At 35.3% G+C, this 144,179-nt stretch overlaps 2 long non-coding RNA genes across 2 annotated transcripts, besides 3 other annotated features; one reads left to right on the forward strand and one right to left on the reverse strand.

Moving 5' to 3' along the window:
• Window positions 1-23,824: 23,824 nt before the first annotated feature.
• Window positions 23,825-98,933, reverse strand: LINC02144 (long intergenic non-protein coding RNA 2144). The gene is made up of 8 exons (NR_183312.1): window positions 98,872-98,933; window positions 81,329-81,491; window positions 78,992-79,165; window positions 46,383-46,539; window positions 35,467-35,591; window positions 31,200-31,242; window positions 30,373-30,432; window positions 23,825-23,863 (listed from the first exon to the last, which is right to left on the reverse strand). It is a non-coding gene; the product is annotated as a long intergenic non-protein coding RNA 2144 (long non-coding RNA).
• Window positions 27,899-45,266, forward strand: LINC02488 (long intergenic non-protein coding RNA 2488). The gene is made up of 2 exons (NR_149089.1): window positions 27,899-27,970; window positions 44,425-45,266. It is a non-coding gene; the product is annotated as a long intergenic non-protein coding RNA 2488 (long non-coding RNA).
• Window positions 87,802-88,302: an enhancer, noted in NCBI's record as "OCT4-NANOG-H3K4me1 hESC enhancer chr5:87017762-87018262 (GRCh37/hg19 assembly coordinates)". NCBI's record gives its function as "activates a minimal SCP1, AML or CMV promoter by ChIP-STARR-seq in naive H9 embryonic stem cells {active_cell/tissue: H9 hESC(naive)}" and the evidence as "EXISTENCE:reporter gene assay evidence [ECO:0000049][PMID:30033119]".
• Window positions 88,303-88,803: an enhancer, noted in NCBI's record as "OCT4-NANOG-H3K4me1 hESC enhancer chr5:87018263-87018763 (GRCh37/hg19 assembly coordinates)". NCBI's record gives its function as "activates a minimal SCP1, AML or CMV promoter by ChIP-STARR-seq in naive H9 embryonic stem cells {active_cell/tissue: H9 hESC(naive)}" and the evidence as "EXISTENCE:reporter gene assay evidence [ECO:0000049][PMID:30033119]".
• Window positions 121,032-121,671: an enhancer, noted in NCBI's record as "OCT4-NANOG hESC enhancer chr5:87050992-87051631 (GRCh37/hg19 assembly coordinates)". NCBI's record gives its function as "activates a minimal SCP1, AML or CMV promoter by ChIP-STARR-seq in naive H9 embryonic stem cells {active_cell/tissue: H9 hESC(naive)}" and the evidence as "EXISTENCE:reporter gene assay evidence [ECO:0000049][PMID:30033119]".

The following is a 144,179-nucleotide window of genomic DNA, read 5'->3' on the forward strand; positions in this document are numbered from 1 at the left end:
AGATAACTCTTTCATAAACCTAAATGCAAAGTCCCCCCCAAATTTAGCAACAGATTCCAATGATTTCAAAAGCATAATAAATCATAAAAAATTGATTTATTTTTGAGATTCAATTTTTCACATTCTGAAATAAATTTAAGTCAGAAATCAACCAAGTTAATATAAAATAAGACAAAAATTACATAGTCAATTCAATAGATACAGAAATTTACTTGATAAAATAAAATTCCATATTCATTCATGATTAAATAAACCCTTTTAACAGGCTAGAAATGGAAGGGAACTTCTGTAAGAAAATTTTTACTTATAAAGAACTTACAACAAACACTAAGTATTTGTTGTAAGCTCTTTATGTACTGAGAAATATTTCATATTTATATACAATGAGATATAGTGAAAGTTGTTCACCTGAAACTGTGACAAAGACAAGTATGTTTTTCATTAGTATGTCAATTTACCGTCATGTTAAAGGTCTAAGCCAATGGAATAAGGCTAAAGAAATAAAAATTCTATGAATTGGAAAAGAAAAAGTAAAGCTGTCACAATTTGCAAATTAGTATGGTTGAGTAAGTAAAAATTTGAAAGAATGCATAAATAAATATACTTTAATGAGTTTAGTAAGGTTTCTAGATGCAAGATCAATATACAAAACTAAATTATGTTTTTAAATAAGCAATAACTAAAAATGAAATTCTAATAAATAATACACTACAATGGCATAAAAATTACCTAGGAATAAGTGAAAATTTGTAAGACTTCCTTAGTGAAAACCATAAAATATTTTTGAGAAAAATTAAGAAGACCTATACAAATGAATTATTCAAGTTCATGGAAAACTCATAAGGTAAATATGTCAACTTTCTCCAGATTGATCTATAGGTTCAGTACAATCCTAAAACAAATCCTAGGTTTATTGTGGGAGTTGACAAGCTATTTTAAGATATATATGGTAATGATAAAGTCCAGGAACAGCCTAGACAATTTGAAGAAAAAATAAGTTTGATGACCTATTCTGCAGATATAAAGACCTATTGTGGAGGCTAATGTTAACTCTATCTTGGAAGCTAATCTCCCATGACTTCCAATTAATCCCAGTTCTGGGGATGCCTCTAAGATTTCCAGTTCTTCTATTGTTCCTTGTGTAAAAGCACATACTTACTGCAAATCCTGCCCTTAGATCAAATCGACTTTGATAAACTTATACTTAGCATAAATCTTGACCTTAAATCAAATTAAGCATGTATACCTTTTCCCTATGGTATATAATCCCTGGTTCTGGGGGTCAATGGGATGGAGATCTACTTGTCTGTGGCCACTCAAGACCACACTTCTGTCTGTTATGTTCCCCAATAAAATTGTCCTATAAGGACAAGCTTGATTTGTTTGCCTACTTAGGTTTCTTGGTTTCTTCTGCATTTGTTGGTTGCTTTGCACATACAGCCTTTTCTTGAAATACCTACTATAAAGTTTTAATAAGCAATGCCATGTGTTATGGGCAAAAAGGTATCCAAATAGACCAATAAAAAAGAATCAAGAGTTAAGAAACAGACTCATGATATTTAGTGACATGATTTTTGAAAAGTTGACTGCAGAGCAGTAGGTAAAATGTGGTATTTTTAACAAATGATGTGAGTAATTGGAAATACATGTTGGGGGAAGGAAAGATTGACTTCAGTTGGTCCCAGAGACACAATTTAATTCCAAATTGGTTATAGATCTAAATTTGAAAGATTTATAGATCTTTTATTTATTTATTATTTATAGATATTTATAGATTATTTATAGATCTAAATAATAAAGCTTCTAGACAAAATTATAGGAGCATGTCTTCATGATCTTCGGATTGGCACAGATTTTTTAAATGAGAGTTGAAAAGTGCTAATCATAAAGAAAATATCTGATAGTTTTTACTATGTTAAAATTTAGGACATCTATTAAAAGATACTTTTAGGAAAGTAAAAATGTAAGCCCTGGAGTAGGAGAATACATTCATCCCAAATAATGGTCAAAGGGTTTGTATATTGAACCTATAAATACGTTTTCAAGTCAATATGAGAAACACAGATAATCCAATAGAAAAACAGAAAACATTTGAACAGACACTTCACAGCAGAGAATATCTAAGTGACCAAGAAACACATGAAAAGATGCTTGGCATTATTAATAATTAGAAAAATACAAATTAAGATGACAATGATACACACTTCATATCCACCAAAGTGGTCAGGCAAATAGGAAAAAACTGACATGACAAAATATTGGTGATTGTGTAGAGCAACATCAATACTGTTGCTGGTGGAGTGCCTATTACATTAAGCACATTTGACAACTTTTAAAAATTGTCTTCTCAAGTTGAATTTATCCTGTATTCTAGAGATTCAGTTTCTAGGCATACAAAACGCACCAATACATGCAACAAGAAAGGTATACATTAATGTTGATAGCAGCATTGTTCACAACACCCAAGAATTGGAAACAACCCAAATGTCCATCAATAGCAGACCAAGTAAGTTGTGTGCATATGCACAACAGACTGCTATACAGCAATGAAAACGAAGGAATTATATTCATCCTCACATCTGAATAAATCTCACAACCATAATGTGGGTAGAAGAAACCTCAAACAAAATAGTACATACTCTAAGATTTTTATCTGTAAAAAGTTCCAAATATATGCAATACTAAAGTACAATATTTAGAGACACATGATTTAGAGGAGGCATGAGGATGTTTCTGGGGTGCTGGCAGTGCTCTTGACCTGGTTGATGGTAACATGGATATTTGCTTTGTATTATTATAATGGGCTGAGATATACATTTTTGTTTTCTATATTTTATAAATGTGTTATATTACTATAGAATGCCTTTAATAATAGAGATTACTTTTCTAAAATTGGGAAATTTGGTTGTTAGAAATGCTGGAAATAATCTTATCACAGGTATTCTGGTCAGAATGATACACCAGCACTTGCTGTTGGTAAACTTTGCGGATGAATGTTCTTCAAAAGGAGGTCCTATCTCCCCACTTCACAAATACAGTTTAGTGTCCTCTAAGTATGGTTGAGGGTTTTTCAGTCTTCCCCACTTTTTTTAATAATGTCAGAACATGCAATATATTTTAAATCTATGCAAGATCTTCCTTCCTGCTGTGCTTAATTTCTGAATCCAATGCTGTCACAAAAACAGATGCAATGTGATGCCCGGTGGAAAGAGCAAGTACCGATTTTCATCAGCACTACATAGCCTCTCCTGTAAATTGGTCCTGTGCACCCTGTTCAGGCAGATGGACCACATGTTTTTTGATGGTTTTATATTAAGATGGTAATGGAAGACAAAGTTACTTTTTAAAGTGAAGTAATTATTTTTCAGAATTTGGAAACCAAATCATCAAAGTAGAGTTGAGTTTGTTTTTTTTTTCCTATTTCAAGTATTTAGCTTGTGTCAGAAAAAATATTTACTAAAATTATTTCAAAGAATACTTATTAAACTTGGTAATGCTAAAAGGCTCATAATATCTGTTGTCTATTTTGAGTCTGATTTGAAACTAACTTGATGATTAGATCCATAATTTAAAGAAAGATGCTAGATCTAAAAACATTTCTAATTATTATAAATAAATGAAAATGAGAACTCCTGGTACACCAAAAATGTTAATTTGTTTAAGTGAGAAGATAAATATTCTTTCTCCTTTAATTGATTATGTAATCATCTCAATTGTGAATCTGACCTATCTATGCAGCAAGCAAATAGATTTCAAAAGGAATTATTAAGTAGACAGACCTTAGTCAGGCAGTCCTTTTTTTTTTTTTTAACATGAAAATTGGTCCTGCCTTACAAAACACGCAATTAAAGTATTGAGTGACTGTAGGTAGTTGGAGAAGTTACCAGACAAAAGCTTCACATTTCTGTTTATATATAATATCATGTTTCCAGCCTAACTAATGTTTCATGTTACTGAAGGAGAAAGAATATGTTTCATTTATATTATGACTGGAATATACTTGTCCTATATTTAAATAAGACTTTTCCCACTTCCTCAGTTTTGGTGGTACAAAATAAATTCGTATCTGCACATTATTCAAATTAACTATTTCAAGTCTTGTTTGGCTTTCTCAAGCTTATCTTTCTTTCCTATCACGATTCTTTCACCTTAACTCCTTTTTGATAATTCCAGAAACTCAGAGGTTGACATTCATAGCCTAATTCCTTTTACAACAGTGTTACACAGAGAAAGCTGGAAACTCAGAGTCCTCCTTGGCAACTGGTAATACCTCATGATACTTTCTTCCTGCAAAAGGTCAGTGCTAAAACACTGATTCTGCCAATACTTGCCCATTGTACGATGCTTGTAACAGGGAGGGAGGGTGAAGTGGGTGGGGGTGGGGACAGTGGGGTCAGTCCTGCTATTCCGGCAAATTCCTCTTTGACTTCTACTAAAAAAATGCTTGAGTGAAGTATGATCACCTTCAAAATGTGGAAACCTAGCAGCCTAATGTGATGCCTACAGCTACTTCTGCAGTTACACAGCACAAGGACTTCCTGTGTCAATTGCATTGCCCCAGCTTGGCACCTACTGAATACTTAACAACATTTTCAGGTCAATTTGTATTTAGTTTGCAACTAGCCATCTTGGGTTTTCCATCTCTGGAGTACATTATTTTAGACTTGTTCCCATTTCCTCTCACCCTCTACACTTTTTCTCTCCCCAGTAGTACTGTACTATCCTTATTTGCTTCCCTTCTCTTTATGAAAGCCTACTCCAATTTTCAGTTCCCAGGAGAAACAAAACTCTCTTTTTGAAAAAAATCCACTTTTTCACTTATAGAGCTAAGATTGGTTTCCAAACTTCACTGAAATAATTACAGTTAACTACTAGAAAGCCTTGAATGAAGAAGTATAACATTGATTACTTTTTTCCCCAGCAGTGACTTTAGTTTTACTCTTTACTCCTCTCTCTTATTCATTCTCATCTTCAAGTTATATTGTTTTGTTCTCTCCAGTTTCATTCTTACTACTTAACGAGGGCCTCCATCAGCCATCCAAAAGTCTCCCTCTGCTTTAAATTTACCTCTTTTGGTGGGTAAACGGGAGTGCCTATCCTCACCTAGGTCCAGGGGCATAGGCCCAGGGGTGGAGCCCTCGCCAGGGACCATGCCCTTCTCTACCCAGCACTTCCCTGATCCCTCCAATATCACTATCTCTCACATCAGTCTCCCCAAGAACTCAGAGGCTAGGGTTTTTATGGATAATTTTGTGGGTGAGAGCTATGGAATGGATGCTGCTAATTGATTGGGGATGAAGTCATGGAGTATGGAAAATGGTCCTTGTGTGCTGAGTCCATCTCTGGGTGGGGGGACACAGGACCGATTGAGTCATGAGTCATGGGTCTTGGACAGGTCAGTCAGTTCCCAGAATGCAAAAATTGGAAAAACTTCTCAATAGATCAATCTTAGCTTCTACAATAGTGATGCTATCTATAGGAGCAATTGGAGAAGTCACAAATCTTGTGAACGCAAGCCACAGGATTTCTGAGCAGTAAGAGATTATAAAAACTATGCCTACGTTTTAGCAGAATTCAGGACCCTCTCATAATTCTAATCTTGTGGCTTTTCATTCATTTTTGGTCCCTAAGCAAAAAGGGACTTAGTTTTAGGGAAGGTCTATTATTATCTTTGTTTCTAAGTTAAGCATAAACTAAATTCCTCCCATTGTTGGATTGGCCTACACCCAGGAATGAGCAAAGACAAGCAGCCTGTAAAGCTAGAAGCAAGATGGAGTCAGCCATGTTAGATTTTTCTCACTGATACACTCTTTGCAAAGGTGGCTTCACTTTCTTTAGCAATTCATTCTTTTCCATCATGTCAGTTTGTAACAAATTATCTTCACTTTCCTTTATCCAAGAATGTCTTTATTTCACCATTATTCTTGAATGATATTTTCATTGGATATAGAATTCCAGGTTTATAGTTCTTTTTTTCCATCACTTTAAAATGTTGCTGTTTCCGCCTTACATGGATTAGGATGAGAAATCTGGAGTTAAATTTAGTAATGTATTATTTTTCTATGGCTGCTTTCAAGATTCTTTCTTTGTCCTTAGCTTTCAGAAGTTTGATTATAATATGTATTTTGGAAGAGATTTCTTTGGCTGTATCATTTTTATGTGTGCTGAGCATTCTGAAATTCTAAGTTTACATTTTTCACCAGATTTGGGAAGCTTTCAGCGATTATATTTTTAAACATTTTGTTCTGCATACATTCTTTTCTATGTCTGGAAATATAAATAAATTTAGACCTTTTATTATTGTGTTACAGGTCCCCAGGTCTCTATTTTTTCAATCTTTTTCTCTGTCATTCAGATTGGATAATTTCTATCAATCTATCTTCAAGTTTATTAATCTTTCCCCTTTTATTTCCATTATGCTATTGACCTCAACTGAAAATTTTTTATTTTCATTGTTTTATTTTTCATTCTAAAATTTTCGTAATTTATATTGACTATTTTCATGTTAAGACTTCTTATTTTCCCATATATTTCAAGGATGTTTGCTCTTACTTCCTAGAACATGGTTATACTCACTATTTTAAAGTGTTTGATAGTTCCAATATCTGTATCATTTTGGTGTAGTTACTCTTGTGCCATTTTTCTTATGAGATGTTGAAATGTGTCTGGTGCTTCCTACACCAAGTGATTTTGAATTGTTTCCCGTGCTTTTAAAGTATCATATTTTAAAACTCTTAGTCTTGTTTAAATCCTATATAGAATGTTGATATTTGATTGTTTGTTTTAGCAGGCAATTGATCCAGTTGGGTGCAGACAAGTCCATATCTATCTTTGTATGTTGTGTTCAATTTTTAAAGCCTTTGCAGTGGTATTCCCACATGCACACCACTTAGTGGACAGTCTGGGACCTGGGCTGTAGTCAAGACTACAGTTAAGTTCTGAAAGCTTTTACTGTGCTCTTCAGGGTCATATTCATGCACATGGGGCCCAGGAGTGAGTCATGGCATTCATATGCAACTTTATAGAATTGCTTTTTAAAGTTCCCTCCATCTCTCTCTAACACCTTATAGTTCCCAGAAGCCCTCTCCTTCTGGTTCTCTGGCTAAAAGCTGGTGTTCTTGCTTCTCTGGCTCTGCCATGTACTTTCCATTACCCTGTATACCTACAGGGCAAAATGGTAAAAAGAATAGAAAGAGATAAAAAGGAAAAGCAAGTGGATTCTCCTGTGCTCTTGTGACTACAGGTCCTCTGATCAGAGAGGTTTTCTCTTTGATGAAATTGTAAATATCTTTCAAGTTATCTTTTCTGTTTCTGCTACTGCCACTGTGTGATCTCCTGCGGAGTAGGGTGGTAAGACAAGAGAGAGAAAAAAAAAAATTGAACAACACAGAAAGTTCCTCATTATCTTTGACGAAAAGAGATCCCTCATAACAAAAATAGAGAGCTTCTTTTGAAACACTTTCTGTCTGTACCTTGTATGCAGTATTGGGTTCCGGACTGCATTTGCATTCAGGCCAGGTAATAAAAAATGAAAAAAATCTGTTAACTTACTGCTTGTTTAGTGGTACTATCATTTACTTCTTAGTTCTCAACTGTCCCATATATTCTCTTCTGGGATTTTAGTTGCATTCATTTTGAGAGACAAGTTGAAGTATATTTATTCTATCTTGACAAGAAAAGAACTTTCATTTAAAAAAATTATAATTTTTAAAATTGTGATAAAAAACATAAAATTTACCATCTTAACCATTTTTAAGTGTACACTTCAATAGTGTTAAGAATATTCACATTGTCCTACCACAGATCTCCAGAACTTTTTCAACTTGGAAAACTGAAGCTCTACACCCATTCGACAAAAACTCCCTAAATCTCCCTTCCCACACCCCCTGGCAATCCTCATTTTACTCTTTTGTTTCCATGAGCTTGACTACATGAGATGTCTCATGTAAGTGGAGTCACACAGTATTTATCTTTTTGTTATGTGTTTATTTCATTTAATGTAATTTATGCAAGGTTCATCCATGTTGTAACATATGATATGGTTTGGCTCTGTGTCTGCACCCAAATCTCATCTTCTGGCTCCCATAATTCCCAAATATTGTGGGATGGACCCTGTGGGAGATAATTGAATCATGGGAGTGGGTCTTTCCCGTGCAGTTCTCGTGATTGTGAATAAGTCTCAAGAGATCTGATGGTTTTAAAAATGGGAGTCTCCCTGCACAAGCTCTCTCTTTATCTGCTGCCATCCACATAACACGTGACTCGCTCCTCCTTGCCTTCTGCCATGGTTGTGAGGCCTCCTCAGCCATGTGGAACTGTAAGTCCATTAAACCTCTTTCTTTTGTAAATTGCCCAGTGCGGGTATGTCTTTTTCAGCAGCATGAAAACAGACTAATACAGCATGTGACAAGATTTTATTCTTTTCTGAAGGCTGAATAATATTCATATATATATATATATATATACATTTTGTTTATCCATTCATCTGTGGAATAATGTGCTATAATCTTGGGTGTGCAAAAATCTCTTGGAGATCTTGCTTTCAATTCTTTGGATATATATGCCAAGAAGTGGAATTGCTAGATCATATGGTAATTCTATTTTTAGTTTTTTGAAGAATTTCCATACCGCTTTTCATAGTGCTGTACCATTTTACGGTCCCAAAACCAGTGCTCAAGGTAGTCTAATCTCTCCACATTTTCGGCAAGATTTGTTTTTTCCTGTTGTTTTGATTGTTGACATCGTAATAGGTAAGAGGTGACATCTCATTATAGTTTTGATTTCATTTTCCTTATGACTAATAAGGTTGAACATCTTTTCATGTGCTTCTTGACGATTTGTATATAATCTTTGGAGAAATGTCTATTCAAGCCCTTTGCCCATTTTAAAATTGTGTTATTATTTCTTCGGTTGTTAAGTTGTAAGTGTTCTTCGTATATTTTGGACATTAAACCCTTATAAGATAAGTGATTTGCAAATATATTCTCCCATTCCAAAGACAGAACCTCCATTTTCTTTTGTCTTCCAGTGTCACTATTGAGAGATGGGCCTTCTAGATCCTTCATATGAAATCTTTCTACTTCCACACTCTGAGAGCTTTTATGATCTTCTCTTTTCCACCAGCAGTACAATATCTCATGGCCATACACTTTGGCATGAGTGTATATAATAATTTGCTCCATTATTATGGGCTCTTTTCCTTTGAAAACTTTTCTCCTTCAATTCTGGGAAAAATACTTGAATTGGTCTGATGATGATTTCTTTCTTTCCATTTTTGGTTTTTGTGTCTTCTCTTATATTAGAATAACAGAAGACACAAAAACCAAAATTGAAAAACTCACTTGAACTTATTTTTGAGATTTACCTTTTATCAGTTAAATTTATATTTATCATGGCTACTAGTTATCTGAGCTTTTTCTATTATATTGAATGTTTAATTTACTATATTTCACATTTGCTTCTTTTTGTCCTCTTTTCGGGCTATTATTAGATTGTTAGAATTTTCTTTATTCTATTTGATGCTTTCTACTGGTCTGAAATTTACAATATTCTCTTTTTTCCATAGTGATTTAGCCTTAAGGCCATATCTTCTGTGTCCATGTTGATGTTATAACCCCAGCTCTATTCTCTTTAACCTATATTCAGTATCCCATACATAGTCTGTGGGCTGCCTAATACTTACTGCCACCCATTGAGTTTGGTCCACTAGTGGCAAAAACAAAAAAACAAAAAAACAAACAAAAAAAACCTGCAGTGGGTAAATTTGTTTATTGTATTTCATCCAGCACTTCTGTGTTTGTAACATTGAAGATTTCCATCTATCATGTTGCTTTACAGAGTTGTTTACCTCTAACAAGTGTCATCAAACACAAATAAGTATGAATGTATAGTCAGTCCTCTGTTTCTGTGGGTTCCTCATCCATGAATTTAACCAACTGCAATAAAAAATATTTGGGGGACAAAAAGAATGGTTGTGTCTGAACTGAACATGTTCATATTTTTTGTTCTTGTCATTTTCCCTAATATTTGTTAGTATATAGATATATAAATTAGAAATTATGGCAAAACATACAAAAATGTTAACTGATTTTCTCTGTGGCGTGATATTATTGGTAGTTTTAATTTTCTTCTTTATGTGTATATATTTTCCTAAATTTTGCAATAGTAATATTGCTTTTTATAAAGGAAAACTAGAAAGATTTTTCTTTAAGCTTTTTATATTCATAGTATTAAAACACTGTTTTATACGTATATCAAAGAGATGATTGAACACTAGCTTAATTAATCAATAGTATTAGTGTGGAGAGAAAAATGTGGGCATATGGCTTTAAGTTCAAGTAAAATATGCTTGGAGGAAGTCAGGAGTTGGTAGTATCGTTTAATTTTTAGAGTAGTTTTTAACAGGAAGAGACTGAGAAACTGTTACCTTTTCACCTCTTGTTTTAAACAGAATTATGTGTGTTCAACCTGAATCTATGGGATGATATTTTGCATTACAGTTATTTACATAGCATTTACATTGTGTTAGGTAATATAAGTAATCTAGAGATGATTAGATGGGAGGACGTGCATAGGTTATATGCAAATACGACACCATTTAATATATGGGATTTGAGCATTCCATCTCCCACGGATACTGTGTACATATATGCATGTGTGAATTTATCAATTAAGTGATGTAGTAGAACTGGTACATTATTTCATTTGATTCCATACTATATAGCCTATGTTAGCATTAACTTGATAAAAAAAGAGCTATGTTATTTTGTAGTAATCAAAGGCAATTCTTTACAATTGACATCTTTCAAAACCTTTGTAGTTTTAGAATGAACTCTGTATAATATCTCAGTGGAATTTGAAAGATAATGAATATTGCAAACAATAGTGTACTATAATCCCCAAAACGAAAAATTTGTAGCTATTGCAGGGACTGAAATTTGGAAGCATTTATCAGACCTTCTGAACTTTGAACAAAGTTAAAAAGCCTGGCAGCATATTTTTCTCTAAAAAAGGTGCTGGTTGACTTAGAAAACAACTTTTCCATTTGAACCATGGCTTGTGTGCTTCTGTGTTAGCCATAGCAAATGCTGATCATTATTTTAAAAGCTAGAGAGTAGGAGAGAGAGTAAAATATCTGCCTCAAGCATTTTTTTTCTCAAAAAATAAAAATAAAAAGAGAAAGGGAGGGAGATGCATAAAACAATATTACACTGCATTCACCACTTTGTGTTCAGTGCTTTACAATTGCCTAATTGTTCATCAGCTTCACAAAAGAAATGCCTTTTATTTTCTCCAGGCACTTAGAGATGACTAAGTGTCATTTAGTCAATTGGCAGAACAAAGAAGTCAATTTATGGATTGCGTTTTCACTGTTTCGTTATTCTTAAAAATAATTCAGTTTATTGGTTTAGTGTTCTGAAAAGGCGAGGGGGGATTGACAGGTCTGGAGTACAAAATATCATCCCATAGATTCAGGTTGAACACACATAATTCTGTTTAAAACAAGAGGTGAAAAGGTAACAGTTTCTCAGTCTCTTCCTGTTAAAAACTACTCTAAAAAAAAACAATACTACCAACTCCTGACTTCCTCCAAGCATATTTTACTTGAACTTAAAGCCATATGCCCACATTTTTCTCTCCACACTAATACTATTGATTAATTAAGCTAGTGTACAATCATCTCTTTGATATATGTATAAAACAGTGTTTTAACACTATGAATATAAAAAGCTTAAAGAAAAATCTTTCTAGTTTTCCTTTATAAAAAACAATATTACTATTGTAAAATTTAGGAAAATATATACATATAAAGAAGAAAATTAAAATTACCAATAATATCACACCACAGAGAAAATCACTGTTAACATTTTTGTATGTTTTGCCATAATTTCTAATTTATATATCTATATTAACAAATTATAATCATATGAATGTTATTTTATGACTTCATTTTTATATTTATAAGCATTTATAGGAGGTCATCAAATATTCCTCTAAAATGATTTTTAATTGCTAAATTATTTTCCATATGGATATATCCTTATTTATAAAACCAATCCCCTTTTATTAGACAGTTAAATTATTTGTAGTGGTGTAGTTATTATGAAAACAGTGCAATGAATGTCACTTAATGTCTGTCTTTGTATGCATCTCTGATAAGTTATAAATTATTCCTTACAATAACTTGCTTGTGGTTAACTTACTACACTAACACATAATGACATCTTTAAGGTTTACACAGTATGTGGCCAAACCCCCTTTCCCAAATTTAGTAATTTACTATCCTAAGAGTACGATAGTATATGCATAATTAACTTTTAAATGGTGAAAATAATAGCTTAACAATCAATAATGATGGATGCTTTGAGTCAAAGGGTCTAATTTTTCCATTAGCTTGTATAGAAAATTAAATTTACTATTGAGGAATGTGTGTTTTTTTATTAATATATCTGTAATTTTATCAGTATAAATTATCTTTATGCTTTTAACTATCCTTTAGTCTTTTCTACTATTAAATCTCATAGATATTATTGTTATTCTAATTACTTTAATGTAAATGTATTACTCAGAAGTGTAAAACATATTTACGTAACGTTTTCTTATTTTTTAAAAAAGTTTTCTATTAATAATTATGAAATACAGGATTTTACTCATTTTTTTACACAAACAGGAACTATTCCTTTTTAAATTGAACAAAAAACTTTGGAGAATTTGATGAAAGTTGGAGAAAAAAATTGAAGAAAAGATGCACAGATGTTTGCTATTCTCTTTTAATCACTTTTTCCCAGAAATTGTTCATTTCACCAGAAAATACTAAATGTAGGAATAAAACTGCTGCATAGTACACTCTATACTCACAAATGAAATTATCTAGTTATATTCAATCTATTTTGTATTTTTTTAACAGCAAGTGGCTTTTCTATATGCAGACTGAGCATTGAAATGCACCGCAGCCACAAATTGTGATTAGAAAAGCTGCTTGTTTAGCAGTTTCAAAGAGAACCAACATGACAATCAAACATGGAAAGAGCAGATGGAAAATTTATTTTAGGACATGCAGCAATAATAGAGAAATTAGGGAGCAATTAAAACATGAAAAAAAAACAGTTTAGCTGAAAAAGTAAATCCAAAGTTATTTCAGTTCAGTTCCCAATTATGCTTTTTCTTAAACCAAGGTTTGAATTAGGAAGAATGAAATGTGAATGTTCCTTTAGCAAATAAGGTACAACTTAGAGTGACATGTGGTGATTGTTTAAAACAGTCTTAAAAACCAGAGCAATCACTCGATACTAGCATTTCTTTTTAGATAGTTAAATTGTTGGTAGATGTCAACCTGTATTTAGACTGTTGGTAGATGTCAACAGTATCTAAAACTTGTATTTAGCTTTGTACTTTAAAAATTTAACTATAAAAATTAAAAATCTGTTTTAAGTTGGCTGCATAATAGTTAGGGCCCCATGTATTAGTTTCTCAGACATCTTGCACCAAATATGTCAGAATAAATTAATGTAACCTTTGAAAATAAAGCTTTCTGCAGGTCTCTACTTCTGGATCTGAATGGAATATGCCAAGGCACAAGGGTTCCTTGTTATAGACACCAAATACACAATGTGAACAAAATACTTTCACTGGGACAGTTCTAAATGTAAATGAATTGTAGCATCAGGTGGCGGTGACTCCAGATTCTTACACAAAATTGTAGTACTACTGGTGCTGGAGCTTAATGCACAAGGCTACAGCTGTACCCTGAGAAGACGGGGCCAATGGAAGAGCAGTGTGTTTGCCAGTGTTAATGATAGTACCTCAGGTTGGATTCTTTAGAAGCAGAGCCTCACCCAGGGATTCATGTGCAAGTGATTTAGAAAGGAAGTCCTCCCAGGAGAAACCAATAAAAGAGAGACAAAAGCAAGACAGTGAAGAGGTTGAGAGTAACCAGGTGCGATTTTAGACAAAGGCCCCTTTAGACAAAGGGTGGCTTCTGCCTGATCCAAAAGGAATTTTGAGGTGTTAGTTATGCCATAGTTTATCCAAACACATAATTCCTCCACCAGGGAACATGTGGTTAGATTAAACCAACTTGTCACCAAATGGCTGATTGGTCTCCTGCAGGGTTGATAACATATTGAACATTTAGACTCCATTCTTGACAAAGTCAGATATGCAGCCTCAATGAGAAGAAGTCCAAGTTTGTGCTGTTGGGCCCATGCGTAATCCCCAAGTCTAACACCATGGCTACATTTTTGGGCCTGAAGTGGGAAAGACCGTGGTTGGAGCAGGATTTTGTTTTTGTTTTTTGGGTGGAAAGTGTGTTGGTGAAGGAGGAAGAGGTGGAGACTAGAGGTTCAGTCTTGTATTGCTATGAAACATCCAAATGGAGATGTCACATAGATAGTTGGATATACAGATCTGAAGTTCAGAGGTTTCCATACTGAAGTTATACAAATTCAGATATTTTAAGCTGCAGGTAGTATATAAAGCTAAGGAACAGAAGAGTTCTTCCATGGATTGATGTGCATAGAGAAGAGGTTCAGGACTAAAACCTGCTGCATTCCAATGTTTAATGGTCAGGGGGATGAGGACCAGAAGTGAAAGAGACCAAGAAGGAGCAGCCAGTGAGGAAGGAGAAACCCAGGACAATAACATGTCGTGCAATAGAAGTCAAATGCTATTGATGCCTCCAATAGGATGAGGGGTAAGAATCACTTATTAGATTTAGTAAGGTTTACATCATTAGTGACCTTGCTTTTGACAGAGTGATGGGAACACAACTGTAATTGTGGTAGATTCAAAGGAGAATGAGAGGAAAGAACTTGATGGCGGCAAGTAATGGACATCTCTTTGGAGAAATTTTTGTTGTTGTTGTTGTTTTTGTAAAAGGAAGTAGAGAAATAGAGCAATAATGGAGAGAATTGAGATAAAAAGAGTTAGAAATAATAACATTTTTATTCGGATGGGAATGACCCAACATCAAGGGGATTTTGATATTGAAACAAGGAGAAGACAGAATCAACAGAGCAACATCCTAAAGTATCAGATGTTTGTGTTAACAGTGTAGGAGTAGAACATAAGAATCAAGTACATATTATCCTAGCATTCATTCTTTCATTTTTGAAGAATGAGTAAGAGTAACAGACATAGTTATCTGGACCTTCTCATTCTAAAATTTTTGAGGAATGCATCTAGAAGATGCTATGTGTGATGGTGGTAGAAAGTGTCAAGAAACACAGCTGGGCCGGGTGCAGTGGCTCACGCCTGTAATCCCAGCACTTTGGGAGGCTGAGGTAGGCAGATCACTTGAGATCAGGAGTTTGAGAACAACCTGGCCAACATGGTGAAATCCAGTCTCTACTAAAAATACAAAAGTTAGCCAGGCATGGTGGTGTGTGTCTGTAGTCCCAGCTACTTGGGAGACTAAGGCGGGAGAACCACTTGAACCAGGTAGACGGAGGTTGCAGTGAGCCAAGATTACGCCACTGCACTCCAGCCTGGGTGATAGAGTGAGAGCCTGTCTCAAGAAAACCAAACAAACAAAACAAAAGAAGAAACACAGCTGAAGCATGCCGAATCATGGGTAACAGGATTATGACTCATTACAGCATAAGATTTATCCTAGATTGGTGGAGACTTGGTATACTCTTGCTGAAAAACTTCCATGTCATATTCTTGGAGAAGAGAGGACCAGCATATCTCAGTTATTCAAAGAAAGTGTTGAATGCATAAGATATTGTAAGATATCATGGTGTGTTCTTAATGCTGGCTAAAAAGAGAAAATGAATTGAGGCTTATATAATGGCTGACTTCATAAAAATCTTTCTTTTACCACAAGATATGTTACTTTCTAAAACATACCAATGATATTGAAGGGGAAAAATACTATAAATCCGTTAGAAATTAAAATAAAATCTTGACTGCAATAAATATTTGTAGATAATACCATTTAATTTTCTAATAGTAAATATAATTAAATAATACCTTGGTACTTCTTTCCACTGGAAGTTTTAAAATATATCCACAAATTTTTAAATATGTCTTCCTTCAAAACTTACGTCCCTACTGCTTTTTGAGAGTGGAAAAAAGTGACAACTGTGATTAGGACATGAATGACATTGTGGCTTCTCTCTCACTACTCATTCTGGGGGAAGCCAGATGCTGTGTAATTAGGGCAATCACGCAGCCCTAAGGAGATATTTACTTGGTGAAGGATTTTGGAGGCCTCTTGCAAATAACAGCAAGGAAACTGAGTACTTTGCCAACAGCTTTGTGAATGATCCTCTAGCAGATTCTCCAGCCTCAATCAAGTCTTCCTATGACTGCAGCTGTAGCCTACATCTTGACTCATGAGAGACTCTGAGTCAGAACCACCCAGCTAAGCCACCATCAAATTCTTTACCCTTAGAAGTTGTGACGAAATAAATGTTTGTTCTTTTAAGTTGAAAGTTTTGGGGAGATTTCCTATCTGGCAATAGATAACTAACATAGACTTTTTCTCTGAAATTTTAAAATTTTTATTTATTTTTTAAGCTGGATATTGCTGCATCATCTTTCTTCTCCAGAAGAGCCAAGAGTTCATCTCTGCCTTTAAATCAGAGGCCAATTTAGCTGAGCATAAAATCCTTGGGTTAGATTTCCTTTTCTTCACAATTTTGTACATTTTGATTGTCCATTTTCCAGCACTGAATGTTTTACTCATTCCTTTACCACAGTTTTTGCATTCATTTATTGAATGTTTTAACTTGGTTGTTAAGTCTTTTTGAAATAAAGTTTATTTTTAAGAAAAGTTTTAGATTTATGGAAAAATTATGAAGATCATTCAAAGACTTCCCATATGCCCTGCATTCAGTTTCCCCTGTTGTTTATATCTTACATATATTGAGTTGGAGGGTTCAAAGATTTACAAAATGAGTGATTCTGACTAGATATTAAATATAGGTAGCTTTGGAGGCTCTCAACATGGAAGAAATTGCCTGGGGAGTGAGTATAAGAGGAAAGAAACTAGAGTAATGCTTTTTTAAAAATCCCAATACTTACACTGGAGAGGAAGAGGCAACACAGTAAAAATACAGGAGAATGGTCAGAAATATTGGAGAAAACAAGGGAAGCACCGTGTTAAATAAGCCAATGTAAGAGTTTCTAATGAAAGAAAGCAGTCAAGGTTATTAAATGCTACAGAAAGATGAAGCAAAATGAATATCCCTTCAATAAGTGACCTGGAGATCCCACTTTAAGTAGGAAAACAGGAAACTCACCAAAAATGAGCATATTCAGTATTTCAAAAGAAGAGTGACATTCTAGGGAATGTTAATAAAGATAGTGTAATATATTCTAAAGATTTCTATTTATAATTTTCAATAAAATGTAAGGCAAAGTTTTATTCATAAAAAAATTATATGCATTTCTGAATTTCCAAGTTCTGCATTTCCAATTGTTGTATACAAGTTCAACCTATATGTTTTGGGGACATTTCAAGATGCATCACTCTCCTAGGCATAGTTGATTAGACAAAGGGTGAATGCTTGATATTATATGGCCCTGTCAGGGTTCTTCCCCAAACCCAAATTAGGATTAGGAGTGAGAGAGCAAGAGTCAATTAATTTCTCCATAAAATTGCGATAATAATAAACTTGGAGATCCTTTTGCCCCCAGTGAGGTTTGTAATCACCAGAAAGCCATCTGCTTACCAAAAACAGGCAGCTTGTTTTAATCTCTCATTCATTAATTCTCTCCTTATGTCTTATTTGCCATTATACTATCCAGAGTATTCTTACCTTTTTTGTGTGCATTTTAGCCACAGAATTTCTAGTTTTTTCAAAGAGATTATGTCACTTTTCATAATTTCTAGTTCTTAGCTGATATTTGGATATTATACTTTTAATTCTAAGAGCATAGTAAGTCATCATTATTTTACAGTCTGTTGCTAGTAATTCCATTGACTAGAGTGCTTGTGGATCTATCGCACTTTTTATCGTGTAGATTGTTTTCCTATATTGTCCTTTTTTCTCATATTTAGTTGCGTGCTGGATGTTTTATTTTAAAAAGTCATTTGTAGAAATAATTTGAAGTTAAAGTTTATTTCCTTTGGAGGAAATTTTCTTTTGTTTTTTCCAGGTATTTTGGGGCATGTGCAAAACAAGTGATCTTAAGTTAATTTCAAGATGTAAGGTTTTCTGTGTCCCCAGATGTCTCTGAGGTTGACTCAAGTGCTTGCAAAGGGTGCATTACTTTCTGTTCATTTTTACTCTGAGTGTGTGACCCTCAGGAGTTGTTTACCATAGACATCTTCCCTTGCCAAGGCTTGGACTCCAGTTTTGTTGCTCTATATCAAAGAATTTGTCAGAGGTGTTCCTTAGGTTCTCAATGTTCCTTCTAAATCTGTGCACATCTCCTGCACAGAAATAGTCCTGAAGACCAGGCTTACCTGGATTTCTCCCATTTCTTCATTTGGTCTTTCTCTCTCTTCCTTCCCTTCTTCCTTCCTTCTTCTTTCTTTCTTACTTTCTTTCTCTTTCTCTCTTCTTTCTTTCTTTATTTTCTCTTTCTTTCTTTTCTTTCTTTCTCTTTCTTCTTTCTTTCTTCTTCCTTCCTTCCTTTCCTCCTTGCTTCTTTCTCCTTCCTTCCTTCCTTCTTCCCTCCCTCCCTCCCTTATTTCTTTCCATTCCTTCCTTCCTTCTTTACTTCCTTCCTTTTCCTTTCTTTCTCAGTCTCACCCTGTCACCCAGGCTGGAGTGCAGTGGTGTGATGAACACAGCTCACTGCAGCCTTGTCCTCCTGGGCTCAAATTATCCTCCTGCCTCAACCTCTCATGTAGTTGGGACGACAGGTGCCTGCCACCATGCCCAGCTCATTTTTCAAATTTGTAGAGATGAGGTGTCACTATGTTGCCCAGGCTTGTCTGAAACTCCTGGGCTTAAGTGATCCTCACTTTGGCCTCCCAAAGTGCTGGGATTACAGGCATGAACTACCACTACCAGGCCCAGCCACTTACCTGGATTTCTATATTTTCCTAGCTCTTGACATGGTTATTCTTCACCATCATTTTGAAATTTTTAATTGTTTTTAGTGGCTGTCCTATTTTGTGGAGCCCAAAGCTGACCCAACTTGTAGGTCCCTCTTTAAGAAACAGAATGCAAAATTAGATATGAGGCCTTGGGAGGAACTGTGCAAGTGAAGAGCCCTGTAATCTAAGCTCAAGTAGGTTCACAGTAAGTCCTCCTCTGTTGGCTTCACTTAGTGGTTAGGTCCAAATTATCTCCTACTCTGTCATTACCAAAAGTGGAAGGCATCATGACGTATCTTTAAAAACACATATCATTTTCACTGTGGTGTAATATTTGCATCACGAAGAACAGCAAAGCTAACAGAGCAGAACAACTCTCCCTTTTCACATGCACCTTCTCTTTGAGTGGAACAGCAGGCAGAATTACCCACACTATTTCTCTATTTATTTATATCTCACTCTCCCTCTTTTTCTCTCTTATAAGTAAGCATAGCTGAATATGTAAAAGCTAAATTTGCTATGATGGAACTCCATTATTATCTGTAATTTTTTGTGGGTTTCTTTAACATGAGTTACTTCTAAGTGCATGCCAGATGAATTTTTAGCAATTTTTATTATTAATTACCATTATTATTGCATTGTTACTAATGTTATAATCTGCATGGTTTATACTTTTTGGAATTGGGATTGTGTTGAGGCCAAATGGTTACCTTTTAAAGTTTTGTGTGTTTTAAAAGAATGCATATTTTATGTTGATAGCAGGAAACTCTATAAACCAATTAAATTAAGTTTATTAAACTTAAGGATAATAACATGAAAAGAGAAAGCTTTAACCCATTGGTTTATTTTTCTAAAAATATACAACTTTATTTAGAAATAAATATAATTTTAAAAATAAATGAAAATTTAGTCAATCAAAATATAAGAAGATGTCAAAAAAGAATATATATTACACAAAATAAAACATTAGGAATTCCTAATAAGAGGCAGCCCATAATGTAAGGTAAATAAAGCCCTATGTATTTCATCCTAAAAAGTTGTAGGAAGAAAATGGGAAATAGAGAAGGACAGGATAGCTGACAGATGTGTGTTCTATGAAACATTTGGGCTTCCACTTGGAAAAAAGGAAGTCTGTTACACAGGCATAGGAAATTTCAAGGGAATATGGTCTTCCATTAGGGCTTGGAAAATTTCTCTTTAGGGCTTCGGAGAGAGGTAATTTCTTAGGATGATCCTCAGGTAATCTTCAGTTTCCAGGCAATCTTAATGTCCCCTGTAGGAAGAATGGAATCCCACAGTTCCTGGAGGATGGTACTTGGGTAACAGCCTTTTGTGAACTAAAGTGAATACTGACATACTTGAATTTTTTAAAATATTTTATTTTGTGTGATGATTTCATAAACATCTTTTTAGTGGACCTACCATAGGGAAGAGTTGAAGTAGTCCTACTGCCAGAAAGAAGATGTGACAGACAACTTCAGGAAGAGCTAATTTTGAGCACTCAGGGTGAACTATTAGAATCTGCCCAGGTTTGGAGAGACCAATTTTTAACTTCCATTTTGGAAATGAGCAAGTCACTCAGTGATCAAATGAATCAGAGGAAAATTTAAAATGACTGTGAGGATACAAGCATTACTTCATTCATTCTACCACTAGGAGTTTGTGTGAGCCCTTCCTCTTTCTACCATATACCAAACACTAAAGGTAATACTAAAAATATTTAAGAACCAATATATTAAAGGTACTGAATAATTGAAACAGACACCTGTTTCACAAGAGTTAATAGAATATCAGCTGAATGTCAGTTCTGGAACACTGTCTTAGAGATAAATCAAAAAAGAGAGAGTGAAATGTGAAAAAATGAGCAAATAACCCCAAAGACTTAGCATTATCTAAAAGAATTAGTTAGCTTACTGTATTGGGCTAAATGTTAGGAAGTGTTTGAGTACTTTCTTACCACTTCCTAATGGGTGAGGGCTTACAGGGAAGACCAGATAGATCTTTGCAGGTCTGAGTTGTTTGCAAATTTGTGACTTCACACACACAAACACACACACACACACACATATATATATATTTCTATACACACACATACATATATACACACACATATAGACTTTAGACTTTTTGAGACAGGTATGAGAAACCAAAGGGGAACTCACTAGTTCACTGCCATATTAAACTCTTATGAGCTGAGGTGAGTGAGCTCTGTTTAGTTTTTTGATTTAGTGGGACATCCTGGGCATGTCCAACTAGATGTTGTTCTCAAGGCAGATTTACTATACTGGACTTGTACTATATTTTGTAATCAGACAGGAGTGGCATATGATACCATGGGAGAGAAAAAGATTGTCTAGATGGAAATTTTGTAGCAAAAAATAGAATGGCCAATCTATATTTAACTTATGGACATAAAAAGAGTAGATAACAAATGATATGTGAAAAGCTGCTCAGAGACTTATGAAACAAAACAGGAAAGTAAAATATCATGGAGAAGATGGAAAAAATATGACAAGTTCTTAGTATCATCAAATTCTAAAGAATCAGGCAGGCTGGTGTTCAGAATCTGGCTCTACCAGGGTTGTATAACTATGAGTTATTTATTTAAATTATCCAAGCTTTAATTTCTCTATCTGTAAAAAATAATAGTTGTACTTATATCATAGGTTTAAAATAAGGATCTGTGAGATAATCCATGTAAAGTATTTAGCACAGTGGTTGGCATAAATTCTCAGTAAATATTAGGCATTATTATTATTATTGGTTTTTGGATCAGAGTTGGTATGTGGCAGGAAGAGAGAAATCTTCCTCTGATTCAAGGACTGAAAGAAAGAGTAGAGCCTGAATAAATTTGGGGGTGAAAGGTAGAACATACAACGGAATTTATGTGAGGTATCATTTATCTCATTGCAGTGATCAAGATTGAATGTGATCATATGAGTTAATACTGCACTCAAAAAAAAAAGAAAGAAAAAAAAGAATTTAAAGTTCATATGCCTGACTATATGGGAATGGGAATAAAGTAAATGGATGTTGGGTTTATCCCTAAATAGGGTGAAGAGAGCTCTTAAAGTGGATAGTTAAGGGGATAGGACACATTTAATGTGGCTGATTGTGGAATTGAGATTGACACAGAGCAAAATAAAAACTGGAAGGTCTAATATGCTAGATGCAATGAGAGGAAAAGAAGCTTAAATGGTAGAGAGGAAATGAAATGTAGTGGAAGAGAGGAAGCAACTCATAGGTATAGGAGAAAGATTTGAGAGGAGAATTTTTGTTCATAAAAAAGGTGCAGAAATATTCCAGGTGATGACTAGGTTTGAAATTTATAGAAATGGAAATGGAGATCTTTTAAGACATTGAATCCAGATGTAGAAGTCAGAATCACCAAGTATAATATAAAGGATGTTTGAAAATGGGTCCTTTGAACCAACTAATTAAATCTTTGAGAAAGAAAAAAAAAACCTGGAAGGCTGTGAGTTATTGCAATGAAGATGGGGAGATCATAATACAAAACAAATTTTACAGACACTACAGATACATTGTAGTAGACCATTAACCTTAAGACACTAGCTGTTTACTATTCTGCAAATATTCTTATCCAAACACTATTCTGTGCTCTGAAATATTTAAGTTCAGAAATTACCTTTGGAATTGAGACCCTAGGCTGCAACAATGTTACCTATATGACTATTAAACCATAGGTTAAATCAAGCCATAAAATAGCCTCATACCCTCACTAAAATTAGATTGGTAGTGTGTTTTTAAATGTTATTTTTTTCAAATGAATTTACTCTAACAGTACTTCTTTGTTTTGGTTTTAAGGCTTAAATTAGGTGCCACTGGAACCATTACTGGCTTGGCAGATACTTGCTTCTATAGTGTGATTTGAGGGGTGTTTTGAGAGAAGGTTCATTTGAACCTAATTGTCTCTACCACTGGCACTTTTATTATCTATTAAACTGTTGCTCAGATGAATTTATCAAGATAGTTTTAATGAACCAGACGTCAACCAGAAACTTTAAAGAAGAGAAAGCAGTAAAAAGAATTTTGAGATAGAAGGGAAAACAAAATCAAGAGCAAGGAGTATTGCCAGAAGAGCTGAACGTCGTGAGCATCTCTACAAATGTAACGTCAGGTCAGTGCATACCAAACTAAGGGAAGAGGAAAAAAAGGAAGAAATATTTTTTACCTATTTTCCTGATTTGGGGTAGAGAAGGACTAGTTGTCTGTGCGCTAAATTCCCATCTTTATGTGTAATAAAAACGAAATGTTCAAGAAGCAGTTAAGCCTCCTTGAGTTGATTTAAAATATTTTCCTTTTGTGAAGATAGAGCCTTATTTTAGAAAAAATAATCAACTGAATGGTCTTATTAAAGAGTGGTGATAGCCGGGTATGGTGGCTCTCGCCTGTAATCCCAGCACTTTGGGAGGCCAAGGTTGAGTGGATCACCTGAGGTCAGGAGTTCGAGACCAGCCTGGCCAATATGGTGAAATCCCATCTCTATTAAAAATACAAAAAAATTAGCCGGGTGTGGTGGTGGGCGCCTGTAGTCCCAGCTGCAACTCAGGAGATTCATAAACATACTTATTTCGAATAAAAATATATAAATCAGACATGGCCAGTGGATTTAAAACAGTCTTAAAATTTAGCACTCCCCCAGATTTCACAAATCCAACTCAAATGCAACAGGTCACAAATTCAGATACCTGCAGGAGTAGCATAAAGGAGAGAAGCGTCCTGGTAAGGACTCCGAGCAAAGGGAGGACTCAGGAGTCAGGAGAATGGCGTGAACCCGGGAGGCGGAGCTTGCAGTGAGCCGATATCGCGCCACCGCACTCCAGGCCAGACGACAGAGCGAGACTGCGTCTCAAAGAAAAAAAAAAAAAAAAAATTAGCCAGGTGTGGTGGTGCATGCCTGTAATCCCAGCTACTTGGGAGGCCCAGTCAGGAGAATCGCTTGAACCCAGGAGGCGGAGGTTGCAGTGAGCCGAGGTCGCACCATTGCACTCCACCCTGGGCGAGGAGGGCAAAACTCCGTATCAAAAAAAATAAATAAATAAAGGGGGGGGTGTTATCTAATTTTAAGTGTACTTGCTTACCCTCATGGACAATGCTTGCTAAGGACTCAAGCAGGAGAGAAATGCTGCTTTAGGTAAATTACAACTAAAAGTATAAATTATCGTAGGTGAGAGTTGTGGAGTAAATAGTTTCTCTATTACAGTTAAACAGAACAATTGTCTTCTTGTGACTGGACTAGATCACAAGGTTTTTGCCAAAGGGTTCATGTGAACTCAAGTAATCAATCTTGTTTTGTGTGGGGGCCACATGGAGGAGAGAATGAGGCGGTTCTCAGGAGTGTCCCAGATCTTTTTTTTTTTTTTTTTTTTTTGCTTTTCCTGCACTCTTACCAATTAGAGAGGCAGAGTATTAGGTACAAATCCTGAAAGCTAGGAGGAAAACTATGAGGACTGTGATCTCTGGTGAAACCACAGATATGTTCTAGAAAATTAAAGTATTTTAAAGTTGAAGCAAGGAGAAAAGAGAAAAGACTCAGGGTTCTCTCTTCAAAGTTATTGCTGAAAAGGATATTTTAAACAGTTGATGGTATACCTAGTGTACATAAGGGTGTGTGTGTGTGTGCATAGTGTGTATTTTTATGTATGCTATAATGAAATAATCTGTAAATATTTGTATGATGTTTTATTTGACTTTTCTATTAGAGATGCTTTGTTGATGTTTTTTATTAAACGGATAGCATGATAATACCTGGTATAAGCAGAATTGTCAAAACGTATACATAGAAGCAGCCTGGATACCTAGGGCAGCTTACTCTTTGTGTGGGTTACCTTTTATTCTGAATTACTTGAACAGTAGATTTATAAACATACCTATATCGAATAAAAAATATATAAATCAGACATGGTCAGTGGATTTAAAACAGTCTCAAAATGTAGTGCTCCCCCAGATTTCACAAATCCAACTCAGATGCCACCAGGTCACAAATTCAGATACGTGCGGGAATAGCATAAAAGAGAGAAGCGTCCTGGTAAGGACTCCTGGCAAAGGGAGGACTCAGGACTCGCTTAGAGGGGGATTCTCTACCTGGCTCCAGGGGTTTGTTGCCTAGTGGGAATGTCAGCTCTGATTTTCCAAGAAAAAAAGAAAATTCTGTTTTTTTTAATGTAAAATCTTATAATTTTAAATACTGGTATCTAGTTTTAATTTAAAAACATGTATAGACCAAACAAATTTTACATCAGAGATAGTCAACTACCTATTTCACCTGATTGATTGAGTTTTTGTTGAATCTCTCTATATATTTATTTGCATTTTTTTGAATTGGTTAAAGTCCAAATGAGCTGCTCAAAAGAGAGTTCAGACTTCTAACATAAATGTCAAATGCGCTAAAGTTTACCTCTTTGTGAAACATTGCAAGAATTTGTAAATAGTCCTTTAGGATTTTATTGTGCCCGCAGAGTAAAATAGTGAATGAATTATGAATCTGGAAATTATAAATTCATAATATAAGCCAGTTAATTCAGTCTCAAAAGCATTGATTTATTTAATCTGGAACAGATGATTTTGATTCTTATGGAACTGAATTCACTGACTAAGCTATTCTTGCCCTGCACAGATACAGGATAAGAGGTCTGAGGCAACCATGGCCTACAGCAGTTTGGATTTGGTTTATAAATATTTTAAAGTTGTCAGAAATACCTCAGAGTTGTACAGGGCCAGAGATTAAGAGATTCAATCCAAGAAAGGGAAGGAAAAATTCCACTAATAATATCAAAAATTGGACAAAGGACGACATTAATGATACCCCTTACATTTTCCTCTGGCAGTTCATTTGAGGTGTGTGTCCAGGGCGGGGCGGGAAAGGGGGTATATTTTCTTTGAAAATAAAAATATCTTTCTGAAGGAAACCTTAGCTTTTTTGCAGCCTGAAGCATGGTCAGTGTCACTTAAATAAGCAATAATTAGTCTTGGTAAAACTTGTGTTTGAATTTTAATTTGAAAGTTGGAAAATTTTGATATTTAAAATATTGACTTTTTCAAAAAAAGGATAATTTTTATAGCAATAGAAAACCTTAATAAATGCCAAGTGTTTGCTGATTAACCTAAACATTGTTTCTCAGAAGCTTTTAGTTTAGGATTCTTTAATTAGAAACTTTAAGAAATTACTAGTCTACTTTCTATATAATAGGTTCTTAATAGAAGAAAAAGAATTGCATGATGATAAAGGAAAGTGTACTACTAGTTATACATTCATTTTATTCTGTATTTTGTATGAACAGATATGTATAAATATAATTAATTAATTAAATGAAAGAAATCACCAATAACAAAAATGGAAATTCACAGCTTCTAAAATTTTAACAACTTAATTCTTAATTTTAGATATGTTGATCACAGTGTTTCAAGTCAATTCTGAAACTTAGCAAAAGAGAATTTTAAGGAGACGTTAATTAGATTAAATAAACGCAATATATTTTATAGAAAATGTATGTATATGCACATCACTATACATCTGTTAAGATTACTGTCATGGAAAGCTAAAGAGCAACTTTACAAGAAAGGAAATTATTTGCAACCATGAAAGCTGTAATTAGGAAAGCATAAGGTGCCACAAAGAAGTCCCTCTAAATTCTTCTAGGAAAACAATGTCCAGGAATTGGATTCAGTCTTCATAGCATTTATGATAAGTGTAGCCAGCTTTGTATAGATGCTTAAAACTTTAAATATTATTTCCTAGAAGTGCTTGAAAATTCATTATGTTATCTGAGGGAGACCAAAGTCATTGTGGAATGACGATGTGAGAATTATTAGGAAACCATTGGAAAATGATAAGTACTCTTCAGTCAGTGGTAACTGCCATGGAGAATATTGCCTTATTCTTATTTTTGAAGTTTTGAATGTATGTGACAAAAAACAAAGAGATGAACAAAAGCAAACAAAAAACCCGTAAGATACATTCTAGCATTTTTAGCCATCTCTGATTCTTATTCAAGAAATAAAAGTGAAGATCCTTCTTAACAGTATAAAGCATTTTATGCCAGACATGTGTTGTATCCTTTAAATATTATGAATCTTGCCAATGTCTTTAATCGGTTCTCACATACATACGTGAGGATTCACATTTTTTCATGATTAGGACACTACATATTAGCATGCATTTCAGAGAACATTATTGTATGTGGGTTCTAAAAGTGAAAATCCTTGGAATTTAAAGTCGCATGTGGCAAAATCTTCTTGGCCAAAAGATTCAGTCAGTCTCTCATCTAATATAAAATAATCCCCATATCAAATGAAGCAGATATCTATCAATATTGAGAAAGCAACGTGCTCGACATGTTGGAGGTCTTCCATTGACACTACTTAGTAAGGTTTTACCAATGAAGAATCAGTACATAAAAGACTTAATATCGTATCACACATGGGTCTGTGTTTGGTTATTATTCTACCGACTCATTTTTATCATAATTGTTTCTTTCTTCACTATTCTATGCTTAGGAGATCTGCTAATATGAATGGCTAAAGGATAAATAAAGCTGACAAACAAACATGAAGATATCTCTTGGCATTAAGATAATTATAGATCATTACATGGTAGGAATAGCCGATAGTTCTAAAGTAATATGAGTAAATAAAACAATTTAAACCTGTACTTCACCTCAGCTTTTTAATATTTTACTATTTCTCCTTTGTTGCTTCAAAGCTATGAATTTCAAGATTTATTTGTCACTATTCTCTATATTTTCTGCTGTACACAGTATTTGTGGTCTATGGCAACCAATCCCCTTGGGCGTTCTTTTGCTTTAATTTGCATAAACACAGGCATCATATGAATATTCAGTGAGTGGCTTTGCATTAAGTAAGTGCCCTTAATCAGCTTTTCAGTTCAGTTTTATTGGTTGCACGCACAGTCAGTTATTTCATCCAGAAAATCTGAAGGCCCTACAAACTAACCAGGTAAGGATTGTAATTCCTTGATGCATTTAATGAAAGAATATTATCATTTGATTTCATAGGTTCTAGAGAATGCTAAAAACATGATGGTTTTTTTTTCCCTATGTTTTTTTCTTTCCTTGGTGGTCAGGTGGATGCATGATTCTCTAATTTGCATAAACATCAGCTCTATGAATAATTCATCAGGGTTATTTTAAACACTAGGCTTCTACTTTGGATGGCACTAGGGTACCACCATTTGATTGGCTGGATGCTGTTTTCATCACCAGCAGAATTCCTATAACATGAAAGCACCTAAAGGAGCTGAATTGAATATACAGTTTTTGTTTTTTGAAAAATATCTGTTATCTTTTCAAAGCAAATTGTGCTGCTTTTCCCCTTCCCTACCATTAGAGCTTCTAGCTTTTCATAAATACATTACAAGCTCAAATGTGGCTATTTGTAGACTTGACTGGTGTCTGTGATTTCTGGAGAATGGGGTAGCAGCTGTATTCTTCTGAACATGCATAAACATGAGCAACATGTAAATAAGAAACCATCACATGCATATGGAGCCCTGGACAGCTCCATTGCTAGGTTTCATCTATTTTCTTTATCAGAATCTTCTCTTTGAATGATAACTTTGAGACTGTTTTATCTATTTTAAAATGCCATGAACAATTATGGTACTATATATGCATATAATAAGCATATATGATCAGACAAATTATTCCTTGTTGAATATGTTATTTATAGTTTTTTCTCAGCTCACCTGCAGATTTTTAAATTTGGTAGCTCTTTGTAATACAATAGTGGCAAGAGAAGTGTTAATCAAGAATGACCAGGATAATTAATTTAAATATTAGGGTGTAATTCACTCCCATAATTTACTAAAAATAAATTGTGCTTTTCTTTATGCTTGTGGAGATGAGGAATATGGAATTTCAAGGCATTCTTTGTTAGTCTTCTCAACATCACCCATTTGCCTCTCTGGTCTCAGAGTCCTCACTGACAAGATTCTCATTGTAAACATTTGTGAAAGTGAAACATTACAGACATACAGGACAGGAGAATGGTGCAAATTGAATTTAGTCTTTGGCACATTCCATTTTTGTTTTCCCACCCCATAGAGACATATCGCACAAATAAGATGCTAAGCAATTTCTGTTATGAAAGGTGTATTAAATGTTTTGTGCAATCAATTAGTCTGTGAAATCAACTATAAAATACTCCACATTCACTGTATTTCCTATACATTGTATGGATAAAAATACCAAAGACATCTTTAATAGGGAATAAAGAAGGCTGAAATTTTTTCAGTATTTAATAGGTTTTCCACATGAAAATTTAAATGTTCCCTTTACATCAATTTTGCACTCTAATATTCTTCACTGATTTTTTGTAAATAATATGCAAATATATGAGTTACATATGATGCTAAAACTGAAGAAAAATAAAATCCTTTTACTTTTTCTTTCTAGCTTTCTATTCATCTGATGATAGAGTTGGGCTAGTTCCTATTTTCCTTTATTTGAATTATTTGTAATTAGGTGGGTCTATTTCTATTTTCTTTTCTTTTTTTTGCTATACCTTTGGAATAAAAATATTAAAGGAATAGTTCTGAGACAATACTCCTTCACTCAGGACCAATATTCATAAACACATTTGACATATTTGTTATACTGTCTGTTGTCAAATGCTCCATAATTTAAAAAATGGAGTAAGGAATTCAAAACTAACATTGTTTAAAATGAGAGGAAATTGCAAATTTCTCTCAGAATTCCATGTGACCATATTAGGAATTGTGTTTTACATGTAATTATAAATAGTAATTTAAATCTCACATCTGCAGTGTGCTATGTTTAATTAAATCTTGCAAGATTCAATATGGATGCTGTTTAATTATCAGCCATTAAATGTTTACAGCTGTAATAAACACCATGCAGTCTTTACCATTACTATATGAAGATTGTAGATTTGGAACCATTTAGCCAAAGATGCTATTTAAGTGGTGCTCATTCTATTGAATACTTTTTTAAAAACCAGCTAAATATATATATATATATATATATATATATATATATAATCTCCAATGTTTATTTCTTTCATTTGTTTCAAAATAATCCAAATTATTTTCTAAACAAGAAATAAATTATAATTTCAGAAGATAGTCCTATTATTCTGTAGATCTGTAAATATATGTCTATAATTCTATTTTATGTGTGTATAATTTTGAAAGTGAAAAATTCTCATCTAATTCTTTTTGATTGAGCAATTGTGAAATGTACAATTTCACATGATAAACTGAATTTCTTTATGTTTTTGCCATTTATATTATTTGTAGAAATCACTGAAGCTTCTTTAAAGAAAACATATTTTTAATAAAGTTGAAAACTGCAAAGCTAGTGAGTGACCAAAGAATTTACCTTCCATTTCAGTAAAGGATTCTTCCTAGAAGGGCAAGAAGCATCTTGTATTGTATAAGCCTTATTTAAAGAAAACAAAGCATTCAGTTAAATTTTAAAAAGAAATCATCACATCAATGAAATTAAAATTATAATACATTTCTAAGGAGGAAAAATAATTTATATCTTGCAAATACAGTCTTTTATTTCATGTAGTGCTTTTATATTTTTAGACATTTTTAAAAGAAAAACAGTGAGATGTTATATATATATATATATACACACACACACACACATATATATACATTCATACTGTCAATTAAAAGATATTTTCATTAACATCTATCTGACCATCCTGCATGTGGTGAACAAAAAAAATCCATACACTGTTATCTGTAATTTTGCATCCTTGTTTTAATCTTCTGATTACATTGTCAAAAAAATGTTAGTGAGGGATTTAAGCAATTAAGACAGTGTATATATCATTGCTAAATCCACTGGTAGTTAAGGAAAATTGCAACCAACCAGTGCTTTAGTCTGAAAAGGATAAAACCTAAGTTAATCTACATGGAGTGAAGTACTAAACGAGGAATATTTTGTCTGCACAAAAGTTTTGGAACTGAATGATACCTTAAGGCAAGAAATATCAATTAGCTCATATACATCCCCTAGCAAATTCACACACCTTTATGAGAGACTGTTCTCAATGAAGATAAGATAGACCCTCTTAATCTAAACTTAATCTGACTGGTGGTTGTAAGTGTATGACTTGCACACCTATTTTCAAATCCCTCCACCCAGTGGCACTCATCGCACAGGAACCCAATCATTCAGATTTGCAAACTTACTTAAAGCTTTCTTGTCATTGTTCTGAATGGATACTGTTTAAACCTAGATGGACAAAATAAGTCAGACTTAATAACCTGTGTCTGAGTTAGCCAGTTAAGTTTCTTAGCACAGAAAAGGATGAGGAGGAGGAGGGGTGTGGCTTACTTTTGAGCTTTCCTGTTCTGATTGGAGCTCCCTCTACCACTCTAATTGCTCAACTCCATTAGTTAGAACTGTATACTTAATTTTTTAATAGGGTTAAATTTTATAAAGTTATTGGGTAACTTGAATTTGTATAGCTACTCTTAAAATATGATCCTAATTATAATTAGGTTATCACCCAATCGAAATAAAAATGCTGTAAGCTTTGGTAGTGTGTTTTGTAATTAAATTTTTAATTCAGACCCCGTTTGAAATTTCCCAGTGGCATTCTGAACTTAGTGATTAGGGAAGCAAACAAGTAATATTTGGGGTTAAAATTCCATTTTAAATATTATTTTGGGTGAAAATAAACCACTTTCTGTCTCCTTTTATCATACTATTTATCAAAGGCATATATGACATATTGATAGTCTACCTGGAATGGATACTTAAAACAGAAAAACTTTTAGAAGGAATGTTTAATAAAGGAGGATCTTTTAGGATTACCATGTGTTCTTTTTGTGTTTGTTTGTATAGTGCATTAAATATACAGATTTTTAATAGTGAATTTTAAATAAATATATCCGGATTCAAATAGTATTATATATAGTATTTTTTATATTTCTACTTATAAGTGAGGCTGGTTAAAAATGGAGGCATTATATTTTTTTCATCAAGTTATGGTATCAAAATTATATTAGCCTTATAAAATGTGTTGGACAGTTTTACTTCTTCCATTTTCTCTGATACAAATTGTACATGAATTATCCATTTCTTCAAGTTTGGTATAAATTGACTATAAATCCATCTGGGCCATGTATTTTTTGGGAGGAATCTTTTTTTTTTATTCAATTTCTTAAGTGGTAGTGATCAGTTGGGTTATTTATTTCTTATTGCGTGTATTTTGATTATGTATATTTTTCTAAGAAATTTTTCTTTTCATCTAAGTTTTCAATTTCACTAACATAAACTTATTCATTGTATTTCTTATGACATAAAACTTGTACTATGTGAACAATATGTCTCCTTTTCATTTTGTATTTTATTTGTCTGTGATTTTCTATTTTCCTCCCCTTGGACTTTCTTGTAAGAGTTTTGTCTATTATCAGTCCTTTCAACGTAACAGTTTGGGGTTTTGCATCTTACTGATACTATGTCCTTGTTCTTCATTTCATTGATTTTTGATCTTTAAAGCTTTGTGGTCTTGGATTCCTTAGAGGTATCTCTAAGAATTGTACCAGATCTAAAATTCTATGATTCTATGAAAAGTTATTCGATCTTTAGAAGCCAATGGAACTCTCACATAAACATAAAAGGAAGTGGGATACTAGTTTTTATTGGGTGAATTTACTTATGTAGATATCCTCTGTCTGGAGTAATCACAACTAGAGTATTTCACATTGCTATGAGTAGACTTTAGCCTTTAAGGAAATCTACTTGGAAAGACTCTTGCAACTCATGATAATAATATGATTTAAAAAATATTTTTAGAAAGTCTATCATTTTATTTAGACAGAGGGAACTCAATCTGCAGAGTAGTATTTGGGATATGTTGTTCTCAGAATTAAAAACCAACACATTAATTGCTTAGAAAAGGTTTGTGAAAAGTTCACAATATAACATGAAATCATTTTATACTCATATAAAGGGTCACTAAATCTAGTTGGGGTTTTTTTTTTTACATTTTCTATTTTGTGAGTGGACCACTCATATAAAATTATTTCAAAATCAAGCAAAGCTAATAAAAGTTCACCAGGATTCCTTGAAAGCATTTTCTTAGTAAAATAAAATTCATGCCTTTGGTATCTTAACATTAAGTCAAGTTAAACTCTTGGTTAATAAATAGACACATACACAAATCACAGACTGAATTCTTATCTGAGTGAAGAGTTGGCTTTTGTTTGCTTGCTTATTTACTTGCCTTTTGGTGAACTGTCCTAAGATGAATTGTTTATTCATAATAGCATTTATTATTTTTCTCTTAGCCTGCTAATGTGATAAATTGTATGGACTTAACAAATGTTGTAACTGATACTACATATTGGAACTATTTGAGATTTTATGCAAACATACTTAAATAAACTGTAGGAAGAAAATGAGAACTTTTTTGAATACAGTATTTTAACAAAATGATCTGTTGTCTTTTGGAATATAGTAACTTGGAGAACTATAACATTAGACTTTTATCATCAGTTTTAACCCCTTTACCCCTCTTTGATTTATAGAACACTAGTTTGACATACTTTAGTTAATAAAGTCACTGGTTCATTTATCTGCTTAAAATGGTAATATAAATTTGAGAAGGTTGAAATAATTCTTTAAAGATTGGTATGATATACAAGTGATCCAAGATGTAGAAAATAATTTTCTCTCAAATATAAATCATACTTACTGAAAATACTTTTCTAGACATGATTATTTTTATTCCAATGTGATCAGTTTTACATTTGCTTTTTAACATGGTTTCAAGAGTAATTTTCTACTTATTCCAAGGTCTGTAAATTGTTTAGTTCAATATCTGGTTCCCAGATACTTGTATCAAAATATGTCTGAGCTTGCACCTATATTTTCACATGAAATTAGAACATTAAACCTAACTTCAAATACTCAATTCTGTGATTCTTTTTCTCTGGGAATATCCAAATTCGTTTGCCACTAATTTTAAAGTCTTCTGGTCACAGTAAGAAGAATTTTGCCTACAAACAGACTATTTTAATAAGTTATATAAAGTACCCTGGAGAGAATTTGATTTCACATAGAAAAGATAAGAAAGTCTCAATAATAGTTGCTTCTTGATACATCTGAGACAATAAATTATATTTTAAAAGTAGTAATATCAAGATTTTGAGGGTTTTTACTAATAATTAACTTACAATACTTTTGTGCAATGTGATAGGATTTTTACCTGGTGGCCGATTTGTATAACATAATGGAACAAGCTGGGAATAGACTCAAATCTCATAACAGGCCTTGCAATTATATAAGTACTCTCCTGGAAAGGCATTATCATTCTTTTTAATGTAGAATGCAACATTATTTTGCCAGTATTTATATTTCATAAATTAAACATCAAATGTCTTCTGTCTTCTAGTTCGTTCTGTGAGAAATAAATGATAAATAACTTTTTATAAGAACTGAGACTCACATGAGGCAATCTGTTGAGGGGAAGCCACAATAAAAAAATATGTTGCTACAAATACTTCTCTTTTTATGTCAAAATTTGTAGGATTTTTCTCCGTATATTATCAGAAACAGAGAGGAATCTTGCCTCAAGTATTCATCCACTTCTTCTGTTTTATTCTCCACCTTAAATGCTAATCTTAGCTTATTATACCACTATAATTCTCATTGAGACTTATTGTAATATTCCAAACAATAGATCCAAACATGAGAAGGAAAATAAGGAGAAATTGCAGGTGATGATTTAACAAAAAAAAAAAAAAAAGCAAAAAAGAAATTCATGTAAATGCTTGAATGTGAGGCAAGAGAGACAGTGAAAGAGAGAAAAGAATAAAAGAATATTACAATATGCATATGCAAAAGAATGAAGTTGAGTCCTTATTCTACACAATATACAAAAGTTAACTCAAAATGCATTGATAACCTAAATGTAACACTCCAAGCCAAAAAACTCCTAGAAGGAAACACAAATGAAAATCTTCATGACATTAGATTTGGCAATCGTTTCTTGGAAATGTACCCAAAGCATAGGCGGCAAATGCAAATATAGATAAATGGGACTATATCAAACTAAAAAACTTCTGTACAACAAAGAAAACAATCAATAGACTGAAAAGGCAACATATGAAATGCAAGAAAATGTTGGAAATCATTAATCTGAGAAGTTAGTGTCCAGAATATTTAAAGAACTCCTATAACTCAACAACAAAAAACCATCCAATTAAAAATTAGGCAAAGAACTTGAAAAGATGCTTCTCTAAGGATCATATACAAATGGTCAGCAAGCATATGAAAATATGCTCAATAGCAGTAACCATTAGAGAAATGCAGATCAAAACCACAATGAAATACTACTGTATATCCATCAGGTTGGTTAATATCAAAAGGACAGAAAATAAGTGTTGGTGAGGATGTGGAGAAATTAGAAACCTTATGCACTGTTGGTGAGATTTTAAAATAGAGCACCTGCTGTGGAAAGCAGTATGGTGGTTCCTGAAGAAATTAAAGTTATAACTTCATATTACACAGTAGTCACACTTCTGGATATACAGTGGTCTCTTGGTATCTGTGGGAGACGGCTTCCAGGACTTCTAGAGAAAATCAAAATTTATGAACGTTCAAGTCCTTGATATAAAATAGCACAGTATTTGCATATAACCCATCACATCCTCCCATATACATTAAATCATCTCTAGATTACTTCTAATACCCAATATAATGTAAATGGTTATTATACTATATCATTTAGGGAATAATGACAAGAAAAAAATGTCTGTACACATTCAGTGGAGGTGCAATATTTGTTTCCAAACACTTTGATCCATGGTTGATTGAATCCACAGATGGAAAACCCATGGATATAGGGGGCCAACTAAGTATCTAAAAAAATTTAAAGCAAGATCTCAAAGAGACATTTGCATATTCATGTTCATGGCAACATTATTCACAATAATCAAGAGGTGGGAACACACAAGTGTCCATCACTGGATGAGTGGCTAAACAATATGTGTCTATACACACAATAAAATATTATTTAGCCTTAAAAAGGAAGGATATTCTTTCACATACTACAACATGAATGAACTGTGAGGGCATTATGCTAAGTGAAATAAGACTGTCACAAAAGGATAAATACCAGATGATTCCATTTATACAAGGCATTGGCAGTAGTTAAACTCACAAAACAGAATGGTGGTTGCCAGAAGCTGGGAGGAAGGAGAAATGGGGAATTGTTCAATGGGTATAGAGCTTCAGTTTTGCAACATGGAAAAATTCTACAGGTAATTGCACAATGTGAATATTCTTAACACTACTGAACTGTACACTTTAAAATGGTAAATTTTCTCTTATGATTTTTTGTACTACAATAAAAAAATTTAAAAGAACGTTGCATAATTCAATATGCACTAAGAAATATAGATGATTTTGCCAAACTTTTCACTATTAAGAAAATTGATTTAAAGTGAATTTAAAAATATATCTCCACAAATTTTTGAAAGAATAGTGTAATGCCAAAGTATTTTTATAGTGAAAGTCAGTAACATACACAAACTTAGAGTTTGAAAAATCTGGATAATTGTTACATTATATTGAACAAACAGGCAATTTGGCAAACCAAAAAAATGTTCATTTCATTCTAAATGTTATCTACTTATATTAGCTTTTGAGAGACTTAGAGCACATTTATATTTTATTTTATATCCTGATTAGAATTTTTATCATTTTATGCTTCTAGTATTTTAAATTATACAACTGTACATCTAGCTCTTTATCCATCCATCCACCCACCATGCAGTCATGTGTGTAATATTTATAATATATAATTTTCCTCCTTTTTCTTCCCTCTACATTGTAATACCTGTGAATTATTACCATTGCTATGTATCTCCAAATATCTTAATTTTCTAAGAACTTAAAGAATGATGAAAGAAGATTCGTTACAATTTTTAAGAATTATCATAATACTTGATGATACTGTGAGGCAAATCTTGTACTTTTTTATCTGTTTATAAAATCTCTGAAATGATAAGGGACAGCAAACTTTACTCTTACCCTTTTCTTAAACTAAATGAAAAGGGAGCTGGATCATGATTCACAATAGATGATCTTCTCACTCACTAATAACAACTATTGCGTTTGCCATTCTTCACACCAGTTGCTGTGTCAGGACAACCACATATTTTGTACAGCGCTCTCTAGCACGTGTTTTGAAATTTATCCTCCAGAGACCATCTGCTATAAATGGGCTGCAGTGCAGTTAATGAATATTTTATTGCTTTCTCTCCTTTTTCTGATCTAGAATGGAAACCATGGGGAAAATGTGAAGTGTCAAATTGACAGAGATGTTTCATTGATCCACTCATTCTCCGAAAGTGTTTTGTTAAGTATATGTGTGTATTTTATGTAATCAATTTACTAATGCAGATACACATCAGGGAAAACATGAAAGACTCAATATTAATGTGTCTAATTTTTAAGCATAATTTCTGCCATTATGAGTGCATCACTTTTTATTAACTTGAAATAAAATAGCCATTGACTGGAAGAATGAATCTAACAGGTCATACGTTCTCTAGAAAGTCAACTGTTATGAGAAAATCTGTAGTGAAATTATTCACCACCACCATATTTCTGTTGTCACTAAAAGATCATCTTTGCCTTGTGCTCCTGTGAAATAGTGCTAAATTTCTCAGATTGTTATTTGTCTACCACAGAATGAATGAGAGGTCCAGGTCAAATTTGGGGCATTACCCTTCCAAGTTCCTTCTTTCTGGGATAATTAATGAAATAACTCTGTTACTATTAGTGAATCGGTGTCTTGCAACATCACCCCTTTGCACTCCAGCAACTTCATATACGTTTTCTATGGTTTTAAAACACATCAGCTAAAATATCATGTGAAATCTGACAAGTTTATATTGCTCTGGCCAAGTGGTGCAATTAAAGGAGAACACTTATTGAAGATCTAGTATGTGTCCAATATCGTGTTAAACATTTTAGATGTATCATCTCATTTTATCCTCACAACCACACTAATATGTATGTACTTATGATTCACAGTATGTGCTCATGGTTCACAGCTGCATACCTCTCCAGGAATTCCCCCAGCTGAAGGTAGCTCCCTCACTTGATGGTAGAATAAAGGAAGAGAACAGCGAGGAGTTCAAAATGACTGAAGAGATGTGCCAGGAACTGGAGTCATGCCAAACAGCTGAAGTGTTATTCCTTAGGCCATTGTACTTAGGATTAAGTAATATATATATAAGTTGACATAAAATGTAGGTATGATCTACATTTTATAATTGTGGAAGTTCAAGTTAAGAAAGGCCAAACAACTTATTCAAGGCCGCACATCTACTAAGTTGAAAGTTGGGTTAGTCTAATGCAAAGGCCTATACACTTTATAGTATATCATGTGGACCCCAGGTTAATATTGATAGCCCTTTACATTATGAATTAAATTAGAATTATGGTAGATAAGTTCATTGCATTTCTAAAATAAAAGTAGAAACTGAAAGAAAAATTTGAGTTCTTATTATATAATGAACACTATGCAAGTTTTCCAAATGCTTTCAAATGTTTTCTGCTGAAACCTTAAGATAAAATTAGATAATTTCTACAGATAAATGTGATACATATGGTTAGAATTCTGAACTCTAGACTTCATTTCTAGTTAATATAGTACATATTTTTCTCAATTAAGGTGGATAATTCATTCTTTTAACCTCATATAAACATTATAATTATGTAGGTTTTGCTTTTAGATGGATTAAATGATTTTTTTGTTGACAAATCAATCTATTTACTCATCAAATATTTGCTGAGTATATACTATATGCCAGGCACCCTTCTAGGTGTGGGAGTTGAGCAATGAATGAGAAATATATGTGCCTATGAATTTCTAGTCTACTGATTTTCATCTCTGGAACAAACTCACACACTACATTGAAATACATTAAAGTTATAGACAATATGCCTATTCAATAACTGTTTTCTGCCATTAGTTTGATTCAAGTTGTCGACATGATCAAAACATCAAACCTGGGGTACATGAACTTAAAGTATAATAATAATAAAAATACATTCTAAAAAAATCGAACCTAAGGTATATTTTAATCTACTTATTGGTAAAAACAATTCCTTCATTTTTTTTTAGTCTCAAGAATTGAGTAGAAACAAAGCCGAGACAGGCATTTAGTTAAAACAGTAATCTTACCTCTTTCAGTCAACAAATAGCATAAATAGCAAATTCTTAAATGAAGTAAGTGGTGGTGTTGCTGAATCTTGTTTAATGAGTTTTTGGTAATCACGTCTCTTATGTTCCTTTGCTTTCTTATCTCTATTTCTGTATCTAATGCCTAAGTCGTTTAGTTTACATGGATCTCATTATCTCTCAGCATCTTTACATTCACCCTTTTTCATATTTATTTTCACTCATTGACCTTGCTTTTTCCGTTTCTCCATTATTTCCTTGCTTCTGAATTGATGGCATAAAAAGATTCAAATCCATTGTATATGTGAAGGTGTCTAGTACGTGTAGTTACAATGCTATGATATAGTACTGTGATGTTTCAGCATATATGTTGAGCCATTACAAATTTTGTTCAGGTCTTAAAATTCATTATTATGAATATATGAATTTTCTTTATTTTCTTATTACTTGAACAGAATTTAAAAGATAGAAAAATATAGAGAATAAGGGTGAAATTCCCCCACAAAATGCAAATATGCCCATATAAAAATTTTTCCCAGTAAAAAGTGGACAGACCAGAAACAAAAAGGGGAAAAATAAGTAATATTCACAAAAGCTAATGTAGGTGCTTCTTCTTTAATTTACACACAAGTGGGCATAAAAATTGAAAAACAATTGTTAGGTAGAAAGTAGACTTTTTAAACCTTTGCTGCTGGTGGGTAATTGACACAGGAAGGGAGCTTTGAGCAAAGACTTTTGGGTACAAGAGACGGAGCTGTTTTCTTCCTGTCAAAGCCACTACATCAAAGAGAATGTGTTTAAACATTTTCCCTAGTAGTTGACTTACTTTCAGAATTGGAAAACTTAGCCTGAAATTGAAATTACAGTATTTGCCTATATATGTGCATTAGAAAATAGAAATAGACCTAGAAATAGCCTGTGATATAGAATTACAATTGGTGAATACTCTGCACTTTTAAAATCAAAACTTTGAACAATATGCTATTAGCCTATTGAGATTCACACAGGGAAGCAGATAATTGACATGAATTAGGACATAGTTGATGTTGATTTAGTGACATCACCAGATGATAAAAGAAGTGGCCGACACAGGAACAATGGCAAAGATATGCTGCATAGCTACACCACAGTTAAAGTACAGACAAATATTGTAAAATTATTTATTTATATATTAATTTATTGGGATTGCATAATTTATTGAAAATCTGGGCACTATGATAGATGTGAGGAATATAACAGTGAACGAAACAAATACAAACAAAAAAATATATAGTGGTATATACACTGGATAGTGGTAGTACACACTGCCTACCCAGTACCTACTCTTCCCTTTCCCTTAGTAAAAACAAAAAACAAAACCCAAAAAACTCTATACTATTGGGACCACTAAAGTGCTCAGATAATAATGACACTTTCCATCCTCCCTTTCAAATAGACGTGGCCAGTGAAATGTAAGTAGAAGCCAATGGATGAGTTTTTCAAGAAAGTTATTCAGCTGGGAGGTATATTCCTCTGCACCTGCTCCTTTCTCCTTTCTCCTATCCAGAATATGAATATAATGCCTGGAGCTGAAGCAGCCATTTTGAGATCAAGAGACAACTGGAAGATAGAAACAATATTTGAAAATGTAGTGCAGAAAAAATGGAGGCTGGTTCTCTGGCAAATTCTCAGAGTAATTGTAGAAGTTCAGAAAAAACTCATCTCTGAATTCCTTCCGCATGAAAAATAAAATCATTTATTCATCTTGCTGAAGCTATTATTACTTGGGTTTTGAAAGATATGAAGCTCTTTCTAATCTTGACAGATTCCTACATAATAGAGAAAATACATTACTTCTAACACAAACATGAATTTATATACATATTGAAATGTTATTCCAGATAAGGATTTGGTTATTTCCAACCAAATCCTCCATGTAACCCTACCACCACTCCAGGCTTACAAAGCCCTCAGTTGAAAGACTGCTTTCCTAAGAAAATATTTAAAGTATTTTAAGAAAAGTTGTCTAACCAGAGAACCTGGTCAATCATTCTAAGCAGTTTTTGGTGTTCAGGATGGATGAACTAGCCAAGAGCCTCTCACCCAATAAATTCCAAGGTAAACTGCTCTTGTGTTATGCTTTCTCTTGTGTCTGCTTTGCTTTCAACTTCACCATTTTCTAAATTTTCATAACACATCCTTTATATCAAAATTAATTGTTGAATTAACTAACTTTAATAATTTTATCTCTTCAGTAGAATTACCCTTGCAACAAGAACACTGTTTCCTCATACTAGGTTAGTGGCCATGCTCAGACTAGGACAGGCTACTCAGTTATTAACTAGATGACTCCATGATCCACGGATCCTTGTTCAGTGACTAAAACATGGTCTTGCCATTTTTATAGGAATATTTTAAGTTTTTTAGTGTTTCTATCTGTATGTCTTATAAGCTAAATATGTTTTATGACAACATTTAAGAGTTTCATCTTTTGTTGCAATTTACAGAAGTATTTTTAGAAGGGTGTCTTTAGAGGAGATCTTAGTGATATATTTAGTAACATTACTCAACGTGTTGCTTTTTCATTCTTTCATTTAACAGATCTTTCTTGTACTCTCTATGTAGCAGGCACTAATCTAAATTGGAGGGGAGAAAGGGGCAGACAGGACAGGAGTGAGTGAGGCAAAGTCTACCCCACAAAATGTCTACACCACAAAAAGTCTATGCCACAAAAAATTCACATTCTAATTGGGAAAGCAGACTATAAACAAGTATGCAAATGCATAATATACATAGTAAGAATACATAGTAATACATAATATACATATTAGGAATAAAATGTGTACAAAGAATAAATAGTAAGAATAAAACATTCTGGTAAGAAATTAAAGTAGGATAGGAGGGGAGAGAACACTGGGATGAGAATTAGTTTGATGTGAAAGGTAGCAAAGCCAGCAACATAAAGATCTGGAAAAAAATGGATTCCAAGGCCTGAATTAGAAATAAGAGGGGTTTATTTCAGAAATAGACAGAAGGCTAGTATAGTGAGGACCGTGAGTGAGGCAGAATGGTAGGAGAGGAGCGCCCAGAGGGAAACAGGTGGTGCAGGACCTTGGAGCTGAAAATGAGAATTGGATTTTGCTCCAAGGGTAATTATAAGTTACTGGAAAGTTTAATCAGGGTAATGCATTATCAGAATTATTAATATGAATTAAATTGTTCTTCTGGCTACTGGGTAAAGGGGAAAATATTTGTGAGCCTGAGTAGAAACTGGGAGACCAGGTAAGAGAGGAAGAATGTAGTTCAGGTGAGAAATAATGTACATTGGACTAGGAGGGTAACAGTGAGGAGTGAAAAGGGAAAATTCAGAAAATATTCAGCAAGTAGAACTGACAAGACTTGCTGATGCAGTGGGTATGAGGTTGGCAGTGTTTAGTCCAGGGTCAACATACAGAGCAGATGAAATCCCAGAGAGACAACCTTAACACACTGAGGTATTGAATAAAATATTTTTGTTTTATCCTGAGAAAATGCAACTTTCCTTAAAAGAGCTGGCCTTTCAACAGGATGACCTGTCAGAGGATAAAGGGAGTCACAGAATCCTTTGTGAAGAATTTTTAGCTAATAATTCTTTTAAGTGGCTAATCAAGAAGTGGAGACAGAAAAAACAAAAGATGATAATTTCGTAATAAATACTATTTTATGAACAGTGTAAATGATCTGATTTCTAAATCACAAATGTTTAAGATTTCTTTTTTTATTTTGTCTCAGACTTTCACTTTGTCCCTGAACAAAAAAAAAATTGACAATTTAAAAATTTATAAGACTAGATTGGTTAAGTTGAAAGTATTCTCTTAGAGTAGGATGCGAGCTATATTTTATTTGAATTATCAGGTACTATCAGCAATGTAGACATTTGGAGAAAGAAGTGCATATCAGAAAATTGACAGCTTTGTGGATGGCTTGAAAGGTAGGAATAAGATATATTTTTTAAAAATACCAGAGAAAAGGAATGAAGCTTCCCAAATGCAGAGAACTTGGTGATTAAGCACATTGTCAATAGAGTCTGACAGTAGGTATGCAATAAGAGTTTGGGTATTTCCTACAAAGATGCTATTGCGCCAGGGAGATAAACACACATCCACCAATTTTCTCTTGGGTTTGATGAGTTTGCCCCAGTTCTTCCACAGTCAACAAGACTAGGATTTAATGGTATTATTGTTGATTTTACTGATTTTACTGGGAACATTTATCTGGAATATGGTGGGTTTGTAACAGATCACAGAGGGAGGAGATTCAGTATGTGATTGATAGATAAGCAGATAGATAGACACTGAAACAGCTGTGGCTAGGTTGTTGTAGGCAAATGGAAACTGAAAATATTTAATGTGCCACTAAATAAAATTTGTTTTTTACATGATAGCTTTTAGACATTCTTTGTAATTTTAGAAATTAAAGGCCAAAAAGAAACTGATGAATACATGGGGTTAAAAGCTTATTTGAAAACACTAAAATTTTAGCTCTCAATTCCTATTAAAAATCTCAGTGTAGGAAACTTCTAAAAATGAAGCATGATCAAAGAGCATGAGCAATAAAAGTTTTTGTCAGAGAAAGCTTGACTTTCCTAACTTAAGCTAGACTGTCAGGTTCACCAGGAGCAATAGTGTAACTCATAGTTGGAACTTGAATTTATCAAGTAGGGACTATGCATTAAAATAATTTCATTTAGTGTTCAAGCAACCCTAAGATGTGGTTATTATTGTAGACATTTCACAAGATAAGGAAGGAAAATATTATCTGGAAGTGAAGTGGTGGAAGTATGATGCAAACTCATACTCTTTTCATGAAATTTCTACATCTTTCTCTCAGTAAGTCTCTTTGTTAGCAGTAGGGAATCTTCCATTAGTTAGAAAGAAATGACTAAGAGGCAGATTTCAGCTCCGAAGGTAAAAGGAAGCACTGTCTGCCCATTAAACACTCTCAAATAAAATGAACTTTCCCAGAAGGTATTGAGATCTCATGTCTATGATTATATTCTGTAATCATGATGAAATAAATGATTAAGAATGGGATTTTATTAATAAATTCAACTTATTATAAAAAAGGAGTAAGGTAAGTAGATGTCACTGATAATAGCATCCAAGGAAGATCAGGAAAGTTCAGACCCTAACCCCTTCACCTCTGTGCAGAGACCTGAAAATCATCACTGTTCATCTTCCATTGCCTTGCAGAACAGTAAGGGTTGAAACTGAAGGCCGATTGTGAATACTATCCACCGGGAGCTTCTTATGAATTGACTCATGTTCCTCAGATAATAAATAACACTAAAAGACACCAGTTAGCTTCTGACCTCAAGGAGTGCTACTTTCATCTCCTGCAAGCTTTGAAAAGGGATCTGATACCTGACAACATCTTGACAAAAGCACATCCCATCTTCTGATGGAAGCTGAACCAAAATTATTGATGTCGCTAGTGATTCAGGGTACTCTAGATTGTTTGGAGTCCTATATAAATACATTTAATAGACAAAAAAATTGCTGCCTTAATCTAAGCAGAAATGACCTTAGTAGATAGATACTGCTTACCCCACTGATGCATTAGAGCTATACTAGTTCTACTCCTAATTCTTGAGAAGCTGTGTTTTCTCTAATTTATTTCCTTTTTGATCTTCACCTATAGTTTTGCTAGGCTTATTTGTAACTTCTGTATCCATAAATAAATAATCGCTGTGGCTTTAGCATTAAATAATATCTATCTATTTAATATTTTGAGTCATCATTTTTATTGTGGCTAATGATAATGACTGGGAATTAACAGAAAGGTGACAGATTTCTAAAGATGCCTTTGAAAAATGGCTATTTGCCTCTGTCCTCTCACCTTTGAAAATAAACTGTATTTTTTAATCTTTGTTATCAATGAATATTATAAGATCTGAACACTGTTATGCTAATATATATGTGTGCATCTATCATAAGAAATATAGAAAATATTTATTACAACTATTGGCAAGAATGTGGAGTAACTGGAACTCTCTTACACTGCTGGTTGGAAAATAAAATGTTTTAAATACTTTGATGAATAGTTTGGTAGTGTCTTAAATTTTTAGATACACATCTACCAAATAATCTGTTATTCCATCCTTAACTATTTGTCCAGGAGAAATAAATATAATTTTCCATCCAAGATTTGTATGAAAAAGTTCATATTAGCTTTATTTGTAATAACCCCAAACTGGAAACAACACAAACGCCCAAATACAGGTGAACAGTTAAAAAAAATGTGTTCTATCCATACAATGGAATACTATTCAGCAATTAAAAGGAATGAATTATTGATGCAGACTACCATGTAGATGAATCTCAAAATTATTATACTGGTAAAAGAAGTACACACTGAGTGATTATATTAATTTAAAGTTCTTTAAGAAGGCAAACTAGTCTATAGTGACAGAAGCAGATCAGTGGTTGCCTGGGGAGCCAGCTGGAAGGGGAGGATGGGCATGGGAAAAGGAGGGATTATTAAGGGACAAGAGGAAATTTTGAGGGTTGACAGATTGGTTCACTATATTGCTTTTGGCAAAGCTTCTCTGACAAATATTTATTTCAAAACTTACATTGCGTTTTCAATACATGCACTTCATTTTATGTCAATTTTATCTCAATAAAGTTGTTTTAAAACTATACTACATAAGTGAGGTGCTTGTTTTTGAAGAAAAATATTTATACTTAAGTCAAAGGTCATAATTACATTTATGAAATTTGATTAATATTTTGTTAATATATTCAGAAGGAAGACTAGTCACTTTAAAAAAATACGCAAAATGCCAAACAACAGTCACAACAGAATATGTGTCATCCTGACAATACCTTCTGGTCTGTCCCCAGTGAGAAAATTTTGGTTATAGAATTCATACAAGTCTTTTCAAAGAGCTGGTGTTGGAGATGTTGAAATAAAAGAAAAAAACCCTATGCATAACCTGTATTACAATGGATATCATATTTGGTCTATGTTTAGCTCCATTTTGGTTCCAACTAACAAAAAGGAAAATGAATTTTCAAATAGAAACGAACCTTCTTTATAATGGAATCTGAATCTGCTACTCTGTTATTGCTGTTTGCAATGAACCATTACCTAAGTCCCAATCATGTATCATGTAGTGATATTAGTAGTCACTCTGGATAGTACCCACCTCATGGAAATGATAGAATTGGAGTCTAGAAAACGTCTTTATTTCATGCTTCTCAACTGTGCTGTACTTCAGTGTGAAGAAACTCTTTTTTGTTCAGTACCAATATTGCCTTCTCCTGGTAGTAGCCTCAGTACTACTGTATATCTTTCTATTTACTCTAAAGGTAAAAACAAAACAAAACAAAACCCTTTCATTTATTTGCATTCCTGCTATTTCTTGTCATCTAAGAATTGTACTATATCACCCAGGTTCAGTTCTAATCGGATGCAGTAATACTTGCTGTTATAGTACAGAGTGAAAGGAGCTGCTGTCTGTAGGCTAGTATTTAGTTGTAGTTCTCCCTTGTATTGTAAGGTCCTCCTTTGTTGCAGGCATTTACTATTTTCAAACAGAAATTCAGTAAAGAGTTTCAAGTCTTCATGATACTTTGATACCTCACTGAGTAGCAGTGTGATATAGGTGGGATTAAACATCCAGATCCTGTCTGTGAAAAAGGATCTTTCTTCCAGGCATTAAAAAAGGCATTTCAGGTCAATTGATAATGACTTAACAACTCTGGGTACCCCCAGGAACCTCACCGTTTAATAACTTACTCAGAAGAGACAGAGTATATCCAAAAGGTTAAAAACACAAACTTAAGGGCAGCTAGGGCTGGCTTTCTGGGTGTGCAACCTGTGCTTATAAGGATCCTGTTCTGTTTAAGGTTCTGTTGTCACTGTCTTGAAACTCTTAATGATTTTTGAACAAGAGGTTCCACATTTTCATTTTTCACTGGGTCTGACAAACTAGGTAGCCAGTCTTACTTATGGCTCAATGCATAAATTGTGTGACCTTCTAAGAACAGGTTTCCTCATCCATAAAATGAAGATACTGTTGTACCTACCTCCCAGGATTGTTCTTAGGAGCATGTAAGAAAAAATTTAGCTCAATGTCTGACACATAGTAAATACTGAATAAATATTGGCTATTATCTTTGTTGTTATTGAATCATCAGGTTCATTTCTACGTGCTGTTTTAAAATGCCTATAAAACAGAAAATTTTACTTCAAAGATGTATATTAAATTTTGTAATGTATATTGGTGTGTTAACTTTTAAAATGTACATGTAAATATTATAATTTTAAAATAGGTTATGTATATTAGTGACTTACATGCCATTTGCATGAATTTCCTCAGTAGAATTAAGTTTAAATTACACTGAATTACTGAATCCCATATTTCAGAATGATCGATGATGAAGAATACTTTAGGGTTCTCCTCACCTTGACTGAACTTCAGACAGGTTTCTTCTTGACTATAGGCTCCTGATCTTTTTATTAGAGCATTTACTTTAGATAATCTGCAATTATGTTCTTTTTCTTTATCCAATCCACTGTTGATGGGTTGATTCCATGTCTTTGCTATTGTGATAGTGCTGCACCAATCGTGACTATGTGTGCCTTTTTGGTAGACGATTTATATTTCTTTGAGTATACACCCAGTAACTGGGTTGCTGGGTTGAATGGTAGTTCTATTTTTAGCTCTTTGAGAAATCTCCAAACGGCTTTCCACAGGGGCTGAACTAATTTGCATTTCCACTAACGGTGGCTAAGCCTTCCCTTTTCTTCACAACTGTCCCAACATCTATTATTTTTTTTACTTTTTAATAATGACCATTTTGACTGGTGTGAGATGGTCTCTTATTGTGGTTTTGAATTGCATCTCTCTGATGATTAGTAATGTTGAACATTTGTTCATGTGTATGTTGGCCACTTGTATATCTTTTTTTGAGAGGTGTCTGTTCATATCCTTTGCCCATTTTTTAATCTGGTTATTTGGTTTTTGCTTGTTGATTTACCATTTGACCCAGCAATCCCATTACTGGGTGTATACTCAAAGAAAAATAAAACATTCTACCAAAAGACACCTGCACTTGGATGTTCATTGCCATGCTATTCACAATAGCAAAGACATGGAATCAACTAAGGTGCCCATCAGTGGTGGATTGGATAAGGAAAATCTGGTACATATACTGCACAGATACTACACAGCCATGAAAAAGAGTGAAATCATGTCCTTTGCAGCAACATGGATGCAGCTGGAGGCCATTATCCTATGTGAACTAACATGGGAACAGAAAACCAAATACTACATGTTTCACTTACAAGTGGGAGCTAAATCTTAGGTTCACATGGACATAAATATGAGAACAGTAGACACTGGGGACCCCAAAAGACAGGAGGAAGGGCTGAAAACTTCCTATTGGGTGATATGTTCACTGTCTGGGCAACAGGATCAATAGAAGCCCAAACCTCAGCACAATGCAATATACCCATGTAACAACCTGCACATGAACCATCTGAATCTTAAAAAAATGGAAAAAATAAAAATAATAAATATAATGTTTTTCTGTTCCTTTGATATGTAAATTTCCTCTGAGCCCCTGGCCAGTTTTACAACTTAGGAATGTCTTTTCATGGATCTGGAAGCCATGTCTTTGAAATATAATCACCAGAAAAAGATTGCACTCCCATCCCCCAGTCTCTGTGAGAAGATAGGGGCCTAACTTCTTCAATAAGCAACAATTAGCAAACTCAGATGGCCTCACTGCATTGATCAACCTCCTTTCTAACATCTTCCAGTACTTGTTTTTCACTAACTCACTAACTCCTCCTGTCTTTTGTTTCAGTGGAGTTAAGTTTAGTCTTTTTCCCCTATTGCAAAAGTCTTGAATAATGTCTTCTCTGCCTGTTTAATTCTGTCTGGTGCACTTTTTCTTTGACATCGAGGACACTTTAGGTGTAGGCTTTATGACATGCAGGTTGAAAGTGTGACCAGGGAACCAGGCTGTATGGATTAGATCCTGGTGACACTGTTTATCATATAGGTGTGTTTGGGCAAGTATCGATCTCTCTGAGTCTGTGTTTCATCATTTATATAACAGAAATATTAACAGTATCTATTTTATTGAGCTGTGAGAAATAATTGAGATATCCATTTATAGTGTTTAGCCAATTTAAGCTTGGCTAAATAAATGTTAGCTATTAAGAACTATCGCAATATATGTTACCTGTTAATTGTAGTCACAGCATAAAAAACATATTATTTGGCCTTGGCTTTGGTCCTAGCTTTCAGCATCTCTTTTTATGACTACTGGAAGAGTTTGTGATTTTCTTTTCCAGCCTGCAGCTTTGACTACTCCTTCTGATCAATCCTTAACACAGTTTTTTTTCTCTAAACTACAGCTTCCATTATTTTTCCCATTCTTAGTACCCTTCAATACTTTCCCATTAATTTGAGGATAAAGTTTAAATTACATAGTATTGCATTCACAGGGCATCCAGATATGGCCTGAGCCATTACTCCAGCTTCATTTCTAATGACCCTCCCAAATCTGGCCCCAGCCATCTCTCCAGCCTCATTTCTGGTGACTCCCAGATCTGGCCCCAGCCATGTCTCTAGACTCCAAACTTATTCCTTATAATGCTCCCACTCACATCTCTCTCAATGTACCCAGTCCCTCATCATTCCAACTTCATCAGGGTCCTGGCAGCATTGTGTTATCTACTCAGTGGCTCACACCACTCTCTCTCTCTTTGCTGGAACATCTTTTTCTTTCTTATTTCCCAGGTACGAAGCATCCAGTTTTTAAGATTCAGTCAAGTGTGAAATCCCCTGTGAAGTTTTTATGTTTGTTTATTTTTCTCCTAATTTTTTCTATATCTTAATTTTGAAATAACTTGTGCTCATGGTTTAATATTTACAAAATTCAAAGATGAAACGTGGAGATAATTTTCTTCATATTTATTTCCTTTTCCATACCCCTTCTGAAATCTCTCCCTTGTCGAGTTTCATTTTATTCTTCTTTTTATTGCATTTATAAATATTTATACAGAAAAACACACTTGGTATACATGTTTACACAAAATTATAGTCAGACTATACATACAATTCTAAAACTTGTTTCTTTTAAAAATGTATTTTGTGAGTGATATCATTTAATCCCATAACGATTCCATGAAATAGGAAAGAGTATTATCTCCTATTTTCCAACTGAGAAAACAGGTTCAGAGAAATTAACTCTACTGCTTAAGCTCATATGGATAGTAGTAACAGGCAGAGATGGATGAAAAATTAACCTATCTGACTCTAAATTGCTTTATCTCAACAATGTTAATATGTGGGTAATCTCAGTAAACAAGAACTGGGCTGACAAGTTGGGAGAATCTGGAGAGGGTTGAGGGACCAAAGGTGCTGATAAGAACATCATGAAAGCTCAGCAAGAATAAGGTATGGCAGAGGTGAGATAATGGTAGGTGGTCATCGGGAAAAGGCCAGGATTTGACGTCTTATTAGTAAAAGAGTTTGGGACCAGAGTAGGCTTAAAGAATCATTAATCTTGGTAAGAGAAGTGCAGCTGGAGGTAACTGGGAAAGATAAGGAACTTTGGAGTCTTAAACCTCACTTCTCAGAAAATGTGGTAGAGACAGGGAAAGCTGCCTGAAGTTTCCTAAAGCTGACACCTAAGGTCTGGCCATATGGGACTGTGTGTGTTTTGCTGTTTGTGAAGTTAGAAGGAATGGCAGGAAAGGTGTTGATTGTTCTCTAGGTGATCAACCATCTGGGTTTGCCCTTTGCCCATGACATGTGTCTTAGACCATGAGGGTTGCTATAACAAAATATAATAAACTGGGTAACTTATAAACAATAGACATTTATTTCTCATGGCTCTGGAGGTTGGGAAGTCTCAAATCAAAGCACTGGCAATTTGATGTCTGGTGAGGGCCCTCTTCCTCATAGACAACCATCTGCTCACTCTAACCTCACATGGTGGAAGGGGTGAGGGGTCTCTCTGGGGCCTCTTTCATAAGGGTACTAATCCTTTTCATGAGAGCTCCACCCCGATGATACAATCACTCCAAAAGGCCTCACCTCCTAATATCATCACATTGCAGTGAGGATTTCAACATATGAATTTGGGGGGATATGAACATTCAGATCATAGCAACATGGGACTTTCAGTACTAAAACTGGAAAGTACCAAACAAACAAGGATGAACTGGTCACCCTGCTTTAAAATAACATTTTGGAACTACTCTTTCTCCTGTATTTTTATCCCCTTCTCACTTAGACCTATTTGGATCCTACTCAGCTATAAAAATCCTCCTGAAGGCCAGGCACAGTTGGTCATGCCTGTAATCCCAGCACTTTGGGAGGCCGAAGCGGGTGGATCACTGGAGGTCAGGAGTTCGTGACCAGCCTGGACAACATGGTGAAACCCCATCTCTACTAAAAATACAAACATTAGCTAGGTGTGGTGGCATGTGGCTGTAATCCCAGCTACTTGGGAAGCTGAGGCAGGAAAATCACTTGAACTCTGAACCCGGGAGGTGGAGGTTGCAGTGAGCTGAGATCACACCACTGCACTCCAGCCTGGGTGACAAAGTGAAACTGTCTCAAAGAAAAAAAATCCTCCTTAAGTGTTGATTCCATCCTCAATTCAGAATTATAATTGCTTACCTTTACTTTGATTTTACTTAACATTTAGAATTTGTGTCATTTTATCTTGAATCACAGTTATTTGTGGCATGTGCCTCTCCTCTATTAAAATTTAAACTCCTCACCTAGAGATCATTATCTTAGCTATGCTGAACCACCACTACCACCAATGTCAAACTCTATACTTCCTATTTGGTAGATACTTAATAAATATTTACTGAACTTAACTAAAAGAAGCCTACTATTGTTATAAGTCCCTTTTCTCTTTTACTACTTTAGAGCAAGTTACAAGATTCATGGCAATTTTATATTTGCTAGATCTGAAAGGCTATATCATTTCAATCTGTTTGCATTACAAAGCCATAAAAACTTGTTCAATAATTTTATAACTATTTACTTGAATTACATTTCAAACATGACATTACATTTAGTTCTAGGACAGAAAAATGCTGTATCATTTTAATTTAAAGCAACCAAAGTACTCTTTTGAAAATGAATATGAAGATGGAAGAATGGTTTTCAAAATTTATTTGAAAACATGGAAACACTGTTTGTGAAACAAAATTATGTCTATTGACATTCTAATGAAAATGAGATCAAGACAGTAGCAAAGAAATGTGTTGTTGGGGAAAATCATGTGCTATATAAGATTATCAAGTTTCTGGCTTTTGTTGTGAGTGACATGTGTTTATTTATTACTTAAAATAACTAATTAAATAATAACTAAAACATAGGCTATATATGAACCAATGATAAGACCACATTATAAACTATAGGTTATGATTAATCCTAAGCTGTACCACTAAAGTACAATAAAAAAAGTATGGTTGTCAATAATGTAGATAAACAGAAATATATCATGTCTATATTTTTACACTGGATGTCAGCCCACTTCAACACCCATATATATGCTGAACATGTGTTACAGACTTCAGACTTGAATTTTCTTGTTGTTGCTATTGTGGTTAAAAAAAACCTACATATCATGAAATCTACCCTCTGAAAATTTTAATTATAATTATATTAAACTAATTATAATTATATTAAACTAATTACAACAATATTGTTAGGTATAAGCATGGTGTTGTACAGAAGATTGCTAGAACTTTTTCATCTTGCATAACTGAAACTTTATACCCATCGAACAATGACTCTTCACTTCCTCTTCCAGCCCAGCAACCACCATTCTACTTTCTGTTTCTGTGGGTTTGACTACTATATATGCCTTGTATAAGTGGAATCATATGTTATTTGCCTTTTTGTGATGTGTTTATTTCACTTAGCATAATGTTCTCAAGGTTCATACATGTTGTTGCATATGATAGGATTGCCTTCTTGCTTTAAGGACAATAACATTTTATTGTATGTATATGCTACATTTTCCTCATCCATTCATCTGTTGATGGACATATAGGGCATGGTGAATAATGCTGCAATGAACATGGGTGTGCAAGTAACTTCAAAATCCAGCTTTCAGTTGTTTTAGAAATATATACCCAGAAGTGGAAATTCTGGGTCTTACGGTGGTTCTACATTTAAATTTTGGAGGAATCTTCATACTTTCTACAGTAGCTGCCCCATTTCACATTCCAACCAAGAGTGCACATCAATCCCAACTTCTCCACATCCTCACCAATACTTGTTTTTTTTCATAATGAGTATCCCAACAGATGTGAGGTTATATGTCATTGTGGTTTTGATTTGCATTTCCCTGATGATTAGTAATATTGAGCATCTTAACATATTTTTGTGGCCATTTTGTGTCTCCTTGGAAAATTGCATGTTTAAGTCCTTTGTCCATTTTTTAAACTATAAGGGTTTTATTGCTATTGAGTTGTAGAAGTTCTTTATATATTTAAGATATTAACTCCTTATCAGATACTTGGTTTGTAAATATTTTTTTCTCATTCTGTAGGTTACTTTTCCATTCTGCTGATTGTTTCCTTTGCTGTACAGAAGCTTGATGTAGTTTGGTGTAGTGCCACGTCTATTTTTACTTTTTGTTGGCTGTGCTTTTGGCATTTTGTAAAAGAAATAATTGATAAGACCAGTGTCATAAAGCTTTTCCCCTTTGTTTCTTTCTAGGAGCTTTAAAGTTTCAGGTATCATATTTAAGCCTTTACTCCATTTTGAGTTGATTTTTCTGTATTGGGTTATGTAAGAAAGAGTCCAACTTTATTCTTTGGTATGTGGATATTCAGTTTTCCCAACACCATTTGTTGAAGAGACTTTTTCCCATTGCGTATTCTTGGCATACTTGTCAAATATGAGTTGACTGTATATGTATAGGTTTATTTCTGGGCTCTCTATTCTGTTCTATCAGTCTATATATCTATTTTTACTCCAGTACCACACTGTTTTAATTACTGTAGCTTTGTAATGTGCTTTGAAATTACATATTCAAGTGTGAGAATTCTAGCTTTGTTCATTCTCAAGATGGTTTGGCTATTTGAAGTCCTCTGTGGTTTCATATGAATTGTAGAATTGTTTTTACTATTTCTGTAAAACATTCCATTAAGATTTGATAGAAATTGCATTGAATCTGTAGATCATTTTCAATAGTATGTACATTTTAACAATATTAAGTCTTCCAATTCATGAACATGGAAAGTCTCTCCATTTCTTTGTCTTTTGAAATTTCTTTCATCAATGTTTTGTGATTTTCCGTGTACAAGTCTTTCACTTCCTCAGTTAAGTTTCTGTCTTATTCTTTTTTTTTTACTTTGAGACAGAGTCTCGCTCTGTCGCCCAGGCTGGAGTGTGGTGGTGCAATCTCAGCTCACTCACCGCAAGCTCCACCTCCCAGGTTCATGCCATTCTCCTGCCTCAGGCTTCCAAGTAGCTGGGACTACAGGCATCTGCCACCACACCCGGCTAATTTTTTTGTATTTTTAATAGAGACAGGATTTCACGATGTGAGCCAGGATGGTCTCGATCTCCTGACCTCATGATCTGCCCACCTTGGCCTCCCAAAGTGCTGGGATTACAGGTGTGAGCCACCGCGCCCAGCTGTCTTATTCTTTTGGATGCTCTTTTAAATGGGCTTGTTTCCTTAATTTTCTTTTTGGATAATTCATTTTTAGTGTATAGAAATACAACTCATTTTTGTATGTTGATCTTCTGTCCTGCAACTTTGCCAGATTCATTTATTAGTTCTAATAGTTTTTTATGGAGTCTTTTTTTCTACACATAAGATTATGTCATTGCAAACAGAGATAATTTTACATCTTCCTTTCTGATTTGAATTTCTTTGATTTCTTTCTCTTGCCTAATTGCTTTCCCTAGGACTTCCAGTATTACATTGAATAGAAGTGGTAAGAATGGACATTCTTGCTTTGTTCCCAATCTTAGAGAAAAAGATTTTAGTTTTTCATCATTGAGCATGATGTTGGCTGTGGGCTTTTCATATATGACTTTATTATGTTAAGGTAATTTCCTTCTATTTTTAGTTTATTGAGTGTTATTTGTAAAAAGTGTCGGGTGCTTCTTCTTATCTATTGAGATAATCATGTGAGTTTTATCCATTATTCTACTAATATAGTATATCACTACATTAATTGATTTTTAAATGCTGAACCATTCTTGCATCAAAGAGATAACTCCCACTTAATCATGGTGTATGATTCTTTTAATGTGCTATTGAATCTGTTTGCTAATGTTTTGTGGAGTATTTTTCTATTTATGTTCATTAGGGATATTGGCCTATAGTCCTCTTTTCTTGAAGTGTCTTTGTCTCATGTTACTATCAGGATAGTGTTGGCCATAAAAAATAAGTTTAAAAGTGTTCATTTCTCTTCAATTTTTGAAAGAATTTGAGAAAAATTGGTATTAACTTTCTTTAAATGTTTAGTAGATTTCACCAATGAAGCCATCTGGTTCTGGGCTTTTCCTTGTCAAGAGGTTTTGATAACTTATTCAATTTCTTACTGGTTATAACCTATAGGTCTGTTCAGATTGTCTATTTCTTTATGATTCAGTCTTGGTACATTGGGTGATAATAGAAACATCCATTTCACCTAGCTTATCTAATTTGTTAGCATATAATTATTCGTAGTAATCTTTTTGATACTTTTTATTTCTGTAGTATCAATTGTAATGTCTCTTCTTTTATTTTATTTTATTTTGAGACAAGGTCTCACTCTGTTGCCCAAGCTGGCCTTGAACTCCTGGGCTCAAGCAATTCCAATGCCATGCCTCAGCCACCCAAGTAGCTGGGACTATAAGTGCGTGCCGCCATGCCCAGCTTCCTTTTTTTTTTTTTTTTTGAGATGGAGTCTCACTCTGTCTCTCAGGTTGGAGTGCAGTGGCGTGATCTCGGCTCACTGCAACCTCTGCCTCCCAGGTTCAGGCAATTCTCCTGCCTCAGCCTCCCGAGTAGCTGGGACTACAGGTGCATCCCACCACGCCTAGATAATTTTTGTATTTTTAGTAGAGACGGGATTTCACTGTGTTAGCCAGGATGGTCTCGATCTCCTGACCTCAAGATCCGCCCCCCTCGGCCTCTCAAAGTGCTGGGATTACAGGTGTGAGCCACCGTGCGCAGCCTCAGCTTCCTGTAATGTCTCCTTTTTCATTTCTGATTTTATTTGAGTCTTTTCTCTTCTCTTTCTTGGTAATTCTGGCTAAAATTTTGTCAATTTTATCTTTTCAAAAAAACCCTCAGTTTTATCACATAATTTCTATTGTTTTTTATTTCCCATTTTGTTTATTTCTACTCTAAGCTTCTTTGTTTTTCCCCTTCTACTAAATTTTGTGGTCATTGAGGTGCAAAATTAGGTTGTTTATTTGATATCTTTCTTTTTTTAATGTAGGCATTTACTGCTATAAACTTCTAAGTATTGCTTTTGCTGCATTCCATAGGTTTTGGTATGTTGTATTTCATTTTTGTTTTTCTCAAAATATTTTCCGATTTTGCTTTTGATTTCTTCTTTGATCCATTAGCTGTTCAAGAATATATTTTTTACTTTCCACATATTAATGAAAAATTTCCAGTTTTCTTTCTTTTGTTGATTTCTAGTTTCATTCCATTGTGGTCACAAAAATACTTTGTATTATTTCAATCTCATTAAATTTGTTAACTTATTTTGTGACCTAACATGTAATCTATCTTGAAGAATGTTCCAAGTATGCCTGAGAAGAATGTGTATTCTGCTGCTGTTGGATGATATGTTCTGTATATATCTGTTAGGTTCATTTGATCTATGTTATTTTTCAGATTTGCTGTCTCATTAATTATCTGTCTGAATATTCTATCCCTTATTGAAAGGAGGGGTATTGAAGTATTCTAATATTATTGTATTGCTGTTTCTCTCTTCAGTTATGTCAATATTTCCTTTATATATTTAGGTACTCTGATGACAGATGTATATGCTTTGTAATTGTTTTATCTCCCTGGCAATTTAACGCTTTTATGATTATATAATGTCCATCTTTGTTTCTTGTGGCAGTTTATTACTTAAGTCTATTTTGTCTGATATAAACACAGCCATCCCTGCTCCCTTTGGGTTACCATTTCCATAGAATACCTTTTCTCCACCTTTTATCATTCAGTCTGTGTGTCTTTAAATCTAAAATTATTCTCTCATAGACAGTAAAACGTTGAGTTTTCTTGTATCCATTCAGCCACTATGCGCCTTTTGATGGGGGAGTTTAATCTATTTACAAGTAATATTGATAGGTAAGGATTTATTATTGCCATTTTATTAATTTTTTTGTCTATTTTGTAGCTTTTTTGTCTCTCTTTTGTTATCTTCCTGGTGTTTCAATTATTATTTTGTAGTGATTTGCTGCACCTATCAACCCATCACCTAGATATTCAGCCCAGCATGCCTTAGCCATTTTTCCTGATGCTCTCCCTTTTCCCGGCCCCTCCTGAGAGGCCCCAGTGTGTGTTGTTCCCCTCTCTTTGTCTATGTGTTCACATTGTTCAACTCCCACTGATAAGCGAGAACATGTGGTGTTTGGTTTTCTGTTCCTGTGTTAGTTTGCTGAGGTTAATGGCTTCCAGCTCCATCCATGTCCATAAAAAGGGACACAATCACATCCCTTTTTATGGCTGCATAGTATCCCTTGGTATATACGCACCACATGTTCTTTGTCCAGTCTATCATTGATGGGCATTTGGGTTGACTCCATGTCTTTGCTATTGTGAATAGTGCTCCAGTGAACATAATGTGTACATGTATCTTTATAACAGAATGATTTATATTCCTTTGGGTATACACCCAGTAATGGGATTTCTGGGTCAAATGGTATTTCTGGGTCTAGAGCTTTGAGGAATCACCATACTATCTTCCACAATGGTTGAACTAATTTACGTTCCCACCAACAGTGAAAAGCGTTCCTATTTCTCTGCAGTCTCACCAGCATCTGATGTTTCTTGACTTTTTAACAATCACCATTCTGACTGGCATGAGATAGTATCTCATTATGGTTTTAATTTGCATGTCTCTAATGATCAGTGATGTTGAGCTTTTTTTCATATGTTTGGTGGCTGCATGTATGTCTTCTTTTGAAAAGTGTCCTTTGCCCACTTTTTAATAGGGTTGCTTGTTTATTTATTGTGAATTTGCTTAAGTTCCTTGTAGATTCTGGATATTAGACCTTTGTCAGATGGATATATTGCAAAAATTTTCTTCCATTTTGTAGGTTGTCTGTTTGCTCTTATGATCATTTTCTTTGCTGTGCAGAAGCTCTTTAGTTTAATTAGATCCCATTTGTCAATTTTTTGGTCGCAATTGTTTTTGAGGTTTTCGTTATGAAATCTTTGCCATTACCTATGTCCTGAATGGTATTGCCTAGATTTTCTTCTAGGGTTTTTACAGTTTTGGGTTTTACATTTAAGTCTTTAATTCATCTTGAATTAATTTTTGTATAAGGTATAAGGAAGGGGTCCAGTTTCAATTTTCTGCATATAACTAGCCAGTTCTCCCAGCGTCATTTCTTAAATAGGAATCCTTTCCCCATGCTTGTTTTTGTGAGATTTGTCAAAGATCAGATGGTTGTAGATATGTGGTCTCATTTCTGATTTCTCTATTCTATTCCATTAGTCTAAGTATCTGTTTTTGTACTAGTACCATGCTGTTTTATTACTGTAGCCTTGTAGTATAGTTTGAAGTCGGGTAGTGTGATGCCTCCAGCCTTGTTCTTTTTGCTTGGGATTGTCTTGGTTATTTAGGCTCATTTTTGGTTCCATATGAAATTTAAAGTATTTTTTTCTAATTCTGTGAAGAATGTCAATGGTTATTTAATGAGAATAGCATTGAATCTATAAATTGCTTTGGGCAGTATGGCCATTTTCAAGATACTGATTCTTCCTGTCCATGAGCATGGAATATTTTTTCACCAGTTCATGTCCTCTCTGATTTCCTTGAGCAGTGGTTTGTAGCTCTCATTGAAGAGGTCCCTCACTTCTCTTGTTAGCTGTATTCCTAGGTATTTTATTCTCTTTGTAGCAATTGTAAATGGGAGTTCATTTATGATTTGGCTCTCTGCTTGGCTGTTGTTGGTGTATAGGAATGTTTGTGATTTTTGCACATCGATTTTGTATCCTGAGACTCTGCTGAAGTTGCTCATCAGCTTAAGAAGCTTTTGGGTTGAAACAATGGGGTTTTCTAGATAGAGGATCATGTCATCTCCAAACAGAGACAATTTAACTTCTTTCTCTTCCTATTTGAATACCCTTTATTTCTTTCTCTTGCCTGATTTACCTGGCCAAAATTTCTAATACTATGTTGAATAGGAATGATGAGAGAGGGCATCCTTGTCTTCTGCTGGTTTTCAAGGGGAATGCTTCCAGCTTTTGCCCATTCAGTATGATATTGGCTGTGCATTAGTCATAAATGGCTCATTATTTTGAGGAATGTTCCTTCAATGTGCCTAATTTCTTGAGAGTTTTTAAGATAAAGCAATGTTGAATTTTATGGAAGGCCTTTTCTGCATCTATTGAGATAATTTTGTGGATTTTGTCATTGGTCCTGTTTGTGTGATGAAATCCATTAATTGATTTGCATATGTTGAACCAGTCTTGCATCCTTGGGATGAACCCAACTTGATCATGCTGAATAAGTTTCTTGATGTGCTGCTGGATTTGGTTTCCCAGTATTTTATTGAAGACTTTTGCATTGATGTTCATCAGGGATAGTGGCCTGAAGTTTTCTTATGTTGTTGTATCTCCGCTATGTTTGGTATCAGGAACATGCTGGCCTTATAAAATCAGTCAGGGAGAAGTCCTTCATTTCCTTTTATTATTATACTTTAAGTTTTAGGGTACGTGTGCACAATGTGCAGGTTTTATACATATGTATACATGTGCCATGTTGGTGTGCTGCACCCATTAACTCGTCATTTACATTAGTTATATCTCCTAATGCTATCCCTCCCCACTCCCCCCACCCCACAACAGGCCCTGGGGTGTGATGTTCCCCTTCCTGTGTCCACATGTTCTCATTGTTCAATTCCCACCTATGAGTGAGAACATGCAGTGTTTGGTTTTTTGTCCTTGCGATAGTTTGCTGAGAATGATGGTTTCCAGCTTCATCCATGTCCCTACAAAAGACATGAAATCATCCTTTTTTATGTCTGCATAGTATTCCATGGTGTATATGTGCCACATTTTCTTAATCCAGTCTATCATTGTTGGACATTTGGGTTGGTTCCAAGTCTTTGCTATTGTGAACAGTGCCGCAATAAACATACGTGTGCATGTGTCTTTATAGCAGCATGATTCATAATTCTTTAGGTATGTACCCAGCAATGGGATGGCTGGGTCAAATGGTATTTCTAGTTCTAGATCCCTGAGGAATCGCCACACTGACTTCCACAATGGTTGAACTACTTTACAGTCCCACCAACAGTGTAGAAGTGTTCCTATTTCTCCACATCCTCTCCAGCACCTGTTTTTTCCTGACGTTTTAATGATCGCCATTGTAACTGGTGTGAGATGGTATCTCATTGTGGTTTTGATTTGCATTTCTTTGATGGCCAGTGATCATGAGCATTTTTTCATGTCTTTTGGCTGCATAAATGTCTTCTTTTGAGAAGTGTCTGTTCATATCCTTCGCCCACTTGTTGATGGGGTTGTTTGTTTTTTTCTTGTAAATTTGTTGGAGTTCTTTGTAGATTCTGGATATTAGCCCTTTGTCAGATGAGTAGGTTGCAAAATTTTCTCCCATTCTGTAGGTTGCCTGTTCACTCTGATGGTGGTTTCTTTTGCTGTGCAGAAGTTCTTTAGTTTAATTAGATCCCATTTGTCAATTTTGGCTTTTGTTGCCATTGCTTTTGGTGTTTTAGACATGAAGTCCTTGCCCATGCCTATGTCCTGAATGGTATTGCCTAGGTTTTCTTCTAGGGTTTTTATGGTTTTAGGTCTAACATGTAAGTCTTTAATCCATCATGACTTAATTTTTGTATAAGGTGTAAGGAAGGGATGCAGTTTCAGCTTTCTACATATAGCTAGCCAGTTTTCCCAGCACCATTTATTAAATAGGGAATCCTTTCCCCATTTCTTGTTTTTGTCAGGTTTGTCAAAGATCAGATAGTTGTAGATATGTGGCATTATTTCTGAGGGCTCTATTCTGTTCCATTGGTCTATATCTCTCTTTTGGTACCACTACTATGCTGTTTTGCTTACTCATTCAAAAGCTAGCAGAAGGCAAGAAATAACTAAGATCAGAGCAGAACTGAAGCAGATAGAGACACAAAAAACCCTCCAAAAAAATCAATCAATCCAGGAGCTGGTTTTTTGAAAAGATCAACAGAATTGATAGACCGCTAGCAAGACTAATAAAGAAGAAAAGCGAGAAGAATCAAATAGATGCAATAAAAAATGATAAAGGGGATATCACCACTGATGCCACAGAAATACAAACTACCATCAGAGAATACTATAAACATCTCTACACAAATAAACTAGAAAATCTAGAAGAAATGGATAAATTCCTCGACACATACACCCTCCCACGACTAAACCAGGAAGAAGCTGAATCTCTGAATAGACCAATAACAGGCTCTGAAATTGAGGCAACAATTAATAGCTTACCAACGAAAAAAAATCCAGGACTAGACGGATTCACAGCCAAATTCTAGAAGAGGTAAAAGGAGGAGCTGCTACCAGTCCTTCTGAAACTATTCCAATCAATAGAAAAAGAGGGAATCCTCCCTAACTCATTTTATGAGGCCATCATCATCCTGATACCAAAGCCTGGCAGAGACACAACAAAAAAAGAAAATTTTAGATGAATATCCCTGATGAACATTGATACAAAAATCCTCAATAAAATACTGGAAAACCGAATCCAGCAGCACATCAAAAAGCTTATCCACCATGATCAAGTAGGCTTCATCCCTGGGATGCAAGGCTGGTTCAACATGCACAAATCAATAAATGTAATCCAGCATATAAACAGAACCAATTGCAAAAACCACATGATTATCTCAATAGATGCAGAAAAGGCCTTTGACAAAATTCAACAGCCCTTCATGCTAAAAACTCTCAATAAATTAGGTACTGATGGGATGTATCTCAAAATAATAACAGCTATTTAGGACAAACCCACAGCCAATATCATACTGAATGGGCAAAAATGGGAAGCATTCTCTTTGAAAACTGGCAGAAGACAGGGATGCTCTCTCTCACCACTCCTATTCAACATAGTTTTGGAAGTTCTGGCCAGGGCAATCAGGCAGGAGAAGGAAATAAAGGGTATTGAATTAGGAAAAGAAGAAGTCAAATTATCCCTGTTTGCAGATGACATGATTGTATATCTAGAAAACCCCATCATCTCAGCCCAAAATCTCCATAAGCTGATAAGCAACTTCAGCAAAGTCTCAGGATACAAAATCAATGTGCAAAAATCACAAGCATTCTTATACACCAATAACAGACAGAGAGCCAAATCATGAGTGAACTCCCATTCACAATTGCTTCAAAGAATAAAATACCTAGGAATCCAACTTACAAGTGATGTGAAGGACCTCTTCAAGGAGAACTACAAACCACTGCTCAATGAAATAAAAGAGTATACAAACAAATGGAAGAACATTCCATGCTCATGGGTAGGAAGAATCAATATCGTGAAAATGGCCATACTACCCAAGGTAATTTATAAGTTCAAAGCCATCCCCATCAAGCTACCAATGACTTTCTTCACAGAACTGGAAAAAACTACTTTAAAGTTCATATGGAACCAAAAAAAAGCCCGCATTGCCAAGACAATCCTAAGCCAAAAGAACAAAGCTGGAGGCATCACGCTACCTGACTTCAAACTATAATAGAAGTCCTTCCTTTTCAATTGTTTGGAATAGTTTCAGAAGAAATGGAACCAGCTCCTCTTTGTACCTCTGGTAGAATTCAGTGCAAATCCATCTAGTCCTGTGTTTTTTTGGGTTGATAGGTTATTTATTACTGCCTTAATTTTAGAACATGTTATTGGACTATTCAGGGATTGAACTTTTTTCTGGTTTAATCTTGGGAGGGTGTATGCGTCCAGGGATCTATGCATTTCCTCTAGATTTTTCAGTTTATTAGCATAAAGGTGTTTATAGTATTCTCTGATGGTTGTTTGCATTTCTGTGGCATCAGTGGTGATATCCCCTTTATCACTTTTTATTGTGTCTATCTTTGATTCTTCTCTCTTTTCTTATTAATATAGCTAGCAGTCTATTTTATTAATTTTTTCTAAAAATCCAAATCCTGGATTCGTTGATTTTTTGAAGGTTTTTTTTTTTTTATCTCTATCTCCTTCAGTTTTGTGTTGATCTTGGTTATTTCTTGTCTTCTGCTAGCTTTGGGGTTTGTTTGCTCTTGTTTCTCTGGTTCTTTTTGTTGTGATGTTAGGATGTAAATTTGAGAACTTTTTAGCTTTTTGATGTGGGCATTTAATGATATAAATTTCTCTCTTAACACTGCTTTAGCTGCATCCCTAAGAGTCTGGTATATTGTCTCTTTTTTCTCATTAGTTTTAAAGAACTTCTTAATTTCTGCCTTAATTTCATTATTTACCCAGGAGTCATTCAGGAGCAGGTTGTTCAATTTCCATGTAGTTGTGTGGTTTTGAGTAAGTTTCTTAACCTTGAGTTCTAATTTGATTGCATTGTGGTCTGAGAGACTATTATGATTTCAGTTCTTCTGCCTTTTCTAAGGAATGTTTTACTTCCAGTTATGTGATCAGTTTTAGAGTAAGTGCCATGTGGCACTTAGAAGAATGTATATTCTGTTGTTTGGGGGTGGAGAGATCTGTAGATATCTTTCAGGTCCACTTGAACCAGAGCTGAGTTCAAGTCTTGAATAGCTGTTAATTTTCTGTCTCAATGAACTGTCTACTATTGACAATGGGGTGTTAAAGTCTCCCACTATTAGTGTGTGGGAATCTAAGTCTCTTTGTAGGTCTCTAAGAACTTGTCTTATGGAGTCCTCCTGTATTGAGTGCATATACCTTTAGGACAGTTAGCTCTTCTTGTTGAATTGAACCTTTTACCATTATGTAATCTCCATCTTTGTCTTTTTTGATCTTTGTTTAAAGTCTGTTTTGTCAGAAACCAGGATTGCAACTTGGTTCTATTCGCTTGGTAAATTTTCCTCCATCCATTTATTTGCGCCCATGTGTGTCTTTACATGTGAGATGGGTCTCTTGAATACAGCACACCAGTGGATCTTGACTCTTTATTCAGCTTGCCATTCTGTCTTTTCATTGGTACATGTAGCCCATTTACATTTAAAGTTAATGTTTTTATGTTTGAATTTAATCCTGTCGTCAGGATTCTAGCTGGTCATTTTGCAGACTTGTTAATGAATTTAAACCTGTCATCATGATTCTAGCTGGTCATTTTGCAGACTTGTTAATGAATTTAAACCTGTCATCATGATTCTAGCTGGTCATTTTGCAGACTTGTTAATGAATTTAAACCTGTCATCATGATTCTAGCTGGTCATTTTGCAGACTTGTTAATGTAGTTGCTTCATAGTGACATTGGTAGGCGTACTTCAGTGTGTTTTTGTAGTGGCTGGTAACAATTTTTCCTTTCCATATTTAATGCTTCCTTCAGGAGCTCTTGCAAGATAGGGCTGATGGTGATGAATTCCCTTAGCTTTTGCTTATCTGAAAATGACTTTATTTCTCCTTTGTTTACGAAGATTAGTTTGACTGGATATGAAATTATAGGTTGGAAATTCTTTTCTTTAAGAAAGTTGACTATTGCCCTCCTGTCCCTTCTGGCTTGTAAGTTTCCTCTGAGAGGCCTGCTGTTAGTCTGATGGTGGGCTTTCCTTTGTAGGTGATCTGACCTTTCTCTCTGGCTGCCCTTAACATTTTTTTTCTTCCTTTCAACTTTGGAGAATCTGATGATTATGTGTCTTGGGGCTGATCTTCTCATGGAGTATTTTACTAGGGTTCTCTGGATTTCCTGAATTTGAATCTTGGCCTTTCTTGTTAGGTTGGGAAAGTTTTCCTGGGTGATACCCTGAAGTATGTTTTCCAACTTGGTTCCATTCTTCCCATCTCTTTCAGGTACCCCAATCAGTCATAGGTTCAGTCTTTTTACATAATCCCATAGTTCTTGAAGGTTTTGTTCATTCCCTGTCATTCTGTTTTCTCTAATCTTGTTTGCCTGTCTTATTTCAGGAATATAGTCTTCAAGCTCTGAGATTCTTTTCTCTGCTTGGCCTATTCAGCTGTTGATGCTCGTTGTTGCATTGTGAAGTTCTCATGTTGTGTTTTTCAGCTCCATCAGATTATTTATGTTCCTCTCTAAATTAGTTATTCTGGTTAACAGCTACTGCAATCAATATATATATATATATATATATATATATATATATATATATTTTTTTTTTTTTTTTTTTTTTTTTTTTTTTTTTGAGACAGAGCTTTGCTTCTGTCGCCCAGGCTGGAGTGCAGTGGCACAATCTTGGCTCACCGCAACTTCCGTCTCCCGGGTTCAAGCCATTCTCCTGCCTCAGCCTCCCAAGTAGCTGGGACTACAGGCGTATGCCACCACGCCTGGCTAATTTTTGTATTTTTAGTAGAGACAGGATTTCTCCATGTTGGTCAGGCTGGTCCTGAACTCCTGACCTCAGGTAATCCGCCCACCTTAGCCTCCCAAAGTGTTGGGATTACAGCCATGAGCCACCGCACCCAGCCACTCCTGCAATATTATATCATCATTCTTAGCTTCTTCCGAAACCTCCTTCTGTCAGTTCATCCATCTCAGCCTCAGCCCAGTTCTGTGCTCATGCTGGAGAGGTGTTGTGATTATTTTGAGGAGAAGAGGCTCTCTGGCATTTGGAATTTTCAGTGTTTTTGCATTGATTCTTTCTCATCTTCATGAACTTATCTACCTTCGATCTTTGAGGCTGCTGACCTTTGCATAGGGTTTTTGTGGGGTCTTTTTGTTGATGTTGTTGTTGCTTTCTGTTTGTTTGTTTTCCTTTTAACAGTCAGGCCCCTCTTCTCTAGGGCTGCTGTAGTTTACTGGGGGTCTGCTCCAGACCCTATTCACCTGGGTCCCTCCTGCACTTGGAGGTGTCACCAGTGGAGGCTACAGAACAGAAAGATGGCTGCCTGCTCTTTCCTCTGGGAGCTTTGTTGCAGAGGGACAACAATTTGATGTTAGTGGGAATGGTCCTGTATAAGGTGTCTGGTGACCCCTGTTGGGGGGTTCTCACACAGTTAGGAGGTATGGGATCAGGGACTTGCTTAACAAATAATTCTGGCTGCCCCTTAGCTGAGCAGTGTGCTGTGCCAGAGGGAATCCCCCTCATCTGGACTGCCTGGACTCTTCAGGGCTAGCAGACAAGAGAGGTTAAGTCTGATGAACCATGGAGATCATGGCTGCATTTCCTGCCATGGGCTCCATCTCAGGGAGATTAGAGTTCTGTCTGCAAACCCTGGCTGGAGTTATTGAAATTCCCACAGGGAGGCTTCACCCAGTGAGAAGGAATGGATCTGAGTCCCACCTAAACAAGAAGTCTGGCCATGATCTGCACACAGCCGCTGTGCTGCCCTGTGGAGAATTCCTCTTGGTCCAAACCACCCAGTCTCTCTGGCACCAGCAGGGGAAAACAACAGACTGGAGCCACAGTGATGGCTGTTCCCCTCCCCTTGGGAGGGAGTATTTGGCAGTCATCTTAGGCAGTCCCAATCATCTTATGCAGTATCCAGCCTGCAGCTGCTGGCTGCAACCTGAGCGGCCATCAAGCATCTGCACAGCTCTGTGCTTGGGAACCTAGGCCCTGGTGGCATGGGCTCACGAAGAGATCTCCTGATCTGAAGGTTGCACAGATCTGTGGAGAAAGTGTTGTTTCCCAGGTAGGGTAGCACAATCACTCACTTTCTCCCTTGGCTGAGGGTGGTAATTCCTCTTGTCCTGTGTGGCTCCTAGGTGAGCTGTCACTCCACTTTGCTTTTCCTCTCTCTTCATGGGTCACACCAACTGCCTAGTCAGTCCCAGTGAGAGAACCTGGCTACCTCAGCTGAAGGTGCAGGATTCACTTGCTGGTTTTCTTCTTTTTGGTGGGAGCCACTGACAGATAGCTACTTCCAGTCAGCCATCTTGGTGCCTCCTCCCAGCATCTTTATTCATGAGGCACACAACATTTTGTGGAGTTAACTAGAAGCTTCCAATTTTTCTGGGTGCATCCAGCATAATCCCTATCACAAGAATTCATAGGCCACAGTCTTTATAAAATGGGGTGCTTCATTCCTCTCATACTTGCATGTTAATGATATTGCAGCCTCAGCATCAGTTCAGCATGACTGGGGAGGCCTCAGAAAATTTGCTATCATGGCAGAAGGTGAAGCGGAAGCAAATCACCTTCTTCAGAAGGCAGCAGGTAGGAGAAGTCCACTATTGAAGAAAATAAGATTCTTCCCTTTTCTCTTTCTGCTCCTTCTGAGACTACCACCATGTGTATATCAGTTCACATCATGGTTTCCCATAAGTCCCTAGAGCTTTCTTCACTTTTTAAAATTATATTTTCTGTTTGTTCCTCAGACTAGATAACTTTAAATGGCTTGTTTTAAAGTTTGCTTATACTTTTGCTTGATCTAGTCAACCGTTGAACCTTTTTAGGAAATTTTTTATCACAGTTATTGGACTCTTCATTTCCAATTTTTTGTTTGATTTTTAAAACAATATATATTTTCTATCTTTTTGTTGAAATACTCCTTTTTTATGTATTGTTTCCTTAAACTTGTTGAGCATTTTTATGATGGTTATTTTGAACTCTTTGTTAGGTAATTCATATACCTCTGTTTCTTTAGCATGGCTTTCTGAAGATTTACTTATATTTGTTTGCTCCATATTTTCCTGTTTCTTTGTGCTTGACATTTTGTGTTGGTGTCTAAACATTTGAAAAAACAGCCACTTCTTCCAATGTTTATAGATTGGCTTCCTACAGGAGACCATCTCCACCAGTCAACCCAGCTAAAGATTTTAGGGATCTCTCAAACTTTTTTTGTGGATGTGACTTCTCTAGATGTGTGCATGTAAATTTCTATTTAAAGGGGTTCTCCAGCTTCTGTTTCAGGAGTTTATTATATCTTGCTTCCTCTGATGTCTGTTTACTGTACTGTATGTCCTCTGGAGCAGCAACACACCATCCAACTATTTTTATTTTTTGTTCACAGTATGCTGTGTTCCATCAGTGCTCCAAGACAGGAGAGACAGAAATCAGTCCTCAGGCAGCTCCCAAAAATGTCTGAATGTTAGATCTATGTTTAGTCTTCTCTTTCTCTCTCTAGGCAGAAGCTGTATGCTATGGATTTTTCTGATCATTTCATGCTGAGCTCAGGGGAGGGACTCTAAAGTGAGTGCATACAAGTCCAAACTGTTACCATTGTTGTCAACTGCCCCCAGGCATGCTGAGTGTGCTGAGTCCCTACAGTGTTCCTTTGCGAGAAGAAGAAGAGTGAAAAGATGAAGGTTGGAAGTCTGAACAGGCTCATGTCAGATGAGTCTTCCTTTATAATGGCAATTCCTTCTTAAATTGCATTGGCCATGGATAGGAACATAGCTAGCCTCAATTGTGTTAGTCTGGAGGTGCAGCATTTTTAACATAGCACATTTCCCCCCACCCCCTGCAAGATTAGGATTTTATCAAGAAGAGAGAACGGATTCTAGGTGAGCAATCAGCCAAGATTTATCAGAGCTTTATATTTCTCAGCAAAGCACTTAGTTTTGCTGAGATTCAGTTTCTTCATACTTGAAATGGGAAAAATAAAGTGTCTCATGGGGTTGTTGTGAGGACATAAGGCATGTATGTAAAGCAATCAGCACAATGCCTAACATATAATAAGCATTCAAGAAATTTCAGCTATTACATATTAAAATGCTTATAAACATAATAATCTATCATATGATTGTACCTCAATTTCATTGGCAACGCTAATTGAATTTTTGGTTATTGTAAATTTCTTATAAATAATAATAAATACTTGTATTTTTATTTAAGCTTATGCTGCTGGGAATAATTCGTGTGTATATTTTTCTTCAGTTTGTGTTATATTCTTAAAAATTCATAGGAATTAAAGTAATGGATCAAGGTGCTTCAACATTTTAAAAATACTCAATTCATCTTGATGGCTTGCTCTTCAAAATGCACTTTTTACACAATTCATTTCCACAGCAGTTCCCATTTCTTCATTCTAAACTTTACCTCATTGAGTATAGTCATTAGAAATGAAATTGCTAATATGATGGGTGATATGGAAGACTATTACCTACTCATCAAAGCCCAGACTCTCTTCTTCTTCATGGGAATACTGCTTATGTATATTCCTCATCTGCCCTTGCAGATAGGTATGTTCGTGTCACTGAGTTTTAGTCAGTAGAATATGAGTAGACATGATGTACACCATTTCCAGGTTCCCAAAATTCTCTCACATATATCTCTCCATATTCTTCTTCTCTTTTGGCTAGCTTGGATGGGAACAATGATGATGACTTTGGAAACTGCATCTTGAACAAGGCAAACGTCCTTCAGCTGGTCCCTGGTCCCCTGAGGTCTCCTTCACCTGAATCCTGCTTCTCTGCCTTTTCATGAAAGAATATTATATGAGCAAGAAATAAACTTCTATTGAATTAGCTTCTAATTTGAGGCCCATAGATCTCCAAGGGGTCTGTAGATTGAATTCAAGGGGTCTGTGAACTTGGAATGGGAAAAATATGATTTTTACTAATGTCTTTCTTACCTCAATTTAGCATTTTCTTTTGTTATGAGTATAAACAACAAACCAGTCGCATTAGCAGTACCTATGAAAAGTATTTTTGTATCACATTACAATTGTAACAAATATCTGAAATTTAATTCATACTCATCAAGATTTTAAAAATATAGTAGTAATGAACCTGCTGGTATATTTTATTTGATGTTTTAATAAATAAGCATCTTTATTATTATATCATAAATTATTTTAATACTTTAGCACTGCATTTCAATGTAATTAGTTTCTTTTGAAACTTTAAAAATTTTCTTTCATGTATTTAAAAACACTATTTTGATGATGTGTACACATGGGCATAGAGAGTAAAATAATAAAGGTTGGAGACTCAGAAAAGTGGGAGAGTGGCAGGGGGATGATGGATGAGAAATTACCAGGTACAATGTATATTATTTGGGTTATATTACACTAAAAACCCAGGCTTTACCACCACACAATATATCCATGTAACAAAACTGCACTTGTACCCCTTAAATCTATAAAAATAAAAAATATATAAAATACAAAGAAATAAAAAATTATTTTGAGAAGGGATTCTAAGCTTCACCAGACTGCTAACATGGCCCTGGTATAAAAAGTTTACAAATGCTTGTTTCTATTATATTTGAGCCATTTTACAATTTGGGATATTTTTGTTATATCTTTTAACATCACCCTAATTTATAGAAGTAATGAATGTTATTGCTGGGGATTTGAGTGTTGGTCATTACATATACATGAATTTATACACAAATCCTGCGAGGATATAATATTTATTGCAAATGTTTTTACCAGTCATTCTTTGTCGTAATTTGTATAAGACAAATTAAGTTTGATGTATAATATTCAACTGTGTTGATATGGTCAAATCTATGAATCTCACTTATGTGATTTTCATATTGCTTTCCCACTTAAAAAATTCTTTCCCAACCAAAAATCAGTTGCAAGGTGTTAAAACCATTCACCTAGGTGTCATTGTGCAGCTGCACACGACTTGGGCAACCATATCTAGCATTCCCAATTTGTTAAATACTTACCTATACATTTTATTTGCATTTAATTATTTCATCTACTTGGAATATATTTCAATCCCTGTTGTGAGATGAATAAAAATGATGGATATTCTTTCTAACACCATTTTTTGAATAATTTAACTCTTACACCTCTATTTCTTTTGGGGCATATAAAAGTTTTTTAATATATTTGGGACTGCTTTTGAACTGTTCCATGATGTGTACTAGTACCACATTTTTAAAGTTATTGTTAATCTTATAATATTGTTTAATATATGACATGGTAAGTTTCCTTTCATTAGTACCAATTTTTGGTGTCTTTGATAGTCATAAAAAAAGTATTATTCCAAAAAATTGCAGAACGTGCTCTTGGCAGAATGGAACTTTGTTTGACAGTTGCAGGAAAAACCTGTATTTCCAAACAAAGAATGACTGCAAGATTTCTCTGTATATTTGGCCCCAAAGAAAATATTTTATGTTTCACCCACAAATTTATGAGTGACTTCACTTCAGCTTTCTCACTTAGGCGTTATGTGTGGTGAGAAGAGCTCTGGAAAAAAAGTCAGAAATCCTCAACTTGAAACCAACTTTAATTCTTTGCAGGTGTCTAACCTGAGACTGGTTGCTTATTGTCTTAGAGTTTTTGTTTCCTTAAGGGTAAAATATGAGTATAATTTCTATTCTACCTTTCACACAGGGCTGCTGTAAAGAATGAGATAATATATTTGAAATCTCTTTTAAAACTACTTAGCATTATAGGTAACAAATTAACATTTAATTAAAAAGTTACTGTTGTACTTGAGCCAGAGATGTATTTACTCTTGTCTACATCCACATTGCCACATTCTGTAGAGCAGAACTTGATTTAAAACAGATGTGTCTTGGATATTATCCAAGAAGGTGTAGTTTTACTGGAGAAGCCAAAAAGATCTCATTATAAGTTAGTCTCATGACATGGACTCTGAGGATGGTATTAGACACTGGTTACAATTTATGTACCTTCCAGTGTGCGAATGGGATAAATGGGGAACAAAATTAATAACCTGGTCTGATATGACCCAAAGTTAAAACTAGGGGATGAAAGCTAGGAGGATGTTATACAAAGAAAATAAGAGCCTGGTTTTAGTTGTATAAAAGAAGAATCTTTGGAACAGGAATTAAGATTCTAAATGGTTAAGAGTTGTCAAATTTATATATGTCAAATCCATATTTGCAAAGAGTTTTAGTATAAGGTAGAACACAGTTGTTTTATATATATATATATATGTGTATATATATATATGTGTGTATATATATATATATGTATATATATATGTGTGTGTGTATATATATATATGTATATATATATATATATATGGTAACATTTAATGAAAAGTTACATTTTATTTCCTTGCAAAACAAACACATTCCTGGAAGACAGTGTATAGCACACTATGCCTTCTAAAATTATGTGTACAAATTGTGATTGATATGTTTCTACTCTGAAATTACCATTATGTGTGTATAGTATAGATAGTATAGTCTGTGCTGCTGTTCTGGAGAGAATTACTGCAAGCATCAGCAGGAGGAGTGCATTTTCTTACAAAACGCCCAGTACTATAAATGTGTTTACCTAAACAAAGTGTATTTTTTTTAAACAGACTCCATGTTCAGTCTTCTGTTGTTCTTTTGAAAATAAGTAATGTCTTTACCACTTAGCTGGGAAAGTGGTGAAGGAACTAGTATTTTATGGACTCTAACTACGTGTCGCCCACACGCAGCAGTATGTTACAATCATAGCATGAAATGCTTCTATTCATAATAGCTTTGCAAGTTGATTTATAAGTTTACCATTGTTAACTTGATAAGGCAGAAAAAGTATCCATAGTGTGTGGCCTCTAGAATCTTCAAAACTGGGTTTGGAAGCTAATTCTGGTTCTTAGGCACCATAAAAATTACTTGACTTCTTTAAGTTTAAGGTTGATTTTTTTCATTTCATTAAAATAGGTGTAATACCACCATTACTAATAGGAGTAATTATGATATCAATGTATTATAACAACATATTAATAGTAGTAGGTAATAATAATAGTAGTGTGAAGTAAGATAATACATGCAAGGAGTTTATTTATTGCTTTTTTTTTTTTTGAGATGGAGTTTCACTGTGTCACCCAGGATGGAGAGGAGTGGCACAATCTTGGCTCACTGCAACCTCTGCCTCCTGGGTTCAAGTGATTCTCTGGCCTCAGCCTCTCCAGTAGCTGGGATTACAGGCACGTGCCACCACACCCAGCTAATTTTTGAATTTCTAGTAGAGACGGGGTTTCATCATGTTGGCCAGGCTGGTCTCAAAGTCCTGACCTCAGGTGATCCACCTGCCTCATCTTCCCAAAGTGCTGGGATTACAGGTGTTAGCCACTGTACCTGGCCATAACTGTTCATAATTATTATTAAGACTCCAAAACTTCTCTTGGTGACAACAAAATTTTCCCACTAAAATGACTTTTCACAAATATTTTTTCTTACTAAAATTTCTGCTACAACTATTAAATTTCTAATTGATTCTGATTACTAACTGAATCTATTTAATGTGTACAGCATCATAAACAGATAGGAATTCAGTCCTGCTTCATGTTAAATTTCTAAATTGCTATCTTAATGCCATGGACTGAGTGAAACTGGCTAACTCAACTGTCTTCCAGAAAAAAAAAACAAACAAAAAATTCTTCTTAGCCTGACTGATTTAACATTAAAAAAAAAAACTATTTTAAAATAATACATACATGCAGCATGAAGTGAACAGCTAGAGTTTAATATATTTGCAAAAATAATTGAATTGTAGCTCTTTAATTTCTCCAACAAAAAATTTCTCAAAGCATTGTAATTGTTAAAGAGAAGACTAAAATTCTTTCAAATTCAATCCACTGGCTTCCAACTCACTGGGAGAAAGACTGACATTTTGGAATGGCCCACAAGGTACCAAAAAATCTGCCTCCCTTGGTGTTTTTCCTGCAACATTCACACCTTTACCTCTAACACCTTGCTTTCTCCTATCAGCACTAATTCTAGCTACACTAGTTTTTTCACCAAGACCAGAAGCCTCCTGTCTGCATCTGTCTTTTCCTGTGCCTATTCCAGGATCTTCTCTGAGATATCCTGATGACTTCCTTGCTCACTCCATTTGGAAATTTACTTAAATGTGACTATTTTGGCAAGGTCTATTTTGCTCCTCCACATAACTAACTTCCCCTTTTTCCAATGCCCTCTGTCTCCCTTGCCTATTTAATTTTCCTCTACAATACTTATCAACTATCTTATATACTTTGTATTTTACTCATTTATTTTCTTTATTATCTGTGTCCTCTGTAACAGAATATAAGCTGTATGATAGCAAAGATTTCCATTTTGTTCATAGCTCTATCTCCAGTGCCTAGAATAGTTCCTGGGACATAATAGACACTTGTGAAATCTTGACCAAATGAATACTTTCTTTCTTCACCTTTTAATTGGTGACTCCAAATATGAAAAATAAATGGACATGTACCTCTTTGGGATGGTAGACACTTAGATGTCTACTGTCAGTCCAAGAACAAGAAAGAACTCTAGGAGCTTAATTTATTTAAGAGGACATTCATACATAATGTTATACAACTGGAGGGAATGAAAAATGTGAAAAATGTAATGCTGATAGGAGAGACTGAGCTTAGGGGTACTGGAATCTTCAAGTGCAATGGAGACAACTAATTGAGTCATACAATAAATTATCGAAAGAAGTACGTAATAGAGATCTTCTATACCAAAATAAAATAGTGTTAAACTATGGAATAAGATATGTTAAAACTGTAAGTAAAACAGGTATTGATGCATGTTTGTCTTGATTGTTATGTTGCATTATTTGGAATGAATTTTTTTTTAATTTTGTGGCCCTTACTACTGGTGTGACAATTTCTAGTTGCATATCCAACAAAATTACCACTACTAGATTTTTGCAGATCTGCTAGCAATATTTGTTTATTTTGTCTTACATCTGCGTGATTTTTTAAAGCTCTATCCCAATGCCATACAGCACGACCAGATTGATAGGTCAATCCCTTCTTTAACTTTGAGAATGCTACTAGACATCGTTTTCAATCCTGATAATTGGTACAAACAGTACTGTGGACAAAGGAAAAGTGAAATGGAATTTGCTCAATTGTTGTGAAGCATGCAACATAGCATCTTATTAATGCGATAAAAGCCTAATAAAAGCCTCGGCACCCATCAGCTGGGCTGTAATGAGCACAGAAAAATTTCTTCTATAAAACAAGGATAAGGCTTATCTTTACTAACCAGTAAAAAAATACTGGAAAAGATGATGTTAAAGTGATCTATGAACTTCTTGGATTATGAAGCCTTTCATCTCATGTAAAAAGCATGTGAGTAGCTCTTTGGAATAGTGAGGGGCAGAGCTTGTAACATCATCTCTCAGAGAAGTAAAGCTGTTTGCTTCTCATACAGACTTGTGATGACAGAGACTTGCATTTTGTTGCTTTTATTATTTCGTCAATGTTGACTGTCTTTTTCATGGAAACAATTGCTAAAAATATTCCGTTTCATCATTTAGATTCTTATGACTTGCTGAGAATGCTTTTCAGAAGGATGTTTAAATCATTAATTACAATAAACATTGGCTTTGTAACCTTATCTAAGAACTACAACTCCAATATTTCCAAATGTTATTTTTAATAACACAGATTGTCTAAAAGCATAGTTAATCAAATTCAAAGAGTTGTCTCACATTCGTGCCTCTCATCTACCTCATTCCATGACAGCAGAAAGAAATTGACTTTTTATTTAAAATTTCTTGGTTTTCTAAGTCATTACTTTCATTAAATTGCCTTCATAATATAAGACTAACAGCTTTTTGATAAACAGAGGTCAAAAACATGACTTTTATTTTTAAAAAATTAATATATATCCTAATTTTGGCTGCATTTGAAGAAAGCACAAACACAAAATAACTCGCGGGTATCCTGGCCAATATGTTTCAACTGCAACTTAACTTTCTTTTTATGTACACAACTGGAAACAAGTAGGTGAAATTTTTTAAAAAGCCAAAGAATGAGAGCCAATGGTCTCTCCCTTGGTATATCTGCTCAATGTGCAAAGGGATCAGAATTTATTCATGGGAAACTGCTGTCTCATTTTTCTCTGGTGTCATAAGATATCCTTGCTTGTAAGGACATTCTAGAAACCTGTAGATAATCTTATTTGAAGCTTTCTAGTCTACAATCAAGTTCCAAGAATCAGTGTCCATATTTACTGTGTCATTTGTCTACAGGTTTTTATGTAGACAATACAGGAAATTTACAATACAGGAAAGCCCATTGCTTTCTTATGGTCATATACTACTTTTAATTTTTCAAAGTGCTTTCAAAACAAAAGTGAAAAATAAGTGTATTCCCTGTGAGGGTGACATTGCCATATATGTCCAGCTTAGATATTAAGAATGTTAACGTAAAAAATAATGCCAAATAATTTTTAAGTGTTCAAAATTTGTTGAACATTATCAGGTAAACATGACATAATTGGTGAATCGTATTTTCATGTGAGGCTCAGCCACTTATAACATAAGTATCACTATCCATGAATGTGCCATGAGGCTTCTCAGCCACTTATTCAAATGCAACTTAAAGGGAAATGGAAACCTTCTACTCAAATATTTAGATTCTAAAGGAAAATGTATTTCTAGATTTAAATGATTTTTCCATTTTTATTTATTTCTTCTATTTCTTTGTAATATAATTGTTCTTACCAAGTATTTATCAACAAGTTATGCCTTTTATTAAAAAAATTCTTAAATTTTTATTTTAACTGGTCGACAATCATCTACCTGATGAAGAATACTGTAAATGGAATAATGCAATAACTCCCATAAATATGTATCTTGTTTATCTTAGTGATATACAAAATATTTTCTAAAGCTGTATCTACAAAGTCAACATGAACAGAGGTGAAACATGGGAATAATTCATGACATGATATGTCAATATATTTAAATAAATTTATTTCTTGTGTGATTTTTCTCTCACTTGTGAAGACATAAACAAGTAAAGTGCTTGATGGTCTAATATAATTTATCATAAAAATTAATTCTGTGTGAATACAATGAAATTTCTTGTTAAATTACCTTTGCTGAGATATTAAGGTTTTGTTTTGCCTTATCAGGTCATTTGCCTTTACAGAATTATTTTTGGGCTTTTTAGATCAGTTTATAAAACTGAAGAATACAATTATAAAATGACATGTTTAAGGCCATGGATAAGAACAGTAAATTATTATCAATAATTATTATAATAGCTACTTCTTATATTTGGATTTATATAGTATGCATCTTCATCTAACTACTAGATAAATTTAATGCTAATTCCATGCAGATGGACCACATAATCCAATCTCATATTTTGCTAAAAACACCCAGATGTTCAATGTATTTTTTAGGTTCTGCCTGGGTTCAGTCACTGTATATCATCTATTTTCCCAATGGACCATAAGTCTCAACCTTATCCTGTCTCCATCACACCTAAGGACTTTGACTTATTTTTATCAGAGATAATAACTTACTATAGTAGTATTTCTGGGTAGGGTGAGAGGAAAGAGAAAAATAAAAACTAAAAAAAGAGGTGATCTGAGAAAAAAAGAGAAAAGTGTGAATAATTTAAAATATCTACCACCACACAAAATGATCTGATGAAACTTGCTTTCTACCCGTGAATTCACTCCTGTCATATTCTCTAAGATAAATCCCAAAGTAAGACAAGAAGGTGTTTGAAGTGGCTTGGATTAATGCTCTGGCACTCGATGCCAGCTTCCTCATGAAGCTACCCTAGAAGCAGTTTAAGGAGGCATATTTTTAAAAGAAGTATTCCTCTATCTTATTTCCAAGTCCTACTGTCTACCTTGGACTCTATTTCATTTAGCTGTGTTTGGGCCTGGTTATGGGGTCACTTTCTCAGCAGGCCTTCATCTCCCCAACACTGGGGCTCTGCCATGTTCTTGCTTACCTTCTCCCTAGGGCTGTATTGTTTATTCAGGTTTATTGTAGCATAAATGTAGCATTTTAAAGCTGAAAAACCATTAAAGAATCATTAAATTCAATATCCTCCTTTCAGGAGTGTGGAAACCAGAGGTAAAATCAGAGGTCAAATTTTCCCAATTAAGCACTAAAGGCGTGGCTTGAGTATTGCACATCTTGCAATACTTTTCTTTTCCTTCTCACCGTGACTACTACTAGTATTACTAGTGTATTTTGTACAAAGTAAGTTCTTCCTCACCTAACATATATTTCCTCCCTTCTCAATTATACTTTCTTTCTGTGTGTATCTTGTGTCTTGTCCCACCAGCAGAAAGATATCTTTCTTGAACAAAATGCAAGTCTGTAGCTGCATTCAGGTACAGGTGGTCTGCATTCAGACCTCCATTTGTTGGAGAGAAACTTCTCATTCTTTCTCAATTCAGAGAACCTAGGATGTATCTGGCGTTCTTTGAGCAGATAGAAAACAATGTCATTTCTCCCACTGAAATGCAGAATTAAGAAAATGGTTTTGAAACCTGTTCCCATCTCTAACTTTTCTATCGCCTGGCCTTTTCCTTATGCATCTGCTGCCACTATCAGAATCAGTCACACCTGCTTTAGAAATGGCCCAGCTGTGAAAGTCTGGGGCTTGAAATATTTTCTTCCATGGAAACAATGTGAGATACGTTGAAACAGTACTATTATTACCATTACTTAAGTACATTATGCATTAAATAGGCATTCTTTTTCATTCTGTCTCAAGAACATAACCAGCAGATACATATAATTTCAATGAAAAACAATGTTCTCAGATCCAAATAATCAATTTCAAAATTAATATTTTTACTCTTGTAATCCACTAAAAAGTCCACAACTACTAGAACTTACCAGTTTATAGTAGACTGCATTTCTTGTTGTGATGTTTTGAATGGTGTTTCAATATAACTGCATTTCTTCCTTTTGAATTGTCTTTTATAGCATTGACAGTCAAGAGTTTATATATAAACATGAGTAAGAAGTAACAATTCATTATCAAATGTCTGTTAAAGCTCTTTCTTCTTTCTTGATGGATTAGAAAAAAAAACATAATGTTAGAGCAAAAGATAGTTAGATGGTCAAGGTTCTGAACAAAATTGGCCAGGGACTGCCTGTTTGACCTTAGGTTGGGTATTGCAGCATTCTGTAGGTCAAATTCCACATCTACCAAATACCCTCAGCCCTTGCTTGTAAAATACAGTAAAGTCCTTGAGAAACTCTATTATGTGTTACTGTGCAAAGTAGGCTTATCACTGAGAAGAATACATTAAAGGGCTCATCTTCCACCTTTTGTGCTCATAAAATCAACCCATGTTTCTGGAAATGCATGCATTGTCAGGGCTATAAAAAAAGGATGCATTTAATACAGCAAAGTGTTTTACTAACTAAATGTTGTGTGCCATGGTTCAGTTGTAACCACCCAAGGGGTTCACCTTGCCTGCTGCCTAGACAGAGCTGATTCATCAAGACAAGGGAATTGCAATAGAGGAAGAGTAATTCACACAGAGCTGGCTGTGTGGGAGACTGGAGGTTTATGATTACTCAAATCAGTCTCCTTGAGCATTCAGGGAGCAGAATTTTTAAGGATAACTTGGTGGGTGGGGGGAAGCCAGTGAGCCAGGAGTGTTGATTGGTCAGAGATGAAATCAGAAGGAGCAGGAGCTGGAGCTGTCTTCCTGTATGCAGTCAGTTCCTGGGTGGGGGCCTCAAGATCAGATGAGCCAGTTTATTGATCTGGGTGGGGCCAGCTGATCCATCAAGTGCAGGGTCTGCAAAATATCTCAAGCACTGATCTTAGGAGCAGTTTAGGGAAGGTCAGAATCTTGTAGCCTCCAGCTGCATGACTCCTAAACCATAATTTCTACTCTTGTGGCTAATGTTAGTCCTACAAAGGCAATCTAGTCCTCAGGCAAAAAGGAGGTCTGCTTTGGGAAAGGGGTTTTACTGTCTTTGTTTAAACTGTAAACTAAGTTTCTCCCAAAGTTAGTTCAGCCTTCCCCCAGAAATGAACAAAGACAGCTTGGAGGTTGGAAGCAAGATGGAGTCAGTTAATTTAGCTCTCTTTCACTATCTCAATCATAATTTTGCAAAGGCAGTTACAATCCCTCCCTTTGGGTTTTATAACACCTTCATCTTAAGGTGTAGGCTATGAAGATGGGAAAAGGCCATCAATCAATCTGGCTTCTTCCTGCTAACAGGAGACATAGTGGGAATGGGAGTTAACCCCGAGATGACAAGAGTGGAACTGCTTTGCACTGATCTGGGTGTAATCATGCAGGCCCGGATGGGATTTCAAGGCTTGCATGGCAAAAATATTAGTACTCTCATCTATAGATTTACTACAGTGTTTAAGTGAACAGCCTACTATAAGGCAAATAACAAGCCCTAGGATGAGGAGTACAATTCCCAATTTTAAAAGCAAAGATTTAAAAACATTAGTTTGGGGACTTCTAACCAACAAAGAATTTAGGATTTAGTCTAAACTACAGAAAAAAACCTCAAGAACAGCTAATAACAGTGTACTATAGTTTTTCTTTTGAAGCATAATTTTTCTCTCCCTAGTCCCCATTTTAATTAAAAACAAATCATGATAGAACTGATTTGTTTACAAAATAAACTCTAGTCTTACAGTACTTGGCATGATTATTTGCTTAAAGTGCAGCAAGAATAATTATTTTTCACTTAGGCTTTTTAAATTGGCTTTGATAGAACTCTGTTACATGAGGAATCTCAGATAAGACTTTTTAAAAGCTGAGCCCAGGTTGGGCACAGCAGCTTACACCTATAAACCCAGCACTTTGGGAGGCCAAGGTGGATGGATCTCCTGAGGTCAGGAGTTCAAAACCAGCCTGGTCAACATGGTGAAACCTGGTCTGTACTAAAAATACAAAGAAAAAAAAATTAGCCAGATGTGGCAGCGGGTGCCTATAATCCTAGCTACTCAGGAGGCTGAGGCAGGAGAATTGCTTGAACCTGGGAGGCAGAGGTTGAAGTGAGTCAAGGTGATGCCATTGCACACCAGCCTGGGCAATGAGAGTGAAACTCCATCTCAAAAAAAAAAAAAAAAACCCGAGCCCAGCCATGGGTTTGTACCCTCAACACCTATGAGTTTGGCAAATTCCTCTCCTCTTAGGGCCCAAGAGAGCTTGGGGTTCCTGGGCCTGTTAGAAAGTGACATTCTTTACTTACCACAGGTCGGGAAACTTGTACAAGGACTCTGTGTGGACAAGGTATGAGACCAGATTCCCCAACAGGGCTTAATTGGCTGTATAAGTCAAGCTTGAATTTTTTAAAGGAATCATGCCATTCCAGTCAAAGCCTGGGTAAAATAATCAGTTTCTCCAATTTTGTCCTGTTACAAAAGAAAACAGATTCTTATTGCACTTATGCAATTAACTATACCACCATAAATTGAAAATATTCACAAACAGTTTCCAAATTCTGGAGAAATCAGGCAGAGAGGAACAAATATGCTCCAAATTTTGTTCACAGGAGTTGCAAAAAGCTCTAAAATATAAGTTATCTTGACTCTGATAACAAAAGGTTTACCAATGTTTAACACATTTGCTCTCCAGGAGAGTCCTAGAAGTTTGATTTTTTTCCTCTATTCCAATAGCACAGTTTTAAAAGTTATCTGAAACCTGCACTTACAGTCCTATATCTGATTATAAACTGCCTTTTGAAAAGGACCAAAGCAAGACAAAGCAAGAGAAACGTCTGTGAATGACAAAAGTCTACAGCCACTATTAAAGCTACAATTGACTAGGAATTTTGGTTACTTCTGTGGCATACAACAATTTTATGTAACAATTATAATTATTAAGAATGGACACTAAGTTTCCCATAATTTTGGAACACACACTAATAAGATATTTATACAAATACAGTCCAAAGTAAACCAAAGACCATTCACTTTTCTATTCAAAAATTTTTTCTCTATTCTAATGTCACAATCTCCAGTGTTATTAATCAGAATCCTGCATTTAAGAGCACCTGTTACATTTTATAGGTGATTATAAAACCATCTTTTAAAGAGGACCAAAATGAGATAACAGGTGTCTATGGACAACAACATTTTAGGGCAGCCACAGGTAAAGGCAAGATTGTAAAGGAAATTTGTTACCTCTGTGGCACAGTCTGTTAAACAATAATTGTAATTATTACTGATAACATACACTAAGTGATATTAGAATTATAGGAGTTTTACATAATTTTGGAACATACACCAATAACACATTTACACAAATATAGGCAAAAGAAAGCAAAACACCATTTCATATTTGACAATGCTTCCTGTATGATTTTTGCACCAAATAAGCCAAATGTCATTTTTGGACTTCAGAGGACCTAATATCTAAAATATTAGGTAAGAAAGAGACATAATTTCTGATTTGATTTTGGAAAGTTTGTCAAATATCAAAGGTTTAAAACATTGGATATCACAAAATAGAATCCCAGGTCACCATAAGTCATTCATTTGGCCAAAATAACTGCAAAATTTTTTTTAAAAAGAAAAACCTTTACTCTGATAGAGGAGACTTAGCTTTCCAAACGAGACCCTGCGAAGATAGCATAAGACCAAATGAATCTGTCTCTTCTCTCTCTCCTATTTTTTCCTGCCATTTACTCATAGGAGAAAACAAAACACTTTCATTTTCTTTTAACAGTACATAAAAATCATATTCACAAGAGAAAACCAAATTTAATGTTGCATTAGTACATCTTTAATGTTAAAGCTAGTTTTTTAATATAAAATTTTATATCTCTATCGAGTTTTAATTAGTTTGACCATAAGGTATGATTTTCACAAACCTTTTAGAACCCTTTACAATTTTCCATCAAACAGCAGATCAACTTTGTAAGAAAACCCTGTTATTCAAACACAGGGGCCCAGATTCTAGCCCCACATCAGTATGATTTTAATGTTTTTTTTTTTTTTTTGAGATGGAGTCTCACTCTGTCACCCAGGCTGGAGTGCAATGGCAAAATCTTGACTCACTGCAACCTCCGCCTCCAAGGTTCAAGCAATTCTTCTTTCTCAGCCTCCTGAGTAGCTGAGATTAAAGGTGTGTGCCACCATGCCCAACTACATTTTGTACTTTTAGTAGAGATGGAGTTTCACCGTATTGGCCAGGCTGGTCTTGAACTCCTGACCTTCTGATCCACCTCCCTTGGCTTCCCAAAGTGCTAGGATTACAGGTGTGAGCCACCCTGCCCAGCCAATTTCTTTTAAATCTTAGCCAACTTGTTTATGCCCACAGAATTTTTACAATATCAACCCTTTACAAACCCTTTTCACTTTGCTAAACCTTCAGTTTTGTTCTGTTAACTCTTTCACGTTAAGACAATCTTTAAATCCCTCTGAAATAGACAAAATTACATTCCCTTTAACAAAAGCCACATTCCCGTGCCTTCTTATAATCTTTTACCAAAAACACATTCCCTACACACATTGTATGTAAAACTGCTTCTCAGGTGGTCTCAACTAGATGTTACAATGTTAACTCTTAGCAACTTTTATTTTTAGTGAAAAACCTGATAAGTAAGCAATTTATATGTACTAGCGGTGGAGCCTAGGACATCAGACAGAAATGAAGATAAGGTCTGACTCCTTTTAACATAGCTAGCAGGCATGGGTCTCCATATGTCCCTAGGCCTTATCTATAATCTAATGCTCCAAAGTAGGTAAATCGAATAATTTTCAAAAGTCAAAGACACAGTTTGACCTTAATGCATTTAGCAAATCTGATATCTGACCTTAATTTAGACCAAATGTCTACATTTTCAAAACATTTTATTTTATCAATAATCTTTAAAACTGTCTTTATATCCAAAAGATTCCTAAAGGCATGTGAACAAAAAGGCATTAAAGTTTCCATTTTTCTGACAAAATATTTGATTTAAGCGCTTATTTTCCTAAGCCAATTAATCAGAACTCTTTTATATAGAAACAAAAAACACACATAAATACACAGACAGAAAGACAGAAGATTCAGCACTTGTAAGATTTTTTATTTGCCAGTTTCTTTTTTTTCTTTTCTTTTCTTTTCTTTTCTTTTTTTTTTTTTTTTTTTTGAGACAGAGTCTTTCTCTGTCGCCCAGGCTGGAGTGCAGCAGCGCAATGTCGGCTCACTACAAGCTCCGCCTCCCACGTTCAGGCTATTCTCTTGCCTCAGCCTCCTGAGTAGCTGGGACTACAAGCGCCTGCCACCACGCCTGGCTAATTTTTTGTATTTTTTGTATTTTTAGTAGAAACGGGGTTTCACCGTGTTAGCCAGGATGGTATAGATCTCCTGACCTCGTGATCCGCCCGCCTCTGCCTCCCAAAGTGCTGGGATTACAGGCATAAGCCACCACGCCAGTTTCTTAATTGAATTACTGGCTTCAGGGAGGAGGAACAGGGCCAGGAAAGCATGCATTTCTAGGGCCAAATAAGCAGCAAATTAGCAGCTGAAGGCAAAGACAGATCCCCAAAATTAAGTGTGCCATTTTATACTGGATCCCGGATCCACAAAAGGAGGGAAATACTACGGGAGAAGACAGTGCAGTGCTCCTACCCTGCATTTCATTGCAAGACAACCCAAAGCCAATCAGCCCATTTTGTAATCAGCCCATTTCTCATGGAAGTCTTATCTCCCAGTGCGGGCTGGAGATGTTTCCTTATTTTCCAGGTGAACAAAAGCATGCTTCTCTGATCCAAGTGTGCAAAGATTCAAATATAACTACTATTAGCCATCCCTTAAAGTATATTTCCCACCTAGTTATTACACAGCAAAGCTCTCTCATAATGTGAAGTAATTTTTGATGCCCTCAAAACTCAAAACTGTCAGATAATAGAATGTAAAACAGAGAGAGATCCGTCCGCTTTTAGTTCCTGGGGTTTCATGAGGAAAACAGAGGGTTTTTTTCCCAAAATGGGGTCTGTGGCGCCCCCTTTGCTTTTCCCAATAAGTCCCAGGCTACCAGAAGTTATCTTAGAGCCTCTCATGTGTGCATTAAGAGTGGCAAGACAAAAAACTGGAGAAAAATAATTCAGTAGACTGAGAAGAAAAAAACTTTTTCCAGAAAAACAGGTTCCAAGAAGACAAAAACATAAAGGCCTTTTAAATACATCTATAGTTTATTCAATTTTAATTAAGCTGACTTTTAACCATAGTACTCTTTAAAAAAGAAATCCTTTCAAATCTCTTATTACCTGACTTTAGCCATGCCAAGCCAATATATCTAGCCTCTGAAATTTACCAAAGGTAACTTCCTAGGTGCTTCAAATACATGGCAAGCAGTTTCTTTTTTTACAAGATTTAGAATCTGCACAAGGTAGTTCTGAGAAAGGAAAATTCAAGAGAGGAAATCAGAAGCTATCTATGAGGGGAAAAAAAAAACCTCAATAAATGGCAAAGTTACACAATTAACAAACCAGAAAGCAATCATTCCAGAAGCCAACTATTGAACCCAGGCCACCACTGTCGAAAGATAAAGCCTTAGCTGCTGAGCTCTACAGCATTGAGCAGTTTCTATTGCTTTTCCTAGAAGAGCCTAGAGAAGCCAATTTCTAGCTTGCAAGGCTTTTAACTGCTCAAGAAAAATTTTTAGGGCTAACTATGACATGAACTCCCAAATTCCTGTCCTCTGGGTGGTGGAAACCAAAAGAATGTATCCCCACATGGTCATAAGGTTAAGCTCTTAAAACACAAAACAAGACAGAGAAATTTTATAAATACAGTATTTGTTTCAGGGACCCATAGCAAAGTTTGTAACTGACCAACTTGCCAAACTGACTTGAAAAGCAGGATTATAGGGGCCCTATACCCACATTCTATCCTGTGATACCTCTCTCTCCATTACAGAACACAGAAAGACAGATTCTTAGCACAAAGTACACCAGATTTCCTACAGCCTAAGACTAGTCTCACAAATCCTTCTTTCTGTTAATCAAACCCTTGCAGAGGTGACAAATAGTTTACTGTTTATCCAGACAGAGAAAGAGAGAGAGAGAGAGACCAGAAACTTGGCTGGGAAGAATTTCTTACCCTTTTTGCTGGCATACCAGGTTTCTGGGTTCCCTTTCTCTGCAGCTTCCAGAAGAACAGAGCAGCTTCTGATGACCCTGCTTACTTGTGCTATAGCTGTGGAGCTCAAGGCACTTTACAAGAGAAAATTCCTTTTATTGCTCATGGAGCCATAGATAAGATTCTCAGTTTGCAAGATGCTGCCCAACAGGCTGCTTGGGGAACCAAATTAACATTTTCCATCCCAGCAAAATACAAATAACAAAACAGACATTAGTCACCTCATTCAGCACCCAGTATCAGCCTGGCAAAGCTCAAACGCTTTCCCTTTGGTCCCTGTTGTCTTTGATACACTCCAGGTGGTGATGGACGACCTCTGAATGGTAATTCACAATAGGGTTTCTGGGCAAGGGGAAGAGCAGATAGTCACCCTGACAGACAGGCCTGTTGAGCCTTCTTTAGATCTCATCGAGTGTGACCACACAAATAAGGAGGGTTCTCTGAGTTAGTTCTGCTAGATTTCCATCAGCAGCCCCTCTGAGATCCCTTCCACATATACAGACACATACAAAGATGAGATGGACAGAAGGCCTTCCAAATCAGATCCCTAACCAAGAACTCCAAGAGTATCCCTTCAAAACTATCCTCTTATTCTCTGTCTGAGAAACTTCTCAAAAACTTCCTGATTGAGGAGAAATTTCCCAAACCAGGATTCTTCCCACTAGTTAGAAAGAACCAACTGAGACCACCCCCACTGCCCCCACAAGGAGCTGAACCATACAGCTACAGAACCAGTTGGGAGAAGGAAAGAGGTGTTGGCAGTACTTAAGATTCACCAATCCAGACACCCCGTAACGAGGCTACAGACAGACACCCCACCACGGGGCTACAGACAGACACCCTGTGATAGGGCTACAGTTAAGGATGTCTCCCCAGGACTATTTCTCCGTTGCAATTAAATCCATGCACATTGGGTCAGCAGCACCCAGCCAGTAGAGAGAGTACCAGAGTCAGTCCCCAGTCCAAGAGAACTAGGCAGTCACTTGGGCTGGCTTCTGAATCCATCACTGGAGGGGGCCCACTGAACCACGGGAAGGTAGCCACAAGGGCAATCCTGGATGAGCCCTCAAACTTGTAACCGCCCAAGGGGTTCACTTTGCCCACTGCCTAAACATAGCCAATTCATCAAGACAAGGGAATTGCAATAGAGAAAGAGTAATTCATGCAGAGCCAGATGTGAGGGAGACTGGAGTTTTATTATTACTCAAATCAGTCTCCTTGAGCTTTCAGAGAGCAGAGTTTTTAAGGATAACTTGGTGAGTGGGGGAAGCCAGTGGGCCAGAAGTGCTCATTGGTCAGAGATGAAATCATAGGAAGTTGGAGCTGTCTTCTTGCATCCAGTCAGTTCTTGGGTGGGGGCCACAAGATCAGATGAGCCAGTTTATTGATCTGGGTGGGGCCAACTGATCCATCAAGTGCAGGGTCTGCAAAATATCTCAAGCATTGATCTTAGGAGCAGTTTATGGAGGGTCAGAATCTTGTATCCTCCAGCTGCATGACTCCTAAACCATAATTTCTACTCTTGTGGCTAATGTTAGTCTTACAAACACAATCTAGTCCCCAGGTAAGAAGGAGGTCTGCCTTGGGAAAAGGTTGTTACCATCTTTGCTTAAACTATAAACTAATTTTTTCCCAAAGTTAGTTCAGCCTACGCCCAGGAATGAACAAGGATAGCTGGGAGGTTGGAAGCAAGATGGAGTCAGTTAAGTTAGATCTCTTTCACCATCTCAGTCATAATTTTGCCAACGCAGTTTCACAGTTACTGAGGAAGAAGGGCAGAGAATATTTTATCTGGTGAATCTGTGGAAATGCATCTTTCTATAGCCAAAGAAATTGCTCTGTCAGAAGGGGAAAGCAAGGAGAATATGTTATATGGGCATATTTCTATTTAACAAAACCTAGGGAAAGCTAATTGTTCCAAGCTAAGATCAGAAAGATAGAACAAAAGTGAAAAATGTGAATTTGTTTTACAAATCTTGCCGGTATCTGGATACACAACGAATGACTCATCCAGGGGCCTATTTTTGCACAGGACCACAAAGACCGGTAACTGTTTATGAGTGGGCATAAGGAACCCAGCAGAGTAATCATCTGGCAATTCAGATGCAGATTGCAGGCATGCAGGAAAAGGGTGGGAACTTGCAGCTTTGATGGGTAAAACTGCTGACTTTAGTCATAAAGACCAAGGATTAAATATGTTTGCTTTGTTAGGGATGAATCAGACTGAACAAAAATTGTCTCTAGTTGAGGTAGTTGAGTAGAGTGGCTGTGTTGTGAGTGCCTGGCAAATGTTGTTCTGTGTGAGACTGAAAAAAAAAGTCCCTACTACTGTCTCCATTGGCCAAGTAATCTTGTGGCAAACATTTATATAAATTATACAAACACTGCAATGCACTTTATGCCATGCTGTGATGCAAACTAGTTAATTAATATTATTGAACATATGGCATATGAAAGAAGAATGAGTTGAAAATGAGATATCAAATCTACATAATTAATAATATTTTGATTTAGAGGAATGGTAAGACAAGTGTCTCCAACATAGAAAGAGTGTGACTTCAGACAGGTCAGCTCAGCTTGTCTGTCTGTACAAATTGCTCTAGACCTGACACTACAACACATTGTGAGGGATAAATTCAAGGGAGAAGCAACAGCAGGAAAAGAAGGCCATTCCTTGGGGTGGGGCGGGGGGTGGAATTAAAATAACAGTAGATGCGTGTTCAAGTACTATGTTGTAGGGCCAAGATTATAAATCCTACAGAAATTTAAAGAGATCACTCAAAATGAAAACAAGTTAAAAATTTTGATGATCCATTTTACATTTGGTCAGTTGGGAAGCAATACAGTGTGATAGAAAACTAACTATATAATTTTAGAAAAATTACTCATTTCCTTTAAGCTTCAGCTTTTTTACTTGCAAGTTGAAAATCACTCTAGTAAGAATAAACAATGCTTACTGACAATATATCCCATTGAGAATTTCAAACTAGACTTTTGAGCTCGTTTATGAGCCATTATTTCACTCTTAATGCCTTACCTCTAATATGTCAATATTCATTTATTGACTGAAATCAGTGAGGCTTAAAAGTAAAACATAACTATATTTATTTTATTTTATTTATTTTTTTGAGATGGAGTTTTGCTCTTGTTGCCCAGGCTGGAGGGCAATGGCATGATCTCAGCTCACGGCAACCTATGCCTCCAGGGTTCAAGCGATTCTCCTGCCTCAGCCTCCCAAGTAGCTGGGATTATAGGCATGCACCACCATGCCTGGCTAATTTTCTATTCTTATTAAAGACGGGGTTTCTCCATGTTGGTCGGGCTAGTCTCGAACTTCTGACCTCGGGTCATCCACCCACCTCGGCCTCCCAAAGTGCTGGGATTACAGGCATGAGCCACTGCACCCAGCCAAAAGATAACTATCTTTTAAATTAACAACAAAAAATAAATTAGACAGTGCTTATGGTGATGTGATAATTGTGCAATTGCTGATGGAATTGTCATCCTTTGGAATGCAAATTGGAAATATCTATTATGCTTATATCTTTTGACCTAATAATTCTGTCTCTGTCTAAGGTATAATATATATTGCAGGAAACCTATTAGTACAGAGGTGCTCACTCCAACCTTGATCAATAGAGCAATGTATTATATGCAACAAAATAAAAAATATATAGAGCTGTTTAGGAAAATTGATGGAATATCATAAAACTACTAAAACTGACAGTTAAAGACTATAATAAAGGCAACCCAAGTGTCCATCCAAGTGAAAATAGAAGAAAAAAATGTGGTATATTCACAATGGTTTATTGTACAGAAATCATAATGAATGACATAGAGTGACAGACAACATTGGGAATAAATCTTAGTAATAAGATTATTAAATGAAAAGATAAATTCCAAAAGATTACATGCAGTATGCTCAACTTTTAAACAATCTAAAAAAAAATAAGCTTTTAAGGAGTGCATCTAAATGCAATACATGAAATAAGAGATTGGTAAGAACAGAATTTTGAATGATTGTTACCTTTAGTAGGGAAAGGCAGAGTGAGGAATGAGGAACAAAACATTTGATGTAGGTTAATATGAAGCTCCTAATATATGAGGAGATGATGGTGAATTTGTGAGAGATCTTATAGTGTTACAAATAAGTGAGTAAAAAATTAATAGGGCCTTGCATGAACATTACATAGCATTTGTCATGAACAAAGATTGTAATTCCTGTAATTATGTATACCTAAGGGCCAAAGGGAAGGAGAAGACTAAGACACATATTTTTAAAATATACAATAATTTTTAAGGATTTATTACTAAAAAATTAGGTAATAAACACAAATAATAATTGTGTTACTGTGGTGACTGTGATATTTTTCTTTTCTCTTTCAAATTTTCTAAAATATATTTTTTTAATGACAACAAACGCTTACAACTCATTAAAAAACAGTGTGTCGATGTGTATGTCAATGCACTTTTATAAACATGAAGTAGACAAATGAAATAAACTAAAATTGCTTGGCATTTCAGCAGGCTGAGGACCAATCCCCATGGCTGAAAGACCTGAGAAGGGTCACTGTTGACCTTGCATTGACAAATAGTTTAAAAATCAATCAAGAAAAAACAAATGTGACTATTTGTGAGAGTACATGCCAGATCCAATTAGTAGTGAAAACTTATATTGCCTACTAGAAAAATCTCTATTTGGCATCGACCCAGAAGGTGCAACAGTTGGGCCTCAAACATGAAAGCAATATAACTGATATGCGTTCTGGCTCAGTTATTTCTGCAAAGGTTGTATATGGAAGAATTTTAGATGAGTATACATAGCATGGGCTTTTAGTCTACTCATTGAATGTTGATGTGCAGAAAACCAGTAAGAATAGGGCATGATTCATAATAGAAGCAAATTGATTGGACACTTTGCAATGATGTTCATAGAGAAGGACACCGGTGCATGCTTGCATGTGAATGTACAGAAAGCTGGCTCAGAATTGGAAAAATATTATACCAAATTTATGTTTTTATAAAACATTTAGCTACAAACCTTTGATTTGTAGATATTTTAGGCCATTTTCAACCTTCCTTTTGGCTTTTGAAATATAAAGCATAGTATTACTTTAAACTATAATACTTTTCATATTTGAAGAATACTAGATGCATGAAATGAGCAGTACATTTTGCAGCACTGTAGCATGTATGTTTTTCTCTAATTCAGTATTTTCTTTGTAGTATACTCTCTTTAATACAAATAAATCAGTGTATTTCATAGCATATTTATTCCAGTTTTTTTCCCCCAGTAATTGAAAAAATATCTTCTTGGACAAGAAGTAACTTTCAAAAAGAAAATGTCTGTTTGGGAGTTTTAAAGGATCCTTTTCCTTTTTCTTCTCTTTTGTATGGTTCTTCATTGCAAAGTACCAATACAATTGCAAAGTACCACTTAAAAAATATTTTGTGAAACACTTATAATTTCTTATCAATCATATTTTATAATCAAAAGTGTTTGGGTTTTCTCTTCTTCCTAGTTATTTAAAGACTAGGCCTTTCAGCAGTAGGCATGGAAGGCTGTAGATTGAAATGAAATCGAGTCTAAGGTTTGAAAGAAAGATAGTTGAGTTTGAACCCTCATCCTGCTCTTTAGAAAAAAATCATGTAAATTCTTTGAATCTCATTTTTCTAACATGTGAGTAGGAAGAAGAGGAAGGCAGCCAACATAGCTCACAAGATTCTTTTGAAAACAAGTAAGTTAGTGTACATTCATATAAGCAAAAGTCTTATTATTTTTACTATTAGGATAAAGAACTTGAAGCCAAACTCTCTTCCCTGTGCAAGTTAGTTGAGTATGTCCTAAAAGGACATGAAAACACCAAACAATTTTTTTTTTCAAAGTTTCTCCTTCAAACTCAGGCACCTATTGTGAGACAATGCCAATGCCTGCCATGTTTCTCTGAGAGTGAGCATAGCAGCGTTTGCTCTCAGCAGAGATGAACTGCATGTCTGTAGGCTCCTTTGTGAGCACCTATATAGGTGTGCTGAGGAGATTATGAGTGTGAGGCTTCACTGTGTCAGAAAGTGGAATAGAAATGTGGCACAAGTGAATTCTGACAGTATAAACATAGCCTGTAAGGCTTCTTGCATTGCTATAAATCACAATGTTTCAATATATATATATTGCTTGTGTTTGCGCATTTTTAATTGCTTATTCATATTTATGTAGAAAGATTAGAAACAAAAAAATAAAAGCAAGCGGGAAAAAATTGCCCATAATCCTATCACTATTGGCATGATAGCCATATTTGCACTGTTAGTGTGTAAGCACTAGTATCATTTTGGAGAATACTTTCTTTTAATGTGTATGAATGAAATAAATGTATCTTTAAAGTGGGATCATCGTAGATACAGTTTTTGGGAAACTACACTTAGCATATAGCAACATGTCATCAACATGCCACATATTTATCAATATAGACCCCATCATTTGTAATGATTGGGTAGAATTTCATTTTATGGCTGTATGAGTTATTTAAGTATTAACCTAAGGCTGTCCATTTATTTTCAATTTTCCCCCTATTATAAAGAATATTGTGATATTCAAATCTTCACATTTTCATTTTTATGAATCCATCTGATTACTAGGGAAAATTCTTAGAAATAGAATTTCTGAATTAAATGCATCACTTCCTTTTATATTTCATAACATTTTTACTAATTTTAATCTGTAAGAGTGTGTTGCTTTTCAGTCTCAATCACAGTGACAATTTTCCTCCTTTGATAGCCTAATAGTTGGTGAGGGCAGGGAAGACATCTTGTCTTATATTCATGGTTATGGTTACTAGTGAAGTATAATATTTTCATCATATTTTGTTAATCACTTACATTTTTTATTTTTGTAAGTTGCTTGTTTATACTTTTTGCCCACTTTCCTAGTGGCTTATATATTCTTTTTATTGACAATTTGTAAGATTTCTATATACTAAATTCATTAACCCTTTCTGTCACACATAGTTATAATTCTGTCATTTGCTTTTTCACTTGGATTGTGTTATTTTTCCCCATACGAATGTCTTAAAATATTTATTTAGTTAGATCTTTCCATTTCTGCCTTAATTCTTCATTGAAAGAGCTTTCTTTATCTATATAAATGCATTTATATTTTCCTCTAATATTGTTAAATTTCATTATTTGTACTTACATCTAATTCATTTGGAGACTTCATTTTATTTTAAGGTGTTAATTAAGGATCTACATTTATTCTTGTCAAATGGTTAGTTGTCATCACACTTTTAAAAAAGAAATTATCATATTATACACCTTTTCTTCACTGATTTAAAAGGCCACCTTTATTATGTACTGAATTCTTATTTGTAGTTTTGTCTGTTTCTGAACTTTCTGTTTTGTTTCCTTGATCTATGTATTTTGGCGCAAGCTTCATACTGTTTTAATATTTGAAGTTTTATAACTTGTTAAAAACTTGATATGATCCCCTATAATTATTTTGTTTTAAATCTTTTTTGACTTATTATTCCATGTTTAGTTTTCTAGTTGAATCTTAAAATTATTTTGTTAAGTTCTAAAGAAAAATTATGAGAATCATTTCCTTATAATGTGTGTCACTTTAGGGACGATTAACATCTTTAGAAAACTGAGTTCTCCCATTCAAAACATGGTGGTTATCTCCTTATAAGAACATCACTTTTTAGCATTCCTTAGAAAATGTTTGTATACCGTCTCCACATTTTGTGCAAAGTTTTTTCCAGTTTATGAAAGGTTTTTGTTTTGTACATTCATTTATTTAGTTTATAAATGTTTATTAACACATTATATACCAAGCCACGGGCTAAGTCTGATACTGAAGAAATATCAATGGGGCCAGAGAAGCACTGTTTAATAAAAATATACTGTGAGGTGTATCTGTAACTTCTAATATTTTCGTGGCTATAATAAAAAAGTAAAAGAAACAGATAAAATAAATTTTAACAGTATGTTTTATTTATCCAATATATCAACAAATTTTATTTCAATGTCTAATCAATATAAAAATTATTGATATATTCTGTTATTTTAAATCTACATCTTCAGCGGGGCGTGATGGCTCACGCCTGTAATCCCAGAACTTTGAGAGGCTGAGGCAGGCGAATCACGAGGTCAAGAGATCGAGATCATCCTGGCCAACATGGTGAAACCCTGTCTCTACTAAGAACACAAAAATTAGCTGGGCATGGTGGCACGCACCCGTAGTCCCAGTTACTCGGGAGGCTGAGGCAAGAGAATCGCTTGAACCTGGGAGGCAGAGGTTGCAGTGAGCTGAGATCGCACCACTGCACCCCAACCTGGCGACAGAGTGAGACTCTGTCAAAAAAAAAAAAAAAAACCTACATCTTCAAAATTCAGCATTTATTTTATGCTTATAGCACGTCTTAATTTGTATTTGCAACATTTGAAGCATTTAAGAGCCAGATGGAGCTACCACACTGAACAGTAAGGGACTAGAGAATTTGATGTCATTAATATTTAGACAATAATTGAAACTTTTCTCGTGGTGAAGCTTGTCCAAGTGGAGTCAAAGATGGATATAGGAAGATAGCTCGTAACAGAATACTAAAAAAGCACTGAGAGTTAGGAAATGCCAGCGAAGAGGGGGCCGCAAAAAAAGGTAAGAAAGAATGGTTTAAGAAACAGGACAAAAGGAACATGACACCTGAGATTTGGAAGATGAAAAAGAGTGTTTCAAGAAAGAGGAGTTTGTTCCTACATTAAGAACTTTGCTAACTTTACCAAGGTGCATCTTCAGTGAAGAGTTGGATAGCATCAAAAAATTATTGGCAATAAAGAAGTAATGATCAAGTAATTGTTTTAAATTGAGTATCTAAAAAATTTGGCTAGGCTGAGAAGAATTTTAACTGTATTATAACTTTCAAATTATTTCAAATGTTTAATTTTTATCTAAAGATACATTTCACACCTAAGTATAAAACTTTCGATTTCATTATGTAATGTGTAAAGTCATCCTTTACTCCTCAATTTTTCTCACAATTCAAATCTAATAAATTATAAAATCTTGTAGTTTACACATTTAAAATCTTATCTCAAGCTGGGTGTGGTGGCTCATGCCTGTAATCCCAGCACTTCGGGAGGTCGAGGCAGATGGATCCCCTGAGGTCAGGAGTTCAAGACCAGCCTGGCCTACATGGTGAAACCCCATCTCTACTAAAAATACAAAAAATTAGCTGGGCGTGGTAGCCGGCACCTGTAATCCCAGCTACTTGGGAGGCTGAGGCAGGAGAATCTCTTGAACCCGTGAGACAGAGGTTGCAGTGAGCCGAGATTGTGCCATTGCACTCCAGTCTGGGCAACAAGAGCAAAACTCCATCTCAAAAAAAAAATAATTATCTTACAACTCATTCCATGTCATCCAGGCACATGCCACCTTCACCTACTGCAATCCTTTTAAACCAGACTCCCTGATTTCATCTGGCCCCCTATTCCATATTTCACTCTGAGCCAGAGTGATTCTTTTACAATGTAAGTCAGTTCCTCTTATTCCTTTGCTGAAAATCCAGTGAGGGTTTCCTATCTCTCTCAGAGAATAAGGGAAAGTACTTAAAAATTTCCTGCAAGTTCCTCTGTGATTTGACCATCTGTTGCCTCACTGACAGCAATTCCTGCAGCTCTTCTCCCTTATACCATCCAACTATTCTGATGGGCCCTTGAGCCTAGAAAGCCTGTTTCCACCTCTGAGCTCCCTCCTTCAATTCATTCAATGTTTTGATCAGATGTCACTTTATCAAAAAAAGACCTTTACTGGTATAATAAAAAAAAGCAGTCCCCTTTCCCATCTGCTTTAATTTTTCTTGATAACACTTCTCACCATATGACCTATTCTATTCTGTTCTTTTCTATTCTCTTTTCTTCTCTTCTCTTCCCTCCTTCTACTGTAAAGTGGGTGCCATAAAGTAATAGGCTTTCTTTTTCTCACTACTAAATCTCCAGAGCCAAGAACAGTGCCTGGCACTTAGTAAGTCTGCAATAATATTTGTTAACTGACTGACTAGCTGAATGAAGGATGTCTAGATGTGAAATAATCAACATACATTTAACAATTAATTTTGGAATTAAAAATAATGTTTCCAATTTTGAAGCCTTTCAGAAAGAGATTTTTCTCCCCAAGAGAGGATTCAATATCATGCTTTGAAAAACTGAAATAAAAGGGAATTTGAATTATAAAGACAGAATTTGCAAATATTACAATTTTAAGAATTTTTTAACTGATGCAAATTTATTGTGATAATTGAGAATAAAATTATTTCTCAAAATGTCATACGACATAGAAATAAAAAGGTTAACACTTTGGAGACTTTACTGCAAGATTCTTAGGGCTCGAGTCCCAGCTCTACCACTTTCTAGCTGCACAACTTTAGGTTCCTCTCTACGCCTCAGTTTTCTCATCTGTTATTTCTTAGGGTTAATGATTGCATCTAATTTATAAAGCTGTTGTAAGGAGCAAATGGCTTAAATTATGTAAATGACTTAGAACAGCGTTTGGAACATAGTGTCTCATAAGAATTTATTATTATTTATTTGATAATATAGTATTATCCCTTCTCAAGAAAGTAGGTGCTCTTACTTAAGAAAGTAGGTGATGGAATTGGGGGATTTTATTTGTTGTTTGTTTATTTTTCTCTGCAATGTTTCTAAGGAGAAATCTCATAGGAGGAATCTAGGCAGTGTAAATTGTGTAGATACAATAAGTGGATGAGAGAATTAAGGCAATTTCTAGTTATGTGCATAAACACCTTATTTTTTTCACATGTGGAATGCAGAGAAACTTTTTGAGCCCTTATGTTTGACAAAAGAATGCTTTATTTCTTCATTTTACTTTACACGAATAGGCAAAGTTAAATAGCAAATAAGGCAAATTCAGCAGGGGATACCTAAAGCTCCAACCCCAAGCTCTAACCTTGAGACTAAATGAGGATAGTACAAATGCACAAACCTTAGATTTAAAAAAAAAAACAAAACTGACTTAATGAAAAAGTCATATCCTTAAATATTTATCCTCTTCAGGTAAATCTTATTCAAACTCTTCATCCATACTTTTCTCCTAGAAATTAACTCCAATAATGATATATTTTAGCCTTCCAAGCTATTTAGTGTCATAATTGATGCTGAGTTTTAAATCATTCCTATCGCCTGTGTTTATATGTATTTATCATCCTATTTAGTTGCTATCTTTATAAAATTAGGTCTTCTGCTTCCTTAGTTATTCCCCATAGAGCCAAGAATAGTGCTCAGCAAATAACATTATTGGTGGAAATATGACAATCAAACAGAATTACTAAGGATGAATGTCATGTCCTCTCTTTAAAATATTATGCTTTAAAAAATATAATCTGTTATTTAAAAGTAAGTTTTAACAAGGAAAAGATTATTGTTCCATATGTAAAATATTTGACATGGTTTCTTGAACATAATGAACACTTAACTAAAAGTTGGTTTCTCTTCTCCTACCATGACCTGAGACACATTTATTAGCTGCTCTCTGTCCAAATGTCTCAGCCTAAAATCCAAGAACAATCAAGACTTGGCATTCAATTTAACTGAGCAAAATATTCACTTTAAGGATAGCAAATACAAAAGAATGATATAATATTACTTTTCCCCAACTTTGCCCCAGGGTTTGTAATCTTATCAGAGAGCAAGTCATACAAACAGGAAATGATATCTTATGAAATGCTGAAACAGCACTGATATAAACAAGAGATCAAGAAGGGAACAACAATCACTTTGTTATCTTTTTAGATAGGAATTGAGTCAGGGAGAAAGTGGTTTCTCAGCTAAACCCTAAAAAATATTTACAGTTTGGAGAAGAAGATTGGGGGAAAGATGGTTAAGAATCCTTCTTTGGAAATTTCAGATTTTTAATCTTTGGCCAGGACACATTTACAGACCATCTATTAAATTTAAAAGAGATCTTAGCTACCTTTGTAAGCTTTGCTCTTCCCTAATCTACTCAAAGATAACTCAGAGTATAAACAAAGTTTAGAAGATCAATCTAAGACAAAAATCTCATGGAATTATATAAAATGGTTCCTTTAAAAACATACTGAAGGATTTGTGTTGCAGGGAAATAGGTCTTAAGAAGGGGGAAAAGTGAAATATATCCTCAACATTTATCATAATAGAGCCTAGTATCTTTTATTTTGTCACCTACACCCTAGGGAAATATACTATGAGCCACATTTTTACCTGCATATTTCTTTCTCTTTTGTAAAAAAAATTAACATGAATATAGTCCTTAAAGTCATCATATTGATATGTCATAATTAAAAATTAACTAAATAAACAATTAGTTATTTCATTATTTGCAAAATGTGATTTTCCTGAAAACAAAACTAACCAGCACAACAAAATCATTTATAGGACATAATCCAGTGGAAAGCAATAGATTAAAGGAGTTGGGGGTGGAGAGAAGGTAATTTGTTTTACAGTCCCAGCTTTATTTTATTTTAATACGTGTCATCCTGTAAAAATCCTGCATCTTAACTTTAAAAGAAAGGTATTGATGTAAGATTTGGAGAGGGTTGGAGAAAAAGAATGAGAAAGCTACAGGAATTGGGAGAAATTTATAGTTAGAACTGATACTGAGTGAAAATTAAGAGTACATACCTAGCATGTTTTGTGCTTCCTTTCTTCCAGAGAGGAAATGACACTTTAGATTCCCTGGGATGCTGGAACCACATGCAAAAAAGGATGGGCAAATTTGTCATTCAGAATTTATGAAGGATATTTTTTCTTCTCGCTGACTAAAAAGAACAAATCAAACACTAGGTTTCCAATTCTGAAAATTAGTGGACTCTGGAGAGCCAATTAAACATTATTCCCCTATCTCGACTCTGTTTTAACATCTTTCTTTATTGCACTGTTTCTTTCACTCACAAGGCAGGTAGATGGTGTTATCAGGCTAATTTGGGGACAGTTATCATTATAATGTAATTTTTTGCAATTATGTGGTAGACCAGGTGGCAAGACAGCATGGCTTTGCATTGCCAAGGTGCAAAATAAATTCAGTGTTCAATCAACCTGAGAGAGAAAGGACAACTCTCATTTGCATAAACATGTAGCCACGGAAACGAGATGCGCAGAGGTATAAGGGGAAAGAGACCTATTTTACATGATGTGCATAGAATATTTGACAGTTTAGATTGGAGGCGTCATTGATGTGGGTTGGAATGGTACGGTTGGTTGCCATGGATATGGTTTTCCCTACTGGCAGTGCAGAGATTGGCAGGGATGGATGCTGGAAAAAAAAAAAAAACCCAAACCACTGCAACACTCTGGCAGCCTCATTCTTTTCTTTTGTTGAAAAGCTATGTATCCTTTCTGCACTAATGACAGCTCATCAAGTATGCAGTGTAATCTAGAAACACTGATATTTCTGTAATAAATCATTCATGTATAATATATATGTATTTATACATTCTATGCACATATATATGTGGCAATCTACATGTATATATTTGGAATAACATGTATGCAGATTAATAAAAGATTAGATTCAGGAGAAAAATATTTACTTTTGCCACTAGTTTCTATTTAGTATTAATTTGGGAAGCCCTTAGATACGAGGATTTATTAAATAAAATAAACAATGTATAAATCTACTGAATTATCATCTAACTTAGGAAAAGAGAATTGCATAGTATGTTTTTGTGGATAAGACAAACAATGAAAGGAAGGAGGAGTGGCTTGCCCCAACGGCCTAGTCTCTGAGTATTTGACCTCTATAGCCACTGCATTGCTGTCATAGAACTATGCAAATGCAGTTCGTCCATGAGAAAACAAGGCACTTTTTTATTTCCTTTTTGGTTCTATCACAACATGTAGCACAGTAAAAACCCAAGCAGGCTATTTATACTGTTTTTCAGAAATGCTGAAGGCACTTAATTTTCCTTTTCTAAAGGCTCACCCGTTTGTTATCTTGTTTTCATACAGTTAGTCCGAAACCTTGCTTTTATTAAAAGGTTTTCAGGGATGTCTTTTATCTTTAGAATTCATTCACTAACATATCATGCAAGCTGGGGCTAAAGGAGCAGAGCCTCAGCTGCCCAATCCTGCAGGGCGAGAACTGAGGACCTTCATCTCTGCTAATGGGCAGCTTTGCACTCGGCCATACTCCCGAGATTTGAATTCTGGTGGACAAGTTCTTATGACCTTGTGAGTTTCCTTCTACCCCTTCTAGACTGTGGAGGAATGTTGAGCGTCAAGGCATTTTGTAAATTATCTGTCCACCCTAACACTGGAAACTGAGAAAAGGGTTGGAAACAGTACTAATTGTGCAATTACAACATAGGATCATTTTTGAAACATAACCTGTCTTCTGCCCTTAATATTTGACTTTGCCGTGCATAGAGCCAAAATCTGATGAATAATTATCAATCAACTGATCTCAACTGGATTGAGACTTAAAATAATATGTAGTTGAAAGAATAATCAAAATATTCTTCTCTCACTTTATAAGAAAGTTCTTTTAATGGGCAAAATGAAGAAAGTCTGCATTGATATTACATAATTTTCCCCTTATTTAACATTTTAGGTGAAAATCTATTATTTATTGATAAAACTCGTGAAAAGCACTGGTTATTTTTGCTATTGCATCTTTCTTACATGAAGTGTACCAGTGGGTCAGGTCCTGTAAGAATCCACCCCCCACAACCCCAGCCCCATCATTGTTCTCAGCTTTTCCCTAGGAACCACTCAACAATTGCTAATATCCTTTCTATGGTAAACTAGTCAGTGACCTGTTTGTCAAGATGAAAATCAGCTGTAATCATATCATTTTTATTTTCATTTTCTTATTTCTTAGTTTACTTTTGTCAGTGCTTCTTAGAGTGATGAGCTCTTACTTATTCTTCAAATTCATTTGCTCTTAGCTGTACATATTGGACATTAATAAATATTCATTGCAAAAAAGTAAGTTAGCAACTGCTTTAATCTCTGTATTTCACTGTTTCTTAAGTTTTTAAAGATGAAATAGAACCTTAAATTCTATCCAGAGTTACAAGTGTATTATATAAGACCTATTTATGAACAATGAGATTCAAAATGATTATAAAGTGTTTAAGAGTGAGTACAAATTTTAATACAGAAAATCAACATAATGCACAGGGTCAAGGTAGATGCACCATTTCATCACGTGTAAATGTTCCTGTTTGGGCACCTCTTTTGCTTATACTTTGTTGTCTCATGCGTTTTGTTTTCTTTATTTCCTTTAACACCCCATGTTATTTTTTATTTTTCTTTTCCACTCCTGTGCTTCCTGTTTGTGTACACTCCTCCATTTGTAATCGATATAAAAGATACTATGTTGAAGAAAAATCAAGTGATGCTTGGGGCTTGTTCACCTTTGCCCAAATCTCTTGCAGACACTGGCAAGATTTTAGTATGTTCCTTTGTCTTATACAAAATATTTAGATGCTATAGCGTTGAGGCCCTCCACATAATTGTAAATACAGATGGTCCTCGAAAGCTAGTATGTAACACACACAGAAATAAAAGGTTTAAAAATCTTATTTCTAATTCAAAGAAAAAATTGCTTGCTCATCATTAGAAATCAATTCTTAGTCCTACAGGAATAAAGAAATATGAATGTGGTTATTTTATGAGCAGAGACCTGATTATTTCATGCTGTGAGTGTGATTCTTCAGTGGTCAGAAGGAGAGTTCTGGAGAGGTCTACTTTTCATGGGCAAGTGCACACTTGCCTCAATCTCACTCATAAATCAGGAGACAGTCACATGCACTTGGGCCTTAAATGTGTTCATTTCAAATCAGGCAGGAGGCCTGACTCACATAGTAAATTTTCAGGATTAGGATCTCCAAACCTTTATTATCGCATATGTAGATGGATTCATTTTCAGACTCTGATAACTGGTTCAATATTGTATCATTTTAAGGATTTGGTTGACTATTTTACTTTCTCACTTTTAGGTTGTTAAGATATATTATCATACTAGTTTTAGTCATGTCCATAAAAGAAAATGTAAATTTTACACTTTGCATCATAGGTTCATTTGCTCCCTCTGAAAATAGACATTTTCCTTGTTTCTTAGACTCATTCAAAATATAGACAGTATTTCTTCCTTGAAAGGAGAATAAGGAAGCAAACTGATTATTTGTTGTGATCAGGCTTATTAAAATAGAGACAGAAAACTAGAGTTCATTTCCTAGATCTGTCATGAGATGACTAAAAAGTGAGGGGCTCTCTTTCTTGTCTTACTTTCCTCATTTGTAAAGTGACGCACTCTGATCTTCACAAGCACATTTTGACTCAGTAATACGTGTAAGTCAGGATTTCCAAACTCTGTGATGAGGAGCAGTTATTGACTTTCCTTATGTGTTTTGACTGCAGCTTCAGGTGGGACAGGTGCTCTCCCGGCCATGATAGAGCCAGTTCCTGATGCAGACAGTGACAGGACAAGTTGATGACCAAAATATATGAAGGCAAAAATTACTGACACAGACTGGATGTAATCAGTATATGGCTTTGAGAGCTAATGATTTATTATGATCAATCTGTTGAGAACACCTAATTGTTGATGTCTTAGAATTTCTTGTAGAAAGGATTGCCTATGCTGACATGCCCTTTATACCTCAGCTTCTTTATCAATACGTAAAATTAAATATCCCTTTGTCTTCTATTTAAATCCATCCCCTTTCTTCAGATGGCATAAATACTAGTATAATAAAGCATAGGAAGTACAATGGTAATGTGAAAGGTACTGAAATTCCTAATATAGCATATATCTCAAATGGCATTTCTTGTATTCTGATAAAATTGTACTGACATTAAATTTTTACTCACAACCTGTCTACCTGCTATCTATAATTAACATGACCCCACATCTTTGCCATCAATTTTGTATTCTTTTAAGGCTACTTCTAAAGAGTTAATAGAAAAGAAAAAAAAAACTTTGGATTTCAGAATTACTGGATAGTGTTTCTTTATCTGGCAAAGAAAAAGCACTTTCATTCAGGGCTAACCTCAAATTTTATTTTTCTGGTCTTCAAAATGCCACATGTTATTTTCTCACTGTACCACTGCTCCATGTCACCCATGATGACATCAAACCATGTGCCAATATGAACTTACCCTTATCCAGTCTGCTCAATAGGATGATGCCCTTCACCGTTCAAATTAAATCTGAACCCTATGTCACTGCTCCTAAGCTGCTATTCATCAATTTATTTTTTTCATGTTGTCATGTAGCCATGCTGTGGCTTTTTCTAATGTCCTTATCTCTATCATTAATTTTACCTTCTGATGTAGTAGTACTGAATGATGTGATTTACAACTTAATGAAATGAGTTTTTGAAACATTAGATAAAATAGTAAATCAATTTTTATAAGAGTCGGTGATCTAGAGTTCTGAAGGTAGACTTAATTTGCCTCCTTTGCCTGACTTCATCTCAGGTGAAATGAATGGCATAGAACAATACAGTACACAATGCATCATGCATAATACATAGCAGTTGAATTCAATTTTAGTGGTTCTCCTAATGGTGTCCAGATGAGGACAGGGTGGGACTAAAAACATTGATTGGTGTTTTGAGGCAGCTCCTTGACTTTGTAATCTCACTTTCTTACCTTTTGTTTAACCTTTATGCTTGAGAATAAAATTTATCTCTATGGACACACATCCTTTGGGAAAGGGTGATTGACTTTTTTTACTGCTTGGGATGCCAAGATTTTAAAAAAAGGACTCAGTTGAAGGATATGTAGATTAACATAATAAAGAATATTAATAAACAATTGGGTCCAGTTTCCTGCCTTTAGGCAAGTGATTAGACAAACCACCTAAGTCCAATATTTTACACAATCAAAGATATTTATATTCTAAGTGGGAAAAGAAATAATTTCTTCTTGTTTCTCACCGAGCAACTCATTTAGGGTACTAAGACAGTTCCAAATATTACTTACATGTGTCTGGTATGGTAATCTGAATTCTATAACTGGGTGGTGGTAAATTCCAGGGTAAAACAATTAGAATCCAATCTGTTAAAAAAAATCGTATTTTTGAATACATATGGCGTATGATGCGGTTGTAATTAATCAGTTCATGAAATTCAGCATGAGCTGTTCCTATCATCTGAAGACCTTGTGTGTATATCTGCAAGATCTACTGTCAGGGGATCAAAAGGAACTGACACCAAGAGAATTTTTTAGTGGCCCCAAATGGTGGGATAGGAATATTCCAGACTCCCCTACTCATCACCTCATGCCTGAGGAGATGGAACACTAAGTGAAATTTCCAAGCTCAAAAAAAGGTATTTTTTCCATCTTAATTTTGAAATGTCTGTGGAAAAAGTCAGATTCAAGTAGGTGCCCACAGTGTAGGTGAACATGGAGCAAAGTGACAGCTGAACTTCACAGAAAACAAGTAGGTTGCTGTTATTCTTTTAGTGAAGTATAATGGAAGCAGTACTTATAATAAGAATGATACACTAGCAAGACAAATATAGGAAGCTTTGTAAACATTCCTGAAAGATGTTGACTTCACTTCCCTGGGCCTCAGCATCCTTATACATGAATAAAAGTATTGGATAGCTTCTAGACTTACAATTTCAATATCATCTGCGGCATAGAACACAAACATTTGTTGAGTCTCATTATGAAATGCATTGATGATGAAATAAATAGCAAAACATGTTCAAATTAATGGTGTGTCTGCACTTCGAGTTTCTCTGGCATTTCTGCTTCTGCAATTGAAGAAATAGTATCCAGTAGATATAACACAGATTAAAAAAAATAATAACCTGGAAAGATCCAGATCCCAGTGGCAGCTTTGTGATTATATATTTATATTCATTGGCCAGAAATATTTATATTCACTGTCCAGAAAGACAGGCTTATTGGATGTAGAATCCAAGTTTATAAAATAATGAGAAATTTCTACTTAAAGTAAACAAACTATCTCATAAAATCCTGAAATACTACAACTGACTACTCATGGAAACTTGAAAAACTTAATTTTAGCATAGGTCAGTATACCTGTAAGTATTTCATTACGTACCATATCCAACACAGGGCTCAATTCTGTAGCAGATATCAAAATATAAGATGTGATTCATACAGCCCAAATTTACAATTTAGTTGGGAGGGAAGATTAATAGACAAAACAACAATGAATCATGAAAGAGTTTATAAGTATGTGCTAAATTGTGCAGTGCAGACTACAAATATGCTATTTTACTGTTTTTACTGTGAGTGGTATAATATGGTACTCAGAAAAATGAAAATTTAAACAATTAGAAGTTAGATTAGGTGTCCCAAAGTATGTAACTCAGGACACAAATCACAGATGCTTTTAAACATGTTGCTTTTTGTTTTCTTTTTTTGCGACAAAGTCTCACTCTGTTGCCCAGGTTGGAGTGCAGTGGTGTGATCTTAGCTCACTGCAACCTCCAGCTCGAAGTTTCAAATGATTCTTAAGCCTCAGCCTCCAGAGTAGCTGGGACTACAGGCATGTGCCACCATGCCTGGCTAATTTTTAGCAGAGGAGGGGTTTCACCATGTTGGCCAGGCTGGTCTCAAACTCCTGACCTCAAGTGTTCTGCCTGCCTCGGCGTCTCAAAGTGCTGGGATTATAGGCATGAGCCACCGTGTCCACCTAACACGTGGCTTTTGAGGATAAAAGAACATTGTACTTTATAGCCCTGCTATTGGTTAGTAATAGTGTATCTCAGCATATATAATTTCATTTAATCTGGTATTTCCCAAATTTCATTAACCATAGGACCTTTAATGTCCCTGAGCACTTGTATTTATCCCAAAAACATTTTAGAAAATTCTGGACTTTGAAAATTCATAAGTCACAGAAATATAATGTAGTAGTAACTAAAAATAAGAAAGCCAGGAGTATGTTTGTTTTTGAAAAGATGAATTTCAGGATGACAATCAAGATCCAGGTTAATATAAATATTTGACTGAGGCCCGTGGCCCATCTAACTTGACTCTGGATAATTCTTAGGAATTATTGTGCTCTTAGGGATTTAGACCAGGCTAATATTTTTGTGTTTTTTATAAAATCATGACAAGGGTATAAATATAAGAAGAAATTATTATTAAAATATAGCCATTAATGATAGCCATGAATTAATTAAAACTTACCTCAGCAGTATATCATTTGACTCATCTGCATGTACTATCACAAGGTTTTAGTGACAAATTTGCCCTTGAGAATAAGAGCTTAGTTCTGATTGTAAGACGTTTTAGTTGGAAATTACTAATATAAACTGTAGCTGTGATTCAATAGAAAACTGGTCTAGGCCCCTCTATGTCTTTTCAGGGTAAATTACATTAAAGATTTACTCTTAAAAAACAAACGATTTCAAACACCTTATTTATAGCACTTTCTCCACCTCCACAATAAAATAGTTCACAAAAGTTAGTAATGGTGCTATCAAGATTTTAGCTGGGATAATTGGCCCACATCATTTTATGTTAAATCCAGCCACTGCTGTGTCTCAAAGAATTTGCACTCTTTAGTTAGAATAATTCTGAAGCCTCTTGTGTCACTAGGCTACTTAGAACCACATTGACAGGAAGGGGGTTTAAGGGTAAGTTGTTCGGGTAGAATGACATTTATAAGGATTTTTATTATTAGTATTCAATGATATACTCCATTGTGAACCCTTGACTCAGAGCAGTGTTTCTCAAACTTTCATGTGCAAAAGTACGACCTGGTGGATCTTGTTAAAGTGCATATTCTGATTCAGGAGGTTTGAGATCAGTTCCAAATTCTGCATTTCTAATAAGCTCCTAGGTGATGCTGGTCCCTGAACTACTCTTTAAGTTGCACAATTAGAGAGAATACTTAAGAGAAAGACTTGCTCCTCTTCAGTCCTAGGAGCTTATTGGTTTTTAATTCCCTGTGGCATACAGTACAGGGATATCAGGTACCGAAGCATTTGTTTCAAGAATGTTTCAAGAATGCCCCATTTCGACAAAATTTGGTCATTGTCATATCCAAAGCAGTGTTTTCTTAAAATGGGTAGTTTACTTCTTCAAGTAAGTTGCTGATTACTTTGTTCTCAAACTTTTGAAAAAGGGCAAGAAATTATTTGTGGGAAATCTCTGATTAATCCTGTCTTTAAAAAGTGAGACCAGAGAGACATTGCCCTTGCTTAGACCATATTGCATAAAGTCAACGGATCCTTGCACAGACTTAGTTGAGAGGATTTGTGGTTGCTTAAGCTTTAAATCAGAGCTTGAGCAAGACACTCGTGGGATTGGTCAGAATATGGCAGGGGCAGTTTTCAGGGAATGACCACTTCATTTTACCCCTAATGAGGTGGCAATGCCAAGATGCTGTGGATTTTACCCAAGTTGTTGTGTAGGCACTTTTTAATGAAGTCTCAGGCATATTTTTGCATGCTTTTACCCAGCAGTCTAACCATGCTTCAAAGTTTCAATCTTTTGATTGATCTCACTCATCTTGTTTGGGGGTGGGGGCTCGGGGGTAAGGGAAAGCTTCTGTAGCTGGTTGGAGGCAGATCCCACAAGAAAGCAATAAACTTCAGAATTGAATAAGAATCCAATTTGTGTAGGCTAACTCTTTTTGATAGTGTTAATTTTTTTCATTCTATGTGTACACTTCCATGACCAAAACTTCTTTTTCATCGGACCACTCATTAACTATAGCCCACAGCAGTTAATTTCCTGGCTCTCCCTCCCACTGCTACTTCACTTTATTTGTTTAGCTGACAGGCTTTTGAAGCAAGCCGGCTAAAGCCTACAAGAATTCCTGGTTTTTTTCTTCCTTCATTCTTGTTCTTATTAGGAATATGGACAAGATGCTAGTGTGTATATTCCAACTGAAAATTGTGCTAGAGTTTTCTATCTCTTGGGAAAGAATCAAATTGCTTCATAATCATCATGGACCCAATTCTGTAACTATTCGTAGACAAAATTCTTGTTAGTGCCAAGGGGAGTTTTGCCCTCATTTACGGCTACAAGATCAAGTGGTAAAGGTATTTATAGCCACCTCATTCTCCCTAGGAAAATAAGTTAAACTAGATGGAAAAAAATTACTAAATGTGCTATAGATGTTTTACTTTTTACTAAAACAATTCTTCTAAGTAAAAAAAATTTTTTAAAAAAAACCTTACAAAGAAGAAAAGAAAATTAAAATTAACTGCTGACTAGTACTTTAGCTGAAAATTATCTTCTTTCTCACTTTTCATAATATAATGCACATTTTACTTACAGGACACAATGAAATATAAAAATTACTGAATCTCCTTTCTTAGCCAAACATGGAGTGCAAATTCTGTCCCTCATAAAACACATAAAAAACTTTGAAAGTTACCGGGCCCTTAGAAAGTCAAACACATTCAAACAGCACTGTCTTTCCAAAAATGTATAGGCATCGACCTTATCAACACCAAGCTCACTCGTAATAGTACTTAAGTCTCTTCTCAGCCTTCCTCTTCCCCTCTTTCCACTTTGGCGTTCAAAAGGTGAATGCTGAATAGTAGAAAAAAACAGATAACTTCAAGCTGGAACTTTAGCTCTATTCTAGTTTCACAACTATCCCTTTGGTGAAAAGTCCTTGACCTTTCTGGTCTTAATAATTCATTTATAAATGAATGGGGTGGAGTAGCTATTCTCAAGTTTCTTCTAGATAAAAAAAAAAAAAAATCTCATGATAGCGACAGGTTATAAATTTTATACAAATATTTAACTTTATTTACATAATGGTAAAACTGAAAAGGGGAAAGCCAATTGATATATTATATTATTCATGTCCTACACAACTTTATAAACTTGTTTCTGATTTTAAAAAATTAAATGACTAGTTCAGCAGCAAGAGAAGAGACTTTAAATTCACACAGACTTGTATTAGATTGCTGGCTCTGTAAGGTGACTTTGGGCAAATCACTTTGTCTCAAAATAGAAATTTAAAATCGACTTATCAGTAAAATAGGGATATTGATACCTGTCTTACAGGATTGTTAAGATAATAAAGCAAGTAACACTTTCCATGCCAGACACATAACATCCCAATAAATGGTTGCCATTCTGACTGTATTATGCCCTATATAGGTACAGCTGAGGTGAACAAAAGTTCTCTGAAAAGGAATTTGAAGGAAAGAGACTTTATTCCAGGGAACACTTTGCAAACCGGGGAGATGCAGCCTTCAGTGTAAAAGCGGCCTTCAGTGTAAAATGAAGATATGTTCCAGAGAATAAGGAAAGCTTGACTTCTGTACAGAAAGTTCCAGCCCAGGTTCCCAATTTCCCAAGTTCACTTAGGCAAATGAAAAACGTCAAACTTGCTTAGTTCTGATTGGTTGATGCTACTGAGTTCTGATTGGTCAATGCATCTGAGTTCTGATTGGTTGATGCATGCCAGCCTAAGTGGTTGGCTCAGGCCAGGTGAACAGGAACAGTCAGGTATGAAAACCCTAAAGTTAGACAGCAGCATAGGTGTTCTGGTAACTCAGAGAAATGTTTGGCTCTATTTTAAATTTAGGCCCAGTTAGCCATTCAGGATTCATCTTGAGGGATTGACTTTTTCAGGTTCACAGTAGTAAAAAAAAGTAGTAAAAAAGTAGTTAAAAAAAAATTGGTTTATTATAATTAGGAGACTTGAATAATTCTAGTTCTTCCACAACTAGTTGAGTCACAGTTTGCTCCTTTATAAAATGAAGTATTGAAAAAAAGATTTTTTTTTTTTTTTTTTAGAGAAAGGGTCTTGCTGTGTTGCCCAAGCTCATCTTGAACTCCTGGCCTCAAGCAATCTTCCTCAGCCTCCTCAGTAGCTGAGATTTAAGGTGAGCACCACTGTGCCTGGCACCAAAGGATCTTTAGCTCTCCTTCTAGCCTAAATGTTTCAATTTAGTATTGAAAACATTTCAATTTAGTACCCAGCATACAGATATTCTTTCCTACAAGGATTTTAATAATCTCAATTGTTTTCAATAGTTTGTTATAACAGTTCTTGTTCTTCTCTGACTTTGCTAGTAAATATTGAGCCTTTTCCCTCTGGTGTCTGTATTAGTGGTACTTAGAATTAAAGTAGATTTTTCAAGGACAAACAAATTGATCTGTATTTGAAAACTAGGTCCTTGAATTTTATAGGAAAAGACATTTAAAATAATAAAATACAAATATTGTATTTTTAGTATTCAAATCAACCCCTTAGTAATTTGGCTTATGAAGAGCAGAAAGAAAGGAATTTAGAAGAACCTCAACAGAGTAATAATTATTTAAACACAGGAACATTTCCCTTGAGTTGATAGTGCAGTATATTTTTTTCCTATTCAAAATGAACCTACAATAAAATATGCTAAAAACATAACTGGCACTTTTGTTTTGTACTGTGAGTGAATTTCAAGTACATACTATTTTACTCTGAGGTATCCATTAGGATTGGATCTTCATTTCATAGTTGGATAGCTTTAATAAAATGAGAATCTGATTGACAACTCAACATATAGCCATTGTTCATTAAATTATCTGGTTTAAACAAAATAAATCTATTTAACAAATTATCTCTTATACTACGTCTGTGTTCCCTAAATATTGACAGTCACTCAGAAATACCTATATTGCTATAGCTGGTTTCTCCTGGCACCAAAATATCATAGCTTGAAGAGTATTTAGAAGATTGCAATTAATTTTACATTTGAAACCACCAAACTATCAATGGCAGATAAAAGTCCGTATCTTTGTAAAAACAAATCTCTATCCCAAAAATCATGCAAAATATATATCCATGTTAGAGAAAAAAATGCTGCTAAAATGCCAATGAATTTTTCAAATGTATTTGAACAGGAATGCAGCCGGTGCATCACCTGATAATAAGTACATAAGATGTAAAACGAAATATATTGTGTGATGAACCTATATATATATATTCTTAAAGACATCTTGAACCATCATAAAATCATATTAGTATTGATTTTTGTTTAAATAAGCATTGCAGACTGAAATGCCTTCAGGGCATAGGCAAGTATCATAAATGTACGAAGGAGTCAGAAACAATTGAGAAGTGTTAGGACTCCACTTTATAGCACAATGTATGCCTTAACTAAAAACTGTTCACACTACATTAAAATCCAAATAAAAACCATGATAACCAAATTCAACACACAGGGGGCAGATTTTTATTCTCAAACAAATAAAAGAGTCAGATTCGCACAAGAGGCTTAGAGTTATATTCCTGCTTTAAAAAAGAGATAGTAATAGAAACTAAATACAGGAAGAAAATTTATTTGAGAAGTTGAGGATGAACGAGGAACAAATGGAAACTTAATTAAATTCAATCACAGAGAAGTCCTGAAAAGTGTATTTTATAATTCAAAGGACATAGCCAAGATACTTCCTCAGTTTTCCTCAAAGGAAAAAAAAATTGGAACGTTGATAGAAATGTTCTGAACTTTGACCCTAATAATGAAAATTCTATAATCACAGCTGAGAACCTGAAAAACGAAGACTCCTGGGACAAGGTTATCAATTTCAAATTCTTTCAACTTCTCTGTAGTAGGGACTTCAATGTAAAAAGGAAAAGAAAAAGAAGATGGAAGAGGAGAGGAAGAAAGAGAAAAAGGAAGTAGAGAAAAAAGATCAGAATTTTTTCTCTAGCCCATTGGTTCATGAGGTTTGACTGAGACAAATATACCGATCAAATTTAGCATTCTCTTTATTGAGACAGTGAAAGCATGTGGTCAAAATTTTCTCCTGTCTGAATGGCCACATTCAATTTATTAATTCATTTTAACTTCAAACAAATCAAATTATTTTCCTACACATCTAATCTGGTTGATTGCTAATCACTCATAAGATGACTGACAGGATGTGTCCCTATGGCCTCTCTGTCTAATCTCCATGGGATGGCTTGATTGGCTTGGGACTTCTATTAAACTGACATTTTACAGGCAAGGCTCTCATCTTATCTGTGAGGTTGTCTTATTCATTATTTTCCGTTCTCTTTTTTCTTTTTTTTTTTTTTTGTTCTCTGTGGCTACATTTTAGCTATATGAGGTTTTAAAGAACATGGGTCATTCTCCAACATAGGCTCCAAGTCCTAGCCTTTGAGGTAGTTGTGGGATGTGGTTTTAGCTCCCTGTGTCTTAATACCTCCAACTGTATTAAGACATGGCTTTGAGCATGTTTTCTCAAGGTGATGATGAGGCTTCACTGCACTAACTAACTAAAAGAGCTGTGACACATAGGGGAGTGAGCACTCAGTAAGCATGTGTTCCTTTTACACTCCTTACAACAAGAACTGGTAATTATAGCAAATCATCTTCAAGACTTTCAGAGCAACCCTGCTGATTACTAGAATCAATTCAAATGCTCTTTCTGGTCAGAAATAAAAATTCTCAAACAAAGAAAGCTTAAATTAATGCCTGAGAGGAATCTGAGGATTCCGTCACTGGCCAAGAACAAGGGTAGCAGCTATTGTAAACATGGAGATCATAAAGAATTTGGCCTATGGTTCTTGAGAGTAGGTACAGAAGCTTCTTAAGTAACAGTAATGCTTTTCTGAAGGAAGTCAAAGGTGGGGTTCTGACCACAGCTCAGAGAAACAAAGCCAGAAATTTCCAGTGAAAGAATTTCTATTCAGGTGGAATTGCTGACTAGCCATGAGATCATTTCTGAACACCAGTCATAAAGCTGTGCCTAAAATATGCTTAACACATTCAATTGCAATCAGTAAAAGCCATAGTCTTTAAATTTCATGATCAGATGTACCAAAGGACCCTTGTTCCTCTAGTCAAGTGAGTAAGTGCTGGCGAATTACCAAAATCTAAATTTAATAAAATTGTATTAGTCACCTTCTGAGGTGTCATCTCAGAGTAATGCTGAGATCAAAACCCTGAGTTGAACATGTCAAACCAATTGCAGGATGCCAGGTGGCTTATGAAACAAAGAGAAACAACTGACATGATGGTCGGTGTGGCTCTGCTGGTAAAGGAAGAGCATATTTACATTTTGAGAGTCAAGACCCTGGCCTATCCCTCTTGTCCAAATATATTGTCTGCCAGACTCTGGGCTATATTTTGTGTTTGTGTGCTATCACTGGCACACAGCAGTCAGTGCTCAGTAAATATTTTAGGCCACTGGTCTATGCTATGAGTTAAGCAAAATCTTTATGGACACTGTCCTGGTAACCAGGATGAAGTAGCAAAAGCAATTCATTTAGGAGTCAGGAAAAATGATCTCTGAACTCAGCTTCTTAATCTGAATAATGGGAATAATGATAAATGCCTGGCCAGTAGCAAAGGATAGTTTTAAATATAATTTCAAAACATAAGACAGCAAGTCACACATTCTGAAACCCTATACAAATCTGGCATTTATTTAACAATTATTTGTTATGCATATACCATGTGGCATGCACATTTTCCAGATTCCTAGAACAAATCAGAGAAAAAGAAAGAAATTAATCTGTGCTCTTATGAAGCTCACATTCCAGCAGGGAAGAGAGGCAACAAGCAATAGATGTTAAAAAAGAAAAATTAAAGTAAATGTCACCAGGTATTAAAAGGAATAATTGTAATAAAAAGGTAGAGCCAGATGAAGAGGCTTAGGAGTACGGGGCTGGGGAGAGGATTGCAAAGTGAACTAGGAATGTCAGGTTAGAGTTAGTCTTTTTGTGAAGGTGACACTTGAGCAAAGCCTGGAAGGAGGTGGGGGAGTTGGACTTTCAGATATCTGCGGGGAAGCACTGCAGGTCAAATGAACACCCTAAGATAGGAGCACATAAACAGCGTGGGTGAAGCGGAGTAAGTTATGGGAAGAATGGTGATAGGTGGAGTCAGAGGTACTGTGATCCCGATCTTATAAAGCCCTGTAGGCCTTTGTAAGGACTTTGGCTTTTACTTAGAGTAGAAAAGGAAGTCATTGCAAGATTTCTGACTGTAATTTTGAAAAACCTTTTTTTTCTTTGCCTACTGTTAAGAATAGATCATAGCGGTGCTAAGAATATGAAAGAGAAGGCAGGTAGGAAGTGCTTGCAGTAATCCCAGAGAGGAAGATGGCTTTCTCCAGGATGGTAATAGTGGAGGTGGTGAGAAGTAACATGCTTCTGAGAGCATTTTGATGGCACAACCAAAAGAATTTTCTGATGGTTGAATGTGGGGTATGAGAAAGAGAGGAGTGAAGATGACTCCAAGGTTTGGAACTTGATTAACTGAGAGAGAGTGCAGGTTTGGGGCATGGAACGACATTAAGAGTTCAGTTTGGGACATATTGGGTTTTATATCTCTACTATACCTCTGATTGTAAGTGTTGAGTAGGCAGTTAATGACATGAATCTGGAGATCAAGAAAGTCTGGAGGTGTAAATTTGGAAGCCATCAACATATATGTGGTATTTAAATCCATGAGACCAAAAAAGATTGTTCTAATGGATTTAAATAAAGTGCAATGGGGAAGGAGAAGAAGAGACCTAAGGACTGAGCCGTGGGTAACTCTAATATTTAGTTTGTTGGACAGAGGAGGAGGAACCAGCAGAGAAGACTGAGAAGGAACAGCCACTGACACAGAAGAAAAATCAGGAGAACGTGGTGAACTAGAAGTGAAATAAAGGAAAAGTTTCAAGGAGGAGGAGCCAACTGTGTCAAATGCTAATGTTAGGTAGGTAAGATGAGAACCAAAATTGACCATTGGATTTGGCAACATGGTGGTAACTCGTAAGTCGGAGAGATTGGTCTGAACGGACAATGAAGGATAACAACTACAACACATACACAACCTCCAGGCCCATATGTATGAGGACTGTGGGAGAAAAACAAACAAATAACAACAACAACAAAAAACCCAATCACTACCTCAGAGACATTGTAAGGAAAGTTGGGTTTGCATTAGAGTAAAAAGGTGAAAAGAATGTTCAGAGAAGAGGTTAAGGATCTAGGAGATTTTTTGACTTCAGACCATGAATTCTAGAAGACACAGTGGAAGGAGTTCATGAATTGGGGAGTGATGGGAAAGGAGTGAGAGGTCAAAACTGTGCAGAGCCCTGTGAGAATTCACGTGACAGATATAACAGGTGCCTGAGATTATGGACTTCTTTTGATGACTGGCAGGTCCTGGGATAACAGGCATAATGTAGTTAGGCCTGGTAGATTCAAGCATAGCATGTAGCAAAGCAGTAGATGTTAAGAGATTGGGAAGTCTGGGTGTATAGGCCTCCTTCTGAGCCCTACTGGCAGAGGCTATAAGGTTTGGGGAAGCTGTGGATAGTTGCAATCCAAAATGATTAATTTGGCCTTGACACTTCTGGGTAGAGTTGAGAGCCCTGAGGAATTTGCTTGTTTATGTAACTCACAATCTCTTCTTTACCCATGAGGAGAGTTGGAAAGCCTAGAAAAGACACAGGCAATGCCCTCATTTAAGAGTTCCCTTTAGACCTCTCTGAAGAAAGAACAGGAATTACCTCAAATACTTTTCCTTGTCTCTTGTTGATAGGACTGAAGACTTCTGGGGAAGCCACATATCATTTCTATCATTTGGATGCAAAGGATGGGAACCAAAGACCTTAAAGAAAGTGTGGTCTCAAAAAGATATTATTAGTTGAAGATATTCCCTAAATAAATGGAATATGGAGGTGTGGGCTAGGAGAAGGGACATAATATTCATTGAGTGGCTATTATGTGTTAAGTTACTAAACATATATGTTACATTCCTTTTAATCTAGCAATGTTATAGTTAAGTAGAAATGGTCATCCCTGTTATAAACACATTACATGCTTGAGCAGCTAACTCTGGGATTTGATATAAGGTCTAATTCTATGAAAATGTTGACAGGATCATTTTCCATATGGATTTCCATTCTTGTGGTGATACATACTGTTGTTAGTGTATCTAATTCCAAATATTTTATGAGTTGCTATGCATTTTCAGTAATTATTCCAAGTGTCTAGTATCTAGGCTGATTTTCAATGTTTGTTCATTGATTGAGTGGTTTGTTAATTCAGTCTTTTTTTTTCATTCAACAAATATGGGTGTTTACTATGTATAAAGCACCATAAATTTCTTCCATCACAGTTTTCATTAGCTGTCCAACTTGGTTGACTGAATCTCATTTTGTTTTCATCTTTAATTTAAACTTTTTTACATATCAATGCTAAATGTTAGAAATTCCTTAAATATTACAGAATCAGAGAAAAAAGTCCACCTTCAAAATAACTCCAATATTTAAAAATATTGGGTGTGTGATGTATTTATTTGAAACATGCAATATGGTTTTATGTTTTAACAATTTACTCTTCCTTAATTTGTAAATGTGTTTACTCATTCTACCAATTCACTAAAAACTCCAGTGCAAGGATTAAGAGTTACTGCTATGAAGTCAGGCAGACCTGATTTAGAATCCTAGCTCTACACATACTGACTGTGTAAATTTCAGCAAATTTCTGAAACTCTCTAAGCTTCAGTGTCTTCATCTGTTAAATGTTAATAACAATAATACCTACTTTACAGTGTTCTTGTAAAAACTAAAGAAGGTAGTGTGTGAAAACCTTGTAGCACGGTGCCTGAAGCATATCAACATTTCACTAAATGTTATCTAATATTATTACTATTATTTTTATTAATTCAAAAACATTGTGGACAATATAAAAATAGATGATACCTGGTCCCTAGCACCAAGGAGCTTATAATTCAGAAGAGAAAACAAGATGTATACAAATAATCATAGTTGGCAGTATAAATGCCATAAAAAGGTTTAGATCAAATGCAGAGGAAGAAGAAATTGCTTCTTCCCTAAATAATCAGGGAAGATTTTGGTTGAGGTTGACCATTCATTCACAGTTCTTGAATTGAACATTAGCTACAGGTTGAAGGATAATGAAAGTGAATCTAGAGATTTAAGGGATGATACCAGACTGACAGTAGCCATCCAGCAATGTCAATCTAGAGAAGAATTGTGGTATCCAGGGGCAAAGCCAGGTTCCAATACCTGCTTATGAGGATGAGAAGTTGCAGGAACTGAAAGGAATGAATTTCAGAATCAGAGTTATGAACCAAAGCCAGGTTGAAAGCTAGAGGAAGCATATAAGACACCAAGATTTGTTGTGGACTCAGGTACCAGAACCTATTTTCAGCACTAAATTTCCTTGCATAGATTTCCTTTTAAAAGAGCAAGAGCACACTTTCACAGTCACACTGTCTTTCATCCTAAAAGAAATCATTTGCCATTGGCCAGGCAGAGTTTTGGAAAGGAGATGTCTGTAGTTAGGGCGGATTCCAAATGAGAGTAATGGCACAAGCAAGAGTGCAGGGAATGGGAAAGTATGAGAAATGGTCATTCTTCTTTGTAGAACTTTAGGATTCACTCAAAAAAGAAAACCGTCTATGTAAAGCAATAATTATTTGGGGCAAAGTGAGATTTTAGAAATCAACTCGCTGTTTGCCTTTGACTTACATTGTATTTCAGAGTTGCGCTCTGTAAAGACTGTTTTGTGCCATTCTTTTAGCCTCCCTGCCCATTAGATGCTGTTATTTTTGTCTTGGGCTCATTAAACAAAGTACTGGTGGGGTATAGGCTCTGGCTTCCCTTGAAAGTGACTTCATCTATTGTAATCATGTTGTGCGATAATGTAACAGTAAGCTCTCTGTCAGAGCTCTGAGTCCTAAAATAGACCGGCAGGACCTCGCTTTCTTAGCCTGAGCATGTCACTATTGTACTTTGGTTCTGACAGTGCTGGCAAGGAAACCCAGAGGTGGAGCTCAATCCGTTTGTTCTCATCTCAAAGAACTTATAATATACTAAAAGCACTCCCAAAGGAAGCAAATGCTCATATAGAGCCCAGACTTTATTTCAAAGACATGAGGCACAAAGACTGCCTAGTTATACAGGAAAGAGAAACTCACTTTAGAGGCCGGATTGCCTCCTGGTTAAGAGCACAGAGTCAGACCAACTTGGGCAGAATTCTATGTCTACCACCAGGAACCACAGATAAACTAATTATCCTCTCAAAACCTCAGTTCCTCGTCTATAAGATAGAGAATTGTAACACCTATCTCAGAGGGTTATTGCCGAAAGGATATATAATGTAATGTATGCAGAGCATTTAGCTCTTAGCTTGGCACATAGTAAACATTCAACAGATTGCTGCTATTATTCATTCATAGACCCAAGAGGAATCTATATTGCAAAAGGAGTCAATGACTCAACACATATCTGGTTATAAAATTGGTTTCATACTAAACTAAGCTAAACAAGAGTTCATTGCATACCGAGACTGGTTAAAAACATGACTTAAGAATTAGTAAGATTAGCAGAGTGTGTCCCAGGAAGAAGTTTCCCAAAGGTTGAAGGGCTCACAGAAGCTCTCCGTGGTCACTCTGTGATGATCTCTACCCTATTCTTGGAACTTCACGTCCCCACAGCCCTGCAGTACTTTTCCACTGGCAAAGAGGGCTTACAATCCTGGCACTTTGAATTAAAGGTCATTGAAGTGTTGGGTCCCAGTATTCTCAGACCAGAGGGAGAACAGACCTGGCCATCTAAGTATGTGATACCACACTCTTAAAGAGCTACTCATTATCCAGTGAAATCAATCATTTAAGTAAAAAGAAGAGCTGGTGAATTTTTTTAAAAAGCAACTGAATCACAAAGAAGTGCATATGGAATAGATTAAGTGATCAGCATCACCTAGGTCCTTGTTAAAAATGCACATTCCTGGACTTCTACTGAATCAGAGCTTCTGAGCACATGGAGTCTCAGAACCTGTATTTTAAACAAGCACCCCCATGTGCTTCTGGTTTAAGTGGTCCCCACTTTGAGAATCACTGGTTTAAGTAAAGCTTACATATGCTGGGGAAAATCTGGAGGGAGTTCTACCTACAAGGCAGCCCAAATGACTGAAGCCATTAAAAAATACAAATAAAGCCTATTTCAACTAAAGCAATGTAGATGAGGAAAGGGTTGTGTTCTTTAGTAAGCCAGAAGTGAATTTTATTATTATTTAGAATGGTGGAAGATAATTAATCAATTTGGCTGGAACGCCATTTTGGATACTACTGCAGCAGCTTCTGAGATATGTCAATTTTATTCACAAGGAGCAATAATATAAGGCAATTTATTTTTCTAGGCCATTCATGCTTTAATGTACCCAATATTTATCAGCTCTTTGCAGTGTAAGTAATAAAAAGCAAATTAAAACAAATAAGAAATAAGAGCTGAGAAAGTAGTCAGTCCTCTTTTTCTCTATGATTAAAATTAAAATTCTATCTGGACATAATATTTTTGTAAGCTTTAAGGCAGGGCAATTTGCATCTTCCTGGCTTTTTCCCCTGTTCTGTTCACCTCTGTTATCAGGATGACGTTATTTATTTAATTTTTTTCAAGATCGCCATGTGTTTATTATGAAGATTTCTTTTTAATTGCTTGAATACAATCTTATGCTTCAGCCAGAACACAAGATGGTATAATAGATAACAGTATTAATTGTCATCATTTATGAGTGAAATCTGGGCACTGATTTAGATAGGGCAATGGGAGCAATGATATTTTTCCTTAAAAACAATGACATTTCTGTGATTTTGTACTTGCTTTACTGGGGTTGAGGATTTTTTTTAAGTGTAATGATAAAATATTGTGATAGATGGCAGTTCGTCTCTCTTAATTGCACTAAAAGCAAAACACTTATTCCTAAGGAATAGTTGTGGCTTATACAAATACAAATCTCTTTCTTTTCAATATAGAGTAAGCCACTCTCCATTTAAAGGATCAGTTCGTGTACAATCACAGTCCCTGGTAGTCTGCCAAACACAATAGGGGCATTAATTAACATGTGCTGGGGGATTCATCAACATGCACAGTGGTAGCATGCAATTGGAGCCTTTTTTTCCTCCCCTTCCCTCTCTACGTTGGCAGAATTCATGAAAGATCTACTCTAGTATGTAAATCAGTTCTTGCTAAACGCCTTGTAATGGAGTTCCTTTATTTTTCAAAGCTGTTGTCAGAGCTACTCACATACCCTAGAAAGACACTTACTCTGTCTCTTTCTCATGTTTAAAACCCAACTACAGTGGGCAAAAATAACATATTTGTTTACTTGTCATGCAGTCTGCACTGTAAATAAATCATCTGATAAATTACTTCCCAAAAAAGAACAGAATGAGATTCATTTCCTTTAATGTTGTACCGGTGGGGATGGCAGAATTATTCTCCCTGTTAGCCCAGGGTGACAGTATGCTGGTCTGCTAACTTACCTGAGTGTTGAGAGAAGCACTAAATTTAGCGTCTACCACCTGGCACGAGTAGGTGAAAAAAATGAGGAGTAAATTTGATTTAAATTACTTCTCAGTTGGGTCTTTGGTTTGTCTTACCTTGCTAAGCCCTCACTGACTGATTTCAGTACCTTTTGCATGTTCTTTGAGATCTAGATATGGGTTAATCACTCAGATCTGTAAGAACCAGACTTTGGACAATAGAAAATCTGCCCTCTAGAAGTAAAGAAAATGAAATCAAGGAAATAGAAAATTGTATCTTTATTTTCCACTTCTGAAAAAATGTATACATGTTTCAATTTAATTTGAGTTTTAGATTGTATAATTTGTGGCTAGTTCTTATTTTAAAAAATGAAATAATATATGTAAAGTGCTTAGCAAAGTACCTAAAATAAATGCCTAGTAAATGGCAGTAGAAATTATCCTTCGAGGTGGTGTTGGAGGTGTTATTATTATCATTTATTTTCTTTTATAGCCTGGAAATCACTAGTATTATAAAAAGTACAATGCAAATTTTATGTTTTAATCATTTTCAATATATATTAATAAAAGGCTTAGTTTTAGCATGTAGAGGAGATGTAGAATTTGAAGGTTCAATTTGATCATCTCAGCTGTTCCGTAAATGTGTGTACTTTATATGACTGCTTAAAGAGAGGCAGTTTAGTGATTCAGATGTCTTTAGAGTTATGCACACCTGGTTTCCATCTCAGTTCTACCATCGTGTGACCTTGAGCAAATTATTTAACTGCACCAAGGCTCAGTTTCCTCTTTTGTAAAATAGAAATAATGGTTGTAAAGATCCAGTGGGATGACATGTGTCAAACATTTGACAGTATCCTGGCACACAAAAATGACTCAATCATTGGTAGAGACACACTCTTAATGTGCCAAAAACTTTCCTTTTCTTATGCTGAAAGACACAGGGAGGATTCTTTAATCCCCATCAGGGGTGCGATTGCCGTCTTTTCCTCTTACAAAGAGCAGGTTCTCCTGCCCACTAACGCTCGGAGGAGCTGAGAAAACAAGCCATCTAGAAGCATTCCATGTTGTTGCCTTCTCCTCGATTATTCCCTGAGATTTACATTAGTATGTCATTAGCAGTCAATGAGAGTCAGATAATTAAAGCTGCTTTCATTTAAAACAAAAGCAAAACCAACCACTTTTAATAAATAGAAAATTCTGAAAAATTAAAATTTAAAAGTGAAAAATTATCTGTATACATTTTTCTCTTACTGGATATTTTTAGGAAAACAGGAAAATACCTCTGTTTCATAAGCTTTCATTCTATCATGAATTCCAGCATATTTATTTAAAAATTTTTTGGAAATGATAGAATATTTGTGGCAGTATTAATACTATATTTCCTTAAAATATGAAAAATTAGTTATACTATAAGTGGTTTTTCACTGAGAACATTTTTTGGCTATTAACACAAGTGTTTTGATATGCTTCTATGGATCCATTTCTTCCTAAAGCTCTATTTATATCATATTTGATTTGTGAGATATTAAATTATATCTCAGATATACTTTTATCTATAATAAGAAATTACAGGGTAATTTTACTACATTGAATTTAAACAGATTAAAAAATATGACTGAACTTGGATTTTATGTGGAAAAGAGGTTCAGCATTGTAGCCTATGTTCCTCATCCTCAGCTGTTATCAGTATGAGGAAGTAAAGTTAGTTCTATAGGAAAAAGCTTTCGGAGGAAGACCATTATTCTTTTATGAGAAAACAGAGCATCCATTATGCTTCATATTTATTATTTCATTGCTTCGAGTAGATTTATTTATTTTACTTTATTTTTATTTATTATTAATATTTTTTGATTGACAAATCATAATTATATATATTTATGGGGTACAAGGTGATGTTTTGATATATGTATTCAATGTGGCATGATGAAATTAAACTATCATATCCATCACATCACTTACCTATCACTTTTTGTTTGTTTGTTTGTTTGTTTGTTTGTTTTTTGAGACGGAGTCTCACTCTTGTCACCGAGGCTGGAGTGCAGTGGCGTGACCTCGGGTCACTGCAACCTCCGCCCCCTGATTCAAGCGATTCTCCTGCCTCAGCCTCCTGAGTAGCTGGGATTACAGGCGCCTGCCACCGTGCCGTGCCCGGATAATTTTTGTAACTTTTTTAGTAGAGACAGGGTTTCACCATCTTGGCCAGGCTGGTCTTGAACTCATAACCTCATGATCCACCCGCCTCAGCCTCCCAAAGTGCTGGGATTACAGGTGTAAGCACGCCCAGCCCACTTACCTATCATTTTTTAAGGTGAGAAATTTAAAATCTACTCTCTAAGTTATTTTGGAATATATAATACATTATTTTTGACTATAGTCACCCTGCTGTGCAATGTCTTTCAAAACCTATTCCCCTGGTCTATCTAAGCTTTGTACCCTTTGATCAACAATTTACCATTCCCTCTCTCCTTTTTCTTTTCCCCCAGTCTCTGGAAGCCATCATTCTACTCTCTACTTTTATGAGTTGCACTTTATCAGATTCCACATATAAGTGACATCATCTGGTATTTGTCTTTCTGTGCCTGGCTTGTTTACTTATCATAATGTCCTCCAAATTCATCCATGTTATCACAAATGACAAAACTCCCCATTCTTAAAGGTTGAATAGTATTCCATCGTGTGTATACACATTTTCTTTATCCATTCTTCTACTGATGAACACTTAGGTTGTTACCATATCTGGACTATTGTGAATAATGCTGCAATGAACATGAGAGTGCAGTTATTTCTTCAATATATTGATTTCTGTTCCTGTGGATATATACCTACAAGTGGAATCACCGGGTTGTATGGTAGTTCTACTTTAAGTTTTCTGAGGAACTTAATTTACATTCCTACCAACAATGTATAAGGATTGCCTTTTCTCTGCATCCTCTCTAATGCTTATACTTCATCTTTTAAATAAAAGCCATCCTAACAGGAGTAAGGTTATCTTATCATGGTTTTAATTTATATTTCCCTAATTAGTGAGTGATACTGAGCATTTTAAAATGTATCTATTGACCATTTGTGTGTCTTCTTTTGAGAAATGTCTGTTCAGGACCTTTGTCGAGTTTTAACTGGATTGTTTTCTTACTATTGAGTTGTTTGAGTTTCTTATATATTTTGGATATAGACCCCTTATTAGGTATATGGTTTGCAAATATTCCCTCCCATTCTGTGGGTTGTGTCTTTACTCTGTTGGCTATTTCCTTTGCTGTGCAGAAACTTTTTGTCTGAAGTTATCCCATTTATCTATTTGTGCTTTTGTTGCTTGTGACACAAAAATAGTTAGAATAGGCCACAAAAAATAATGAAAGAATGAATAAGACTTAGTATTTGCTAGCACAATGGGTGACTCTAGTCAAAAATAATTTAATTGTACATTTAAAAAGAAGAGTATAATTGAATCATTTATAACACATAGGAGAAATGCATGAGGTGATGGATATCCCATTTACCCTGATATGATTATTATGCATTACATGCTTGCATCAAAATAGCTTGTGCAACCCATAAATATATACATATACTATGTACCCAAAAAATTAAAAAATATATATGATATTTGAAAAGATACAACATATTGATAAGAGCAGATGTTAAGTGTTCTCACCATCAAAAAAAAATGAGTTAAGTATATGAGGTAACAAATATATAAAGTATTTGATTCAGCCATTCCATCATATCAAAATATGGTGTACATCATAAATATATATAATTTTTATTTTTGTCAATGAAACAGATTTTAAGAAAAGGTTATATCTAAAAAATAATGGCCTAACCCAACGTTGTGAAGCTTTTCTCCTATATTTTCTTAGTAGTTTTACAGTTTCAGGTTTTTAGTCCATTTTGAGTTGATTTTTGAATATGGTGTAAGGTAAGGGTTTACTTTCATTCCTCTGCATGTGGATATCCCGCTTCCCAACACTATTTACTGAAAAGACTGTCCTTTGCCCATTGTGTGTTTTTGGCACTTTTGTCAAAAATCTGTTTACTATTAATGCATGGGTTTATTTATGGGTTTTCTATCCTATTCTATTGGTCTATGTCTGTTTATATTCTAGTAACATGCTGTTTTGATTAAAATCACTTTATAATATGTTTTGAAATCAGGATGTATGACACCCTCAGCTTTGTTCTTTTTGCTCAAGATTGTTTTGACTATTTGGGGTCTTTTGTGATTACACGCAAATTTAACCATTGCTTTTTTCTGTGTCTGTAAAAAAATCACATTAGAATTTTGATAGAGATTGCATTGAATCTGTAGATCACTTTAATAATATAGACATTTTCATAATATTAATTTTTCCAATCCATGAACACAGGCTATCTTTCCATTTATTTATGTTTTCTTCATGTTGCTTCATTTTAAAGAAATAGATAACTGCCTATGGCCTCAAGGAGCTCGATTCCTTGTTGAGACTGGTCAGACATACATGGAACTTACTTATTGTTAGAGAATATGGAAGTTTGGGCATAAGTGGTTTTTCAGTTGAGACTATATAAGACATTTGTCTATACAAATCTTCTGAAATTGCAATTCCAGTGTTAATAGGAGAGATAATTAGTTAAGATCAACAAAAGCTTTTTTTTTTTTCTTGATTGGAGAAAGGCCAGGAAAAGAGCCCTCCTTGAGCATAACTGAGTCTCAATGAATTTGGGCTAAAGTGAGATAGGAATTGAGTGGAAGAAAGTGAGAGCAACAAAACTTGAAGTTTCTCCTTTCTGACTACTGCTGTTCCTTGATAAAGAGATGGTTATGGTCATCCAAGTTAATTATAATTTCCTGCTCATAGTGTTTGCTGAGAATATTTATTTATTATAAGTACTACTATGGAGTTTTCTATATGCCAGGTACCTCTCTGATTACCTTATAACTACGAACTTATTTAATCTTCAAAACAACCCTATGAGTCATGAATCATTATTAACATCTCCATTTTATAGGTGAGCGTACTGCAGCACTGAACAATTAACTAACTTGCTTAAGTTCTCCTAGCTAGAAAGTAGTTGGGCTGGGATTGCAACTCCAGACAGTTCGGCTCCAATGTCTGTGCTCTTATCCACCAGCTGAACCATGCTGCATCTCCAGCAAGCTGCTCTAGTCTTTTTGTCAGGCAAAAGTGAAATTGAGTAGAAGGAGAAGATGGGTGGCAGAGGAGAGTTGATAGAAACGTGTCACCTATTCAAGGTCACCAGATTGCATATCTGGCATCCTTGTGAGTCCAAAGTTGATGCTATGGCTGATTACAGCAAACTCTTATTAATTCATCAAGCAACAAACCAGAATTCAATAACATTAATTAATTGACTTGAGGTTAAATTCTTCCCAGTGTTTTGTTAAAGAATGCATAACATCTAATCAGTTAAAGACTACCAGTGACTTTGAATTACATATCATTTTGAATAAATCAGCACTGGTTTAACAAACCTTACTTATAATTAGTTATTAATAGTTATATCTTTGTTGGTATAAAAAACCATTATTGATACCAGTTTATTTTAAAAGGACTGTAATTGGAAGCAATTGCCAAGACTTCTTATTGTTCTTTTAGGATCCTGGAAGAACAAATGATTAAGCAGCCAAGTGTTTCAGCTATCATCTTTGCTTCTCAGTGGATTAACCCTTCCTCCTTATAGCTACAAGGAAATGAGAAGGAAAAGAAATGTGAATAGCCCTAGGAGAAATCGCCATGTTTTTTGAAAATCCTTGGTCTCTGAATATTTCCCACTGCTAATATAAAAAATGGGTGGAATAGGCCCAATAACCTTCCATGCATTTGTAGGTCTGTGTGTGTCGGGATCTGTGTTTAAAAGAATCCTGCCAACTACCAATGATATAACACTTACACACAGAAATGCCATTTCAAAAATAAGACATCATAATCTTAAGACAATTTAATTTTCTTGGATATCTAACTTTTGCTTTCTGAGCAAGGATCACTAAGTTAGAGTTAAGACTATGAACTTCAGAAAAACTGAAATCCCCTATGTCATTATCAGGTTTGCTATGTGGTAAGGACCTCTTTTTGCCTCCTTTCCTCCTCTCTCACCTAGCCACACAAGCATATGTGCACACACACACTGATACACATTCACATACAGATGTTGCATTTATAAACCACAACACTCTGCGGGAAGAACTGGCATCAGCTGACTTTTTTGTCTGATTTTTCTTCTCACCACCAGAGAGGACAAACCCATCAGCAATTAAATTGACTGATTTGGATTTTTTAAAAATATTCACCTGCTCAGAACTAAAATCACTGCTTGGGTGATGATGTCAGTGCTGCCTTTGACCACTTTAGAGGCTTTCCTCTTTGCTCACTTCTTTCCAGAATTCCCTCGCTGCATTCCCTACAGTCCCTCATGAATCCCTTCCTGTTGGAGTGAGGCTTTCAGCCTCCTCCTCTGTGAAATCAAAGTTCACATTTCCTATTAACCCATTGCCACTCTGATACATTTTGGTGCAAAACTTCTTTATAATTTCTATTAAGTGTAAATTGCTGTATAGCTCATGGGGGACACAAGCTAATTTGCAAAATTCAGCAATCCTCAGTGGCCATTCCTATCAATAGGGTCAATGAGCTATTGTGCTTGATGAGAGAGTGAATGAGGGGATGAGTGAGTGAAAGAGCAAGAGGCACTGTCCTTTCTCTTAATATATTTAGTATTCTCCTTATTGGTGCTGAAATGAGCATAGTTTTAAGACTTCTAAGAGGTCCATGCAGAGAGAGCTCAAAAATGACGTGAAATACAAAGCCTTGTGGCTACTTGCAGACACACAGTGATGGTGTGTTGGAAAACAAAATTTGACGGCTATACTCGTATTATGCATGTGACAAATGTTGGCACAAATAATTTATTTCTCTAAAGGAATTTACCTTAATACTTGTAAATGGAAGAAGGGATGACAGTACTATTTTCTATGTTGAGATTTTTTTTTAAACAACTAGTATTTTTTAAGATGTCTGTAGCAATCATCTTTGACACTTTATTTTTTATTTTATTTTACTTTAAGTTCTGGGATACATGTGCAGAACGTGCAGGTTTGTTACACAGGTATACATGTGCCATGGTGGTTTGCTGCACCTATCAACCCATCATCTAGGTTTTAAGCCCTGCATGCATTAGGTATTTGTGCTAATGCTCTCCCTCCCATTGCCCGCAACCCCCAACAGGCCCTGGTGTATGATGTTCCCCTCCCTGTGTCCATGTGTTCTCATTGTTCAGCTCCCACTTATGAGTGAGAATATGTGGTGTTTGGTTTTCTGTTCCTGTGTTAGTTTTCTGAAAATGATGGCTTCCAGCTTCATCCATTTTTGACACTTTTTAATGACTCATTTGTTGATCCCATTCAAAGCTTTAAAATACTACTGTTTAAATCTCTGATGATAAATGTTTTATTGTCATTCTTTGGTTAAATATGCACTATTAAAGAAAGTAGGAGAAGCTCAACGGAGTCCAGTCTCCCATTGACATTCAAGGGCTTTATATGTCTAAGATCCATCAAGGTTAATGAAAGTTGCCTCTGCAATTCCTTAGGCACTTGTGGGAGAATAGATCATTTAATTTCTACTCAGATGGCACCCCCACATGGAGTATCTGATCTGTTGGAGAAGTAAAAGACACAAGTTGGATGAACTGGAAGCTGACACACACAGCAGGTCATGTAAAATTGAAATTAACTTTTCTATTTGTCGTTTTCCTAATTAACAATATGTGACCAAACTACCAGAATGAAATATTATTTAAATCTTTTTCACCCCATTGGAACATTTACTCTGCCCTCATAAAGCATAGTGAATTGAGGCATGGGCAAAATTTAAGGACAATCACTAACAGAACAAAATAAAATTTAGTTTTGGAAATCACAGGATTTTCAAGTTTCAAATGGAAAGGCCAAATCATCTGCTCCCGGCTTTATATTATTGAAAGTCATATTTCAACAGTCTACTATTCATCCCCGGTCACTTGAGCTTAGTTATCATGAATGAAAATTGTGCTCTCTGCAAGATGTTGCCCCTCATAGGGAGCAAATACTGGGTTGGAATGACCATTAATGTGATTTTGTATGAAAACAAAAAAAAATTATTGTAAGTCATCTTACTTGGCTTTTTAGCAGAAAATATGACTCACAAATGATACCTACAAAGTAAATACAAAAGTACATTGCAACCTTTGTAGTTTCTTAAGCCTACCAGTCAAGTCAGAGGAGCTGGTTTCCAGGTTTATCCCAGACCGTCACTACCCCTGGGAGGCCTCATCTGATTTGATCTGCCACCACACCTCTGCCTTACCAGCTACCCTCTATGCTCCTCTGCCTCCTCTTCAGTCTCTCTGGTTCCTTTCTATTCTTCCAACACAGCCAACACCTGCTATCAGGACCTCTGTACTTCTGGTTTCTTCTGCCCAGAAAACTTCTCCTCCTTTATCGGCAGGGTTCCCTCCAACAATTGACTTCGCATTTTTGTTCAAATGTTGTTTCATCAAAGGTATGTTTCCTGATAATCATTTATAAAATAGCACCTTATCACCTTCCACCCCCTTTCCACTGCTTTATTTTTATTCCTATCACTTATTAACAGATGACATATACTTATCTTTTGTTAATGTCTCCTTCTCCCCACATCACTACTAAAATATAAGATGCATGAGGGCCAGTTTTATCTGCTTCTGTTTCCTCGGCTTCAGAAAGAGTGCCTGACCCATAGCGGGTCCCCAGTAAATATGTTGAGTGAATGAATGAAGAGCTTCTCTTTTGGCCCATTTCTAACAGCAGCACAGTTAATAACAGAAACTTGAGTTTGTAGCTTGAGACTGGAGTTTAAATTAAGACTTCATAATTTATGAGTTATAAAACATGGAGCAAGACAAATGACATCTCTTTGAGTTTAATTCTCCGTATCTGTAACATGATTAGAATAACACCTATCTTACTGAGGTATCTAAAAATATAAGTCAGTGTCCATTATGGAGTCACTATTGAAACGCTTCATGACATAGTAAATGTAAATTCTCTTCTAAATGTGTGGAATTTAAGAATCATCATATTTAAAAATTTTTATTTTTCTAAAGCAGATAAAACTGCTTCAAGTCCCTTCTTAATTGAATGGAGAGAAAATGTTTCTAAAAATGACGTTAGAAATAATTTGAGAATCTACTCCTTAGGTCATATAAGAATTCTAGGGTCCTACACATTCCAGGTTGTTCTGTGGGGCATCGTCTCATCTTCAGTCCATATTGGCTACCCTAATAGACTCATTGTCTGAGACAGCAGGGTCTCAGGTGGCTCCACTGTTCTAAATTGAAGACTCAAGTCATAACGTCCACCCTCTCTAGGTATTACCATAAATGCTTCCATCTGAGGTCTAGCCATCTCTCTATGATGTTGCATGGTACCAAAGCCCTGGTCCTTTCATCTGCAGAACTGGCAGGACCCTAGTTCCTTCCTTCTGCTATCTCCTAAAAACTAAATCTTTCTAAACCTCTCTTACTTCTCCAATTGGCCCTCCTAATCCTTGGGGGTGGGGGGTGGGCCTTCTCCCTATTGATAAATATAGCCCCATCATTTCTAAGAGTCTGAGTTTTTCCAAACCAAAGTACTGGATCTTTGGATCCCTGGAAATATGACAACGTCTAAAGCACAGAAAGACAAGGACTAGACAGTTTTTGCAGGATTATGTGAAGGGAAATAAGTATATCAGTAAGAATAGAGCACAAATTATTCTATTAATTACTCTGCCAAAATTGAATTCAATCAGGATTCTTGAAAGTGGGAAAAATACACTGGAATGCTCTTTCATCTCAATCATATTAAACATCCTATAAAGAAAGTTGTACGTCAACTTAGAATTTTTGTATGTTTAAGTATCAGGTGCTTTCTATAACCAAAGGGGTCAATTCAAAGAATAGCAGTCAGAACACCAACCATAAAACTGACTTTATGGACCTGAGCCTCATCAGAGTAATTTTGGAACTCTTCCTCGAGTCCCTTCCTTCTTAGGTAGCTGATATAAAGCTTGCTGCTTCTAGTCAGTTTTTCTTTCTTTCAGTGATGCTGTTACTTTAGTCACCTTACATTTTCAAGTTCTGGGCACAAAGCTACCCCTCGAATATTAACTTTCTGTGGCATCACAGAGTGACAGCCAATAACTGGGTTATTGGTGTTGCCACTTTTTTTTCCTAATACCAGAATTGTAAGTGGAGAAAAGCTTCCTTTGGTGGTCCCCAAGTCTAGTACTTGTAACTTCTACTAGCAGCTGAAATCTTCCTCACACTTCATATCTTATTCCTAGAAACTCAGTCAGGAAACCTTGACAAACTCCTGCTACCTCTAGAGCAGCGATCCCCAACGTTTTGGCACCAGGGACTGGTTTCGTGGTGTGTGTGTGCGGGGGGGAGGTGGGGGACTGGGGGGTGGTTTCAGGATGAAACTATTCCACCTCAGATCACCAGGCATCAGTTAAATTCTCATAAGGAGCCCACAAGCTAGATCCCTCGCATGTGCAGTTCACAATAGGGTTCAGGCTCCTGTGAGAATCTAATGCCACTGCTTATCTGACAGGAGGCAGAGCTCAGGTAACAATGCTTACCCGACAGCCACTCACCTCCTGCTATGCAGCCCAGTTCCTAACAGGCCGCAGACTGGTGCGTTGGGACCCCTACTCTAGAGGAAACAGATGTGTGTATATGTGTGTGTGTGTGTGTGTGTGTGTGTGTGTTCCTTATTCTTTAGGGACTTGGGCTTCTTCAAGGCAATTCTTTATCTACATCCAGCTCATACCCAAATTCAGGTCATCTGACCCAGAAGATCGCTGCTACATTTCTTTGTGTTTGCTTAGTAGTCTACTATTTATTAAAAAATCAGTTTGAATAGATTATCTTCTTTAAATCTCTCAAGAATCTCATGTTATAGACAGTTTTGTTGTTTTTATTTTACAAAAGAGGAAAATAGGATTTAGTGAGATTAAGTGTTTTTCTCCAAGTTAAGAGCTAGTAAGTGCTAACTGGATCTCAAACTCAGGTCATCTGACTACAAATCCTTGCCTCTGGCCCTACACAACAACTGTAGGATCCTGATTTATGTTTCACTTTCAAGCAGAGTATATAATTCATAATAGCTACTCAATAAATAATTATTAGCTTATTTATTGCATTTGCATAGGCCAGACCCTATGTTTTGGAACTAGTTTAGAAGGTAGGAACTTGGAGATCACATATGAATTTTACCAGGTAAACTCATACCTAATCAAATATAATCAGAGGTCAGAAGGTCAGAAGGTCTGAATTATTCTGTGTAAGCATCCTGCTATTACCGATGCTGTGATTGTCTAAGGGGCAGAGGGGAAAACATACTATAAGCCGAAATGAAGGAGATAAAAGTATTAACAAACTGAAACTCCAATTTTGCCCTCCCTTTCAGTAAGTTAGAGCAGCCTTCCCTACTTAGTCACACCCATCTCCTCTCACTTTTTTGCCACTTACCAGAAAGTAAGGATTTCTGTGGTTTTCCCTGGCAGAATTAAAATAATGGGCAAAGAACAACCCACTCATAGAGGCAGAAGGAAAGGGAGAAGGGTAGAAAGAATGAGAGCCAGAAAGGGGTGGGAGGTTGAAATCTTACAAAAATAATTCGGAGGAAGCAACTCAGAAGACGGTTCATGGAAAGAATGAGATGTGTCAATAATGCATCTAGCCGGAGAATATAATATGGAAAAATTGTTCTCTGGGATAAGACAGCAAAAGATTCCAGAGGCTTAGCGATACCAAGAATTAGAAACAATCATGGAGCTTTTAAGAAGAATGAGTATGAACTAGGTATTTCCATCCCCATCAGATGTTTATTCTGGAGATTTAAATAGATACAGAAATTCCTAATTGAACTGTATTTCTTTGAAAGCAAAGTAAGTTTATAACAACATGGGTGCCCAGATTTAAGAATGTTACATTAAGTCTGGTTAATATATATCAAGTGACTGAAAAAATATGAGTTATCCTGCATTTTTGTTGGTCACAGTATCTGTCATTATAGTACCTTCACAGGGATCACAAGTATTTTCCCTTTCTAAATTGTATTTTTAGTTGTAGCTGTTTTCACTATAAGGGTAAATAAAATTTTGCATGTTGAAGTCAACAATCTCAAGCCAAGATGTAATGCCTGAATTAATGCCATTATTCTCAGGTTAAAAAATAATGATTTCTTAGTTTTGAAATTGCAAAGACTAATGTCATATTTTAAATCTTATATAAAAACAATTTCTTTTCTTATAATTAAACAAAAGGGCAGCATTTATTTTTTCATCCAATTGCCACATGAGCTTTGTCTTTCCACTTCTCCCACTTGTCTTCTCACTCCACATATTGAGTATGAATGTGGGGACACTGATTCAATTATTTCAGTGTCAAATTGTTTGCTTCAGCTGTCATAATGGCTAACTATATGGCAATTTATTGGATTAAAAAGACACGACATCAAAATGAATACAATGTGCCTGATCTGTCATTCACCTATTTACTATACATGACAAAAAATTGATCTGTTAGGCCATCAAAATAGCTCTAGCCCACCTTCAAATTCTACTAATCTTATACAGAATAACCTATTTTACTTAAAAAACACACTGAGCTGAAGTTCACTCTTGCTGCCGTTTCTGCTCCCCTATTCCAAGAGTCTTCCAATTAAAAAAAAAACAACAGAATTTGCCGTATTTTCTATAGCTAAGAGAAAATTATTTTAATTTATATAAAATTTTAAAAGGGATAATTTATCTCTGTCTTCACTAATCAAAGCTCAAATTTGTAAAATGGAGGTACCTTTTCTGTTAGCGATAAGTACGTTAGTGGGAGAATTGGATGGCAGTGGTTGGAACTCGGAACATTTTATTTGAATTATATGTCACTGTATACAGACTCTTCCATGTATTTTAATTCTTATAACTTTTCCAAATGTCAACATTTAGAAATAAAATTGTCCATACTTTAGGGAGGTTTGCAAGTTTATTTCTTAAAAGCCCAAAAAATACCTTTTCATCCAGTTTTGTTATACAATATGAACAAGATATCCTGTTTCACTTTCAAAGAAATGTATTTCTGATTCCACATAACTCAGAAGTAATTAAGTAATTCTAAGTATTTTTTAAAATAACAATACACAATTGCCACTAGACTTAGAGTTATAAAATCATTATTGTTAGTGTGAAGTTTCTTAACAATTTAGTTTGGACATGAATACTTGAGTGGGGGATATATTGTCCATGACATCTATAGTCCTCTGGTTTAGTTCCAACAGGAAAGGGAAAAAAATAGAATTAAAGTTCAAGAAAAATCGTTAACAGTATAGGAAAAAACAGATAAATTATACATGAGAAGAAAGAAACAATATTTTACAAGCTACACAAATCACAGTTCTGTTAGACATTGTGTTGCTCTGAAGCTCTCAATTGCCTGTAGAATCACAACCAAACTCCTTAGTAACATCAAGTGTCAACATAGTTGTTCACACTTGATTTTCATCACTCCTCCTCAAGCAACTTATATTCCCCCTCTGTCTCGCTTATATTGGACTCCATGTCACACCAACATTCCTGCATTTTTCCCACCTGGATGCTTTTTCTCTTGGCATTTTCCTTTCCAGAATGTAGCAATTCTATCAGACTATTCTGTCCTTCTCCACTGCAGGCCAACTGAATGCATCTTTCAAGGCAGTGTTTAAGTGCTCTCTCCTCTATGATGTCATCCTTGATACAGCCAGACAAAATCTCATTGATATATTCTGACAGAATTTTGTGACTTTCTGTTCTTATTCATCATATTCTAGCTTTTATTATGGTTATGCACCTTACTTTTTTTATAGATTCTAGAATCCTTAAGCGTAGAGAAGGTGCTTTATTCATTCCTATTTCTCCCCGTAATCCCAGCACAATACCATACTGATAGTAGGAGATGAAGAAATATCTGTTTCATTCAACTGAACTGAATTTACACTAACTCCTTAGGGAATCCAGTAACCAATATTAAAAAGTTTCAGTGTATTTAATAGACTTTTCTCTCCTCCCCACCCCTTTAAGTGTATTTGGGAAATATAAAACCATTAAAGAAAAATTAGAGGTTTTAAAATTAGTCATGAGCATATTTCTCAAAATGTTGTGATCAAATATTGAAGTAGATAGAAAGATAAACTGGAGTCTGCTTGTGTGTTCCTAAGAATACACATTGGATGTGATTATGAAAAATTACTAGGTAGATGGCTTTGAGGCTAATGATTTCACAAGTTATTTAAATTGTCTGTCATTTAGAAGTGACAGACCTTAGTGTTCCTTCCACCTTGACTGAACTTAAGGCTTTTATCTGAAGGAGCTCTTCAATCTGAAGAGATAAAGTTGTATAACTTTCTTAATAACCACCTGGTACCTGGTAGTGAACTGTGTTCTTCCACTGGGACAAATGCCTTCTAATATTTTATATATTCCTGGTCAGTGACTTAAAAAAAAAAAAACCTACCCAATTGCAGTCTGCCATTCAAAAGGAATATTTCTGCAAAGAAAAAGATGTGAAAATGTAGGCATTCAAGTGAAAATTCAATCCTTCACAGTACAGAGCCTCTGCGAAGTCTTTTAAATGACCCTTTTTATCATGGTGCCATGTCTGTACCTTTCTGAATAGTGAGACCTGGTAAGAAAAATAGATGTATGTATACAAGTGGTTGAGTAATGTATTACTCATATGCACTTTGTTCTTTTTGGCAAACTGACCTTATCAAAGAAAAGAAAGCTATACATTGTGACAAGCTGAGCTTTACCAGAAAGTCTGAATTAGGAGTGCAAGTCCTCTGTCATCTGGATTAAAATGTGATCGGAAAAAAAAAAAAAAAGAATCATCATTTAACCTCTTCAGAAGGGGAGATGCTGGAAAATTGACTTCCTTTTAAATCAAAACCTAAGCTTTCTTATTACATTTGGACTTAGCCATCAGAGATGATTTGCATTAAAACAATTATATTATTTCCTCTAAATATTTGTCCACTTTTTGATGTTCAAATAAACAGTGTTAGATTGTTTGATTATCTATACTTTACAGAGGACTATTATAAGAAGTTTCTCCAGGACAAATGCTGTGCCTTATTTTTTACCTCTGTAGATGACACTTAAATAAAAAATTAAATTTTTGAATTAATATTGTACGGTAATTAGAAGGCCTTAATAATTTTTTTAGGAGCTTGTCCATTCCTGGAACTAGTTTAAAAAATACTATTTCCTCATGCTCATTTAACTCATTTTAGTGAAAATATTAAATTATTTTAAAAATTAGTGAAAGAATAATGAACCCAATTCATTCCTTTAAAAATAAACAGAGACATGGAATTCAAACTTGCTCATCTAGATATCTTTTTCCTTTGTAATAAGCAACCTCTTTTCAAATGAGTACATAAAGATGGACAAAATAATCTGGAATGGATAAAGCCAAGAGGAAAAAAAAAGACATTTTACATAGCACAAAGGCACATAAAACTATTGCTATTTTATTCACAGTAAAAGAGTGTGTGTTGCTGCTGCCCAGTTACTGTGCATGTGAATTCACCAGATCTAGACGTATTTGCCCAATTAATTACTCTGCTGTTCGACAATGATGGGTAATGGTCCAAGCAGCCTGCTCCTCCTCAGATCACCGATGGAATTCATGCACGCATAATGTCCTCTCTTCAGAAAATGATCCCAACAAGCTCTATAATTATTTTTTTCTTTTGAAATAAAGGCATCGATTAAATTATATGTTAAAACAGTTTGTGGGAGAAGAATTGGAAATGAAGCAGGATCTCTCTCTCACTACTTTTCTGGGTAGAAAGCTGGAAGATGAACTTCCCCATTCTACTCTTTCCAGGAGCGAACTTCGATATTAAAAAATAATTGCTGATCAAAATTGTTCATCGTTACCCTTAATTAGTCTGTTGGTTTTCAGTAGTTTTCTTCATTAACACAAATGAAGGTGTGTTCTTCCACGTTCAACGATACATGCTATCCCTCCGTGCTGGTAAGCTTATGATGTAGCAGATCAAACAAAGAACCCTCGTGTACAAATGCACAGCAGTCCCCGTAAACTGGGCTAATTAGCATTGTAATTAGCTCACGTGATAACTAAAACAAAGTCAGAGTAACACAGGAATCACTTAGAAAGGATATCAAGTGGTGTCGTCCCCCTTCACCCGCCAGCCCTCCCGCCCTTGTTTCTAATGCTGGGTAGAGCCCGGAGCCAACCTTCTTCGCAGCTCCCCACTCCCCAGCTCCCCGGCTCCCCACCTCCCCACCTCCTGGTGGTGCAAGCCAAGTTTTCTGCCGAGGCCTGGAAGTTAAGGGATGCGCAGGGCTTGCCTGAGGTTGCCATAGCGATGTTGTTGGGATATTAGTGTGGTGCACTAAATGTTGCCAGTTAAAGGAAGCTTACAAAAACATCTTCCCCCTTTGGCTTTGCTGGAATTGGCTGACAGTTCGCTTTATAAGCATGAGAACTGGAAGCAAGAGTGGAGACTTGGGCTTCCTTTCACGCAGATTTACCAGCTTACTTAGGAGTAAATGTTAAGTATAATTTGTGGAGTTCCACTCACACACTTCTACACCAACATGACTTATAAAACAGAAATCCCTAAATGGGGCCCACATGCCTAAATGGTTTTCTTTGGAATTTTACAATGTAATAATAGCTAAGGCATCTTGCTACTTGATGTGGGATTCTTTCTAATTTTATCCAATTATGAATAGAAGTTCCAAGGCTTTATTCAGAGGAAGTGAGGGCAGAGACCATCAATGAAAATCAAAAAGAAAAATTACCATTGTAGGGGAAAAAAAAGTCAATAATTGGGATAGCACTAATCCATTCTTTAAATAACTTTGTGTCACTTAAGATTAATGTGTTTTCACTCTTTATTATATTTGATCCTTACAACTACCCCGCAAAAGAGATATAGAAAATATTTTCATTCCCATTTTACAGAACAGAAAATGGCCTCAGTGGTTCTGAATGACAGAGAATGTAATCAGCAGACAGCATCATCCTCAGGCTTCTAGTTCAGTGAGGCTTCCATTATGCCAAACTGACTGTGCTTAAGGCTTTCGTTTCTCTTAAAGTCAGTGAGACTGGGCAAGTTGGTCTTTTTTTTTTTTTTTTTTTAATTATTCTTGGTTTAACTTAAACTCAATTATTATTTCTAATTTAAACTGTCTTATTTTAAATTGTTTTAAAGTTATATTTAAGCCCATTTCAGCACAAAAATATCAACCATTACTGAAAAAATTAAATCCATAAGAAAAATATTTTCAAAAAATTCCAATTAGAATCTATATACAAGGTGAGGAAACTGTCAGAGCTGTTAGTAAATGCGAATCATAGGGGCTAATTTTATTATAATACATTTAGCATCGTATAAAATCAGTATCTCTGAGTCATGGTACATCCACATCTTTCTAGTGACAAGAATAGGATTCCCTAAAGCTCTCAAATACTGCAGTCTCTTTTTCTAATACCAGTGTTTCATGCATATTTTGGAGAATTAGATGTGTATGATAATTGCTATACTTTAAAAGAATATTCATGTGATTAACATACATGAAAAGACAAAAATTTTGACCTAACTGATGAATCGATGGTCATTAGGTCTATTTTCACCTCAATTTAGTCTGTTTAATAGAATCTGATCAATTAGTTTCCAAAACAGCAGATCCAGTACTATGTTAGATGTGGCTTAAGTGGAAGGATTAGACTGTTGATCCTCAGGATTGATGGTGAAAGCTTGGTAAATATTCATAAAATGTTATTTGAAATTACCTAACAAATTAATCTGAAAGAAGGAAATAGATACAATATTAGTAAAAACTTATATTTATATCCTGTGTAATATATGAATAGTTTTAATAGAGATGCAAGTTGTTTTTGGTATTTGCCACAAAATTAAGTATAAATAAGTTTGCTCCAATCATAAAATAAAAATAAGGAACCTAAAGATACGCATTTGGAGTGCCTACTGGGAATTACCCGATCCACAAAAAAAAAGGTGTATTCTCTGCTTATACTTTCTTGACCTCATCCCATCAAAAGATTGTGGGAAATTGCAATTTGGGGTGCATTGGCTATTATTTTGTGAGCTTAATTTTGATATGAGAACACAGGAATAAGTGGGCAGAGGGATAATCAATGGTAAGTGAAGGTGAGACTGATGCAATAGACTTGCCTTCCCAGTCTCCAGATTTAATTCGTGTTAGAAATGGAGAAAGGAAAATTCCAATACAGATTTCTTCTTAATTTTCATACTGAAAAAATAATTTTGAACAATGTTTTTTACATAATTTTGAAACTTAAATAAAAAAGACACAGACACAGGCACTAATTTTCAAAACAGGAGAGAAGGGCATAACCTGGCAGTGTGAAGCAGAATATGATATCATGTACTTACCAGTTGAGTGTGAAAGTCGCATTTGACAGATCAGTTCAATGAAGTAATATTTTTTAGGAAAAAAAATCAAAGATGAAAGAAAATACAATTATTACAGTTGAGATATAAAAATATGTCCATCTCTGTGGGGCAAACTAAAATTACGAAACAGTTCCCAAACATAAATACAAAGTAGCAATATTATATATCCAATGTAATCTATTAGATTCACTTTATCATACTGCTGTTTTTATTTTATTATATTATTATTGTACTTCTTCATGATAGTACATTCATTCTCTGCCTTTTCTTTTATTCCCTACATCTGGGTTCTAAGGGAGGGCTTCTTGAACCCCTGAAATTGCATGCAGATTTTTGTGCTCGTGTGCAACAGTATATGCACATTTGTGAGAAGAGGATCCATAGTTTTTGTGAGATAGACTAGGAAGCCTATGACCCCAAATGATTAAGATCCAGTATCCCAATGATTTTTTCTCTTTAAAATTTCTCTGTGCAGACTTTTAGTGCTTCACGCCCCAACTATGCCAGTAACCTCCCAGCTGCCTTCCCGTCCTCCTGCTTCCTTTCTCCAACTCATCCTCTACCATAAATGCCACCAGATCAATCTTACTGAAACATCATCTATATCATATCTCAAATCCACTAAAAAACAAATAAAAAAACAATGATAGCTTTCATTTTACTTACAAGGTCAAGTTCTGACTTCTCATTTTGGCATTCAAATCCATTTCATATAGGGTTCTCCACCACCTCTACTGATAGTAGCTGACATTTACAGGGTGGCGCTAATATGCCAGGAACTGTGCTATGTGCCCTACATAAATGGACTCAAAAAATCTCCCAAATGGCTCTGTAAGATGCTTTGAGACTTCAGAGGTACAATCATCAGCTAGTAAGTGATAGATCCAGAATTCAAACCCAGACAGTTTGACCCTGCATGAGATTTTAGCCATGAAGATTTCTCCTGCCTACTGAATTTACTTCTTGCCAGTATGAACCTTCCTCTCTGGACAGCTGAGAATCCTCACTGTCAACTGAATAAAGCATATTTCTGACCTCAAGCCTTTTTCATACTTCTCCTTCCCCATTCTCCAAGGCTGTACTCAAGTCTCATCTTTAGAATGAATAATGCATTCGTTAGCTCTTCTGTCTTGGAACCGTAGCATCCATAACATTCATTCAGCTACGTCCCTTTGTTACTCATATACAATTCTGCATTACGAATTTTCTCTAACAGGACAGTAAGTGACTGGTGGGCAGGGTTTTGATCTTGCATTTTTTGTTCCTCATCTTTAGCACATAGATCAGTGCCATTCATCAAGTTTGCATTTGAAAAATACTTATTGAGGGAATAAATTAACCTGAACTTCTAGAGAGTGTCATGTTTGAAAAATGATACTGTAATTAGTTCTCTAACATTCTATTACGTCTTGATAAAAGCACCTGTGTATGGTGGCAGGTGGGCTTATGAGCTATTGTTACCATGCTGAAACTGGCTTCCTATGTTTTCTCAGTTTGCCTAGAGTAAATCTGATAGACATTAAAAAGAAACTGCCCAAATTGAGTGCCCCTGTGTGTGCGTGTGGGATAGAGTGGAGGAGAATATTCACTTTCATGTAAAAATGATACAAAATTATAAGAAATGTTAATGCAAATTTTTCCTTTAAATGAATTTCAGTGCTTATTGGGTTAGCTCACTCTCAAGAAAAGGATCAATTTAGTGAAGAATCTCTCCCTGATACAGAGTCAGAACTTCAGCTAAAAGTAGGCCAAGAAAATTCCAAGGATTCAGATTACAAGGCAGCTTGGGAGTGGTTAGATCCTTGGTTCTTTTAATTCTTCTTGGAGCTATGTGAAATAGTACAAGTTTCTAGTGCTGAGGCCAATGTCAGGGTGTCTCATCTTCATATCTCTCAGGCACTGATCCTTCCTCACCATCAGACACTCCAGCATCAACTCACAGAAAGACAACAAGGAAGAAAGGGATCCATCCATATGCTTGAGAAACCAATTCTCTCGGCCAGGCAGAACTGTCTACATTGAAACTCTTTGTTTGCTTCTCTTATATACACAGAACATCTTGTGTCTAGTGAAAACACATATTACACATTTTGTTATCCAACCTTTAGAAAAGTGTGATATGGAAGATAGTTTGTATAATAAATCATATTATAGTTGATCTGAGTAATTATATTATATACATACGGATGTGCAAGTTTATAGTAGAATGCTTTTACTATATTAAAAAACCTTTTGAAATGTCTAAAAGTAACTCATTTTGATGCATCTAATCATTCAGTGGATAACACCCAGGGCTTGGATGCATCACTATAAATGACTCAGCTTTCCTTTTAATAGTTTAAAATGCAGGGCTTGGACTAAATTAGGAATCACTTACATGCTTACAGACGGAAGGCAGATAATGAATGCCTGAAGTAGGCTTGGAAGAAATCTCTCTAAGAAGTACTGAGGACTGGGCAAATTGGAGAAAGTATGCCCTGTCTAAAGAGAATGGCAAATGTTCAGTCCCAGGTGATTTTATCCTGCAAGAAAGAAGACCCACTGTTACAAAACCTTCTAGTTTTTCATGAGAAGCAAGGTTTTTTAAAAATGTGAAATGCCCTGGGTTTTGAATTAAGAAAAAATCTGCTTTTGAGAACTGGGCAGGCCAAACAAAGCATATGTGAGAATGGGTTCTGGCCTAGAAGCTACCAGTTTATTGCTGCAGACTAGACGATCTATGCCTGTTTTTTTGACCCATGTAATGTGTAGTTATATATGCAACTATTTCTTGAGTATGCTGTCTCAAAAATCCCTTAAAATTGAAAATATTCAGTCAACAAAAGCGTGGCTGAATTGAGAACATTTCCTCCTAGACTCTATTAAAAACACTGGAAGATGGAGGAATGGGAACAGTTATACTGTACTGTAACTTCAGCAAAACTTTTCATTCTGGTCCTCATGTTGTGCTCACCTATAAACTCTGGTTAAGATGAACTCTGGTTAAAAATTTCCAAATGAATACAATATTGTGCCCAGAGAAAGGGTCCCAGGGAAAGGTTATCAGACTCCGGACCGACCCAGAAAATGTTAAACAAATAGTATTCTGTGCGAATTAGTCTTGACCTCATCTTGTTTAACAATATCTTACTGACTTATTTATATATTTATTTTATTTTAATTTAATTTAATTAATTTTTTTTTTTGAGATGAAGTCTTGCCCTGCCACCCAGGCTGGAGTGCAATGGCACGATCTTGGTTCACTGCAACCTCTGCCTCCCGGGTTCAAGCAATTCTCCTGCCTCAGCCTCCTGAGTAGCTGGAATTACAGGCATGTGCCACCATGCCCAGCTAATTTTTTGTATCCATAGTAGAGACAGGGTTTCACCATGTTCGCCAGGCTAATTCAAACTCCTGACCTCCTGATCTGCCCGCCTTGCCCTCCCAAAGTGCTGGGATTACAGGCGTCAGCCACCGCAGCCGGCCCACTGACTTACATGACAGAATGGCATGTTGCTTATTATTCTAAGACTGGAACTGGACTTGATGAGCTGCCATCCACCTGGCTCAGTCTTAACTGTTGAATAGGGTAGCTCCTCTTTGGAGCATTCTGCTAGGTACCTTAGAATGATATCATGGAAAATGTAAAGAAATGAAAATTGCTTCCACTTTAAAGATTTTGGATATTACTTAAGATATCAAGCATATATGTGAAATAAAATAACAAGTTTATTGTATAAACTGATATGGTAGAAATTAGTGCCGAGCGGTGCCAAGACAGAGGAATCCAATCAAGTGAGGTAAACTACCACAAAGTCCCAAGAGGTCAGTGCGAATGTTGTATGGACTTTGAAGAAAGTCTGGTCAGGTGAGGCAGAGATAAACAAGGCATGACATGTCTACTGTGTTTTATGTTTAAAGTAATAAGAAGAATGAGTCATGTGCAAAATTCTCTAGACAAATGAGATAAGTGGCAGCAGATATGAACAAGGGGAAAATGGCACCATTCCACAATCCATAAAATGGAATAATTATATGAATATGTCAGAGAATAATTACCAAATTCATCCATTAGAGTTTGTTTTCATATTGTATTAAATCCAGTTTGTTAGCATCATGACCCCTGATTTCTACCAAAATTGAATGCTTTGATTATTGACATATCTGATAAAAGTTCTGTTTCTGCTTTTGCTAAGAAGTTAATACTATAAATATACTGTTACTTACACATCCAAATTTTGTTCAATTTAAGAAGCATATAGGAAAAGAAACAGGCTTTATAATCAAGTGATATGCATAAAGAACATGGGACAGTTTCTGACTCACATTAGTGATGAGCATGGCATGGAGGAATGATGTGTAGTAAGATGAAGCAGACATAGATTTGAATTTATTTTGCCATTTGATAGCTGGTGACCATGGGCAAGTGATCCAAATTCTGTTAGTCTCAGTTTCCTTATGTGTACAATATAAATACTTCCTAATTTGTGAGATTATTCTAAAGATGAGCAATAAAAAATACAAATTATGGCAGATGGCTTTGAGTAGCAGCTATTATTATTTAAATGATCAGTATTAGCCATATAATAATTTTCAGTTCCTTTGTAAAATTTGTGAACACTCTAGCAATGAATCAATTTCTATATTGCTATTGTAATGAAGACAGGATATTATTCTTATGTTAGGAATTTGGGGTCTAAAACTGTAAGAAGTAAAATACTTCCTAAGTTTCTTTACCATAAATTTCTAGGCATTAACAAGTTTAGTCTTAGCTGTTACACATATATACTCACATTTCTACCACTTATAATCAGATGTTTGCTGTTTAAATCGATGTGTTTTTTGATACAAAGAAAAAAAGGAAATTCCCCCAAGGATTCTTGCAGAAAATTAATCAGCTGATTTCTAAACTTCACTGTGATTCAGAATGCCTTGTTGAGTCTTGAACACATGTATTGTTTTAATAAAGCAGATGCTTCTATGTGGGGGCATGGTTTTCCACTCTGTTTCATTTAAGAGGCAGACAGAATGGGATACTGCTGCAGCCTAGCTGTGTAACCTAAAAGAGAAATACAGCCCAAGAGAAGTGAAAGAAAGGGATCTAACATCCAGAATATCTGCCTTTAAGTGCAGCATTAGGTAGAGAGCACCTGACCAATGACATTCATTAAGAGATGTCCATACACCAAATATACTCCTACACATAAAAGGGAGGAAAGGACTCCCTTAATTTGTGTTTATGAGACTGCAAATCGTTCCTCCAG

This window comes from Homo sapiens, chromosome 5 (assembly GCF_000001405.40).
Source record: "Homo sapiens chromosome 5, GRCh38.p14 Primary Assembly".
NCBI lineage: Eukaryota > Metazoa > Chordata > Mammalia > Primates > Hominidae > Homo > Homo sapiens.